The sequence below is a fragment of the Aulonocara sp. 'chitande type north' Nkhata Bay genome, linkage group LG22, assembly GCF_057382095.1.
Source record: "Aulonocara sp. 'chitande type north' Nkhata Bay isolate Kocher_YH1m ecotype deep benthic linkage group LG22, A_spYH_male_GT1.1, whole genome shotgun sequence".
In the NCBI taxonomy this organism is placed as follows: Eukaryota; Metazoa; Chordata; class Actinopteri; order Cichliformes; family Cichlidae; genus Aulonocara; species Aulonocara sp. 'chitande type north' Nkhata Bay.
Window position 1 is genome coordinate 37,043,171 of NC_141364.1, and position 143,721 is coordinate 37,186,891.

Below are 143,721 nucleotides of genomic sequence, written 5' to 3' on the forward strand. Positions count from 1 at the left end.
TTTCTGTCTTCATAGTAAGAAGCGTCCACATCGTCAGTCAGCCTGCGACTTCTCCTCGCCACAGGTTTCCGCACCGGCTGCTGGCACTTGCAGGTGCGTCCAGTTTTATCTCTGCCGCAAACATGCGCTCCACCAGACCCAAAGTGCACACAGGTGTAATTAGGTGGAAGTATGGTGTAAACAAAAAAATCCTTACAGGATACCCACTGTCACCAAGCAATAATGTATTATGATTTCCTCTCTCAAACTGAGCAGTCAGTGATGAGTTTAAAAAAATCCGGGACCATGTATAGATCTTGGAAATCACTGGAAAAGCAGTTCTTGCTATTTCCTGTTCCTCAGCATCTGGGGTGGAGGGACGTTTTATGGGAATATGGGTTCCGTTGTTGCAGCCTATGTAATCATTATTTTGGGACTTGATTTGGGATTTATTTTACTTTGTTGTTCTGTTGACCATTTGCAGTTCCCAACTTTAAGCTCAGTTGTCTTGATGGTTTACATTTTAGTGTTTGCTTTTTTTGTTTGTTTGTGTGTTTGTTTTTGTATGTGATTGTGTTTCTATTGGAGACGCAAAGCCACATAGATGCAAACAACAGAAAAGTAACTCTATTTGATTGGCTGAAGGTTTTCAGTGATATAAATAGGCAGAAAAGCTTGTTATATTATTTCACTGTGGTCTTAGTGAACCAATAAAGTTTTCAAATATTTATCCACCACTGCTTTTAATGATGTAATTTAATTTTTTAGGTGACAGAAAATCAGAATGGCTCCATCTGTAAAGCGTCACAGGTAAGAAGCAGTTTTCTGATATTTAGGCTGTACACACCTGATTTGTCAGATTAAACTTCAGCTCTGTTTATGTTTCCAGCTGTGAGGTTTTTGTGTTTTGTCATGAGTATAGTGTTATTCGTCATGTAATTTTTCTGACCTGTGGATTTATTTATGTAGTGAGGATTAGAGATGTGTACTTATGGTACTTGATCTGCAGCACAAGTAAACTGGAGTTTATGATGTTTAAACAAAACAAAAGAAAGTAACAAATAATTATTGTTGATTGTAAAATTTTTTTTTTTTCCTGTCCCATTTGGTTCTTTTGCCATCAGAATTACTGTCTGACAAAAAATACATATATCAATCACCTCGATCACCTGTTGAGAAAGAAAAAAGAGAAAACAAGCAAAAAAAAAAAGAGCAATATAATAAACAACATCATCGCGATGACCTATGTGAATATAACAGTAAATACTAAATATTAAACATTATTGTGCAGCACGTAAGATCGACAGCGCACAGTGTGCTTTGAGGTAGGAGCCAAAAAGGGTGTAGTTTGTGGGTGTGATCACCCGTGTGTACACCTGTGAGCATGGACGCGCTTGTTTTTAAAAGGTTCCTTCATGCAATGATCTGCTAGAGGGTGTGGGGGGGGCCACAGCCCCGTCCTCCAGGGCATGAAGCAGGTATGGAGGAGATCAAAACTCCAGACATCCAGAGGCCCCCAGAACACAAGAGACCAAGGAAGACCAACAGAGGGGCAGCCGCGCCACTATCCCGGAAAGAGCTGAGGAGAGTCCCAGATGAGGGGTCGCTCAGCAGCCGCGGAGCAGAAGCCAGGGGGGATTGCAATATCTCCCCCTCCTGCAGAGTGAGTTCCTGGAGAGGAGACCTCCTGCAAGATGTAACAGCCTCCCCCACCAGTTGATTGTTGATTGTAAATTGGCATGAGTGTGATATGAAATCCAAGCATCATGGACATAACCTGTAATGAGCTGGATTAACTGAAAAGTGAAATTTCCGATTGAATCAAGGAATATGGAGCACATCTGTACACTGACTTAACCTCTTATTGAAGACTGCCTTTCACACAGAGGGAGAAGAGATGCACAGGAGTGAAATGAAACAAATACTTCTAGGAAATATACTTAAATAATTCAGAAACATTGACAGACAGTAACAACCACTGTTGTGACTGAAGATGAGGACCCGACTCTGACTGTAGACTGAACCCTTGAACCAAACACTCACAGGATGTATGGACTCAGGATTGTAGATGGTTCAGTGCAGAAATGGCAACTTATATCCCAAGCACAAAGCTTCTGAACATACAAAACAAATTACTGTGATGCTATGACTTCAGGAGGATAGACATAACAGTAATTATTTGGCATTAAGCTCCATACAGTGAGGCTGACTGATTGGGCTACAGGAGCACGAGAGACAGGATGACAATGGATTGTAAAAGGAAAAATGTTCTTATAAACTTTATAACAATCATAATATCTTCTGTATTTCAGGTTGAAACATAACCTTCCTGTTGTGTCTCATGTCCCACCTGTCAAAAGAGAAAAAAGTACAGTACAATCATCTCTGTCTCATGTAAAAGGAAGGCTGAAATAATTATTTTCCATCCATAAAGAAACTGCATGTGTTGCCATATGTTGCAGGTGAGGATGACTCCCCAGCAGGTGTTTCACAGATTGTATCTGCAAATAAAGGTGAGCGTTTCCCCTTAAAGAAGCCGGCTGGTGCCACATTGAGGAAAGCAAGGCTTGAGGACACCATTTACAAAGATAATTTTCTTGTGGTGAACGGTTGGGGGAAATTCTACCTTCCGAAGGTTGTAACCATGCAGGTTATTGGTGTGGTCGAAGGCATCTCGTTCCCATGTGAGCAGCTCGTTCTGATGACCTGTGAGGACCAACAGGTATATGCCTATGATGAAGAGGAGCTGCATCTGGTGGCTTCAAGCATGAAGCAGTTACGTGACGAGGGAATGGAGTATCCAGGCTCCACGGTTTATCACAGGGGAGAGGCCTTTAAAGACATGGTGAGAAGTTAAATTTGTTTACTGGACTTGTTCGTTAATAAAGATGATCATCTGTAAACACTGTCACTAAATTATGTTATTGTCTGTTGTGTGTAGCCCAGGGAGAATCGGGCAGACACGAGCATGAGCGATTTGGGCAAGAGGTTGGACGAAGAGTATAAGAAGCTGGTGGCAGAAAGGAAATCCAGCATCCTGGAATATCTGAAACACAGCAGAAAGCAGAAGTTTGAAAGTTTTTAAAAGTTGTGGTCAGAGTTATATTGTTGGATTGTCATTTATGCTTAGAAACATATACTCATTAATGATTAGAGTTATATAATTGATTGCATATTGATAGGATGTCTGATCCTAGTCTGCAAAGACTGTGTGCATTCCAGAGCACTCAAATTGTAAGGTGATTAATTGCAAATAATGTTACAAATTTTTTAGGTTGTTTTCAAAGATAATGTGCCGCATTACTGTAAAATAGTGTATTTTCAGCACATTAGCAGTGTAAAAATAAAGGCAATTTATCATTTGTCAATTTGCAGTAATTTAGCATACCCATTACAAATATTTACTCTTTTTGATGGTCATTTACAGTTGAAATTTCAGTTATTTACAGTAATTATTACATACATTTTTAAGTGTAAGTCCTTTTCCATTTGTTTTACTTAATGTGTACCACTAGGTTCTGTTTTGGTGACTTCTGCTCTTTGTGCTAAGATGACCTAGGTGAATGGAGGACTCCATAGTATAATTCCGTTTTTGCATAAAAAATTAATACCCAACTGTAAAAGTTATATTTGTTGTTTTAACCTTTGTGAGGGTTTAATTTGCATTTTCTAAGGCAAATAACAGAAATCAGACAACAAGCTGCAGCAACTGGAAAGGTTCTGTATAAATAAAAAATTAAATCGGGTGGATGCACTTAATGGTGGTTTAGCTAAACTGAAAATTTGTTCATTTCAAGCGTGGTTCTTTAATCATATTCAACCATTTACCTGAAAGATAAATCTTTGATTTGAAAACATATCTATTTCTTTGTCAGTGTCCCTGACTGTCATGTGATTTTGAGTATTGACACTGATTTTAGTGTAGGAAACAAAATATATATATATTTTTTTTCAGTCAGTTTGTGTCATACTAAAATTGGGAGCCTATTTATCATAGCGTGAAGTATTAAAGCTGACAACCACAATTTAAAATAGCTTCTGTTTGCCTCTCTCTCTCACACACATACTAATGGACACCAGACAACAGCTGATTAACAGCAGGGACTGTTCATGTGTCAGATTTTCAAATTTAAGGCCCTCATTATTATAATGGACGACCAATATACATCACATGTTGTAAATTGTACAATATCAGCTATCAATGTGTTATAGGAGTTTATCAGCATACTGTAGTGGGTCAGGGTTGTTTGGGGTGGGACAGCTATGTTCTGTTGTTCCAGGCCGCAGGTTATGTTGCCATGGTTACAGGTGACGCTGTCTCTCTGCGACTGTGTGTTTCTGGGTGGAGAGAGCGCCTTTTTGTTGTTGTTGTTGTGTTTCTGTTGAATGCTAATAAACGGCTGTGCTCCCGGGCTAACTCGCGGGAAGCAAGACCAAACGACACCTCTGTCTCCTCCTTGTCTGAGCCACAATACATTATTTCTAAGATGAAAGACTTTAATTACATTTTTTGAACTTTTTGCAGTTATCACTGCCGTTAGTGCTGTAACATCCCTTCAGCTTTTATAACCATTCTGTTTACCTCCAAACACCGATCAACAGACAATCCCACCACAATTTTTTCAGCAATTGCATCATCTAGTTTTTCATTGTTTCAGACTGCCATAGTGGGCAAATGCTGAAGTCAACTTATTTAAAAACTTTGTCACTGCATTACAATTTTTAATTGAAATGCAAATCTTCTGTTGTGCAAGATCAGAGCCCTTAAATGGTAATTCATTCAAGCTCTATTCACAAAACAAAAGTAATTCCTCTGCTTAGCAACTGGCACATTTGTGTGTGCATTCATTTGTTTATCCTGCCACATGTTGCACATGAATGCACCCAGAGCAACTATGTAATGTGACGTGTCACGTCAAAGTATGTAGGCAGGAATAGTTTGACTGAAGTGGGAGAGCTACATTTCCAGTTTCATTTACTGTGCACTTGCAATGGTGAGTTTCTGCTTTTATGCAGTTTTCAATTTTATTTTATTTTTTAAAACAAATATCTTCAATATCTTTTTGGGTTATCACTGAAATGTTTAATTTGGTAATGTGTTGTTTTCTTCCGTATTGCTTTAGACTTCTATGGAAGACAGCAGGTATCTATTAACTGGTCTTAAAAGTTTATCAGAGCATTATACTTTTTTATTTAACTCTAAAAAAATTAACTGTTGTTCATCATTTTAAAAGAGAATGTGAAGACACTGAAGCATATAATTCTAAGAAAAACAGTTTGATAATGATTGAGGAAATGCTGAAACTGAAGACCACGATTCAACAAGACACTACAACATTGATTGATGAGGTACTTTATCTGATGGGGACATAATGAATGGTACTGTCAGCGTGTTTTGAACACACCATTTTTATACAGCATGGAAAATGATATATTTTTGTGCAAACAGATGCTTCACAGCATCTTCTTTCTGGGAAATATCATGCAAACATCAGTTTCTCCTGAAGATATCATCCCTGATACGGAGATCTTTCAAAACTTAAGGCAAGACTATCGAAGGCCTTTTGAACTCTATTCCACTCATCTGCCCAGGCGGAGTCCGTTCTCCTGTGTGCTTGACATGGTAAGAAAATATGACTGCTACTTTCATTCAGTAATGATTCATTTTCACTCAAACTTCATGTATAAATTAATATCAAATCCAAAGAAAAACTAAAGCACCTTCTGTACATTATGGTTCAGTGCCAAACAGAAGGTGATATGGGCAGAAATCTGTGCCATTAGAAACTGAATTTGAATAAGTTAAATTTGAATTTGAATTGCTCAGATTGAATCTGAATTGTAACTTGAATAAATGCTTTTAAAAACTGAATATGAATTATCCTAATTTGAAATTCAATTTATTGGTTTGAAAATGATCATCACTAAATTGAAATTGAATTTTATATTTTGAAAATGAATTGATTTGCTTTGAAACTGCATTTTATCCTTTGAAAATTTAGCTCTCGAATAATTTCAGATTCACTTCTCACCATTCAGTTTCAGTTCTACAATTCAATTTCAGTTCCAAAATTCTGTTTTTTGGAACTTACATCCGGTTCCGGTTCAAGCGCAGATTAATAGAACTACGTTTTACTAGCGGACCGAAAGTGTTACTGACGGGAATCTACAGCGTCTTGAGCTGAATTAAGACTTCAGAAGTCATTCGTCATGTCGAATGACCAGCGGATAAACTCTCAGGTTGGTAATAAATGTACTACATGTATAAGAACAAGCGTCATGTTAACAAATGATAGCCGTACAGTAACTGTTATGCTTATTGTAGCTGTTAGCTAAAAACGGTAATTTAGCGTAGTTTGCCCTGAATTCAGCTTTGACAACAAATATGATCGACTGTTTCTAGTAGAATTCCAAAGTTGTCATCTTGTACCCTCTCAGAGTACCCCCTCTGTATGCTTGCAGAGACCCCTACAGTAGAGAAACATGCAAAACGGTGTCCAAACCTTTGTATTTTAGCTTTATTTATGTCTTACACAGCATCCCAACTCTTTAGCTAACTTAATAACTTTAGCTAAAGTGAATAGTTAGTCTAATTCATTAGTGCAGCATTACTGGATCACCTCTGTTTGAAGTGTTATGTGACTGTCACTGTGTTTAACTACCATAATAATTCTTAGGGTACTGAGTGCATGCTTAATTAGGTTTTTTTTTAACACACTACTCCATTACTATGTTTGACAGGCTGAAGTTGTCGGGTCACCTCCTAAATCGACCATCTTTTACAGGTGTTTTGTGCCAGAAATGGAGTGTCCACTGAAGACTGAAGATACTGAATCTCTACGCCTTGCCATCCATCCCTCTTGTGCCTTCATCTAGACAAGAGACATTAACTTAACCACTCTCATATGCTCTGTACCTACATCACCTTCCCTGACAGTCGTAGCTTGGCTCATCTGAGGGTGAAATTATAAGAATGTGTTATTTTGCAAAGTGCTCTCCAGGGTTCCTAAATAAAATATGGCATTGAGGTCATTTCTTTTGAATTAATCCCTTCTTCTGAAATATAAGAACATCTCCTGGTTTTAATGGCACTTTGGATTTCTTTACTTTCTGTTCCACTTCCAACCCCAAATAGATGCTGAGAAGCTGCCACAGTAACATGGAAGAGGGAACGAAGTTGGAAAGGACTACTATAAATAAACCTAATGCCTAACAATGTAAAATGTAAAATAAGAAAAATAATAATAATAAAGATAAAAGATGAAGTAACAAGTTTTTAGTTTATTCCAAATGATCATCCAGATGTCTGTGACATGTGATGACAAACACCATAATGGAAGGCCTTTGTCATCACATGCTTAAATTCATATATTTTTGCACATGCTGAACAGGCAGTCAGACATGCTGTAACTGTTGGGTAGAAAACTGCATGAACACCATACAGCAGGGGTCTCAAACTCCAGTCCTCGAGGGCCGCTGTCCTGCAACTTTTCCATGTGTCCCTGTTGCAATACACCTAGTAGGTCATTAGCAAGACTAAATAACTTGACTGCATGCTGAGGTGGCAATTCAGCCATTTCATTCATGTTACAGCAGCTCATGAGTGAATGAACATGGTGCAATAAAACTATTTTAGAAGTATATGTTCCCAAATACATACATTTACTTAAATTTACTTGAGTGGGGTTAGGGGTTGCCACCTCAGCATGCAGTCAAATTCTATACTCTTGCTAATGACCTACTAATTGTATTCAGGTGTGTTGCACCAGGGACACATGGAAAAGTTTCATGACACCGGCTCTTGAGGACTGGAGTTTGAGACCCCTGTCATACGGAATATGACAGGTGTGGTTGAACTGCATGAAGACTCTGAAGTTTCTCTTCTCTTCTGGCAGGACAGGAATGTGGCCTTGTCTTTGTGGGGGTTAGACAAGGCCACATTATTTTTTCCTTTCTACCAATAGAAAGGAAAAAATTATGTGCATATTTCCACGAGAGAAATCCCATGCCTCGACCGTCGTTGACCGCCGCCATGATTTTAGCCTACATCACAGCGTCATGTGCGCTTTTTACATCCAACACAAAAACTGCAGTCGTGGTGCTTTGATTGTACTCAGAACTCGGAAATTCTGCCTTCCGAATAGGAATAGGAAGGATGAGCTGCACACAGGGCTGGACTGGGACAAAAAAATAAGCCCGGGCGTTTTGACTAGAGACTGGCCCACCATTATAGGAAAAATCATAAAGCCTTTGAATGAAAACAAACGCTGTTGTGACAGCGATGCACACTGTTTTCATGTTATATATGTATCAATCTATCAATCGTTTGTTGTAAGATTCAGATAATTATTTTTTAAAAGCTTTTAAATGAGAATAAGAAAGAAAAGTATTTCCTTGTGCCCCCCTTTCCCTGTTAATTCCCTACCTGGCCCCCCTGGCAAAACTTTGCTAGACCCGCCCCTGCACAGTTACCAGCTGTCAGCTACTTAGAAAAGGATCCTGGTGTTATTTGTCTCTCAGAAACAGTTCATAACTTCCCTTCAACTCATTCATGTCACCTAAAAGGTAAACCTGTTTCTCCATCACCTGTTCAGCTCTGATGATCCAGTAAGGACATCTCCTGGTTTCATCTTCATGTTTCCCTCTCACCACATAACCAAACCGACATCATGACCAGCAGCTTTACAGCTGTGGCTCCAGCAAACATCAGCTGATACTAGGAATGAATATCAAATAAATTCTAACAACAGCTGACCAAGCTTAAACATGCTGCTGTTGTTTAGCGCGACATCCGCTGGTTTCCTCTTTCTGGCACAAAGTGGGCGAGAGAAAAGCTGATCAGCTGATCATTGATCAGTTTCATGATTGAAGTAGAAACAGGAGAGAGAGGGGAGAGAATGAGAGAAGAAGAGGCAGCTGTGCAGCAAAGACACAGAATAACTCCAGCTTTGTGTCTTTTTTCATTGTAGCTGAAGTCCGGGACAAACTGTTCCTTTTCACCTCAATACGAAACACATAATATTTTCTCTGAATACGAGACGATTCCATTTTTTATGGGACGGTTGGAAACTCTAATAATTAACCTTATGAATAAAATAAAGTTCAACATCAGTAACATCATAGCACCCACCCAGCTGTATAGAAACTCTGTCATGCTAGCTAATACCCATTACGAAAAAGTCAGCATAACGAAAATAAACTCCACCTAAACTTGGTTTATATCTGACCCAGATAGACTGCAGGTCATAACTTCTTACCTGAAGTTCAGTTCACCTGGCACTCGGACCGGGGGCCGCCTCGGGTCTCTGCTCCTCCTGCGTCCCCTTTCCTCACCCACCTGCTGGCCTTCACCACTTGCTAATGTTACTGAATCTGTGGATAGCCGATAGCCACCACACAAAGTAATGAATAACGACCCTATCTTAATCCTAGTAACGATTAACGCGGTCCTGATTTTGGCATAATAACTAGTTACCGTGCTCGTTACCACAATAATAATGTAGTTACTGTAACACGTTAGTCCCAACACTGGTCTTGTGTGACAATCTGGTAATAAGAAACCTTTTAATAGGCAGGTGGGACTGAACCAGCTGACTTTAATTTGATCTAACTGAGACATCAGCTAGTGTCATGACTCTCCATGTGTACAATACTGTTCCCTGTGTAATTTCTGAATTTACATTGCCCACAAATCCATCCAGTGCATTTTCTCTCACGCACTCATACCACTGCTTTGTTTCTTTTTAAAATCAGCTTAGACACAGCAAAATATTTCAGCATAAAGTTTAAACTTGTGAGCATGTCATGATCCAACAGGGCTGTCACAGAGTTTCATTTCATGATAACTGGTAAAAAACATATTCTAAGTATTGATATGATAGTAATAGTTATGGAAATTTGGAAAAAGAATTGTAACATCAATATCTGTAACCATTTCCAGATCGTCCGGCAGAAAAATCCTGAGAATGAAGAACAAATAAAGAACAGTCTACAAGATCTTGTTAACAGCTTGGAATCAAATCTTCTGGTCTCATCCACCATCTGTATCTCTCAGAACAATAACAGTTCAGCCAGGTACTACGGAGTCTCCATGTCCACCAAAGGCTCTAACCCAGGGAAAATTGTGATTGGTGCCTCCTGTCTTAGCAAATGGCATGAATATGTATCTGGTGCAGTGATGACCTATTATCCAGTAATGGTCAGGAAAACTTACTTTGATGGAACTTGTGCTGATCAGCTGAGTGGGATTTTTCACTATATCTTCTCACTTTCTTTAGAGCTACAGACGGTACCTAAGATTTGGAAACATGCGATCATTGTTCCTGTTGCTAAGGGCAGTTCTCCTAAGGCACTGAATGATTTTAGGCCTGTGGCTCTGACTTCTTTAGTGATGAAGACATTTGAGAAGATAATTAAGAAGGAGATTTTAATGCAGGTTGAACACCATCTTGACCCCTTCCAGTTTGCCTATAGAGCAGGGAGAGGTGTGGAGGATGCTGCTGTCACACTCCTGCATCTCTTGTATAAGCATCTTGAGGCCCCCCACACCCATGCAAGATTATTATTTGCTGACTTTTCATCTGCATTTAATACAATTCAACCCCTCTTACTTGCTGACAGGCTTTACAATCATTTCAAGCTTGACACTAGTCTGGTCGGCTGGGTGACAGACTTTCTGACTAATAGGTCACAATGTGTGAGGGTAAATCATGTCTTTTCTGATGTGCTCTCCTCCTCTACTGGATCACCCCAGGGTTGTTGCCTCTCTCCCCTTCTGTTCATTCTGTACACAAATGAGTGTCGCAGCAATTTCACAAACAGACACATCCTGAAGTTTGCTGACGACACAGTAATCGTCAGTCTTCTAGTGGGGGACGAGTCAGGCCATGGACAGGTTGTAGATGATTTTGTGAATTGGTGTGATGAGTCCTTCCTCTCACTTAACGTGTCAAAAACTAAAGACATGATTATTGATTTTAGGAAGTCCTCTTATAGCTCATCACCCACTATCATTAAAACTGCCGATATTGGGATCGTTGAGAGTTATAAATATCTAGGTGTGGTACTTGACCATAAACTGTGTTTTGAATCTCATGCTGATGCCACTACTAAAAAAGTTCAACAAAGACTGTTCTTTTTAAGGAAAATGAGATCTTTTAATGTCTCATCTGAGATGTTGTCCTTGTTTTATAGAAGTTTTATCGAATCTGTGATCTCTTTTTGTATCGCTGCCTGGTTTGGTAACCTGACGGTGAAGAATAAGAATCGGCTGGGACTTCTGATAAAAACTGCTAGCAAAATTTCAGGGCGCTGGCAAGATGGACTTTTGGCCATTTACAATAGAAATGTGCTTAGAAAGGCTCATTCTATTATTAATTGTGTGAACCATCCACTTCACAGTGAGTTTGAGTTGTTGCCTTCCGGCCGCCGTTTTAGAGTACCTCCGAGGAGGACTAAAAGACTCCAGGTCTCTTTTATCCCTACTGCGTCTTGTCTCCTTAATGGCAAATAATTGTCCTTGAATTTTCTATCATTATTATTGTTATTATTGTTTTATAGTATTGTTCTGTTTGTTCTTATCCTCCTGCTGCTAAACTAATTTCCCCTTGTGGGACAATAAAAAAATTGAATTGAATTGAATTGAAAGTGGGTATAATTGGCCGTTTTTGACTACTTATGATTTTACCTCTACATTTCACCTTTAAAAATTATTCATCTTGCCTTGTTTGGAGCAGACGCTCGCGAAACACAAGTGGATGCTGTGTAATTATTCAAAGCTATACGAAGACAACACACTAGTAATGACTTCATGAACTTCTTCACAAATAAAATTTTTATCATTAGAGAAAAAATTACCAGTAATCATCCCACAGATGTAATATTATCTACAGCTACTCTTAGTACCATTGATGTGAAGTTAGACTCTTTTTCTCTAATTGATCTTTCTGAGTTAACTTCAATAATTACTTCTTCCAAACCATCAACGTGTCTTTTAGACCCCATTCCTACAAAACTGCTCAAAGAAGTCCTGCCATTAATTAATTCTTCGATCTTAAATATGATCAACCTATCTCTAATAATCGGCTATGTACCACAGGCCTTCAAGCTGGCTGTAGTTAAACCTTTACTCAAAAAGCATCTCTAGACCCAGCAGTCTTAGCTAATTATAGGCCAATCTCCAACCTTCCTTTCATATCAAAAATCCTTGAAAGAGTAGTTGTCAAACAGCTAACAGATCATCTGCAGAGGAATGGTTTATTTGAAGAGTTTCAGTCAGGTTTCAGAGCTCATCACAGCACAGAAACAGCTTTAGTGAAGGTTACAAATGATCTTCTTATGGCCTCTGACAGTGGACTCATCTCTGTGCTTGTCCTGCTAGACCTCAGTGCAGCGTTCGATACTGTCAACCATAATATCCTATTAGAGCGATTAGAACATGCTGTAGGTATTACAGGTACTGCACTGCAGTGGTTTGTATCATATCTATCTAATAGACTCCAGTTTGTGCATGTAAATGGAGAGTCCTCTTCACACACTGAGGTTAATTATGGAGTTCCACAGGGTTCAGTGCTAGGACCAATTCTGTTTACATTATACATGCTTCCCTTAGGCAGCATCATTAGAAGACATAGCATACATTTTCACTGCTATGCAGATGACACCCAGCTCTATCTGTCCATGAAGCCAGATAACACACACCAATGAGTTAAACTGCAGGAATGTCTTAAAGACATAAAGACCTGGATGGCCGCTAACTTTCTGCTTCTTAATTCAGATCAAAATGAGGTTATTGTACTCGGCCCTGAAAAGCTTAGAAATATGGTATCTAAGCAGATTCTTACTCTGGATGGCATTACCTTGGCCTCCAGTAATGCTGTGAGGAACCTTGGAGTCATTTTTGACCAGGATATGTCCTTCAACGCACATATTAAACAAATATGTAAGACTGTGTTCTTCCATTTGCGCAACATCTCTAAAATTACAAATAGCCTGTCTCAGAGTGACGCTGAAAAAGTAGTTCATGTATTTATTACTTCCAGGCTGGACGACTGTAATTCATTATTATCAGGATGTCCAAAAAACTCACTGAAAAGCCTTCAGCTAATCCAAAATGCTGCAGCAAGAGTCCTGACAGGGACTAGAAAGAGAGAGCGGATTTCTCCTGTTCTGGCTTCCCTTCATTGGCTTCCTGTTAAATCTAGAATTGAATTCAAAATCCTGCTCCTCACATACAAGGTCTTAAATAATCAGGCCCCATCAACATGCATCAACACTACAATGAGCGGGTGGAGGGAGGTTTGGAGTCTTCTCTCACCCCCATTCTCTGCGACCTGCTGGAGCAGGGGGGCTAGGAGGAGGAGTTGGCCGTCCGACTGCGGTCTGGAGTGTGGAGCCTTCCTGCTGCTGCGGAGTCGGGGTGGTCTGCCTCTCCCCACCGCAGGGAAAAGGGTAACACCACCTGGGTCTGGGTGCAATTCCCCCCTCCAGGGGCAAGGGTACCTAGACCCGGTTTGTAGAGTACGCTTGGGGAGTGTGATTGTGTGTACAGCGTCTCTTTATGTCTGTCTCCACGTTGGTTGAGTGTGGAGTAAGTGCATATGAGAGCATGAGGGTGGGAATGGATGTTTGTATCTGTGTGTGCCTGTATGTCTGTGTCTATATGTCAGGTTGGGTATCAGACGCCACCTCTCTGGGGACACCTCAGGCCCTCCAAGGTTTGGAGGCCTATCTCCACCCACCACCACTTCCCCTGCCGGTGGCGGACTCCCTCAGGTGTCGGTGTGTTGGTGGTTCTTTGTGTCTGGGGGTGGGCGTCCGGGTACACACCGGCTCACTCCTTGGCGGCCGCTTGTCGGGGCCTGGGGCCTGGGGCTTGCTCGGGCCCCTTTGGCCTAGGGCTCGGTCACTCAGGCGCAGCTGGGGGCCGGCGGAGCTCACGGGCGCGTCACTGCAACTCCCCCTGACTTCTGCTCCGCGGCTGCTGGGCGAGCCCTCATCTGGGACTCTCCTCAGCTCTTACTGGGACAGTGGCGCGGCTGCCCCTCTGTTGGTCTTCCATGGTCTCTTGTGTTCTGGGGGCCTCTGGATGTCTGGAGTTTTGATCTCCTCCATACCCGCTTCACACCCTGGAGGACGGGGCTATGGCCCCCCCACACTCCCTAGCAGATCATTACATGGAGAAACCTTTGGAATGCAAGCATGCTGATCCACACAGGTATGCACACATGGGTATTCACAGACGCGGACTAAAGCTTTCTTGGCTGCTGCCTCAAAGCACACTGTGCGCTGTCTATCTTGCGTGCTGCACAATATCGTTTATTACTTAGTAAATACTGATATCTATGACTAGCTAGTTTATTGTGATGGTGCTTTGTTTTCTCTATTATTATGTTGCTCTTTGTTGTTTGCTGTCTCCTCTGTTTGTTTTTGTTTGTTTTTGTTTGTTTTTTTTTCTCCATACAGGTGACCCAGGAGTTTTTTGTTTTTTTTTTTTCTCTCTCTTCCCCCCCCCCTTCTCACCGTCTCTTCTCCCCTTTGGTTTTCTTTCTTTCTCTCCCCCTCTCTCTCTCATTCATTCCCCCTGTCCTATTTATTTAAAAAAAAAAAAAAAAAAAAAAAAAAAAATGACAAAGGATGAACTGAAGCTCTGCCATCACGTAATGTCGCATACTGCTGTTTCTGATGTCATTTAGAAAAAAAAAAAAAAAAAAAAAAAAAAAAGTAGAATGGGAGGGAGAGCTTTCAGTTTTCAGGCCCCTCTTCTGTGGAACCAGCTTCCAGTTTGGATTCGGTTTTTCTGAAAGTTTTTCCTTTCCAGTCACCTTTCTCACTCACTATGTGTTAATAGTTGGGTTGCGGTCACGTGGTTCTGATGACGTGCGGAGGCAGCGCGATTTTTGAGTGGAGGGCGGAAGTAAACATGGAGGACACTGTGGAGAGTCAGGAGAGCAGCTATTGTGCAACTTTAGACCCCGTTTCTCGGGAGAGATATAAACAGATAGTTAAAAAATATATCGGACGTGATCCGTATTCTTTGAAAATGTCCGAATACACCACAGAAGTAAAGGATTTGCCTACTATCGAGGCTGTGGATATCACCAACTACTTGGTCCTCCAGACTTCTTACTACACTAGGCAGCAAATGAAAGCTTTCAAGAGTCTGGAGGCGTACAATTTTTTTGTCAGCGGGTGGGTCCACAACCTTGGAACAAAACGTCTCCGTGATGGATACAGTTTGGTGTTTGCAAGGGTGAGTGTTTGTTCTTATATTGCTTTATCTTAAACACGCTAACAGTTAGCGGTAGCGGCTTTAACGTCAACAAACATGCCACATCCTTAGGACTTCGTTAGAGTGACAGTTGTTTGTTTCAAGGTAAACCATTCTCAGCGGTCTAACGAGACACCTCTGAAGACTTGGGTAATTGCAAAGGAGGATGGAGAAGTGATTGCAGCTCATTGCAATTGTATGGCAGGGTTAGTAGCCTAATTAAGTAGGATGTTATTGCAATGAGAACACACACACACACACACACACACACACACACACACACACACACACACACACATATACGCATAGGGCACTGCTAGCATTTTGCAGATGTACTTCAGTAGTAGTGGGGAGAGAGTGTTTTCTTTTAGCTAAGAATTCATCAGCTAAGAATTTGTGTGATTGCCTTAGATCCCTCATGACACTCAGATGCATTTTTCAGATAGAGGGTAGAACTATTCAGTCATGTCATCACCTAGATAATGATTTCTCTATAGGCTGTTGAGAAAGAGTTAATGAATAAACATGTTACTTCAAATAAAGTGCCATTGCACATTAGTATTAGTAAGCTATGCATCATCAAAATGTACTGTAAATATTGCATTTCATGTTAAAAAGATTATGTGCTCTATTTCCAGACTATCAGAATCATGCTCGCACGTTGGAGCTGTTCTTTTTGCAGTTGAAGCTGGGGTGAAAATGAGAGCGACATGCACATCAGAGCAGTGCAAGTGGCTGATGCCATCTCATGTTAAAAAGGTAAGCCAAAAAGCAAAATGTAGGATAAAGAATGTTATATTGGGACTTCATGTGACAGTAGGATAAAATATCTTCCCCTATACTGCTACCTTGTCGTGGTGGGGAAGCTTGAGTGCCTCAATGACCCTGTAGGCTATACCGGCGGGGGCTTCAAGCTCCTGGTAGATCTAATCAAGCCGGGCAGGTTGCAGGTGAGGGGTCAGACAAAAGGCAGTACTTTAATAAATGAAGAGTTCTATTCCAAAACGCTATAACAGCATTTAAAAGCCATTTCCTTTTTCATGACTAACATAACTATGACTGCAGAACCGTATACTGTATATCACACCCTTCTCATGCATGCCTCAACACCCTAGCACTTGTTTTCTGCGCACACACACACCTGACTGCAGCACTTTATATATTCACATTTCTCATGCATTCCTCAATACTCACAACTCCTCACACCACATTTTCATCAACATGGAACTGCTTACTTTCCACTCCTTTTATACCCAGCACATGGCACCTCCATCCCCACCCAACATACACACACACACTTCACTGCCAACCAACCATTATCCCCAGCCTAAAACACACATACTCACTCCACTGCCATCACTGTTCAATTTCGAATATTTTTGGAAACGAATATATAGCGTTTTGGAAAAGAGCTTTTTAAATTTTAATGATCTTCTTTGGCTTAATTTTTCCAGATTCCTGCTTGCCCAGTAACTCTGATTGACTTCTCTTCAGCAAAGTCAAAAAAACGAAAGCTTGAGTGTTCCATTGATGGCTGCACAAGTACACAAAAGGTTGGGAAATCACTTCCATGCCCAAGAGTGCAGAGAGATTCAGAGACATACTGTAGGTTTTTTGAGAGTTTAAGCAAAAACTGTCCAAGGAGTGCAGCACTGATGTCTAGGGAACCTTACCACAAAGAATTTGTCCCCCAGTCTAGCATGCTTCCTAAAACTGTGCCTGAGTACAGAACACCAGAGACACTGCAGCTCCCCCCCAAAGACCTTGAAGAGCTATGCCTGGACTTCCAGCTTGAAGAGCTCACCCTGTCCCAAGTCCAGGCTGTAGAGAGGGCGACTCGAAGTCAGAGTGCAAGCAGTATTTGGTTTAGGCAAAGAGCTGGACGCGTAACTGCCTCTAAGCTGAAACAAGTTCTTAAGACCAACCCCCAGCAACCATCAAAGAGCTTGATCAAGGCCATATGCTATCCAGAGGCATATAGGTTCACCACAGCTGCTACAAGGTATTTAGGGTTTGATGTAGGGTAAGGCAGAGTTAAGATTTGGGGTATGAAACTGTCCATAACTGTAACTAAAAAAGTGTTATGAAGATGGAGGTTAGTTATAGGCTTATACGGCTAGGGTTATACAGGGTAAGAACTAAGTATAGTTTAGGGTAATGGCATATTGTATAATACATCACTTTACTGTTTTACACATCCAATACTAAGTAATAATTTCCTTTTCATGTTTGGCATGTGTACTGTTTATAGTTATGGATGCAAACATGAAGCACAAGCCAGAGGAGCATATGAGAAGCTTATGAGCCAGGAGCATGCAGGCTTCTCATGTATGGACAGCGGTCTCTGGCTGAACCCCAAGTGGCCATACATGGGGTCCTCCCCTGATGGGATAGTCACTTGTGACTGTCATGGAACTGGCATCTGCGAGATTAAGGTATTGACTCTGTTGTAGTCAAGGCCATAGGTGTGACATCTTTCCATAAGAATCAGTGAACTGAGTAAAAATGCAGGAAATACCTTTTCTAATTTCTAATCTATTGTTCAATTAAGATAAGATGAGGCTTTATTGTCTGTGTCAAATAGACATTTGTTTTGGGCAATGAGAGATTATGATAACACAGACCACACCCATCATCTTTGCTTCTTCACTGTTTCATCAGATAAATCTTGATTGTTGTTCTCATCACTGTGATTTTAGTGCCCACACTCTCAGAAAGATGCGGTCAACCTGCGCATGCGTGCTGGGGAGAAGGGCTTCTGCCTCATCAGTGACGGGGATAATGTCACACTGGACCCAACTCATGACTACTATTACCAAATTCAGGCACAGCTTCACATTGCAAATGCAGAGTACTGTGACTTTGTTGTGTGGAGCCGCAATGACATATTTGTTGAAAGGATTTTGCCTGACCTTGAGTTTTGGGATGATGCGATTCCTAAAGTTGAGTGTTTTTTTAGAAACAGTATACTCCCAGAAATACTGGGACAGCAAGTTACAAACATACATGTGTAATGTGATAAAAGGACGACAACATAATGACATTTTGAATATTGTTATGACCTGATGGTAGTCATTATGAGTTCTGGCTATTGTATTTGCTCTGACGTAGCATTAGAGCACAAATTGTCATTTAATTTTATTGTACATTTAATTGTGTCATTTAAGTGTTGTGTAACACTACACAATGATTAAATGCTATTGAGGCAGCATAATAATACATTGGTGGTTTATTTACAAGATTAGACTTTTAAACAAATAAACAAAATAGATTGCAATCCATCTCACAGTATAATACTGTACAAACTGCCAGCACAATATGACAGTTGGAGAAAAATATTTCATTTGAAAACATTTACAGACTAATCAGGAGTCAGGACTTAGGTACTACTATTACTCTACCCTGTTCTACTTATCACCAGAGCCAAGCAGCAGATACTGGACACTACTCTTCCTCTCCACCCCCTTTTGTGAGCCGTGACAGTGACAAGACATTTAATTTTTTTTAACTGATTGATTACCACCCACCCCCCTTACTCCAGTGGGACAACAGACTCGGAGAGATTTGATAAGGCACAACAAATTACCCCAATCTTGTCGATCAATGCACGTGTCTCACCTGGCTTTGTGGACATGTTCTCTATTGGCATAGCCCTGCTCTGCAGAATTTGATATTTCCTCCTGACTAAACCTATGACTCGCTCAACATGGATACGCAAATTGGCTATTTTCCTTGTCTCTGCCACTTCATAGGCTGACAGCTGTTTTCTCCCTTTAGTGAATGCCGGTGTCTGTAGTGAAGCACAGTAAAACCTCACATTATCGCCAATATTGAACCCACGATCTGCAAGGACAATATCTCCAGGTAACAAGTTCTTTAGGAGGCCACTCTCTATTGTGATCTGCTTATCGCTAACTCTCCCTCCCCAGGCAGAAGATATGTAAGTGACGTAGCCTTGGGGGGCAACACCAATCAAAAATTTTACAGTGTGATGGTGCTTGTAGTTGGACCAAGTTTGAGCTTGTGCAAGAAGATTAGATGGTCTCTCAATAAAGACTTCAAAGCAATCAACAATCACAGCCACTTTACATCCAAATGCCTGTCTGAAACTCAGTGGCATCATAGCTTGAAGAACATGTCGCTCTGGCCACTCAATTAGGAACTCTAACCTTTTATGAAGTATGTCAATTACTTTATGCCAAACTCTAGAAGCAGTGGACAGAGAAATATTGAACCTGAAAGCTAAATCTTTCAGGGGCAGATTTAGTCTCAGCCTCAGCAAAACTAGTATGAATTGTTCAAATTTGGACAACAAAGACATAGGTCCCGAGGTGATATAGGGCTCGCACAGTTCAAAAATCTGAATTAAAACTAAGAAGTTGGGGAGCCCTGTGTAGAACTTTGTCTTGTCTTAATTTTTTTCAAAAGCCTCCTGGCTGAACTGTGTGTCCAGAGCCTTGCTCCGAAGATCAACCAGCTCTGCTGTGTTCTGTCTCAAAACATCCTCCATCTTCTCGATGTCATCCATCGTCAGCTCTGTCTGGCATCCAGCATCCGCACAGCCTGCAATATAACAGTGGGGGAGCATAATCAGCATAATAGAGGCAACCTCAATTTTTACTCATTTTCACTGTAGGAGTTTTTTAGTGGGCTATTAGAATCTGGTGTAATGTGTTTAATTCACTATGTTAATTTAATGTAATTATTTTTTTTAATCAACAAAAAAACATGTTGCGTCTAAACAAAAAATATATTTATATGTTTCTCACCACAGAAACCTTACATTACGGATATCTTTACTTATCTGTGAAAGGAGACTGTCTGGAATCTGGCAATATAAGAACCATAGCAGTGTACAAAAACCTGTGGTGTGTGCCTGACGGTAATAAGTGCCACTTTTTCTTTTTTTCTGAATAAAATGGTATGGATTTACTCTGTGATTAAAAAATCACAAACATGTAATATGTAACTTGGACCATAATCATTACAGATAATGGCATCTTTTTCTCTTTGACATGATTCTTGTTTGTTTTACATCTCAGCACAATATCTTACCTGGATAAGTGAATGTCTCATTCACACTGAAGTCTTCTGGTTGTGGATTCTCAGCTGGAAGCTGCAGTTCGGGGTTCTCCACTGTCACTAGGCTCAAATCCGGGCTCTCAGCCGTCTGTTGCATATCCAAAATCGCCTCTGCACATTGATGCTGTTCTGCCTTAAGCTTCATTCTTTTCTCTCGTTTGAGAACTGATTCCGATCTGGGTTTTCGTTCGTAGCCGAGATTGACCGTCGGAGCCCAGTCCTCCGACTCTTCGTCATCCAAAGCACTTGGGCAGCCTATAGTCCCAATCAAGTCAATATTAGACTACTAACTTAAAAGCACTAAGTAAACGAGAATTTAACGACAACCTAATGCTAATAAGTTCGTTTGCAAACATAACATTACCTCTGACGAAGTGGTCGCTGCAGACACGGGCATTGGCAGACTCTGCTCCTCCCGACTGTAAACGTAAATTTAAAATCCATTTTTTCCTACGTTTTTCGGTTAGAATTTTCCATTTTTCTCCTCTTCGTTGGGCTATTTTTGGTACCCTAAAATACCGTTTATCAGTTTCTCTGGTCGACCTACTGGAGCATCCGTAAACACAACAGGACATAGGCATTTTGCGTACTGTCTGTCTGTGATTTTGCGCTTATCTTTTTCACTTCCGACCGCCAGTCAAATTTCGCGCTTTACGTCGACGTCACGTCTACGTCAAATGAAACCTAGCTATAGACCTCTCTGCATTGAATCATATCTGTTATTAACCTCTGTCTCTCTTCCACAGCATGTCTTTTATCCTGTCTTCCTTCTCTCACCCCAACCGGTCGCAGCAGATGGCCGCCCCTCCCTGAGCCTGGTTCTGCCGGAGGTTTCTTCCTGTTAACCCTTGTGCTCCCCTTCGGGGCAGCTCCGGACCCCGGGGGTCCCAGAGTACCCCTGGGTCGCATTTCACAGGCCACGCATCAGGGTTGGCTCCTGCGCCCCGTACACCCACGTTTCCCTCCCTGAATGCCACTCCCGTTTCAATTTTTCTCCTAGTTTCAGGCAGGCTCTATCACGTTCGTCCATGGGAGGCCGCTGTTAAATGCCTCTCACTTCATACTCCATTATTCAAAGTTGTTAAGAATACATCACACGAGGTTAGGTTTGCAGGGGACATCTGTTTTCCGGCAATGGAGTAAGGTGTGTCGGCCAGTAGCACCTGCCTAACTTTTTTTTAAATTTTACTCTCTGAGCCCCATTTTGCTGTTCGATACGAATTTCTTGGGTCATTTAAGTGTCACACTGGAAGGATGTTCAAGGGAAGGAGACAAACCGAGAAAAACCTTACTGGCGAGAGCTGTGCTAACGCTGGCGCAGCAGACGATGCTAGTGCAGCCCTGAACCCGGCGCTTGTCGCCCTGCTCGAACAGCACAGAACAGCCATAGCCGCAGATTTTAAGACTACATCGGATGTGATTAACGGTAAGTTGGACAAGATTCAAGCGGAAGTTGCAAATCAAGAACTACGCATTGGTGAGCTTGAATCAAACGCAGTTGATGTTGTTCAGCGTTTAGCAGCGCTCGAAGCTAAGTATGATTCACTACAGGAGGAAAACAAACTTTTCAAAACTAAACTTTCTGACCTGGAGAGTAGAAGCAGAAGGCAGAACATTCGTCTGGTGGGTTTGCCGGAATCGGTGGAGCCGGGTCCTTGGCCAACTGAGTTCTTTTCCCGGCTGCTGGTGGAGGTCTTCGGCGCACAAACTTTGCCATCCCCCCGGAGCTTGACAGAGCCCACCGTAGCCTTATGCCCAAACCGGGCCCTGATGGAAGTCATTATCCGCTTCCACCGCTTCCAGATTAAGGAGCTGCTGATGAGGGAAGCACGGAGACGCCGAGGGACGTTGGAGTACTGCGGACATAAACTCCAGTTTTATGAGGATTACAACGCCGACGTCCAGAAGCAGTGAGCCCAGTATAAGGATGTTATGGCCGAGTTATACTGGAGAGGCCTTTGTCCTTCCCTTCTCTTCCCCGCCAGGCTCCGCGTTACTCTTTCAGATGGGAAAATCCGGCGATTGGAGTCAGTTGAGGAGGCCTCTCGCTTCATTCAAACCATGGAAGAAAACCGAAGCTCTCCATCCTGAGTTGGACATTGTAGCCGGTTAGAGCACTCACCCTAATTTGCAACTATAACGGGTCGGACTAGCCTAAGTGGCGTCCTCGTTGTGACTGACATTATACAGCCGTGCTGTTGGCATAGCAATATATTCTTTGCTGTCCATTTTAAGGTAAAACTGGTTTGTTGTTTGGTTGATTTGTTTTTTGTTCTTTCTTCTTTCTCTTCTTCCTGGCCTGAAAACTGAGTCTCTGGCTCGAGTTTAGGGGCTACTGTTCAAGGGTGCAGGTATGATGCTAGTGGTACGGGGAGTTCTTGACTAATATGGGAAGAAAGCAGGGGCTTACGCGGTTGCTTTTTAATGCAACCTGCTGGGGGATATTGGTGGGTGGTATTGTTTTAGGGGTTTTTTTTACACAGTGATATGTTATTGTATTGCATTTTCTTTCTGGGGTGGGGTTGGTTGTCATGGTTTTTTTTTGTTTGTTTTGTTTTGGTCCCCTCCCTTCCCTCCTTGGGCAACTCTGTACATAAAAATGTGGGACTTCCTTGATGAGTGGTAATCTTACCTTTTTTAGCTGGAATGTGAGGGGGTTGAACCACCCAATAAAGCGAAAGAGAGTCTTATCACGTCTGAAGCAATTTAAGCCCGGGGTAGTTTTTTTGCAAGAGACTCACTTGCAGGATTCAGATCACTCACGCTTGGCAAAATGTTGGTCAGGACAGATGTTTCACTCTAATTTTAAAGCAAAGGCTAGGGGTACAGCTATTCTTATCGATCGGAACATCCCATTTGTTCCATCTAATCTTGTGTCAGACAAAAACGGACGGTTTATAATAGTGTCTGGCAAACTCTGCGACAGGTCTGTGACTTTGGCTAATCTTTATGCACCCAATTTTGATGATATGCAATTTTTTCAACGCCTGTTTTAAGGCTCTGAAGGCATTTCTGAGAGGAGAAATCATCTCAGTGGCAGCATTTAAAAGACAGTGTGCACAGCGGGAACAGAAGCTTATTTCAGACCAGATTTTAAACATCGACAGGCAGTACACTCAGTCACCATCACCGGCGCTATACAAAGAACGCTTAAGTTTACAAACCAAACACAATCTACTTTCCACTCGACAAGTGGAAGGATGTCTGATTAGGAGCAAGAGCGATTTTTACGAACACGGTGGAAAGACCGGTAAGCTTTTGGCCACCCAACTGCGTGGTATTAGGGCTAAACAAATTATAACTGGCTTGAAGGCAGACGATGGAGTGGTGACTAGGGATCAGAAGGCTTATATACATCAGAATCTACTGTTAATGTAAAAGATTTACATGGTTTCTTTGACTCCATTGATATGCCCTCGCTTTCCCCAGAGCTCAGACAGACTCTGGAAGCCCCTATCTCAAAGCCGGAAATTCAGGCGGCAATAGCATCTATGAAATCTGGGAAATCTCCAGGCCCTGATGGATTTTCTGCAGACTTTTATAAAAAAAATTCTCGGACGATTTGGCCCCTTTCCTTTGCGAAGTTTTTACAGAGTCGCTAGACTCTGGGGCACTTCCTTCATCATGCTACCAGGCCTGTATCACAGTGTTACTTAAGAAGGGCAAGGACCCGACTGACTGTCTTCCTATAGACCTATATCTCTGTTAAACATGGATGTTAAAATTCTGTCTAAGCTGCTGGCGCACAGGCTGGAAAAAATTCTTCCTGCTATAATATCTCCCGACCAAACTGGCTTTATAAAAAATCGGCACGCCTTCTTTAACATATGGCGACTTTTTAATATTATCTATGCCCCCAGCCATGTTGTGCCTGAATGCCTTATTGCTATGGACTCGGAAAAAGCATTTGATAGGGTGGAGTGGGAATATTTGTTTTTTACTTTAGAAAGGTTTGGAATGGGCCCCTTATTTTGCTCATGGATCAAACTTCTTTACGCAAGCCCCACAGCTTCAGTGGTAACTAACTGTCGCTACTCTGACCATTTTAGGCTCCACCATGGAGCGACACAGGGCTGCCCTTTAAGCCCTTTGCTTTTTGCCCTTGCAATTGAGCCATTAGCGATTGCAGTCCATGGTAGCGGGCACATAAAGGGCATATGGAGGGGGGGATTGAGCATAGAGTTTCACTGTATGCCGATGACCTTCTTCTATTTCTTTCCAACCCGCTTACCTCCTTACCCGCTGTACTTAATATACTGAATGCTTTTAGTCACCTCTCTGGACACAAAATTAATATAAATAAGAGTGAACTGTTTTTGATTAACGAGAGTGCTTGAAATCTGGATTTGGTAAATGTTCCCTTTAAAATAGTCACAGATCACTTTGATTACCTTGGGATATATGTCACAAAGCAATTTCATTGTTTGTTTAAAAGAATCTCCTCCCCATGCTGGAACAGTGCAAGCACATGCTGTCCAGATGGTCCCCATTATCCTTATCTTTAATAGGTAGGATTAACTCGGTGAAAATGATGCTACTTCCAAAATTCTTATATGTTTTTCAATGCCTCCCTATCCTGATTCCAAAATCATTTTTTTAAATCTCTAGACTCACTAATCACTTCATTTATTTGGAATGGTAAATCTCCCAAATTGAAGAAATCTATTCTTCAAAGGCCCAAGCCGGTTGGAGGTTTAGGCCTCCCTAATTTCCAGTACTATTATTGGGCCACCAATATCAGGTGTTTGTTGTATTGGAGACACTACCATCTCGAACCGTCACCACCAGTTTGGGTTGCCATGGAGTCATATTCAAGTGGGAAAATTTCTCTACTTGCGACTTTAGGTTCATCACTCCCTTTTGGCATTGCCTCTACCCAGTAACAATAGAGTTGTCCAGCAATCTCTTAGAATCTGGTCTCAGTTTAGGAAGAGTCTGGGTCTCCGGGCTTTCTCACTTCAAAGCCCAGTTGCAGCAAACCACCTATTTGTTCCCTCAATGGCAGATAATGCTTTTCATATCTGGCATAAAAAGGGCCTAAAATCCTTTGCAGACTTATATGAAGATGGACAATTTGTAAGTTTCTCTCAAATATCCACCAAATTTGGCATAGCTGCAACTCAGTTTTTTCGGTTCTTACAGGCCAGACACTATATGCAGAGTGTGACAGCAGAATTCCCCCAAATGCCTCCACACAATCCAGTAGATGATTTTTTAATGGTAAACCCAACCTCAAGGGGCATAATATCAGCCTTGTACAGCTCAATTTCCAATTTACAAGGCTCTTCAGTAGCTGCTATTAAATCTAAATGGGAAAAGGACCTTACCTTTCATATTACGGATGAACTGTGGGACTCTATCCTTGGCCAGGTTCACAATATATCAATGTGTGCTCGACATACACTTATCCAATTTAAGATTCATCGGGGGCATTGGTCCAGGGATAGACTGGCACACATATACCCAGGGGTGGACCCAGCCTGTATAAGGTGTGGGGGTGCTCCTGGTACATTGTTTCATATGTACTGGTCCTGCCCTTCTTTGTCCACCTTTTGGAAATCTGTTTTCCATACCATGTCTGAAGTCCTGCTGCATCAAATTGAACCAGAGCCACTCTGTGCTATGTTTGGTCCGGTCCAGAATCTGAATCTGTCCAACTCCAGACTCAGAACATGAAACTTTTCATTATTGTTGGCCAGGCGAGCTATGCTGCTTAAGTGGAAAGACTCTTCTCCCCGCTCACACACACAATGGCTAAAAGATATAATGTCTTGTATGGATTTAGAAAAAATTTGATATACAGTTCGTGGGTCAAAAATAAATTTTATAAACTGTGGTCTTCCTTTCTGGACTTCTTTGAAAGGCCCACAACTACTGTTACTGAGTAGTCCAAGGAACCCCCCCCTCCCCCGTCTTGTTTTTTTTTTCTTTTATGAGTCTGTTTGTTGTTTTTTGCTTTTGTTTGTTTTTTTCTGTTTGTTTTTTGGTTTGTTTTTTGGTTTAGTTGGGCAGCAGGCTGCCAATTATTTGTTGTTTTAAGGGTTAGGGTGGGAACAAGATTGAAATTTTGGAATATTCTGAAGCATTTTGTGTTATTGTATACATTGTATTGGAACCTTTGTCTAATAAAAAGACCTTTGAAAGAAGAATACATTACACTAAGTGTGCATTTATGTCTCATAGTGATGCATTGTACATACTAGGAATACACTGCTGCTGCTTAGTGTAGTCTAGACCGCGGTCAGCTCCTCGACTAGATGGATGAGGTCCCAATGATACCGATATTTTTCATTTTGATCATTTAGAGACAAAAAACCTCCACGAGGGTTGCATATTTTCTGGTTCATGCCCCAAGTCACGCACATATAAAATTATAATAAATAAGATGTAATGTTAATGGAACACCTTGAAAACCCATCAAATGTCAATGAGAAAGAAATCATGCTGGAACAAAAAGATGTCACAGCGTTAGACAGAAATGAAAACGATCATCCTACATCCCAAAAATCAAAGTAAAAAAATTACTATTAAATTTTACTTGATAACTAAATCAAAACTAATGCACGAGGACAAAAACGATGGTTGACTGCATTGACACTTTTATTAGCAAATAAAAAATCAAAAACAATCATTTTCACTTAGTTATTGGATGTGTATATGATCTGTTTTAATAAGTTATTTATTTTCATACTGTAAAATAGCCTAAAAAACATACTAAGCATTCTAACTTTGTGTTATTCAGTCAGTCCCATACATGAACATGGACACACACTTGATCTTGTTTTATCTCATGGTTTTTCTGTTTGTTTCTGTTTTTAACGTAGAGATTTGTGATGCTGTGTTTTCTGACCACAGTCCTGTGATGCTTCAAGTTCCTCTTGTCTGTACCTCAGTTAAACCGCGCTGCTGCTCGCCGCTGTCGTATTTTTGACCCACTGCTGAGCAGTTTTTAACAGTTTTTAACCAGAACTGTAAAGTCCCAGAGTTTTTGTGCAGCCAGACTGAGGAACTGAGCTCATGGTTTTATTTCAACTACCAGATTGCTTTGGACACTGTGGCTCCGTTAAGAACCAGGCAGCCTAAAACGAAATCTGACCCCTGGCTGAAGGCTGTCAGACGCAAGTGCTGTCGAGCTGAGTGTGAATGGAAACAAGCTACAAGTGTCATTCCAGATGCTAAAGCCCTGTTGTATGGAACGCCAGGACTGCCATAATGAATTAATTAAATACACCATTAAATAATTAATTAAATGTGGCAATAATTAATTAAAATTGGCAATAATTAATTAAATAAATAGTTATGACACATTTAATTAATTATTTATGTATTTCACATTTTAATTAATTATTGACACATTTAATTAATTAATTATTGACACATTTAATTAATTATTTAATGATATATTTATTTATTTCATTTTGGCAGTCCTGGCGCCTGGCTCTCATCATGAAATAATTTTATCTGTCAGCCTCACCCATCACAGCAAGGAGGCGGGGTTAACGCTCTCCCTGTAGCTTGTCTGACATCTGATTGGTTAAACTGTAAAGCAAGTCCACACAGATCGATCCCTGATAATAGATTGATGTCCATCCATCCATCCATTCGCTTCCGCTTATCCTTTTCAGGGTCGCGGGGGGCGCTGGAGCCTATCCCAGCTGTCATAGGGTGAGAGGCGGGGTACGCTCTGGACAGGTCGCCAGTCTGTCACAGAGCCAACACACAGGGACAGACAACCATTCGCACTCACATTCATTCACACCTAGTGGCAATTTGGATTATCCAATTAACCTATCCCCACAAGCTGATGATTGATGTACTCCCATTAAATCTCACTCCGATCCTTTAGGTGGTGATATTCATTTTTTAACTTTGCTTGGATGCGCTATGCAGTTGGAAGCAAGAAGTTGCCGCCATAAAAATCAAGACACTTGACAATAGTTGTGTACCTCAATTGATACATTGCACGACGTGTACGAGAAATGTCAAAAAGCTGTCCGGAGCTGCTGAGAGAAGCAGCGAATTTAATTGAAGAAGCTCTGAGGACAAATTCCCCAACTCCGTCAGCTCAGACACAGCAGATACCTGCGGCACCATTACATACACCTGTCCAAAGTAAGTAACGTCAGCCACGTGTTATACTAATTGATGACTTAGCACACAGTTAAATCTTAGCAATTCATATGAGCATCTAAATTTCAGTGGGCGGGGGTTGTGCACCTAGGTTTATGTGTGGTAGTTAGCTAATTATGCTTTGTGTGTGACTCACTTTCGTTGTGTGTGGATGGGGCATGAAACTAGATAGTCAGTAAAACGCCCTTATTTTGCAGCACCATGCCTGGTGCTGATGTGTAGCGTTAGTGACGTTTAAAATGATGCTAAGCTGAAAGTTCAGACTGTTGTAGCTGACTGGTGGTCTGTTCCGCTGGGATATTTTCTTTGTGTTGCAGCCGAGCTAGCAAGGCTCTTTGCTCCGTATAATGGTGGGAGTAGAAGAAATATGATAAGACGGTCAGCACAGAGCCTAGTACCTAGAAGAAGCTACACACATACGTTCTGTTGCTTGGCTGATCACAAGGCTAACAAAGTTCCAAGCATTCAGCTTAAAGCAGACCTCCATGCTGCAGGACTTGGAGAGCAAAAAGTGACATTTTCAGGTAAGTCTGATAGTAGAAATTTACCAGAGCCCAGTTTTGATTGTGGTTCACTGTAGGGTTTTTTTTGTTTGTTTTTTGTTTTTATAATTTTTACCGTGAATGTGATAAATATTTGGTCATTTTAATTTAAATTGGACTTAAATTTCAACTGTGTGATTGTTATTTTGTGGCTATTAGATAGTACTGGCTTGTTTTCAAATATGTGGGTGTTTGATTGAATGGAGATTATCTGTTTATTCTTTTAAATACAGGGAATGACAATGATCCCGAGACTGTAAGAACTAAACTGATGGAAGTGTTTCCAAAGCTCCAAGAAGGGGGAGGATTTGAGTTTCTAAAAATTACAGGATCTACTCGTAGTCGAAATCTTGCATTGCTTCAATGTCCCAGCACTGGATATACCATTGCGTATCTGAAAGACCCATCTGCAGTGATTGGGCAGGCTACAATCTACATCCGTCCACTTCAACAGGACTTACACTTTGATTGTGTACATAAATCTATATTGTCATCATTTCACACATAATAATATAAATAAATAGCATTGTGGAATTTACATTTATAAATGGATGTTTTTTATCTTTTAGGAGAGCTCAGGTCATGCCTCTGGTCCACTCATCTCCTGTATTACTTGTCAGAAGGAATTTTCCTTTTCTGAAATGCACAGAGACAGCTGTGCTGGGTAAGTACTAACAAAGACATATGTGTACTACATATTCATTTTACATTAGGAAAATGAGAGAGTATGACAATGTCAATTTTGTTAACTTCAAGGACATCCACGCAGGAATCACATAGAGAACGAGAGGGAGGCCATGTTGAAGAAAATGATAGAGAGCCAGCCACAGTCAGTGAAAGTGTGCCAGTTAGGCCTGAAACATCAGAAACCTCAGCTCAAAGTGCAGTAGTACCAGTAGTAACTGGTACTGAGGAGTTTGTTCACAAAGAACCTGATAATGGTCTGTGTAAACACATAGAGCTGCTATAAGTTTGCAAACAACTTACATTCATTCAGTAATAAAATATTACCTTTAATAAAATTACTTTAAAATAAATAGTACTGAATGTAATCAACAATATAATTCATGACTATTAATGTTAAAATACTTTCTTGGGTTCTTAATGTTGTTTGGAAACCCTGAAAGTGATGCTAGGGTAACTGAAACCAGGAATCAAACCTCATTCTGTGCAGAAATGGAATATTTAGAATATTTCTGGTAATATGTATTAGAAGATTGATTGGGTGAATGCGACTGTAGTATAAAGGCCTTTTAGTGTTCGTGGTAAAACACTATATAGGTACTAGGCCATTTGCCTTTTGGTGCTGCACTGAATGACATTTTTCAGGTGTTCTTCATCTTTGACTGTAAAGGAATGCATATCTGCATGTAACATGTTAAGACGGTTTTTTCTATGTGTAATTGTTTCATTTATTTTTGCGGTCTAGATTGGGTGGTGATTAAAGATCCAGCTCATGCTGCCAAAGTTTTCAGAGAAAATCTACTTCGGGAACATGCATCTGGGACACCACTTCAGCTGAGGATGGATGTGAGGGACTCTGAGGAGGACAGAGACCAGGCACTTCTCTCATTCTATAAACAGCAACAAGAATGGGCATGTCCACTTCATTGTACCCTTGATGGTTAGTAATATATATATTTATTTTTTATTTTTTTTGGCCTGTCCCGTTTGGCTCTTTTGCCCTCAGAATTGTTGTCTAAAGGCAAAGAAGGATGCCCAACGGATTTACTTTACCAAACTGACCGTCCCAGCCTTGCCGTAATGGTCCATTTGATTCACCTTTTATTGTTTATTTTATTTTCACTTACTGAATACGGGACAGACTTGACTGGGGGAAAGAAGAGGAGAAAGAAAGAGGGAAAGAGAAACAGCTGAGAAGAGGGACGGGGGAGAAGGGCAAAAGACAAAAACCAACAGAACGGGCAGAGAAAAAAAAATGCATATATCAATCACCTGGATCACCTGCTGAGAAAGAAAAAAGAAAGCAAGCAGAAGAGAACAAGAGTAATAGAATAAACAACATCACAATGATATATGGGAATATGACAGTAAATACTAAATGTTAAACATTATTGTGCAGCACATAAGATCAACAGAACACAGTGTGCTTTGAGGTAGGAGCCAAAAAGGGTGTAGTTTGTGGGTGTGATCACCTGTGAGCATGGACGCGCTTGTTTTTTGTTTTTTAAAAGGTTCCTTCATGTAATAATCTGCTAGAGGGTGTGGGGGGGCCACAGCCCCGTCCTCCAGGGCATGAAGCAGGTGTGGAGGAGATCAAAACTCCAGACATCCAGAGGCCCCCAGAACACAAGAGACCAAGGAAGACCAACAGAGGGGCAGCTGCGCCACTGTCCCGGAAAGAGCTGAGGAGAGTCCCAGATGAGGGCTCACTCAGCAGCCGCGGAGCAGAAGCCAGGGGGAGTTGCAGTGACGCGCCCGTGAGCTCCGCCGGCAGCCAGCTGCGCCTGAGTGACCGAGCCCCAGGCCGAGAGGCCGGGGGCACCCCACCTCCGAAGTGGCCCGAGCGAGCCCCAGGCTCCAGGCCCCAATAAGCGGCCGCCAAGGAGTGAGCCGGTGTGTACCTGGACGCCCATCCCCGGACACAAAGAACCACCAACGCACCGATGTCTGAGGGGGTCCGCCACTGGCAGGGGAAGTGGTGGTAGGGGGAGATAGGCCTCCAAACCTTGGAGGGCCTGAGGTGTCCCCAGAGAGGTGGCGCCTGACACCCAACCTAACATATAGACACAGACATACAGGCACACACAGATACAAACATCCATTCCCACCCTCATGCTCTCATATGCACTTACTCCACACTCAACCAACGTGGAGACAGACATAAAGAGACGTTGTACACACGATCACACTCCCCAAGCGTACTCTACAAACCGGGTCTAGGTGCCCCCGCCCCTGGAGGGGGGAACTGCACCCAGACCCAGGTGGTGTTTCCCTTTTCCCTGCGGTGGGGGGAGGCAGACCGCCCCGACTCCGCAGCAGCAGGAAGGCTCCACACTCCAGACCGCAGTCGGACGGCCAACTCCTCCTCCTAGCCCCCCCGCTCCAGCAGGTCGCAGAGAATGGGGGTGAGAGAAGACTCCAAACCTCCCTCCACCCGCTCATTGTAGTGTTGATGCATGTGTGTTCTAAGGTGCATTTAAAACCCAGGAGGGCTTGGAGCTACCTGCCAGAGAGCAGCAGGTAAGCGCATGGTCCCTCCTGCTAGCCCTCAATGTCTACGTGTATTTAAAATTGAGAGGTGGGCAACGATGCCAGGGGTGGGGTGTACACCCTGATGGTACTTTGGACTCCGTGTATCGTGCCCACCCCCAAGATCCTATATGTATGTGTAATGAGAGTGTGAGTAATGTGAATGTCTAAGTTGTGGGATAAAATTGAGGCAGAGGCAGCCAGAAGGGGACAGAGGGGGGGGTAGCCTCCTCTGCACCCTGGTGACATACCCCTACTCCAAGGCCCTGCATGTGTGGGTGGTTGTGGTGGAGCGGGAAGAGGGAGGCAGCTGGAGATGGGGAGGGAAGGAAGGGAGGGGCAAGTGACCCCTCCCTGGGGTCAGCTCCCCCGCTGACCCCAGTAGGCACACTCCGCGACCCGCCAGGGAAAGGGGGCCCAGGCCCATCCAGACCGGGGCCCAGTGCAGCAGCGCCGCCCGGCCCCACAGAGCCCGGGACAGTCCACCCAACCCCACCACAGAGAAAACTGCACCCACCCCACCATCCACTCATCTTCCAGACTACATAAGACAATAAACACCCAGGCTGAGATCTTCCTCCACCTCTCCTGTATCTCCCCCTCCTGCAGAGGGAGCTCCTGAGGAGAGGAAAGCTCCTGCAAGATGTGACAATCTCCCCCACCAGTTGAAGAGCCCCCCAGGTGGCTCGATGCACCGGCGGAACCCTGCTCCAGGGCTGGGCCCCCATGCACCCACCCGCCCACAACCCCGGCAACACACCAACCAGGACCCAAGCCCCCGAGGCCCGGTCCGGGTCCCAGCCCAGAGACGGAGCGCCCCCAGAACCTCACGCCCATCCCGGACCCACCCAGGGGCAGCCAGGCTACCAGGTCAGTAACCCACGTCCGTCAGCACAGACCCTCCCCTAGCCCCGCTGCACGCAGCCGCGAGGAAACAGTCACCTGAGAGCCAACAGAGCCCCTAACCGGACATGACCGCTACCCCGGGTTGAGCCCCCCAAGGAAGATGCCTCCGGGGAACCCCCCGACGCCATAAGCCTGTCCCTACCCCCACACCAATCACAACAGTGAAGGCGGGACCAAACTATGACCCCCCACCCCCACTAGGTGATGGAGCTGATCAAAGGAGCCCAGAGCAATTGATCTGATGTGGTGGCAGAGGCTGTATCAAGACTAATGTAATCTAATAGATAATTTCTATATTGGTTAGAATTAAGATTATTTTTATTTTTCCAGTTCATGAGGACTGTTTTCTTGGCTATGCATAGGGCAGTGAAAACCATATGGGCGATATTCTTTTCTGAAGTGACATTATCTAAGCTGCCCAGTAGACACACTAAGGGGGAAGTTGGAATGTTACATTTCAGACACTTCGATAAGTCTTCACATATCTCGCGCCAAAACTTCTGAACTGGTGGACAGAACCAAAGAGCGTGGATATAATTGTCCGGTGAATTTGTTTGGCAGTGTGAGCAGTTGTTGGTAGACGTAAAGCCCATCTTGAACATCCGATGACCTGTATAGTGCACTCTATGTAATATTTTGTATTGAATTAATTGAAGACTGGGATTTCTAATTAGATGAAAGGTTTTTAAGCAAATCTGAGACCAGAAGTTTAGGTCTAAGTTAACTGATAAATCCGCTTCCCATTTTGCAATAGGAAGTGATATTGATTCATCTGTTTTATAAAGCATTCTGTATATTTTGGATAGAAATTTGGGGGTTTTAAGAGTAAGAAATTGAACCACAATTGGTGGTGTTTGTAGTTCAACTTGACCCAGTTTAAATTTCTTTTTTACTATGGATTTAATTTGTTGATATTCTAAAAATCTTTTCTTGTTGATCCCATATTGTGTAACTAGTCCGTCAAATGAAATTAATTCTGTTCCTTCTAGTATATGTTCTAAATATTTGATTCCTTTATCACTCCAATCTGAAAGGTTTATCATATTATTGTTTTGTAATATGTCAGGGTTGTTCCAGATAGGTGTACGTTTGCATGGGATTAATGAAGACGCCGTCAATTTTAGAAACTCCTACCATGCTGTCAGAGAAGAGCTGATGTTGATGCTTTTAAAGCATTCATGTCGTTGGATGTTTGAGCTGATAAATGGTAGGTCTGAGATCTCTAGATTATTGCAGAGTGCTTGTTCTACATCTAGCCAAGGTTCATCTAAGAGGGTGTGTTTTAGCCATCCTGAGATAAACTGAAGCCTGTTGGCTAAGAAGTAGTGCTGAAAGTTAGGCAGTTCTAGTCCTCCTTTATCCTTGGTCTTTTGTAGTGTTTTTAAGCTTATACGTGGGGGTTTATTTTTCCAAAGGAATTTGGACATACATGAATCTAGAGATCTGAACCAATCTTGTGGCGGTTTAGTTGGGATCATTGAGAATAAATAATTTATTTTTGGTAAGACCATCATTTTTATAGCGGCAACCCTTCCCATGAGTGATATGGGTAGACATTTCCATCTAGCCAGATCATCTTCTACCCTCTTTAAAAGTGGGATATGGTTTAATTTAGTTAGATCTGCAAGCTTGGGAGAAACATTAATACCTAAATATTTTATATTTCCCGATTGCAGTGGTGTAGAAGAGGAATTATGGAGGGAGCAATTAATCGGTAGGACTGTAGATTTTGACCAGTTAATTGAGTAATCTGATATTCTTGCAAAAGAGTTTATCAATTCAATCACCCCAGAGATATTGGTTTGTGAATTTTGGAGAAAGAGTAACACATCATCCGCATAAAGGCTGATTTTATGTTCCACGTTCTTGCATTTTATGCTCTTAATTACTGAATTCTGTCTAATTGCTGCTGCTAGTGGTTCGATAAAAATTGCAAACAGTGAAGGGGAGAGTGGGCATCCCTGCCTGGTGCCCCTCAAGAGACAGAAGCTGGAGGATGTCTGGTCATTTGTTCTAACACAAGCTGTTGGGGAATTATATAATATTTTTAACCAGTTTATGAAAGAGGATCCAAAACCAAATTTGTGTAAAGTTGCAAATAGAAATTTCCAGTTAACTCTGTCAAATGCTTTTTCTGCATCTAAAGAGAATATTGTAGTTTCTAGGTTTTTACTGTATGAGTAGTCTATCAATTTAAGTAATCTACGTGTATTTGTTGATGAGTGCCTACCTTTTATGAAACCAGTTTGGTCAGGATGAATTAAGAGGGGGGTTATTTTCTCCAGTCTCTTTGAGAGAGCTTTGCAGATTATTTTAAGGTCTACATTTATAAGGGATATTGGACGGGAAAAAAAGTAATAGAAATATATTGTGTTAAATAAATTTAATTAGTTAAATGTCTTTTAATGGAGTTGTCTTAGTGGCTTACTGATTTCATGTGGCTGAAATGCATCATACGATGAGCTCCGTTGGCCAATCATGCTAACTACAATGACAGTTATAGTGTTTTTACTCTATCACACAGAAGTAGCCCTGTTACAGTGAAAAACTGAATTGAATATTAAATAAATTTAATTTGTTACAGGTTAATAAGTTTGTTGTGAATGGGCCCAGTGGTCCTAAATAATATACCTTACCACTATTAATATAAATGTGTATTGTACAATACTCCTCTTTTTTTGTTTTCTGGCAGGGTCAGGATTCTAGGATTCCAACCAAAATAATATTGCTTTCTCTTTAAAAAAAAAAAAAACAATAAATAAACAATGTTTTTAATTAAATAGGTTTGGCAATAATACTCAGCAATTTTTTTTGTACGGTGTAATCATCTGTATTTTATTCCAGGTGATGCTGCTGTTGGACAAGGGGTGATGCGGTACTTTGTGACAACAATAATATCCAAACTCCAGTTTGGATTCAGAGTAGATCTTGGTAAGTGTACCACTATTTTCATATGCTTTTGTTGTGGAATTTTTCCATTTAAATAAAGCCTGCAGACGAGCGGTAGCTAACATTCTTTAATCCAAACACACAAAGAACAGACAACCAAGCTTGGTGGAGCCTGCATGTCCGCGGGACAGACGGTCAGCAGAGTCTCTCTGAGCCCAGCATGGCTCTCAGTTAAATACCTTCTCCAGGAACAAAAGGCAGTACACACTGTTTCACACCTTAAGGTTCACACTCCCTTGCTACCTCCCAGAGTCCTCGAAGAGACAAAAGACTCTTCCTGTGGAGTCGTCTGCTCCCCTAACTTCCTTACCTAGACCCCCATCATTTGTCTTGCTGTATGAGTGTGAGACTTGTTAAAATCCAGTGGCACCAAGGCATTATACGATAAAATAATGTGATTAATACATAAGTAAAATAAATTCCTATACACGGTATTTCACCACTTTTAAATGTATTTTACTCTTATGTGGTGTTTGTGTCTGGATTTTTTTTTTTTGAAATTAACTAAAGGATAATATTGGTATATATTATCATAATTACCTTACTCTCCTTGTTTTAAAGCTTGTGATAATTTTGAAAATTCAGTTTTACATAAAGCACTGGCAAATTTAAAAAAGTAAAATAAAGAAAACCCTGCTTTCTTGGTACTTCTAGGAGGAATGGGTCGAACACTGCTATTTGAGGGTGAACCGGACCATCTGGTCCCAGCAACATCAGAGGTACTTATCGAGAGCAGCCTCTTCCGGGTTGCAGGAAGGATGTTGGCCCACACCTTTTTGCATGATGGTCCCCGTGTCACAGGATTAAGTCCTGCAATAATTCACGTGCTGTTCAATGGTGACCCGGAATTGGCAACAATTGTTATAGAAGACTGTCCTGATCTGCACATCCGGAGTATCATACAAATGGTATGTAAAATTAAAAAAATAATTGAATTACAATTAGTGTGTGGACTACCATAATAACTTGTTTAATCTTAATTTTAGCTTGAACTCGAAGAACTTACTCAGGAACAGCAAGACACAGTCTCTGATCTTTCCCTGTCTTGGGATCTCCCAGCAGTAAATAAAACAAATAGGAGATGGCTGCATAACAAACTTCTAGTGCATGCGGTAGGTTCTTGCTGGTTAAGTATCAAAGACATTGTTGTAGTTGTTGAAATTAATAAGCAGATGGATTTGTATAGAGTAGCTTTTTCTTCAACACTGGCAGGCAATGGTCATGTTTCCTTCCCCCCCCCTTTTTATTAGTGCCGAAATTAGTTTTGTAAATATTTGGTTTTTAAGCACTAAAATTTACCATTCTCCCAGTCAAGTTAAAATTCTTCTTCTTAAATCATGCACATAGTTTTTCATAACCAAAAGCTGACCTTTTCCTTCATACCTGGAAGTGTTGGCACTCACACCCTAATTCCACAAATGCGCGCACACAAGATGAAACTTCAAACACAGAAATCCCGTTACAAAATATCTTCAGGCTGTAGTATACTGACAGCAGTTAAAAAATTTACTGTATGTTTGTGTTTTTAAAATTCCCTTCTTAAAATAAACACATTCCAAATCACTACTTGATTTAGAAAGGGAATCTGCCCACTCACCCATCAGTTATGCCTTCAGCAGAACAGTTATCTCAAGTCTGCATTACCACGTTTTGCACTTAAATAGGAATTAAAGACACATTGTAGTTAATGAAAAAGGTTACCTTAGCAATTTTTTTTATTTATTTTTTTTTACTGCAGAATGTGGTTTGATGTTGGGAAAATAACAAAGCCCCCATAAAAGATGTGTGTGTGAATTGAAAAGTACACTCAACAAAAATATAAACGCAACACCTTTGTTACTGCTCCCATTCCCCATGGGATGGACGTAGAGACCTAAAATTCATTCTAGATACACAATATAACCATCCCTCCCAAACAGTGGTCACAAATCAGTCCAAATGTGTGGTAGTGGGCACATCTGCTATATTGAGATAATCCATCCCACCTCACAGGTGTGCCACATCAGGATGCTGATCTGACATCATGAGTAGTGCACAGGTGTACCTCAGACTGCCCACAACAAAAGGCCACCCTGGAATGTGCAGTTTTTTGCGCTATTGGGGGTCTGGGGACCCAGAACCGGTCAGTATCTGGTGTGACCACCATTTGCCTCATGCAGTGCAACACATCGTCGCATGGAGTCTATCAGATTGTCAATTGTGGCCTGTGGAATGTTGGTCCACTCCACTTCAATGGCTGTGCGAGGTTGTTGGATATTCGTGGGAACTGGTACACGCTGTCGTATACGCCGGTCAAGCACATCCCGAACATGCTCAATGGGTGACATGTCCGGTGAGTATGCTGGCCATGCAAGAACTGGGACATTCTCAGCTGCCATCTGCCCTGAACAATGTGAACCATGATTCATCCGTGAAGCGCACACCTCTCCAACGTGCCAGACGCCATCGAATGTGAGCATTTGCCCACACAAGTCTGTTACGGCGACGAGCTGGAGTCAGGTCAAGACCCCGATGAGGACGACGGGCATGCAGTTGAGCGTCCCTGAGACTGTTTCTGACAGTTTGTGCAGAAATTGTTTGGTTGTGCAAACCAATTGTTCCAGCAGCTGTCTGGGTGGCTGGTCTCAGACGATCTTGGAGGTGAACCTGCTGGATGTGGAGGTCCTGGGCTGGTGTGGTTACACGAGGTCTGCGGTTGTGAGGCCGGTTGGATGTGCTGCCATATTCTCTGAAACGCCTGTGGAGACGGCTTATGGTTGAGAAATGAACATTCAATGCACGGGCGACAGATCTGGTTGACATTCCTGCTGTCAGCATGCCAATTGCACGCTCCCTCATTGCTTGTGGCATCTGTGGCATTTTGCTGTGAGACAAAACTGCACATTCCAGGGTGGCCTTTTGTTGTGGGCAGTCTGAGGTACACCTGTGCACTACTCATGATGTCAGATCAGCATCCTGATGTGGCACACCTGTGAGGTGGGATGGATTATCTCAATATAGCAGATGTGCCCACTACCACACATTTGGACTGATGTATGACCACTGTTTGGGAGGGATGGTTATATTGTGTATCTGGAATGAATTTTAGGATGTCATGGTATGGCCAGATGTTGTCCCGCTTCTTCTCCCACGAATGGCAGAAATGCAGTTCACACCACAGGTAAACCAGTTCTTTCTCATCACTGATAAGAGCGGTCCCCAACCTTTTTTGCACCATGGAATGGTTTATGTCCGACAGTATTTTTAGAGACCAGCCTTAAATCTGTAGTGGATTAATACAACAAAATAAAACCAGTACCGCTAACAAAAAAAGATGTATTCATAGCACACGGGTAAAGAACCAAGGAAACAGAGTTAACGATAAAAACCCTGAAAACCATAAATTTCACACCTGAGCATCAACTCTCACAGCCCCTGTACCTGATGACTCACCGACCGTTCCGTGGCCGTGGTTGGGGACCACTGATTTATGAGACCTTATTTATAAATGTATTTGGCGAACTTTCCATGATATAATATACTGAAATTGTTGTTTCCTATTAATAAAAATGATAAAATATATATTCTTTTCACCAGTACTGTAGACTAAGTTGTCCTCTTCCATGTTCTATCAGATGGTAATAGACAAAATCACATGGGCAGCTCAGGATAGTGATGAAGATGAGGAATTTGATGTTGAGTCCATGTGCCGCATCACTGGATTTCTACGGATCTTCATTGAAACCGGTATAGGCACCTTTTTTTTTTTTTTAAATAAAGCTATTGCTCATATTGCAAATGCTTGATAATAAGCATTGAAAGTTATAATGTATGAAATTCACAATTTCACTGTATATTCTCTGCAGCATGATGAACAATTAACTAAATGTTTTCTTAACTCCATTTCTGACTTTCTGGCTGGCCCAACTGATGAAATTCTGGGTTGGCTGGGAGATGCTTCCTCCTGAGCTCACTAACAGATCACTTATTCATAAATTTCAATAACAGGCTTATTATACTCACCAGGGACACGCACACCTCTTGCATTCAGAAATCCATGCATTAGCTTGTAGCCGGTGTTTGGATGGCTTCTGTGGACTTCACTTACAATACGATCCAACTCCTCATCAGTAACAGATGAATAGAGGTCTGTCTTTCTACACAGATGAAAAACACTGAGTAATGTTGGAGTTTACGAAATATTATCTTAGACTGGTCGACAATCAGGTCTATAAGTGATGACGTGATGAATCCTGCTTCCACGCTCAAACTGATCTGTGTTTTTAAGGCTGTTGTGCTTTTAACACGTTTTAATGCTTTGCATCTTGGTCTATCTAATCTCAACAAGCCCCTAAAAACAGTCAGTGATCACTGTCGGCCTCTCTAGGGTTTCATTACCACTGTTGATTTTAAAACTCAGTTTTTAAAACCTGGGTGTAACTGCAGCCCAGCCCATGCAGCAGTATATTAATGACTAACCTATATTAATGACTGGGTGGATTATCTCGATTGTTCTCCTGACTGAAGTTTTGTCCATTTACAGCAGGGGTCTCGAAGTCCGGGCCTTGAGGGCCGATGTCCTGCAGGTTTTAAATGTGTCCTTGAGCCAACACAGCTGATTTAAATGGCTAAATTACCTCCTCAACATGTCTTGAAGTTCTTCAGAGGCCTGGTAATGACCTAATTATTTGATACAGGTGTGTTGACCCAGGGTGAGATCTAAAACCTGCAGGACACCGGCCTTCGAGGCATGGAGTTCGAGACCCCTGATTTACAATCCTGCAATGCGATTGCATTTTGGCCCTAAACATCGAGAAAAGTTAGCGTGCTCCAGCTTCACTGTGTCTATGCTGTGTAGCTAGCGATCACATAGCACATCATTATATACCAGCTAGCCCAACTTCATTAACCCCACAAAACGTTTACTTTCCTGTCTTCATTTATGTGAAGTGATAGCAGAGCTGTACATCTTAATTTGATTTAGAAAATCTCTTGGTGTGAACATGCAATATTATACTTAGATGGAAACTAGCGAGCTAACTTCCTGCTAACTTCTAACTCCGTTAAATTTCATAAATTCTGTTTTCATGGATGCCTGGATGTAGAGCTGGGCGATAGAACGATAACGATATGTATCGCGATATAACTTTTACTCGATAGAGAAATTAAACTATCGCGATAGACTTCACCGCTCTTGTCCTCTTAAAAAAAAAAGGTCAGCCAATCCAAATTAAGTAGCGCAGAGCCGAACCAATCACAGCCGCAGCGTCACGTCGCGTGACTTGTTATGTACAGCACAAGTGCCAAGCCGCACGTGTGTTTGTTTGGGAAGCAGCCAGCGGGTAATGGAGCCAGCGCGTAATGGAGGAAATGAGTGTGCCGACTAGAAAAATCAACCGAGCGTGACCGAAGAGAAAACAGATGATGGTTCCAACGCCGGAGAGATTGTCGAACGGAAGAGCCATAGAAGTTCCGTAGTGTGAAGGTATTTCGGCTATTTCAAGTCTGACAAAAAACAGAGTAGCGTGCACTGTAAATTGTGCCGAAAGCAAGTCTGGAAATACAATAAACTGGTGCATGCGTCACACTGTGCGCCACGTTATTGTTTCGGTGAAATGCATTTCTACAATACTGTTAATTCTACTCTCTGCAGTGTTTAAATGCTTACATATACACACAGTTAGTCCCTCCACACATACGACTCGGTTCTGCTTCTATGCCCCAGCTTTTACTTTTTCCCACCGAGGCTTCTAGACTTCTGATTGGCCAACATTTCTGCACGGTTAGGAATCTAGCGCCACCTGCTGCTTTGGCATGTTCATAGCAGCATTTTCCTTCATTTCTGCCTTTATGTGTGTGAAAACGGAAAATCTCAGTTTTCAAAAATACCCGTGTACGCGTGGACGTAGCCTCAGTCTCTGACTGGAAGCGCTAATTCGTCATTCGGCTTTTGTCAGACTAAAGTAACTGTTAAAAGTGTTTGAAAAGCTAAGCTATACAACAAGGAGAGATTGAGAATTTCCTTTTAGTTCTCAGTTTATTTGATATTGACAAAAGTTAGTCAGTTTTGTCTGTTCTTCTGTAAAACAAACTAAGATTTATTTTTAGAATTAATATTTTGTTTCTAAGTGGAATTGACAATTTAGTAGTCTGTTTCGTTTGTTCTATTTTGAAACTTAACCGCTTTAGCGGCTGCCTTTTGTGTAGTTTGTAATATTTGCCTTTATTTATCTGAAAAAGTCTCATGTTCCTTAAGTACATCTACCCTGTTGAACTTATTATGGGAAATAAATATTTAAATAAAAACAAGCTGCTGATTATTTCACATTTTACTTGTGAGCAACGGCACATTTAAATCTTACAAATATAGTTATTTGGCTTATATTGTGATATATATCGTTATCGCCTGAAATGAAAAAAACATATCATGATATGAAAAAATCTCGTATCGCCCAGCTCTACCTGGATGTTAAACTTAATTGTTGCACCTGGTAAAGGAGCAACGCTGATAATTTTATTACAGAATTTAGACAGTTTTTCAATTCTCAGTGAGTAAATACCTTAAGCCGTTTTGTTCCATACGCCTCCTGACTGTCCTTTCAGACACTCCGAACCTCGTCGCAATTTCACTCGCTGTCAATCCACAGAGAACATGATGCTCTAAAACGTCAATCGGTATATCAAAAGCGGGGCGTCCCGTTCCGTGAGTTTGCCGCTGTTCCGCGATGCTTTGCTGGAGTACTTCATGTAAGTTTGCAGTCACTCTACCATCAATGTCTTGGTTGGAGAGTGCGGAAATAAGTCCAAGAATTTCAATAAATTCCTCAGTTTTATTTGTCACATGCTCCGGCTGAGCAATTCCTGCTTCAACATTATCTGCTAGGTCTAAAATATCTCTTACCAACTCGAGAGCGATTTCACGAAAATCCCCCATGACGGTAGCCATGTTTTGCAAGGAGCCACTCCAGACCAAAGCAATAGTTTTTGACTCAATAGGTGTTAACCCCGCCTCCTTGCCGTGATGGGTGAGGCTGACAGATAAAATTATTTCATGATGAGAGCCAGGCGCCAGGACTGCCAAAATGAAATAAATAAATATATCATTAAATAATTAATTAAATGTGTCAATAATTAATTAAAATGTGAAATACATAAATAATTAATTAATTAAATGTGTCATAACTATTTATTTAATTAATTAATTCCAATTTTAATTAATTATTGCCACATTTAATTAATTATTTAATGGTGTATTTAATTAATTCATTATGGCAGTCCTGGCGTTCCATACTGTTGGCATCAATATCAAAAAACTGTAAAAGATGCCAAAAGACAACACTTATCTGACATTATTTCGTCAAACTGTCGCAACCTGCATGTTTTATTTAAAACCATTAACTCTGTTCTTAGTGCACCACATACTGACTGCAGCCTCGTCTGCAGCCTGTAAACGTTTTTTTAAACACTCTTTTATTGAGAAGGTCTCCTCCACCGGGGCTCAAATCTCTTGGTAGCCCTACTGAGACCCCCAATGTGTATTTAGATACCTTGGCACAGTACGTTAAACCAGCTGTGACAAACATGGAGGTCAAAGTGAACTCTGAACTGAAGCTTGGCAGTCAGATTATGGCAGTGGTAAAATCAAGCTTCTTTCAGCTCAGGCAGCTGATAAAATAAAGACATTTATTTCACAGCAGCACTTTGAGACAGTTATCCACGCCTTGGAGGGAGCTGAGAGGTAACTCAGGTTTTAAAAAGGCCAAATCATCATCCAGGGATGAACAATCATATTTAAAATCTGGATGCATGGGTCTCGGAGGCAGAGGAACATCACTAGGACACATGAAAAACGTCACTTCATCATCCAGGGATGAACGATCATTTTTCAAATCTGGATGAATGATCTTGTCAGTGTCCTTTGAATGAAAGCTGGCATCAGCAGGTGGAGGATTTGAAGAAACTGGAACATCCCAAGTCATCAGCCTCATGCGTTTAGGCATCAAATGTTCCTCTTCATCCTCCACAGAAATAACACTTGAATATCTGCGCTTTCTACCCAGACCTAACTCTGCAATGGGTGGAGGTGTCAGAGGCAGAGGACACATCAAAAAGGCCAAATCATCATCCAGGGATGAACAATCATATTTAAAATCTGGATGCATGATCTTGTCTGTGTCCTTTGACTGAAAGCTGGCATCAGCAGCTGGTGGACTTAGGAGCTCACATGCAGGTGCGCTGATAGGTCTGAACATGAAAGCGGGAACTTCATTGTCCAGAGCACAACGGTCTGCATTGGATGAGTGTGGGAGCTTCTCCTTTGCCTGTGGAGGAGGCAGACTTTGAGCCAAAGGGATCTCGTGTTGCAGAGAAACATTCAAGTCATCTGACGTTTTGCTCTGTTACATATTATTATTGTTGTTGTTGGATTTTTCTTTAAAAATTCACACGATTTAATGTTTAGAAACAGACACAGTGAAGGGTAACTTACCACAGCTCGAGCCATTTTAGGCGTCTGTCAAGGCAAAGACGCAGGATTTGGTTTCTCTGTGTAACATTACAGGACAGTTGTCAGTTTCATTTTCAAGTCAGTTGGATAAATTCATATCAAACTTCTCAAACTGTATCATTAAAGCGTTGTTTAGGTGGACAAATATGAAAGATATGAAGATAAAAACAGTAACAGCTGGCAATCAAGGGAAAACAACCTTATGAAAAAGGTCTTAATCATTATTGTTTAAAAGTAAATCTTTCAGTCCTTACTTCAGTGATTGTTTGAAGTCTCTGTGCTTGTTGTCAGTCGCAGATTTGTGTAAAATAGTTGCAGTTTGTGAATAAAGTTTGCAAGAGCTCCAAAGTTTGTCTGTTCAATACCAAAGTAATGAGGAGACTGAGTGCAGGTTTGGAATCCTCAGTGACAGAAGAATGCAGCAATGTTTGAATTTGAATTTGTTATATTAACAACAACTACCGGGATCATACCATAGCAGCACAGTGATGCCCAATCAAATGTCAGGTACAAGGGATAGCCCACATACACATCCAACAGCACAGTAAAGCAATGGGCACCAATGCCACCAGTCAGGCCTTAAAAATACCAGAGTTATATAACAGCACACTAACAGTGTCTCATCCAAAAATATAAAATGTATAAATACAGTTAATATCATTTTTATTTATATTTTATTTAATTCTCTTCATATAGTGCCAAACAGATGTCTCAAGTCGTCACTGTTACAACATAGATAAACATAAACACGAAATCCATTATTTAATTCTCTTCCATTCACTCCAGTTCAATTCAATAGCTATATAGATGGATAGACAGATATTTTATTAGATACTGTATTATATACTATATTGATTCCAAATGGAGAATTAATGTGTTATATCACCAGGATAATGAATTCAAGCAGTACAATCTCCAATAAACAGACAACACAGTTCAAGTTCAAAGTGCAATGTGTGCAGGATCCAGGCTTTATATTGTAAGATGCAAAATGTTTATATATACATAATATTGTCACTGTGGCTGATGTGATTGCAGTATGAACCCAAAAGCAGACAAGGGAGAGATGGAACTGAATCTTAACAAAAAGCAAACCATTTATTAGGTTGAAAAAACATGAACACAAAACAAGGCCCAGCAAACAGGGGTGAAAACTAAAACCTACACTGGGAATAACTCGGTACAACTATGACAGGAAAAACATGAACATGAACCTAAACAGAATCAAGAGATAACCTGAAACCCGGAATAACGTGAACGGAGGAAAACAGACGCACCAACATTGACCAGAGGAAGACAGCGGACTTAAATACACAGAAGAGAAAGGAGGGAAGTGGAAACACAGCTGACACAAATGAACCTGACACCACAGGGGAAGCAAAATGAAACACACTGAACATGGAAACACAACCCTTTCAAAATAAAAGACAAAACAAGGAGAGACGTAGACGTGTGATGGGCTGAGTTGAAAAAGCAGGAATTATTACAAAAACATGGTTTTCATTTATTTAACCCAAAAAAGCTGTGATGGATGGCCTTCGCCTCACGGTAATGCACCAAAGCTTTATCCGCCACCCTCCAGCCCAGAGGAACGAGACGCTCTTGTAAAATTGACATTCTCCTCCCTGGCAGCGTCCCCAGCAAACCATGTGGAAGTCAACCTGACCGCGGAGCTACTCATGCAGCAAGGTGGTTCCCCTCTCTTCCTAATCTGTCTTGGGTGTGTGAGGGCTCAGAGAAGCACTTCCAGTTCATTAAAGGAAATGTGCCATCTTTCTGCACCTTTGGTAATCACATCCCATTTGCTTTGCCATTCACACAAATTTTGACTAAGGGTCCCCAGCCTCTGCATGCCATTTTATATACTGTTGCAGAGTCAGTCACAAACCAAACATGAGAAGACAAAACAAAATCTTAACTTAAATAACGTCTTAACATTATCAAGGTAAACTTATTTTAGAAGAGGTCTTTAAAAAAGAATTTTACAAGCAGATCTTCAATTCAGAGTAACAATCGTGTTGTACACAGTTTTTAACATCTTTCCATGAGCGATTAGCTAGGTCTTTTTCCACTTCTAAGCATTTCATGCAGTGTTCTTTTTTTGGAACTTTGCGCTCTGCTACAAATTTTCCCAGCCGTCTTTGCACTGCCGTCTTCTCTGCTTCACTCCATGGCCTCCTGACCTTCGCACAGGGGATCTCTACAAATAACACAAAAGACAACATGGACTGTTAACTTTACAACATGTATGTAACCGTAGGTTTTGTTTGTTTGTTTGTTTTTAAAATGGGGTTCTGCTTGTGTATATATACAGAAAATGCCTAACCAAACGGTAGGTTCAACAATTTACTCAACATTTTGTACCCAAGATATGTAGTAAGCAGTTTAAAATTAAGTATTTTGAGTTTACAGAAACATGAGATCAGTTGTTGAGTAATATACTTAGAGTGAAACAGCAGCCAGTTTACTTCTATACATTTTGTTTTCACAGGTACTTGTTGCATCTAGCCTTTTAAAATAAGATACTAACTAGTTATTTCTGCTAAAATCATTCGCCATAACAATATTGTTGTAAACAAAACAAAACAAAAAAACCCTGTCACACTTTAATAATTTGTTTTTGTTTTAAATAAGGCAAATATTTCTGATGTACTAGTAATAAAAAAAAAAACTGTGGTGTTGGTAATAATCATAATCAGCCCTAAATATATGCTTTAGCAAAAAGGAAAGTTTGAAGCCTAATCTTAAAAGTAGATAGTGTCTGTCTCCCGAATCCCAACTGGAAGCTGGTTCCACAGAAGAAGGGCCTGAAAACTGAAGGCTCTCCCTCCCATTCTACTTTTTCAAGGCCAAGTACAATAACCCAAGTTTTATCTCAATTTAGAAGCAGAAAATTAGAGGTTGTCCAGGTCTTTATGTCTTTAAGACATCCCTGTATTTTATCTATCCATGAAGCCATAAAACAGGAAGTGATACGATACCAACAACACCAAGTGAAAGAACCAGTGAGCAGTCAGTCAGCAACCATGTAGTCTACTTGATGAGCTTTGTTGCTTGTACTTGCCGTTTCTTGCTGTCTTTTCACAAACCTCTCACTGAAAATGATGGTCCAGACTGTCAATCTAGTTCACTTTAAAGGTTTTGATTTTAAAACACAACATCTAAAATATTCATTGTAAGAAAATAACATTGATGTAAAGTAGTTGTCTTTAAGTGGTAAATCATAGGACTAGTGATGGGATTTCCGGCTCACTAAAAAGAGCCGAACCGGCTCTTCAGGTTGTTTTGTTGCTTTAATTAATTTATTATTAACAATAATATAAAATTATGCACAAAAGGAATTACTAATGTAAAAAAAAAAAAAAGTGGTTTTATTTATATATGTTTATATATAAATATATGCGGTGGCCCCTAGAGACAAAGCAAGTACAAACTCCAAAAGACATTTCTATTGTTAACTGAACTTCAAAAACAGAGCTACCTAGATCACTTAAATTAAACAATTGAAAGCATATGTGTATGGTTTGTGTATTTATACACAAGCACTCATATATATTAAAATAATTTAAAAAAATGTTAATTTACCTGTTTGTAGCAAGTACATAAGCTAAAGAGTAAATTGAGTTGGTTATGAGTAGTTGGGCTAATTCAGAAGATATCAGATTCGGCTCTAGGAGGTGAGTGAAGTACAATAAACATACAACCACAGATATTGTGATTACAGTTATTATTTATAGTGAAAATAAAGTGCAATTACCAAATACCAATATTTACAAAATCTGCAGACAGGAAAAAGATAAACCATAATTCAAACTTGTAAAATATCCGCTGCACAACGGTGCAGCAACCTCGTCCAACCTCTGGCAAACAATGTCCATAAAGTTTATTTCATAATTGATATAAGTCCAACGCGTATGACAGTCTGTAACAGGTTGAAATTGGAAGTGTGATGATCAGCACTAAGATTCCAAGACTAAAACCTCGGAAGTGAGATTTAGGGGACTGAAAACCAGGGGGGGAGAGTGTAGGCCGCAGCAGCCTCCTACCAGACCGCAGGAAGTTGTAGCTGGGGTTCTGGCTCGTTGGGCCTAGCTCGCCATCCAAGGTAGTGGTGTCGCTGTGGTCTCTCCAGGGCACCACTAGCCTGCACATTCACTACGTGCGATGTCAAGGTCAAGGTCAGATTTATTTATATAGCACATTTCCAACAGCCGATGCTGCACAAAGTGCTTAACAATAACAATAAAATTAAAAACTACAGTGTAATACACATATGAGCCTTCACGCATCTACCCACGGCGGTATCAAAGTACTGTTGCTTCCATCCGCTAACGCCTCTCCCCCACGTCTTTCCGAGACGACAACCCGGAAGGCATATATCGGTGCCTCGCGAATGTGATTGCTCACAACAGGCACGTGCAGACTCGCGGCGTGGCGTGCGTCATGACGCGTCGCGATGCCTTCACGGACACGCTCCAATTGGAATTTAAGATTTCGGTTTAGTTATAGATGCAGTTCTTTTTATTTTTATGTGGGTTACATGTTACTACCACACACCAAAGCCGGTCATAGCCACTAGGTAACAAAAGCTCAAAACTGCACCTAGCATTCTGGAGCACTTCTGTTGTCTTTTGTACGTGCTTCTGAGTTTGTACGTGCTTCGGAGTTTTTACGTGCTTCGGAGTTTTTACGTGCTTCGGGGTTTGTACGTGCTTCAGGGTTTGTACGTGCTTCGGAGTTTGTACGTATTTTGGAGTTTTTACGTGTTTTGGAATTTGTACGTGTTTTGGAGTTTGTACATGCTTCGGAGTTTGTGCGTGCTTCGGAGTTTTTATGTGGTTTAGAGTTTGTAAGTGCTTCGGAGTTTGTACGTGCTTCGGAGTTTTTATGTGGTTTGGAGTTTGTACGTGCTTCGGAGTTTGTACGTGCTTCGGAGTTTGTACGTGCTTCGGAGTTTGTACGTGCTTCGGAGTTTTTATGTGGTTTGGAGTTTGTACGTGCTTCGGAGTTTGTACGTGCTTCGGAGTTTTTATGTGGTTTGGAGTTTGTACGTGCTTCGGAGTTTGTACGTGCTTCGGCGTTTTTACGTGTTTTGGAGTTTGTACATGCTTCAGGGTTTGTACGTGCTTCGGAGTTTTTACGTGCTTTGTCTCTAGGGGCCACCATAAATATACTTTTATTTATTCACTCCACATAAAATTTAATAAATAAATCATATAATACCAAAAACAACTATTCACATTTCAACTTTTAACTATTTCAATTTTTAGCTTTTTCCTTTTAAACAAATTTAAAGTGCGAGAGACAGATTTGGTGTTACAAGCTTCATGTTATGGATTAGTCAAGTGTAAAACTATTTGACCACACAATATAATTTCCAATTCAATATAGCAGGACAGGGGGAAAAAAGACAATAAATACTCTATCATACATACCAGCAACAGAAACCTCCAGGGTGCTGAGGTTCTTGCCCCTTAAGGTGCCAGTGCCTTCCTCCATTGCAAACAGAAGCTTGCTTATCTTAGCAATTTGAAAGGTTTTATCTGTCTGTCTGTAAAAGTCCTGGTGAACTCTGATGTCATGTCCCATGAACCTTGCAACTTGCTCGAGCTCTTGATCATTAAGATCCAGGAGTTGACAAAGTGTGGCAACCTGTTTTCTTAATTTAGTTGGCCTCAGAAGCTCAGGGGTTTCTGCTTTGCTTTGGTTTGCATATTTTTGTGGGCAGTCACATCCACGTATGTGTGTCATCCCACCAGGTCTAGCAAAGAGATAGGGATTTTCAGCAGGTACACCAGCTGCTTCTCTCTTTTTCACCAACAAATCCATTGACTCCTTCATTCTGTCGCTCAAAAAACACTGCCACTTTCCTGCCTCTCTTTCCCCTGATTCCCCCTGCGGGTTAATAGCTTGCTTAGCTCCTTTTCTAATGGTGACAAGGTTTCGTAAATGTCTTCATTAATGGGACTTGTGTTTACGTTCTTGTAGGTCTGAAGAGTCAAGCATGATGCTTCCCCTTCACGTCACTTGTTAAAGACAATAACCTGTGCCAAAACAGTCTCGTTCAATGCCTTGTATGCTGCCAAATCCATGTGCTGCATCAGTCTCTCTCTTGCTTCACCTTCCACGGTACGGAGATGGTCCCTCAGAGCAATCACATATTTGGTGAGGGGAATGTCATCCTGTTTATTCCACCTCTTTTCTTGTATTGTTTGGTGAGCACTGACAGATACACTGTTCCTCCAGTTTTTGTCCAGAAGTTCAAAGAATTTTTTGGCCGCCTTCTCTGCATGGTCATCAGCATTCATAAGAGTCTGTCCAATCAGGACCTCGACTGCTCCTTTAAGACAAAATCCAATTTTGACTGCTGTTGACGGTTTGCCATATTCATTTTTGCCTGGACTAAAGTTTGTAAGATGCTTGGCAACACTGACAACTATTATACCCGATTCTTTGATCCCCATGATAGAACAGAGAAAACCTGACTCAGGAGTGGTCAAAACATTTGTAATTCTTTATTCAATCATCTTCCGGAAGAGAGAGCCCTGCACAGCCCAAAGCCCAAAGCAGAATCTCTAACATTACAATCTAAAAATGCGTCTCATATAGTGTTATTTTGGTACTTCACACGTCACACAGTTTCAGTACAAACAACTCCTTATATGTCAGTAGCTTCCTCTTTTTCTGTCTAGCTTCCTCTATTTATTAATATGCTTGTACAGCTGCACACAGACTTCCTGTTTTTCAGTCTGGCTGAGCACTTAGTTTGTGAGTCAAAAGTGGCCTTGGTTTACAAGCCTTCATTACTAAAATACATAAAACAATATAATCAGCAAATAAGCATTAAGAATATATATTTATTTCTTAACACAACAAACTCAAATTTTGATGGTTTGCACAAATCTTCAAGAACATTCACTGTCTTGTCCATATCTTTTGCAGCTAACATGAACCGGCCAAGCTCCCTCATGTAATGTATTGGTGCTTAGACTTCACACGGCCATGTCTTGCATATAGCGATTCTCCATATTTGCAAATCAGAGAATCACTCCTGATGTGAAAGGACACTTGATCTTGTCGCATGTTGTTAATAATAGTCTGACATCCTTTAGATTAATGTTTTATTGGAAGCAGGCGTGCAGCATAACTCTGGACTCTAGGATGTCTTTTTTTTGACACACACAGTTTTTTTTGAATGACAACTCACGTTTCCATAATGTCTTTTTGCTATACATTCCAAAGCAATACAGGCAAGGTAAATATGTTCCTACTATGGCTTAATTAGATGGCTGCTTCCATGTTACAACTTGTCCTCTGCCTTTTTGTATGACTTTGCTGTTGTGCTTAAAGTCTCCTTTATTGCGAAGTTGTTCTAGAAGATCCTTCCTTTCTTTGGAACCTAGAGGGTAGCTAAAGGCATATGCCACATCACTCATCTCCATGTGCTTCCTCTGCAGGTGTCTTGATGTTTTGGCTTGGGACTTCCCACAGTAAAGACAATAATGTTTTTTGTCCCATACTCGTTTGTTGTCCTACCTTTTTGTACATGTTTTTACAGTCACCTCTGATTTCCGTTTAGCCTGTTTAGCCTTTTTTTTTCTCCCTTGTGATCATTTCTTTCTTTTCCCATATGTTCTGGGTGTCTTTTTAAGAGTCATGTTCTTTATTATCACTGTCGCTATTGCTAGAAACGTCAGTGATCTTTAGTGTCTTACTTTGTTGACTGTGGGTGTCCTCATCACTTAAGTCTGAAATTTGACTTGGCACGTATTCAGAGTCGGAACAAATGGAGAAATCCAGCTCAGAGCAATCACTCTCCTCCTGAATAGGTAAAGAGAATAATCATCGTGAGAAGAAGTCAATTATAGGGATAGAGTTATGTAATAAAGCTGTAAAACTATCTTCCAAAAGTTGAGACGCTGTGTAAAATGCAAGTTAAAATAGAACGCAATGTTTTTCAAAGCCCACATCTCAGTGTATGGGGGTGCATTAGTGCCTATGGAGCTAGCAGCATGCACATGTGGAAACGCATTGTCAGTGCTGAAAGAAAATACAGGTTATAGAGCAACATATGCTCCCATCTAAACAACATCTTTTTCGGGGAAGGCCTTGGATATTTCAGCAAAGCAATTATAAATCGCATAGTGCATGTATTATAATGGCATTGTTTCATAGTCCAATACTCTGAGTGCTGAAATGACCAGCCTGCAGTCAAAACCGTTCACCTTCTCATAACATTTGGAGCATCATGAAACGAAAAATACGACAAAGGCGGCCCAGGACTGTTGAGCAGGTAAAATCTTACATCAGACAAGAAAGGGACAACATTGCTCTCCTTAAAGTCCAGCAACTGGTCTCCTCAGATCCCCGATGTTTACAATGTTGTAAAAAGAAAAGAGAAAATTCACAGTGGGAAACAAGGATAAAGCATCCATAAATTCCGTGAGAGGACTCAGTGCTTTATTCAAAGATTCAAGAACATCCATGTCCTGCCATGTCAGGACTAGATGTCTTGTTTTTTTGTCTGCACGGAGAACCTGTGAGAGCGCTTTCTCTTGCTCTATAACTCTGTTAATCATATGTTGTAGGGAGCCCCACCTGGTAGGGGTGTCTGTGATAAGCTGGTGAGCAGGTAAGCCTAATTCTGCTTGAACCTTGGCCAATTCATGTCGTCTTTTCCATGAATTGGAGAAGGCACTCACCAATCGCTTGCAGACACCAACTGCTCGTTCCACCTGAGGTAGTTTCAAATTCCTCTCTGTGTAAAAAAAATGTAAGATACATATATTTATCGGTTACACTTTAAGGCAGAAGTAACATTTTTTTAGGCTACATTCTAGTAAAATGTTAATTTGCACATCGTAGTGTGGCAAATCTCCGTTAATGAGTTACAGCATTTCGCCCCGTGCGTGGGGCTGGACGGCGCTAACGGAGACTCGTTAACGGAGATTTGCCGTGTTAATGCAGTTGTGGCGTAAATGTAATTTTAACAAGATTAACACTGACAGCAAACGCTGCAGGGAAAATTATGCCTTAAGCAAATTGTTTTGGTAGCAATTAATCTTCCAAGCTTTTAACATGCTCGTTTAAATTGTACCTTTAGAACTGTAATATCCTACGTGGCCTGCTATTGTTTATTATTATTGAAATATAATTTTGCATTTAGACACTCACCAATGGCTAGGTGGAGACGGTGACCAAAACACTGTAAGCGTGTCCACTCATTCAGCTGAAGTGCAAGGATGTTGTTTGCAGCATTATCCGTAGTGACACACACTAGACGATCCTCATGCAGTCCCCACGACACAAGAGCTTCCCTGAGGCCTCTGGCTATCATTTCTCCTGTATGATCATCAGGAAAATAACTTGTCTGCAAACATCGACTGTAGAGTGTCCAGTCTCAGATGAAATGACTGACTTAATCATAGGGCCTTAAATTCTCTATACATGACAGTGAATATTTTAAAGACATTAGCTTGAAACTTATCTTTCTCATACAGTTTATTTAATGTTTCAAAAGCCTCTTCAAAAATGCACTGTATTTTCATTTTCTATCTGTTACACACGAAGACTGAGACCAGCCAGATTCAGAAGACTGTGAGCTGCCTAAAGCCGCAACCAAACAGCTTTCCAAACAATGATCTGGACCTGAAACATCCAGAGCCTGAAAGGGTAAATATAATCCAGTGTACCACTTAATGAACTAATAATTTAATCTATCATCATTCTTTATGGATGCTGTGTGTGTGTGTTTGGCAGTCACCTGGGTGTGATGTGATTTACATGGACCGTGGCTTGTAGGTCCTTTTCATTGTTTCAAAGTGCAAGTCTGGATAACATCTGAGTGTGTTTGTGTGTTAACCACCCAAATGTGACTTAGGAGGACCACACTGTTATTGGGGGACTCCGTCAAAGTTTGCTTCATGGTGACATCACTCTGGTTTTAGGAGGGGTCTTCTCGTATTTTTTTGACAGTTTGACCTACAGCATGCAGAACTGACTGCATGTGCTTTGTTTCTAAGTTGAAATGGTTTGAAACTCAGGCTTGAACATTAAGATAGATAGTACTATACAACTTCTTAACTTGTTTTAGGCACTTTTTACTGCTGTAGTGCATGGGTTCTCTCTGGCTGTGTACTCTGGCTTCTTCCCACAGTCCAAAGATGTAGCTTATGGGGTTAGGTTAACTGGTGATTCAAAACTGCCCTTTGGTGTGAATGCAAACGCTTGTCCTTCCATGTTAGACTGGTGATCTGTCCAGGTTGCACTGCCCTATGGTAGCTGGTATAGGCCCCAAACCTGCTACCCCACAATCCTGATAAGGATAAGTGGAAGAGGATGGATGACTGCAAAGGAATCAGCTGTTAATTGGAGTGACAGGCTGTCGCAGGGTATCACATTGACAGACTCTACCACACTCACACCTATGGGCAATTTAGAATTACCAGTCCAGCAAGCCCCACTAACTGGATGTCTTTGGGCGGAAGCTGTAGTTGCCAGATACAACTCGGGTGAGAGGCATTGTACACCCATCATATTTGGAATAGGTTCCAGCTGCAAGGATAAGCAAATAAGGAAGGATTGTTTTTTATTTTGTTTTTGTTTTTTGTTTTTACTCTGACCCACCTCACGCAGATAAGAATGCATGTGCCATTTTTAAGAAGCTGCAGTGTTTTAACTCAATTTGCTATTCTAGATAACAACAAAGTGAAAGAATCAATTCCCCTAATCCCAGTAAAATGGTTCCAGTAGAAAAAAGTGAAGAGGTCAATTGCGTTCAAATTTTATACTGGGATGAAGTGTATTAGTTGATATCTGCAACTGAATTGAAAACACCTCACCTTTCCAACTGTCCAAAACAAATAAATGTTGCAATATTTTGCTAACAGTGTCACAATCATCGTCTGGTGTGCACAACAATATCATCTTTGGACAAGTGCATTCAGTGTGTGGGACCGGTTTCCTCCCTCAAGTGGCTTGGCTATAAGTGCAAAGGTGAGACATTTGGTAAATGGCCTGTATTTATATAGCGCTTTACTAGTCCCTAAGGACCCCAAAGCGCTTTACATATCCAGTCATCCACCCATTCACACACACATTCACACACTGGTGATGGCAAGCTACATTGTAGCCACAGCCACCCTGGGGCGCACTGACAGAGGCGAGGCTGCCGGACACTGGCGCCACCAGACCCTCTGACCACCACCAGTAGGCAACGGGTGAAGTGTCTTGCCCAAGGACACAACGACTGCGACTGTCCAAGCCGGGGCTCGAACCAGCAACCTTCCGATTACAAGGCGAACTCCCAACTCTTGAGCCACGATCGCCCCACTAAATGTGTACCTATTCACATTTAGTGAATAGGTACAGTATATAGTAAAATTAAGATAGCTGAAATGAACACTGCTCCCTTTTTAATCAGTGGGTGGTCACGTCTAATTAAAGAAATGTAGTATTACCTCATTGGTCACTTTTGAATGCTGGCGGTGATTTCATTTTAGTGGTAGCATGAGACAGTCTACAACCCACACAAGTGGCTCAGGTAGTGCAGCTCATCTAGCGTAGCACATCAATGTGAGCTGTGGCAAGAAGGTTTGCTGTGCCTGTTAGTGTAGTGTCCAGAGCATGGAGGTGCTACCTGGATGTGGAGTAGGCCATAGGAGGGCAACAACCCAGCAGCAGGACCGCTACCTCCACCTTTGTACAAGGAGGAACAAGAGGAGCCCTGCAAAATGACCTCAAACAGGCCACAAATGTGCATCTGTCTGCTCAAATGGTCAGAAACTGACTTCATGAGGGTGGCTTGAGGGTCCAGCATCCACAGGTGGGGATTGAGCTTGCAGCCCAACACCATGCAGGATGTTTGGCATTTGCCAGAAAACACAAAGTTTGGAAACTTCGGCACTGGCACCCTATGCTCCTCACTAGAGCAGGGCGATATGGCCAAAAATATTTATCACGATATATATTTGAAAATTTGCGATAACGATATAACTGACGATATATTTGATGCGAGACAAAATACAACTCCACAACATTAATAGCGCAAAAAGACAACCTTCCATTTATTTTCACTTAAACAAGAAGCTGGTTTTTATGTACATTAAAGCTTTATAAAAATGTAACAGTGCAAATGCAAATTCCTTGCTGAAAGTTTAACCAAAAGGCATTTCCAGTAGAAATGGGCTGACATATCCTGAGCATAACCATGTATAATATCCACTGAAGTTAAAAAGAGGTGCTTTGCAACATTAAACTGCAGTGTGCAGTACGTATTTTTTGGACCATAAGGTGCACGGGATTATAAGGCACATTAAGCGAAACAAAGCAGTCAGATAAATCAAACTTTATTAAACTCATTCTTCTTGCTTCCTCCACTTCTGTACCATTGATTCATTAATGTTGAATTCTCTGGCAGCTGCTCTATTCCCATGTTGCTGCAGTATATTAATGACTAACCTCGTATTGTGGATGGATTATCTCAGTTGTTCTCCTGACTGAAGTTTGGTCCGTTTACAGCATCCTGCCATGCGATTGCATTTGTCTCTAACCATGAAGAACCTTCACGTTAACTTTTATAAGTGGAAAAGTGTTAGTGTTCGTCCTCCAGCTTCACTGTTTATGTTATGCTAACATACAGTGGGGCAAAAAAGTATTTAGTCAGCCACCGATTGTGCAAGTTCCCCCACTTAAAATGATGACAGAGGTCAGTAATTTGCACCAGAGGTACACTTCAACTGTGAGAGACAGAATGTGAAAAAAAATCCATGAATTCACATGGTAGGATTTGTAAAGAATTTATTCGTAAATCAGGGTGGAAAATAAGTATTTGGCCACCTCAAACAAGGAAAATCTCTGGCTCTCACAGACCTGTAACGTCTTCTGTAAGAAGCTTTTCTGTCCCCCACTCGTTACCTGTATGAATGGCACCTGTTTGAACTCATCATCTGTATAAAAGACACCTGTCCACAGCCTCAAACAGTCAGACTCCAAACTCCGCCATGGCCAAGGCCAAAGAGCTTTCGAAGGACACCAGGAAAAGTATTGTAGACCTGCACCAGACTGGGAAGAGTGAATCTACAATAGGCAAGCAGCTTGGTGTGAAAAAATCAACTGTGGGAGCAATCATCAGAAAATGGAAGACATACAAGACCACTGATAATCTCCCTCGATCTGGGGCTCCACGCAAGATCTCATCCCGTGGGGTCAAAATGATCATGAGAACGGTGAGCAAAGATCCCAGAACCACACGGGGGGACCTGGTGAATGACCTGCAGAGAGCTGGGACCAAAGTAACAAAGGTCACCATCAGTAACACACTACAACGGCAGGGAATCAAATCCCGCAGTGCCAGACGTGTTCCGCTGCTGAAGCCAGTGCATGTCCAGGCCCGTCTGAAGTTTGCCAGAGAGCACATGGATGATACAGCAGAGGATTGGGAGAATGTCATGTGGTCAGATGAAACCAAAGTAGAACTTTTTGGTATAAACTCAACTCGTCGTGTTTGGAGGAAGAAGAATACTGAGTTGCATCCCAAGAACACCATACCTACTGTGAAGCATGGGGGTGGAAACATCATGCTATGGGGCTGTTTTTCTGCCAAGGGGACAGGACGACTGATCCCATGTATCGTGAGATTTTGAGCCAAAACCTCCTTCCATCAGTGAGAACTTTGAAGATGAAACGAGGCTGGGTCTTCCAACATGACAATGATCCAAAACACACCGCCCGCCCGCCAAAGAAGCATTTGAAAGTCCTGGAGTGGCCTAGCCAGTCTCCAGACCTCAACCCCATAGAAAATCTGTGGCGGGAGTTGAAAGTCCGTGTTGCTCGGCGACAGCCTCAAAACATCACTGCTCTCGAGAAGATCTGCATGGAGGAATGGGCCAAAATACCAGCTACTGTGTGTGCAAACCTGGTAAAGACCTATAGTAAACGTTTGACCTCTGTTATTGCCAACAAAGGTTATGTTACAAAGTATTGAGTTGTATTTTTGTTATTGACCAAATACTTATTTTCCACCCTGATTTACCAATAAATTCTTTACAAATCCTACCATGTGGATTCATGGATTTTTTTTTTCACATTCTGTCTCTCACAGTTGAAATGTACCTCTGGTGCAAATTACTGACCTCTGTCATCATTTTAGGTGGGGGAACTTGCACAATCGGTGGCTGACTAAATACTTTTTTGCCCCACTGTAGCTGTGTCGCTAGCGATCACGTAGCACATCATTATATACCAGCTAGCCCAACTTCAGTAACCCTACAAACGTCACTGCTGTTTAGTTTCCTGTCTTCGTTCATGTTGGAAGTGATAGCAGAGCTGTACGTTTGAATTTTTTCAGAAATCTCTCAGTCAGAACATGCAATATCATGCTTAGGTAACTAGCGAAACTAGCGAGCTAACTTCCGCTAGCTTCCTGCTAACTTCTAACTCCGTTAAATGTAATACATTTTGTTTTCATGGATGCCTGGAAGTTAAACTTTATAGTTACACCTGGTAAAGTAGCAATGCTGATCGTTTTATTAAAGATGAAAGAATTGAGAAAGTTTTTAACTCTCAGTGATGCTGCAGTGTTGTTTGACCTGAAGAATACGGAGTTTAGGACCCAGATTACTCCCAGATTTAAGAGCATCTTAGTCCGACAAATACGACAATAACAACGGCCGCTTGCATGTTCTGCAAAAAAATGTGCTTTGTCGTGTATCTGACGGACAAACATCAAACCAGTTCCACATCACTGAAGTTGCACCATTTTTACAAACCAATTCTGGTTCATCTGTTTCACTCAACAAGCGGCCATGTGCATATGAAAACAAAGGCACTGCGTATGCGCGTTTTACTCCCATTCTATCGCGATATTTCATTTTCCTATCGTTGCCTAACATTATACCGGTATTACCGTGAACGGTATAATATGGCCCAGCCCTACTCCTCACAGCTGAAAGGAGGTTCAAACTGAGCACGTGACAGTCTGGAGATGCCGTGGGGAACGTTCTGCTGCCTGCAACATCCTCCAGCATGATCATATTGTGTGTGTAATGGTGTGGGGTGGCATTTCTGTGCCTGCCAGAGAGCCTGACTGTCATTGGGTAACAAGATGAGATCCTCGGACCCTTTGTGAGACCACATGCTGGTGCGTTTGGCCCTGGGGTCCACCTAATGCGAGACGACACTGGACCTCATGTGGCTGGAGTATGTCAGCAGTTCCTCCATGACAAAGGCATTGATGCTATGGACTGGCCCGCCTGTTCCCCAGACCTGAATCCAATTGAGCACATCTGGGACATCATGTCTCACTCCATCCACCACAAACTGTCCAGGGGTTGGCAGATGCTTTAGTCCAGGTCTTGGAGGAGATCCTTCAGGAGACCGTCCGCCACCTCATCCCGAGCATGCCCAGGCATTGTAGGGAAGTCATACAGGCATCTGGAGGCCACACACATTCAACTACACACTTTCATGCCATTCAACTACCTAAAGAACAAAGTATTTAATAAGAATAATTCATTCATTCACATCTGGGATGTCCTTTTTTGGGGGGGGGGAGATTAGCAGTGTATGTGTAGTCATTAAAATATCCTTAAGTGTGAACAGTTTGGGGGTTTTTTTTTCAGCATTTGACATTACTGTAATGCTTTGACAAAAAACTACTTCACTTAAATAGAACTGCAAAGCTAAATTAAGTCTATTAAAATGTGTTTCAGTTTGTTTAGGGGTCTGGCACAAATCCTGCCTTGCAAAATTGGCAAATGAGAATTGCCACCAGTCAACACAGGTGTGTATCCCATTCATATTTGGCTTGACTTTTTTCAGTTTATTTTTTACCTGTCTAAAGTATTGATCAATTAAAATAACTTTTATTCTTACATTCCAGAAAGAAGAAATTTCTGAATATTCAGGGGAGGATGTCAAATATCAAGCGATGATGATGGCAACCACAGCATATCAGAAGAAGAATATGTGCCAGATTCAGAGTCATATGATGAAGATTCAGATGAAGACATCTCATTATTGCCAAGCACATCAAAAGGTCTGCTATGCCAAGATGACATCTCCAAAGCGCATGAACAATCAGATTCAACGAATTTAATCCACAACTTGACAAAGGACAAGCCACAAGATAAAGTGAGCTTTGCGAAACTGAATCAGAAAAAATGACTTTAAGTAAAAGAAATTACTGCTATTTTTGTGGCAAACCACAAGCTAAAATTTCCCGCCACCTGAAAACGCACAAAACAGCTCCTGATGTTGTGCATGCATTTTCCCTGCCTAGAGACTCAAACGAGCGTAAAAGTCTGTTAGAGAAATTGAGAAATAAGGGAAATTTTAAGCATAATGCTGCAGTTTTGCATGGTGGAGTGGGACCACTGAAAGTGAAGAGAAGACCCAAGATTAAAGCAGTAGAGGGAAAGTTTGCTCATTGCTTTTATTGTCAAGGGATGTATGTTCGCAAGGATCTTTGGAGACATGTCCGCAGATGTCCTAACAAACCAAAAGATGACACGGATAAAGAACCTGGAAGAACCAAAGTACTCGGCCTGGCTTTAACTCTGGAGTCTCAGTGTTATCCGCAGGTGTCAAGTGGAGTGTGGAAGGTTCTTGCTGTTATGAAACAAGATGAGATTGCCTCAGCTGTGCGAAATGACTTTACTGTTATTCAGTTTGCCCAGTCCCTCTACAATAAACATGGACAAGACCCTACAAAGTATGATTATATACGACAGAAGCTTCGTGAAGCGGGACGTTTGTTGTTGTGTCTGCGCACAGAATCCTCAGTGCATAACATGGAAGAAGCTATTAAGCCTGCTAATTTCCAGAGAGTTGTGCAAGCAGTAAAGAAAGTTTCAAGTTTTGATGAAGAGACACTGTCATACAAAACTCCAAGCCTTGTGCTGAAACTGGGACATACACTGCATAAAATGTCTGACATTATCCATTGTCGTGCCCTCATGACAGAGGATGAAGCCCTAATCAAGTCCACTGATGCGTTCAAGAAGTTGTATGTCTCCAAATGGTCTGAGATGGTGTCTCACCGTGCCTTGAACACATTGAGTGAGGCAAAGTTTAACAAGCCATCAACATTGCCCTTTACAGAAGGTGTTCGGATTCTCCATCACTACCTTCAAAAATCTGCAGAAAGTGCCTTTTGCAGCTTGGAGAACGAAGCCACAGCTCAGAATTATGCCCAACTTGCACAAGTTACACTCTCACAAATCATTGTGTTCAACCGAAGACGTTCTGGAGAGGTTTCAAAGATGCGCCTCAAAAGTTTTCTTGAAAGAGACAAAACGGCACTCCACACAGATGTTGCCATGGGGCTCTCAGAAATGGAACAGAGACTCTGTAACTATTTCTGTAGAATAGAAATAATGGGAAAAAGGGACAGAAATGTTCCAGTTCTGCTAACACCAAGCATGCTGGATGCTCTGTCACTACTGGTTAGTAGGAGGCCTGACTGTGGTATTTGTGCCACTAATATCTACCTCTTTGCAAGACCCCGATCAATGAGTCATTACAGAGGAATGGACTCCTTGCATGTTCATGCACACCAGTGTGGAGCAAAGCAGCCTGAGTATCTAAGATCGACACAGCTCAGAAAACATGTTGCCCCACTCTCACAAGTCCTTAATTTGAAAAACAACGAACTTGATCAGGTTGCAGATTTCCTGGGTCATGATATCCGCGTTCACCGCGAATTCTACAGATTACAAGTTCCCACAACACAGCTGGCCAAGATTTCCAAACTGCTTTTAACACTGGAAAAAGGACATCTTTCCCAGATCCAGGGGAAATCACTGGATGAGATCAAAATAGAAGGTTTGTATTGAAAGGAGCAAATATTAGGGCAGTAGTTGAATATTATGCTTTATCAACAGAATTAAAACCTAAAAGCACAGACCATTCTGTTAAATGTCCATGATTTAAGGTTCTTAAAGTCTATTGTTTCATCACTTTGCAACATTTGGCAAACTGCAGAGTGGTGGCCTTAAATAGTAAAACTATGTACTATAATTTCCAGTATTTGTTCTGTATTTTGTCATATCTCGTTGTTAATGTGAGGTTTTTGGGGGGGGTTGTGTTTGTTTTTTCCCCCCCACAATTTCTCAGATGAAATTGCATTAAGTGATGCTGAAACAAAGGACAGTGAGAGTGAATCAGATGATGATGACACAGCACTCACAATGTCGGCGTGTGGCACCAGTGAGCCTGTACATGCAGTAGCTGATTCCACAAACACAGCGCAGCTCCAAGACACTGTAGATTGTGGTAAGTTAGCTTCGTTTCTGTGGATAAAATGTTTGTTACAAATATTAAAAGTTAATCAAATTGTGTAATCAGCAGATGAAGGACCACTCACAATGCCTGCAGCAAGTGAGACTGCTGCTCCCTCTGAAGGTAAGGGGTGCAGTTGGTTCTCGAAGCTTATTATTGTTTCATCACTTTGCAACATATGGCAAACTGCAGAGTGGTGGTAAAAAGTCACTTGGATGAGTGACAAAATGTTTCTCCCACTGAAAACGCTACGTCCAGATTAACAGAATCAACGTTTTGGGATTTACTTACCTGGATGATTGAGCATGCATCAAGAGACTTTTATTCATTTTTTTATTCAGTCTTTTATTCACAGTGGAACGCTAAATGTTGTCTCATTTTAGTAATTTGATAAATTTTCAAAGAGAATTTTAGCTCGTCTTGATATTGATGGTAGCAACACATTTCAGAAGTTAGTACAGGGTAGCATCCATTCTTTTAACCACCAAATGTTTTTTGTTTTTTTTGTTTGGTTTTTTGTTTGTTTTAACTACTACTACTTTATATATCTTCCAGAGAAAAATGCTGCTCAATCCCACAATTCCCGAAGAGCTCCCAAAAACATGTGGTCCAAGGCTGAGGTTGCTGCAGTGATGAGGCATTTTAAAGACCACATAAACGAAGGGAAACTAGCCACCAAAAATGAATGCAGTCATTGCAAATTGGTAGAAGATCTGGTGTTGGCAGGAAGAACAGTTCAAAACATAAGAGATTTTGTAAGAAACAGAGGATTAACTGCAAAAAGGCAGACAAAAATGAACTAAAATAACTGTTTAGCCAGATGTGGTTTTACATCTTGGTCAGATTGCCAATTGTTGTTAACACTGATGTTCTGTGTAAAGAAAAAAAAAAAAGTTCTTGTCAATTACAGAAGTAGTTTGTATTTCATAATTTTTACATTTAATTTATTTAGGGTTTTTTTTGACAGGTTATATTTAAAATAAAAAATTATAAATGCATATTTTCTCCCCTTAATATTTACCTTTAGACTATTAAAATTCATTTTAAATGTTATTAATTTTTCTGTTTTCTATATTTTTATATTTCTGTGGGAAGCGTGGGCATTTTTGTCCATAGATTTCTTTTTTATTTATGGTTAAAATTAATGTTCAGATCCAAGAACACTAATAAAATGATGTTCCAGTAATCCTGTGTCCTGTCAGATGTGTATTCATGGTAATGATGAGCTATTTAAATATTACATCATTGTCCCTTTAAAGACCCAATATTATTTTTTTTGGACCTCATAAAACACATTGTTGTCAAGTGGACAATGTCTCCAGAAAACACAATAGAGTCTGGTTGATGTGTATCAGTGTATCTAGACTTCTATAGGGAGTGTATGAGGTCTGAAGTGACCCAAATTTTTTTCAGATTTTTTCGAACACTTTAACCTCGCTCCCTTGGCTCCAAGTCCTTTGAAAAGGGTAGTCCACTTAAACCACCACCGGGCGGATTGACGTAGGATAGTCCCTCCATACCACATAGACCCGTGTGTGTGTGTGTGTGTGTGTGTGTGTGTGTGTGTGTGTGTGTGTGTGTGTGTGTGTGTGTGTGTGTGTGTGTGTGTGTGTGTCTCAACCTCAAAATGCACTCTGCCTCACCCCGCCCGTTGATGCTTCTGACCTTTTACCAGACAGAAGCTCTCTGTGATAGGTGTAATAACCTTAACTAAGAACATGTGTAATCTATTGAATGAATGCTTTGATGAAATTATAATTAATGTAATGGTAATGATGGTTATGAATAGTAGCAGTAAAATATTTCCCTGATCTCCACACTCCCTCTCTTGAACTCTTGACCACAAGAGGTCACCATACGTTGCGCTGTGTCACTCCTCGGCCCACTCAGCTGCCTCCATGTCCATCAATGGCATGATGGGCCCGGGTCACCATTCCCAGGTCCACTGCCCTCGCTCTGACCCTCTCTAGCCGTCCTCTGGCCCAGGGAATGAGACAACACCCTCTGAGACATGAGACAAAACAAACACCTTTCCCTACTACGCCTCCCTCACGTATCTCCTCAATTGGTCTCTTAATTATTCAAACTTGGTTCAAGCTATCATGTTTGGGACTCTCTAATCAAAAACGAGCCTAACTTATGGCCTTGGCTCCCTATTTCGTCTGCCTTCAACAACGGTGGGAGTGAAGCTTCCGTGGAATGTGCTCTCCGTCTCCTCTATTATCAGAAAACAAGGTCCTGACTCTCTGAAAACAGTATTTCTTATAACTCAGCAGTATAATGCATCATAAAACAATATCATTCATTCACAATAAATCAGCAGTCCAATGTAATACAAATCAGTTTCACAAATGTAATAGTTATCACCTTCTTCTAATTCAGGAGAATGCAAACTAAAACTACATAATAGTTTCACAATCTTTAATTAGGGGTATAACGTGGCATAAGATAATAGAATAATCTCACAGTAGCTTTCATTGCGACAGGAAACGGTTATATGTGGTTACGCTGTCATTACATAATTATTATTAGTACACTGAACTTTTCTTCGAGGCCTACGTGGACAAAAATTTTCGGTTTACCCACCAACAATAAAATGGAAAGGTGAGTAATTAACACTAAAATTGGACTATTAACAAGAAACGAGAACATTCCAGCCTTTTAATGCCAGTTATTTTCCTCAGTCTAATTAGAGAAAATTGTTTTAGATTGTTTGCGCTTTGTATATAGTCTTTGTCCAGAAATGTGTCTAAAATCATAATTTTTAGAATTTGAAAACTTCAATAATATTGATATGTGCTCTCCATTGGTTAGTATATATAGAAATATAACATATACCTAAGATTAGATTTTGTACTCTTAGGCGTACATTTAAAAGTAACACCCTCCATTTAAGCGTAGTGAAAACTGTTCAGTCGTTTGACTTTTGATGTTGTATCTTTTCTTAAATATATATATTCATTAAGAAAAAGAAGTGATAACACATTGAGATAATTGAAAAATACGTAACATTTTCTAGTACGAACAAATACGTTAAAACAAAATCAATGTTTGGTTGCATTACTTGTAAAACAACCATAATAAGTAACACTGTTCACCATGATAAATAACTCATCTTACAAAAGTGTTTTTGTCACATAAGGTCATAAATTCTCTTTTAAGCAACGATTTGCATTGGCTTGACACAATGACTCTTTCAAGTCATGGTGATTGTGATAATGATTGTAAAGTCCGTTCGGAGCAACGGTCTTTAACAGCTTGTTTTTGTGGTTTAGGAGCCACTCAAAATGTATATGTAACATAGTATAACATTATTAATATTAATAAATCAATTAGGGAATGTGTATTACACAGTGAATTAGTGCTTGTGTTTTTTAACTATAGTGTTAATTACAGTAATTTGCACTGTGAATTTTACAATTTAGAACTTAGAGATAGTTTCTTAGCAAATAAACGTTAACAAGGGCTGTGTTAGTTAGCGCGTGTATGTCCAAAAATCTAAATGCTACCTGTTATGTTGTTGGCATAGAAAAAGGATTTTCATAGAGACACTGTAGTGACAAACATTGAAAGTGTTTATATATATATATATATATATATATATATATATATATATATATTTTTTTTTTTTTTTTTAATGTATATCTGAATGTTGCAGAGGAATGAATCAGATGAATCAGCTAAGGTCAACACAGACAGTAGCAGTTCAGAAGAAATATTTTTCACATCTGGTTTGCCACAGCAGAAAAGTTTCTTCTTCATAAATGAGAATAAATGGAAGGAGTTACGGCAACATCAGTCAGGAAGACTATTTAAAGGACTGCAAGTGGACAAATATAATTGCCAGTGGAGTCAGAACCCTTAATCCGTACTGCAGTTTTGGATTTTGGAGACAGTGTGAAAAAACTCTCTTCAAGATCAAAGGCACCGGTTTTCAGGTTTATGGGGTACTGCAGATTTCAGGACTGCCCTGTCACTGTGGCTGTGGTGGTTTATGACAAAGAGACACTGAAAGCAGAAGTCGTTTTCAAAGGAGGTGAGGTCTGCCATAATAACAAAGAGCTGAAAAGGCGGCCTGTGCGTGCACAATCACGTCAAAGTGCTGGAGAACTCCTCAAAAACAAATTACCAAGGAGCTTGTACTTGGAGTCTTTACAGAAAGTGCCACAAAAGGTGATCCAATCTGGCAACAGGGATGATGCTCCAACAAAAGAAATCTTGAAAAACATTACATGGTCTGAAAGAAAAGCCAGTAGAGCAGATCCCAACGAGTTGATTAGCTTACAAAAGATAATTCAACAGTATCAGGACACTGAAAAGGACGTACTGCAGAAGATTCTGATGCATCCAAAGGGCGTAATGCTGTGGTCTAAGAAAACCTGGTCAGTTTTCCATCAAAGATGCAAAGAAGACATTGTGTACTTTGATGCCACTGGAAGTATAATAAGAAAAGAAAGTGCTGGAACGCCACCATACTATGTGTATGAGTTGGTTGTCAGAAACCCATCCAAAGGTGCTTCTCCTCTTCCAGTTGCTACATATGTCACATGTGACCACACTACAGCCTCTGTGACATACTTCTTGCAGGCCTTTCAGACTGATCTGGTAAGAGCATTTGGTAATCGGGCCTACAACAGGCCTGTCATGTTCATGTGTGATGGATCCCTGGTACTCCTCCGATCCATTTCCATGACATTCTGCAGAACAAGTCTAGAGGATCTGCTGCAGAAGTACTATGTCTTACTCAGTGGCCAGCATTCAGCACAGCAATTCAACATTCCCATTCTTCATCGATGTTTGAGCCATGTCATGAAAAATGCCAAGGACCTTCGTAAAAAACATTTACATCAATAATTAAAAAAAGAATACAAGATTTGTAATGTAAAGGTCCTACTAACAGTGATTTCATTCGTTTATTTTCCCAGCATTCCAGAGAACTACAGGCTTGGAATGCATGTGTTTGGGCTCCTTGCATGCTGGGATAACTTAAAAGACATGGATGATGTTGTCCATAGTGCAGCAATAGTGTTTTGCAGTCCTTGTAGTGGAAGGAACGTAACAAAACACTACAACAACTTGAAAATCCTTATGCAAAAACGGGGAACCCTGGATTTGGATGAAAAGACTGTGATTGCTGAAGATTACAAGGTTAGCTAAGATTTATTTTTTAAGTAACCATATTAATAACTTTTTTACTTGTGTCTGTCCCAAATGAATTAACGAATTCACATTATTTTAAAAATATGTATTTTAAACCACAATGACATTTTATATAATTAATTTTTCTTTGGTTTGATAACTTGCTGAATACAGATATATATCTGTTTTACAGACTGATGTTCAGAATGCTCCCTTGAAGACACATTTCCAGGCAATTGTTGACAATGCAACACTGGACTGTGAGGGCGAAAGAAACATTTTTCATGCACCCAAATTTATTGCCGGTCTGGTAAATCACCTTCTACCACATGCAACTTTGTGGTCATCAATGATGCTCGGTACGTTTTTTATTGTTGTATTACTATCTTAAATTGTCAGTTATTCATTAATGTAAATGTGCTAAATGTTGAATTATCCATTTTAATTATGTTTTTGAATTACTTGTATTCTCCTTAGGGGATCTTGGACATCATGGTACTGGTCCTGCTTACCAGCAGCTCAGTAAACTCTATGGTGACATTCAGCAATCCAAGAACCAGGTATCATAGCGAGAAGAATAAGTGAAAAAGAAACATAAATTGTATATAAATTTACAATACATAGATACTGACTTAAACAATGTACTATTGCATTTAAGAATTTTACACAAGACAACAGAACCCAAGGAATCATGGAGGAAAGCCAGTGGGATTTGAAAAAAAATCCGTATCCAGAGAAGGAGACTGACAAGGCTTGATGACTTTGTGGAAATTTGTCAAAAAATGCACGATGCCCTCCTGCTTGAATATGCAGACATGAAAAAATCAAGACAAAAAGGTATGAATAACTTTCTAATAATGAAAATTGTGTTTTATACAACTAGAACAAGAAACTAAGAAAAAGTGAAAACATTTGGCTATGACTATAGAATTAAGAGATAATAAAATAAGCATTAAAAGTATGTATGTGTAATCAACAGTCTTTTCGCGTGGAAATGGAAAGACAAACGCCTTAAACAAAAAGATGTGTATGTGTCACTGTTAGTGACAGAACTGCCACTGAAGAAAAAGAAAACTGAGGTAAGTCATCATGTTCCCATTATTTTCAATAATTAAACCTTGTGATGTCCTCCCGATTGCCATACTCCTTTGGTCCTCTGGGGTAAAGCGTCTGCTTTGACTATTTATAAAGCATCAATTATAAATTTGCCGCAAAGCAAGAAGGTCCTGAGTTCAATTCCACCATCAGGCCGGGGTCTTTCTGTGTGGAGTTTGCATGTTCTCCCCGTGTTTGCGTGGGTTCCCTCCGGGTACTCCGGCTTCCTCCCACCGTCCAAAGACAAGCAGTTTGTGGGGATAGGTTAATTGGATAATCCAAATTGCCACTAGGTGTGAATGTGCGAATGAATGTGAGTGTGAATGGTTGTCTGTCTTTGTGTGTTGGCCCTGCGACAGACTGGCGACCTGTCCAGGGTGTACCCTGCCTCTCGCCCTATGACAGCTGGGATTGGCTCCAGCACCCCCCACAACCCTGAAAAGGATAAGCGGAAGCGAATGGATGGATGGAATTATAAATTATCATCCGTCTCCATGTTTCAATGTTTTATCAAACTGTATTCCAACTGATTACCTGAAATCTTTGTGTTTTGACATTTTTTTACACCTAGGCATGGGCCTTAGTGAACCCCCACTTTAATGCCAAAAAATGCATGTCCATAGGTGACATAAGTGCAGGAGGAAGCTCAGGTTTTTTGCTTTTTGCTCGTCACACCATGTACAGCTTTGTTTTCAGCAGTTGTAGGCCAAGGGCATATGAATTAAACAAGCTTTCAAGGGTGATCATTGTCTTTTGGAGACCTACTGTATTTAGCAATCTACACTAGCATGTTCTCTGTACAGCTGGACCGGGCATCACATACTGACAATGTTTTTATCGCATAGTTCCTCTGTTTACTTGGGATGTAATGTTGGACAGAGTCCTTTAAGGGGACTAGGCACTCATACACAGTCATATCAGTTCCTGTATGGTACACCAACAGCAGGACAGAAGCTCACTCGTTACATACATCTCAAATCAGAACACATTTGTCTCATTCATGTCCATATTCTTTTGTATAATATATTCTATTATATAAAGTCATTCAAAAATGTTCTGTTAAGAGGTAAAAGGGAAGAACACTGTTCAAACCTTTAAACAGGAACAGCACAAACAATATGATGCTTGTCAAAACCAGGTATTTTTGGAAATGTTTTTAATGTCTACATTTATGTTTTGTGTGTTATTGTCATAAATGACTCTGAAAATTGACATGTGTCTATCTTTGTAGGATGAGAGCCAGGAACAAATAGACGTTTGCCAAAAAATAGCAACATACATGGCTAATAAAGCATCGGTCACAGTACGGAAAGGAGATTTATGCGCCTTCAAAGTGGATGCAATTGTTAATGCAGCTAATGAAAGTCTCTCTCACATGGGTGGACTTGCAAAGGCACTGTCTGCTACTGGAGGACATACTATCCAAGCAGAGAGTGATCTCTTCATTGCCAAAAATGGCAAATTAAAAGGCTGGACAAGTTGCAGTTACCACAGCAGGCAAACTACCTTGCATGAAGCTGATTCATTTGGTAGGCCCGTGTCTGCAGAATGACCCAACAGTGCACATGATAACCCATGCAAAGAAACTTTTGACTAAAGGTATTTTGAACGTCATGACATGTGCAGAAGAGCACAAATTTTCCTTTGTTGCCATTCCAGCAGTGAGCTCTGGAATATTCAACTTTCCAGTCTCAATTTGTGCTGATGTTGTAGTCACCACAATCAAAAAGTACTTTGAACATAAGAACCGCACAAGTCCTCCATTTGAAATACACCTGGTAAAAAACGATGATCCAACCGTGAAGGAAGTGGAAAGGGCCTTCAAAGACATCCTTTTGGAGCCACTCTCTGATGTCAGGAGGACAGCGAGTATACCCATTTTTAAAGTATAATTGTCATCTTTAGTGTTAGAAAAACAATTATAACAATAAGCATGAATAAGTAATTATTATGAAATAATAAGTGAAACTTAAGAATTAGAGCATCTTTGATGCATAGAATAACCCTTTTCAAATTGTGCAATAAAAATTAGCAGTCATTAAATACATTCAGGCTATGTTGTTCTTCTTCATTTGTTATGATTTTGTAATCACTGCACTTAGTGAGTATTATGTGAAATATATCAACATTAAAAACGTGTAATTCATGCAATTTTTTCCTTAATAAAAAAATTAAAATGATCACAGCAGTAACAAATATTTTCGTTTAAATTCAAACCACAAATCAAGGGGCCAGAGGATTCTCCATCTACACTGGAAAGGACAGAGCACCTTGTGAGAAAAACAACCGGTCTGACAAAGGACACTGCATCACAGGTGATGTTTCACAAACAAACTCATTCACAATCAATTCAATAACTATGTCATCTGTTTGAAAAACCAAGTTTGTTTGTACATATTTTTGTAATTATATATTAGATTTTATTATATGTATGTGTTGATGAATGAAAAGTACAGACCACAGAAAAATGACAAATGTCAGTCCAACAATAAATGTAACTTTTACATGTTACTGGCCTTAATATTACAAAAACAACAGTAACTGACTCAATTTTTAATTTCTTAATGTAGTTTAACATCTCAAATAAATTATATTAAAATCTATGTCAAATTTGGAGATGTTTTCGTGTTGTTGCGTCAGGTACAAAAATACTTTTAAAAATTAGATTTAAAACCGTTGTAATCGATTACAATGAATGTTCTCATAAGAAGAATTATTTGAATTTAGTTACTATTGTCTTGTTGAAACACAGGTCGCATATTTGTGGAAACAACAGGAAACGGAAGTTGTTGTTTCTGTGGTCCCATCTCAGATTAGAGGTAACAACTTTGTCATACGTCACAGTGAGTTCCTGACCCTTAGACCATACAGCTGGCTTGTTGGAGAGGTATGTAATCCAGTTAATTTAAAAAAAAAAAAAAAAAAAAAAAAGTAGTGCAGTACTGCATAAGGTTAACGTTAAAGCTGGGGCAGAACATTAGTTGTTCCCTACACATTCAGTAAGTACTGCTTTAGATCGACATTCCAGGCATATCCTCATGACCGAATACTGAATATACGCAAGTAAAAAAAATCTTTATTAACCTTTGTATTCCAAAACTTTATCATGTTTACAAAGTAATAAAAGCTTATTTATTATACTCCTCAGGTCATTGAAAGTCTCCTGCGCCATTCGGCTAAATCTGGGGAATAATATCTACATTATGAACCACTACACGAGCGGTGTGATCCTCTATAGAGAGAGAACTAATCAGGAGACAAAGCTTGTCCAAGGTAAAAAAATTAATTAATATATTCTAGAATTAATTTTTTAAAATTTTATTAATGTCTCGAGATAAATGGAAAAAGTATTGTTGCAAATTTGTAATTAATTTCTAATATGTCACAGGTGAACTTTGACAACTACAGAGCCATTTTATCCTTTGTGAACATTGGAAATGTACACTGGAAGTTTCTGGTTAGTACAAGCAGCATTTCTGTGAAAAAAGTTTGTTTCAATAACACATTCTTCATAATTTATGTACTTTTAAAATTTATATATCTATCGCAGTACATAAATGCAGATGACAGCTGTCTGTATTTGGTCGATCCGTCAAGAAACTCTTTGGAGCAGGAAGAGTCTGACCGTGCAGCCAAAAGATTCCGGTAATTATGCGTTATTACATCTATATAATAACATAAAATATTAGAAAAGTGACAGGAGGACTTAGGTCTTTTTCTAAAAGTGAACATATGGTTGTAGATGAAAGTTTAATAAAATCCGTGGTTATCAGTTCTTTGACCTCTCTGCATTGAATCTAGAGCTGGGCGATAGAACGATAACGATATGTATCGCGATATAACTTTTACTCGATAGAGAAATTAAGCTATCGCGATAGACCTCGCCGCTCTTGTCCTCTTTTTTTTTTTTTTTTTTTAAAAGTCAGCCGATCCAAACTAAGTAGCGCAGAGCCGAACCAATCACAGCCGCAGCGTCACGTCGCGTGACTTGTTACGTACAGCACAAGTGCCAAGCCGCACGTGTGTTTGTTTGGGAAGCAGCCAGCGGGTAATGGAGCCAGTGCATAATGGAGGAAATGAGTGTGCCGACTAGAAAAATAAACCGAGCGTGACCGAAGAGAAAACAGATGATGGTTCCAACGCCGGAGAGATTGTCGAACGGAAGAGCCAAAGAAGTTCCGTAGTTTGAAGGTATTTCGGCTATTTCAAGTCTGACAAAAAACAGAGTAGCGTGCACTGTAAATTGTGCCGAAAGCAAGTCTGGAAATACAATAAACTGGTGCATGCATCACACTGTGCGCCACGTTATTGTTTCGGTGAAATGAATTTCTACAATACTGTTAATTATACTCTCTGCAGTGTTTAAATGCTTACATATACACACAGTTAATGTCAGTCCACACATACGACTCGGTTCTGCTTCTGTGCCGCAGCTTTGTTTACTTTTCCCACCGAGGCTTCTAGACTTCTGATTGGCCAACATTTCTGCACGGTTAGGAATCTAGCGCCACCTGCTGCTTTGGCATGTTCATAGCAGCGTTTTCCTTCATTTCTGCCTTTATGTGTGGACGGGATTATTTTTTAAAACGAAAACCGAAAATCTCCGTTTTCAAAAATACCCGTGTACGTGTGGACGTAGCCTCAGTCTCTGACTGGAAGCGCTAATTCGTCATTCGGCTTTTGTCAGACTAAAGTAACTGTTAGAACTGTTTGAAAAGCTAAGCTATACAACAAGGAGAGATTGAGAATTTCCTTTTAGTTCTCATTTTATTTGATATTGACAAAAGTTAGTCAATTGTGTCTGTTCTTCTGTAAAACAAACTAAGATTTATTTTTAGAATTAATATTTTGTTTCTAAGTGGAATTGACAATTTAGTCTGTTTCGTTTGTTCTATTTTGAAACTTAACCGCTTTAGCGGCTGCCTTTTGTGTAGTTTGTAATATTTGCCTTTATTTATCTGAAAAAGTCACATGTTCCTTAAGTACATCTACCCTGTTGAACTTATTATGGGAAATAATATTTAAATAAAAACAAGCTGCTGATTATTTCACATTTTACTTGTGAGCAACGGCACATTTAAATCTTACAAATATAGTTATTTAGCTTATATCGTGATAGATATCGTTATCGCCTGAAATGAAAAAAACATATCGTGATATGAAAAAATCTCATATCGCCCAGCTCTAATTGAATCATATCTGTTATTAACCTCTGTCTCTCTTCCACAGCATGTCTTTTATCCTGTCTTCCTTCTCTCACCCCAACCGGTCGCAGCAGATGGCCGCCCCTCCCTGAGCCTGGTTCTGCCGGAGGTTTCTTCCTGTTAAAAGGGAGTTTTTCCTTCCCACTGTCGCCAAAATGCTTGCTCATAGGGGGTCATATGATTGTTGGGTTTTTCTCTGTATCTATGAAGCGCCTTGAGGCGACTTTTGTTGTGATTTGGCGCTATATAAATAAAATTGAATTGAATTGAATTTAAAGAATTAAAAAAAAATACTTCAAAATTACACACATATGTAATTTTAAATATTAAAAAAAAAACCCTGACAGTGTTTAAGCAGTGAGACATTTGAGACAGTTAACATTTGTAGATTTAAAAAAAAACATGTTATTAATTTTGATACTTCATGTAACATAATCTAGAGCACAGGGCTTTCTGACACACCATTAAAAACATAGTGATATGTATTATATGTGTCTGTGATTTATGAATGTTCTTTTTATGTGTGACTTTTATCTTTCATTTGTATATAAATGTGATACGTTATGTTCACAAAGTGAATACTTTCACATACTTTGTATGTCTTTGTATGTCTCTACCAGCTTTGCACATCTAGAGACTGGTAGAGACATACCCTAAAAGACTGGCAGCTGAGTATTGAGTCAGGGGGCTGAATAATTACGCACACCCCACTTTTCAGTTATTTATTTGTAAAAACTGTTTGGAATCATGTTTGATTTTCATTCCACTTCTCACGTGTACATCACTTTGTATTGGTCTTTCACGTGGAATTACAATAAAATTGATCCATGTTTGTGGCTGTACTGTGACAAAATGTGGAAAAGTTCAAGGGGGCCGAATACTATTGCAAGCCACTGTAGTAATTATTTTCTCATCAAATTCGTAATGTTGGTTAACACACTTACACCCCCCCCTTCTCCCTCCTTCAGGTGCAGTGTGAGTTTTGTCTCAGATGGGCACATTTTGGATGTGCTCAATATGAGAGCAGCCTGGTCAAGTACTTGTGTAAAAAATGTGCATAGTTTGTTATGAATACTGTTTCTTTTTCAGCTCTTTCTCCCTGTGTTCTGTTGGATCTGTAAATGTCAAATATATTTATCTGTAAATATATTCAGTAAATATATACTGTAACTCTAATGGAGTGAGTTCATTGTCAAAGTTTATATAGTCAGGTCATTTCATTGGTGACAGGTGTATAACTTAAGCACCTTGGCATGCAGACTGCTTCTACAAACAAGTGCCAAACCATGCTACCTTTGTTATTATGAGCTAGAAGCATACTCTGACAGGAAGAATTACGTGCCAAACCATGCTACCTTTGTGAATGTGAGCTAGAAGCACACTTTAACGGGTAAAAAGAAGTGGCAAACCGTCCTGGCTTTATGACTATGAGCTACAAGCTCATAGTCATAAATTTAAATTTATGCTGGAATTATTGTGTGGCAGCAGAAATGTGCATAAATTACGTACAGTAGGACATTTTGCCAAAGTAGGGCAGTTTGTCAGGGGACACCGTAAAATTATCCTACTGGTAGGACGGTTTACCAAAGTAGGACTGTTTGTCAGGGGACACCGTAAAATTATCCTGCGGGTAGGACGGTTTGCCAAAGTAGGGCAGTTTGTCAGGGGACACCGTAAAATTATCCTGCGGGTAGGACGGTTTACCAAAGTAGGGCAGTTTGTCAGGGGACACAGTAAAATTATCCTGCGGGTAGGACGGTTTACCAAAGTAGGGCAGTTTGTCAGGGGACACCGTAAAATTATCCTACGGGTAGGACGGTTTGCCAAAGTAGGACTGTTTGTCAGAACACCGGTTGTTTGTTGAGCTGACTTTTGTGTATTTAATCACGGCTTGTTTTTGTTGTGTTTTGTGGTTGCAAAAATGGGTTACATGAGATTTTAGCTGAGATTCTGAGGTTTCTGAGGGTACCACACATGTCGGGACTTTTATATTTATATATTATATTTCTGACCCAGTGTTATAACCGATTAAACTTGATCTAATTCCCTTTTCCCCCTGGTACCGGGGGTGTGGGGCTTAATAGGTAAGGCTAGACAGCTTTATAGTAGAGGATAAGAAGTCACTGAGCTCCAATTAAAATAACCTGGCTCAAATTATCTATCTTGAATGTAGATGCCATTTGAGTACAGTGAACTCATTGTTGTGTTTAAGAATGCAATTTGAGATTATTTGAGCTTTGTCACATGGTGTATTATCCTCCTGGAAGCAGCCATTATGAGATGGGCACTTCTGATGGCTAGGACATATTTACTTTTTAAAAAGTATTAAATAACACACAATTGAATATTATATTACATTAGAGATTATATATTAATGATATATTTCCACCAATAGAAGCTTACTGTAGAGGAACCAGCTTTTAATATAAAAGAGAACATGGCAATATATGTATCCTTTATATGAAAGCATGGGCTTTTCTGCAGAGTACTCCAACAAAATTTACCAGTGTGATTAATAATAGTTCTTTAAAAAAATACTTGAAACAAAACTATAGTTGCTTACAAATTGTCTATACAGTCTTACAGAGACACACTTTGTAGCTCCCTACTAAAGCCAGATGGTCTTTCAGATTCAGTCTCCTATTTGTGAAGATATTTTTGGAAAATACGCTGGTAACACTACATGGAAAGCAGACCCTCAAGACCTTAAATGGTGTTTTGAACTGAACGGTCTACAAAAGTTACCATGCCATTTCTATAGAAGAGAGCTTGTTTAAAAAAAAAAAAAAGCCTCATTCACACCCACTTGCATAAGTGGGTGTGAATGAGGCATGTTGTATACAGCGCTTTGAGTACTCCGGGAGAGTAGAATATATAAGAATCAGTCCATTTACCATCATGTTTTAAAATAGTCAGCTGAATTCTGTACTGATTGAACGTTCTGATTTGGGGGGAGGGGAGATTTCTAAACACGTATGTCCTTTCAAAAATTGGATCATGCAAGTTAATCCTCACTGATATTTACAATACAGATCCACAAAGGGAACTTGGAAGTGAGGTAAAGTGGCTTCTTTTATGGTTTACATGCTAAAATTTTCCCAGGAAAATTGGTTGTAGCTTACTGAACGTAATAGTATTGTAAATATGTTTTTTTAAACTTCAGGTTATTAATGCTTATCTGACGCTCTTGGTGAGCAAATTCAACAAAGAAAGTGCTGACAGAGCATTTATGGTCAACACATTTGAAATGACACTCCTATGGAAGCAGAATAAACCAAAAATGTACGTATTAAACAATGTTCTGTCATTAAGTTGTCTTTAAAAGCTTCATCATTGAGGTGGGTCTAGTTAACGTGTTTTTTCACTGTCTTACAGATTGACCCAGGGTTGTACAAGTACATTTTGGGAGTTGCCAATGAAGGTCATCACTGGATGCTGGTGGTAACAATTTTTTCGTACTTCATGGTCATTGCCATATATACGTAATAGGTGACAAATTAAATTCTCTAAATTATAGACTTGGAGAATTAGTTGCAATGAAGAAAAGAGAATGTTGAAAAAACATCTAACTAAGACATTGTAGGTATTGTTTTAAATAGTTTGTTACCCATGTCGATCTCATGGTCAAGCATAAATAAAGTAGTGCATTCAGTCTGTAACTCTAAACTCTAGTACTTCAACATTTAGGTGATCATATCTGGCGAGAGAAGCAGCATTTTTCTAGACCCACTGGGTGAAAGCAAAAAGCACATCAAACACTGCCAGGACATTACAAGGTAAAGTAGTCTCTGCATACTTGAAAACACAATGTAAATATAGTATCACAAAAAACATTGACAATTTAGACATTGACATTTAAAGTTAACATAAAACTGTAGTAGTTGCAGTGATCTTTAGAATAACCCATTTTATGAATCCCCGTCTGGCATTTCGGAGTTGATGTATGTTGGCAAAAATATAAATACACAAACCAATCAGACAATTTTAATTCTAACAAAACTCCACTGATGGTTAATCAGGTATTGTATGCATGCATGTTCTTTGTGTCTGGGGATGGGCATCCAGGTACACACCGGCTCACTCCTTGGCGGCCGCTTATCGGGGCCTGGAGCCTGGGGCTCGCTCGGGCCACTTCGGAGGCGGGGTGCCCCCGGCCTCTCGGCCTGGGGCTCGGTCACTCAGGCACAGCTGGCTGCCGGCGGAGCTCACGGGCGCGTCACTGCAACTCCCCCTGGCTTCTGCTCGGTGGCTGCTGAGTGAGCCCTCATCTGGGACTCTCCTCAGCTCTTACTGGGACAGTGGCGCGGCTGTTGGTCTTCCTTGGTCTCTTGTGTTCTGGGGGCCTCTGGATGTCTGGAGTTTTGATCTCCTCCATACCTGCTTCATACCCTGGAGGACGGGGCTGTGGCCCCCCCACACTCCCTAGCAGATCGTTACATGGAGAAACCTTTGGAATGCAAGCATGCTGATCCACACAGGTATGCACACAGGTGTGCACACAGGTATTCACGGACACGGACTACAGCTTTCTTGGCTGCTGCCTCAAAGCACATTGTGCGCTGTCTATCTTGCGTGCTGCACAATATCGTTTATTATTTAGTATCTACTGATATCTACTGCTAGCTAGTTTATTGTGATGAAGCTGTTTTGTTTTTTTATTATGTTGCTCTTTGTTGTTTGCTTTCTCTTCTGTTTTTTCTCCATACAGGTGACCCAGGTGTTTTTTTTTTTGTTTTTTTCTTTCTTCCCCCCCTTCTCACCGTCTCTTCTCCCCTTTGGTTTTCTTTCTCTCCCTCTCTTTCTTTCACCCTGTCCTATCCCCCAGTCATGTCTGTCCCGTTTGTAGCAACTGAAAATAAAATAAATTCATAATTATAATAAAGGTCAATCAAATGGACCAATATGGCAAGGCCATGATGATCCACTTGGTAAAATAAATCCGCTTGGCATCTTTCTTGGCCTTAAGACAACAATTCTGATGGCTAAAGATCCAAACGGGACACAAAAAAAAAAAAAAAAAAAGGTATTGTATGCATGCTACAGTCAGTGTGCCTAAAAGCAATTAATGCTTCTTGTGTGTAAACAGCATCTTCTTTTGGGAATAATGCAAAATCTGCTTTGTACCCCAGAAATAATTTTGGATAAGAGGGCAGATTAGATCCGTTAAAAATACCCTCAACCTTTTAAACATTAAAAGAAAAAACCCATTCCATGCGTGCTAAACGAGGTAAGACTTTCGCTTGTTAAAGATTATTTTTCCTCCTAGGATTGTATAGACTTGTTATGTTCCCTAAACACACTTAAAATGTCATTAAGTATTTGGATTTGTGGATTACAACAGCACAATTTATGTCACATCATGAAATGGACATCCAAGGTGGACTGAGACAGCTCAAGATATGTAGCAAAAAACAAACAAACAAGACACCTTTATTGTCCTCCACATCTGTATCTCTGACTGGTGAAAATTCACTCATGCACTCCATCTCCATGTCCAGTTCTGATAATACATCTAAAGGAATCATGGCTGGCACGAATATGTAGCTGGCGCAGTGATGACTTATCTTCCAGACTACAAAAATAAATAAATAATAATAATTATTAAAAAAAACTGATGGAACCATTAAACTAGTCGAGGGTGTCGGTTGTGAAACATGACTGTTCAGGAATATCGTCATCACTACAGCAAATGTGCCAAAGTTGAAAATCTGAGCAAAGTGCTTGCGAATGAGATGCAAGAGTGAGTATAATACTATGTGACTTGAGGAGAAGGAGGACACAAAAGATTTGTCTGCTGTTGTTAAGGGATACCAGGATGGTGGTTTAATGTAGTATTTGATTATATTATAAAATACAAATTTCTATTCTTCTGCTTTGATATATAGAAGAATATTACCTAAATGTCACCTATCGTGCCCATCTGTAAATAAGAAAAAAAAAAAAACTTAAACTACTTGTTTGAGTTTTGTTGAAGTTCTTTTGTTTCAGCTACATTTCATGATTTACGGCAACCTTTATTTAATATCGCAATTTTTTCTTTGTATGCTCTGTCTGAATTAAGTTATGTGCTTATTTGCCACATATGCACACAGTCTCTTTCATGTATCATACAATGTGAAGTGCAGTTGGGACCGAAATGCAAGGATGCAGAGAGGCCAAAAAGAAGGCAAAAAGCATAAACTTAGCAGGGGACAAGTAAGAACAGACTCTTAGCCATTAAACTGATATAAAGTAAAGCAACACGACCAGACAGCGTACACAGTGTGACAAGACAAAGAAGCATTACAAACGGAGGCTTTAAATACATGCAGGAGATAATCAGGGAGAGTGGAAACATAAGGTAACAAGTCACAGCTGAAACTAATTATGACAAAGGAGGCAGGACCAACAGCAAGGCACAAGAGACAGTGGATTATAATCCTAAACATGGAGACAGCAATTTTACAAGAACATACAAAGTTGTAAAGAGGAGGCCAGAATAAACTAAAACAAAATTAATTAAATATTAATATACTCCAAGAAAGACAAAGTCCCAATAAACAAACAGTAAAACTTGTTAAAAGTTACCTTTCAATATATTCAGTTTCTAAAAGGCACAATGACCAGATAAATATCAACACTGCCACATGCTTTAACACAGACCACCAAGAAATGTTTTTGATGAATCAACTGTGGAATTTAACGTATCTAAAATTCATATTGCGGTATAATTTGAAGCATGTGTGGTAACAATATATGTATCGTGATATATTCTTTTCTTGTGTGTCATATACATGTATATGATCTTAAAATGACTCAACATACACATGTCAGATATATTGCAGATGAATAAACACTTCAAAAAAGTACAGAATGCCATTTTAAGAACATTTATTGTGCAAAACTTAAAACAAATTTAAATGACAAAACTTTTCAACTTTTTCCAAACAATGTAACACAAAATTCTTAAATAACAAATACAAATGAAGATAAATGCACGAACATTTCTGAATAAAATGCAAGTAAAATATCAGTAAAACTCAAAATTCTAAATTGTTTAAAATAAAGTGCAAAATGTAAATAAATACACATTACAATTCTCCCTGCTGTCCTGATTACTTATTTATATTGCACATAAAGCTGCACATATTTGAATTGAAAACCCTTCACGTTTAACAGGTGTTACGGCCGAGACCGTTTTGGACGAGTGACAGGACTCAAACGCAGGACGCCGAACAGCTCGTAAGTAGATTTTAAGAATAAAGTTTAATGTTTCCACAAATATTCATAAACAAAAAGGTGAGAGTAGACAAGTACGACGTTCCACCACTGAAACTAAGTAATGATCTGGTCCGGGTCAGAGAGGACAGCTATTCCAGGGATTGGACTGGAAAGCAAGTCACATTTGATCCAGGAAAAGGTCGGGGTCACTGTAACAGAGTGCAGATGTTCAGATACGGATAAGGAGACATATGAATATGTTGCTGGTTCAGAATCCTCCTTCGTACTGCGTACTTGCCAAAGGAGGTCGGAGATGACGTAGAGGGGTGAGTAGTCCGGGTGTGAAATCCAAAAAACTCCTGGCGTGGAGGCAGAGAGGCAGGTAGGTAATTTGGGTAATAGCCTGTGGGACTGCCAGATGGTCCAGCATCCAAGTAGGTGCTCTTCGACAGGGGTTGACAGTTGGGTGTAGCTAAGAGAGAGGCGCACAAAAGACAAACATACAGTGAGGCAAAGTGATTCACAAAATACATAGGGAATGATGGTGGTGGCCTGCACTGACTGACGTTAGCAGAGAATCTGGCGAAGAGAGATTGAGTACGCTGGCCTTATGAGTCCCCGGCTAAATTACCCACAGGTGTAAGCGATCAGCAAAAACACTGAGGCCCCTCCCCGGGGTGGAGACGCCGGCTCGGAGGGAGACACACTGGCACACACCCGGACCATGACAACAGGTTCCTTTTCTGTTAAATATAGCACAACAAATTTCAAACTTGCGATATGTAGTGCAAATACAAACACAACAATCACACAGAATCTGTCATGTCAGTGCCCTGCCAAGTTGGTACCAGGTGCCTGGTTTTTCTGTCTGCTTTCAGGACCTGTGATTAGTCCTTCTCCTGTTCAAGCACCCGTTGAATCATCTGTTGTCAAGACTTTTTCCCATTGTAAGAAAAGGCACTTACTATTTTCTTGCACTTGCCAATTGCACGTTCAACACAGGTGTCTTTCATACTTCTCTCTCTCCAGTAGCTGGAGTTTGTAAGGGTGCCATTTGTGAGTAGCTAATATCCGCCGAAGGGATGTTCGACTAATGCCACTCTCCAGTGACATGCAGCGAGTGCTACGCTGTGGGCTCTTGCTGAATGAAGCTAGGACAGCCACTGATGTTTCTTCATTAGTGACAGTTTTCTTGCATCCACATTTTGGCAAATCCAACACTGAACCAGTTTCACGAAACTTAGCAAGCAGTTTGCTAACTGTAGCATGGGAGATGGGTGGTCTCGTAAGGTGTCTTGCATTGAAATCTGCTGCAATGACCCGGTTACTGCGTTCACCAGATATTAACACAATTTTGATCCGCTCCTCACGTGTTAACCTCTTTGTTCACAGCCATTGACATGTCAAAGAGAAAGTATTCAGAATACGTTGCTCTCATTGAGTGACATAACAGAATATGTTACAAAATACATTTTGGGCCATGTAATCTCTAATCTGTAGTGGAATACATTTTAAAAGTAGTCTTCCCAACACTGACAGAGATGATTGTGAGAGACCTACAACCTCTTTCCATAGTGGAGGATGATGGCTTCGGGAATTTTGTTTAGACACTTGACCCCAGGTACAAAATTCCAGGTAGAAAATCTTTAACGGAGGGGAAACTACCAGCTTTTTATGAAGACTGTTGTGCTAAGATTAGAAAGGCACTGAATGGTGTGGGCAATGTTGTGCTCACCACTGTGATGTGGACATCAAGAGCCACAGAAGCATATTTAACAGTCTCATGCCACATGATTGATGAAAACTGGCAAATGGTGGCATACGTGCTATAAACATGCTGTGTTCCTGGATAACACACTGCAGACAATATTTTTGCACAATTAACTAGAATTACAGAAGAATGGGCCATAAAGGAGAAGATTCTGGCTGTTTTAACAGATAGTGCTGCTAACATGGTTGCTGCTGTGCGCAAAGCAGGATGGAAACACTACTCATGTTTTGCAGACACTTTAAATTTGGTGGTGAAAGACTCCATTAAAGCCCTGCCTGACTTGCTTGAGCTTCAGCAGAAAAGCAGTGCTATTGTTGCTTTCTTTCACCACATCACTAAAGTTGCAGACAAGACAAGAAGCAGCAGAAGTTCCCTGAACAAAAACTTATTCAAGCAGTTGAGACAAGGTGGAACTCCACATTCTACATGTGGGAGAGATTGCTTGAGCAAAAAGAGGCAGTTACCACAGGTCCTCTGTGTCCTTGGGAAGAGCTCACTTTGTTTAAATGAGGAAGAATGGTCTGTCATTCATCTCTCCATCAATGCACTGAGACCATTTGAGGAAGGAACCAGAGAGAGGGATCAGGATCCACTACTTTGGTGGAAAAACAATGTACAAACATTCCCCTCTCTGAGCAACCTTACCAAAAAATACCTGACAGTGGTTGCAACATCAGTGCCAGCTGAGAGGATTTTTTCAAAAGCAGGGCAGTTAGTGATTAACAGAAGAAATGCATTAAAGGGAAAAAAGGTTAATATGATACTGTTTTTGAACGAAAACCTGTAACCAAAACCTTTGTTCTGCACAGACAAACTGAAGGCTTTGGGGGTTGTTAAGTTGTTTACTTAGTATTTATATTTTCACCAGTTGTTGTTTTTGTTGTTCAGAATTTTAATTGTTATTTTTTGTATTATAGTTTCTCAACTGTACTTGTTTGTTTAAATTTGTTTACTGGTTTGGGTGCACTTTTTTGTAAAGGTTTTTCTAAAAAATATTCATAATAAAGCATTTTCTATGTAATTATAAATTTTCTCCTGATTATGTCCTGGGTTTTAAAAAAAACCACTTAAGGTCATGAAAATGAATTGAGATTTATCAATTCAATGACGCATCCACCTTATTTTGGGGCGATCGTGGCTCAAGAGTTGGGAGTTCGCCTTGTAATCGGAAGGTTGCCGGTTCAAGCCCTGGCTCCGACAGTCTCGGTCGTTGTGTCTTTGGGCAAGACACTTCACCCGTTGCCTAGTGGTGGTGGTCAGAGGGCCCGGTGGCGCCAGTGTCCGGCAGCCTCGCCTCTGTCAGTGCCCCCCAGGGTGGCTGTGGCTACAATGTAGCTGCCATCACCTGTGTGTGAATGGGTGGATGACTGAATGTGTAAAGCGCTTTAGGGCCCTTAGGGACTAGTAAAGCGCTATATAAATACAGGCTTCTTTTTTTTTTTACCATTTATTTATTGAAAAGTATCGGTATCAGCGATAGTGGCACGTGTTTACTTGGTATCGGATTGATACCAAAATATGCAGTATCGCACACTACTACTAATAAGCTTGTGTGCTGCAGGGTAGCTTTAAATTTAAGTTCTGGGACCTGCAGGTAAAAGAACCTTGGGAGGTGCTGGGTATGGATTTAATTGGACCACTCCCAGAAACACGTCTAGACACACGTCCAGGACTGCAGCGGAGGTCTCTGCAATCATGAACTCTAAGTTACACATGTTTGGGATGGTCAGGAAAATCATCACTGACCAAGGAAAGGAGTTTGTGAACTTGTGAAAGTGTTATTCGTACCTTGACATATGATATGATGTATTTAGGCTAAGTCTGCTCATGCAGCTCAACAACAGCATTTTCAGCATGCTGAATGTTAAACATGCTGTCTCCAGTGCTTACCACCCCCAGACCAACATTTGGATATCTAACCTCGAGTAACTCATATGAAATTAGTCATGCTTATTTATCTATTCTACAATACAACTCAAAGGATGAGAGGACCAACCAGAACATTAAGCGTGCTCTCAGAAAGTACGTCAACCAGAACCACGATGACTGGGACGTTCACCTTGCTGCTGTGGTGTATGCTATCAACACTGCATTCCTGTTTTGACATTTTGTATTACTTTTAAGATACTTTACAGTGTAGCATCATTTTAAGAATGTGTTTTTAAACTTAATTTTAAAAAAAGTTATTGACAAGTGCAAAAGAAAATTAAATAATGGAGAGATTTTATGTGATCAGCACTCCACCCGTCACTGTCCCTATTTCCTGCTCTTCCACCGACATCCACGTCTTCCTGCTGTGATGAACACCTGTCCCATGGGTGAGGACTTTGAGGTTGCAAACCCAGAAGAGGACATCAACACAAGAGTTGAGGAGATGACGGTTCTGATTAAAACGGTCTGTACAATTAAAGAAGGGTGAGTGACAGGGAAAGGAGATCTGTTGAGGCAAAAAGGGAAAATGTAATACAGTGTGTTGGTCAAGCAGGTGATGATGCTCTTTTGTCAGGTGATCCAAAAAGGAGACAAACTGGAGATAAATTATTCAGCCAGCACCAAGGACCGTACACTGTGGCCAGCGTCACACCAAGTGGGGTGGCCAGTATTGTGAAGGGAGCAACTTGCCAGAAGGTAAACATGTCCAGGCTGAGGAAATACCACAGATCAAAAAGTAAGAGTATGAGTAGGGTTGCCAACCGTCCCTTAAAATACGGAATCGTCCCGTATTTCGAAACAAAAGTACACGTCCCGTATTGAGCTAATAAGGGACGCACTTTGTCCCGTAATACAGTGAGAATCAAAAGTAGTCTATAACTTTTAATGGAATTAACGGTTGGTTTGAAAACATAATTCCCAGCCCCTCTCCTGCTTTGTGACCAATGAGCTGACAGCACACTTACGAGTATGACAATTCAGATTACCGCTCATCTCATTGGTCGAGGAAAGGTCGCTTACGGAGAAAATACCGGAAGACAACAGATGACCACAACAAGAAGCATGGCAAACAGGGAAACAAACGCCGACACTGCGGTGCAAGTAGTGATGGTGAGATGAAGCCTCATGATGAACTGAAGCTTCCCACCCAACTGGTCGACTCATGGTTCGAAGCATTGTGATGATTCATTTGCTGTACTGCGCCATCAAGTGGACAATTCAAGTGAAACGGGCTCAATGATTATAATGATGTGATGTGTAAACCGCTAAACTGAATAAATAAATTGTTTTTCATGGTTATTTATCCCGAATATTGTCTCAGTATGTCTGATACAAAAGAGAAAGTGGAAACTATCAGTACACAGTTTTTGGGATGATTGTGTAACTGCGTAATCATGCTTATGTACATCTCAATAATGACACAAACTAGTGTGTGGCACTTCAAGTTGAATGAATAAAGGAATTACTATTGTTCATGACACCAATAACTGAACTCTAAATATTAGTTATATTTAATATTATAATAATTTTATATTATATTAATTTAATTAATGTTTGTGTATAATAAATTGGCAGCTTAACACAGGAATGTACATGGAAACAAAAAGGGAGGGAGTTGTGATGTGAATGTGCTTGTGACTTTTCCCTAGTGTCATGAGCACTGTTATAAAGTTTTCATTTGTTTTTATTCAAAAATAGCAGCTTTTCCACAGTGCTGGGCTTAAGACGGTTCCTCTTTTTTGAGAGGATTTTTCCTGCTTTTGAAAATATCCTCTCACAGGGCACAGATGAAGCAGGGGTTGCAAGAAAAACCACAGCAAGTTTATACAAGTTTGGATAAAGAAATTTGTGTCCAGTACTCCAGTAGCTATGTAACACGTACGTAATCCAATTCCACTACACGATGTGATGGGGGAATCAGCTGTGTTTTGCTGCCCATTTTATTTCGAATCTGGCGCGAACCGGTGAACCAGTTCCCGAATCAGTCACGTGGTACGGACTGCCCGCGAGGCCTCGAACGTCACTGCATACGTAATCAACGCAAGCCTCGATACGCGCTTCAGAAAAACGCCCCCGCGATTACCCGACGCGCGATTCGAAGCTTCGACACACAGGACACATCACTAGGTGCAAGTCTCGGACGACAGTAAACCTAAAGCTGGGCAAACACTGTGCGATTTTTTCAGTCACGTTATTCAGCTCCTGCTCAAACTGCACGATTGACTCGCAGGGGTTAGAAGTTGGTAGGTCACGATGCAGGTCTCACACTATACGGCCCGATGCTCTGATGCGACCCGAGTGCTCACACTGTGCCTCCATAACATGAAGGTTATAACAGAAAATCTGTCGCGCTCTCTCTCTCCGTCTTACACTCACACAGACACACCACCACCACCATCAACTTTGCTAAATTGCTAATGAAAAACATTGATCGGGCAGCTGTGACTGAGCAGCAATGTAAATCCAACTATTTTCACGGTTGTGTGCCTCCATCGCTTGTGTCCAGATCACACGCAGCACTGCCGTGCTGCTCCATCTTTTACACCAACGTTTACGTGTTTGCGCGCGAGCAGTGTGAGCGGCTGTGGTGAGACCCTCACGAGCGATTGATGATCGGGAGCTGGTCGTGAGGTGTTAATCACTTCTCGTTACCCCACGTATACTACACGATGCACGATGAAGGCCAAAATCGGTCCGATCACTCAAAAATCGGCTCAAAATGGGCCAAAAATCGCACAGTGTAAGCCCAGCGTTAGAGCAGCAATGTTTGTTCCCCTCAGAGAAAGGGAAGAATGGGAAAAGGAAAACACCTGGCTGGAAAAAGTTAATATGGGCATGTGCAGTGAATATCAGTGCTATGTGGCCAGAAGTGTGATAATATAACTTATTTTGTGTAATAAACAACTGCAAGGATAGATGATTACAACAAATAGATGACTAATACATAAAAGTAATACATAGATGAATAATGATGATGAGTTATGATGCGTAGTCATGGGAACAAGCGGGTTTACAAACAGGAGCAGCTGATTAGCTTTAGAAAAGCTGAAATAATACCTCAACTGAAGCCAATTGTACTAAATGCACTAAATGTGCACTGTTACAAGAATATTTTTCTTTCTATTGTTTTCTATTATTTTAAGTTAAGCAGGACAGAGTTAAAGAAAGATTTACCTGCCTGTACCGCCGGTCAGAGGAGGACACGAGAGATTCAGCAGGTTGTTTACGCTGAATAAATGGCTTACAGTGGGGCAAAAAAGTATTTAGTCAGCCACCGATTGTGCAAGTTCCCCCACTTAAAATGATGACAGAGGTCAGTAATTTGCACCAGAGGTACACTTCAACTGTGAGAGACAGAATGTGAAAAAAAAATCCATGAATCCACATGGTAGGATTTGTAAAGAATTTATTCGTAAATCAGGGTGGAAAATAAGTATTTGGCCACCTCAAACAAGGAAAATCTCTGGCTCTCACAGACCTGTAACGTCGTCTGTAAGAAGCTTTTCTGTCCCCCACTCGTTACCTGTATGAATGGCACCTGTTTGAACTCATCTGTATAAAAGACACCTGTCCACAGCCTCAAACAGTCAGACTCCAAACTCCGCCATGGCCAAGACCAAAGAGCTTTCGAAGGACACCAGGAAAAGTATTGTAGACCTGCACCAGACTGGGAAGAGTGAATCTACAATAGGCAAACAGCTTGGTGTGAAAAAATCAACTGTGGGAGCAATCATCAGAAAATGGAAGACATACAAGACCACTGATAATCTCCCTCGATCTGGGGCTCCACGCAAGATCTCATCCCGTGGGGTCAAAATGATCATGAGAACGGTGAGCAAAGATCCCAGAACCACACGGGGGGACCTGGTGAATGACCTGCAGAGAGCTGGGACCAAAGTAACAAAGGTCACCATCAGTAACACACTACAACGGCAGGGAATCAAATCCCGCAGTGCCAGACGTGTTCCGCTGCTGAAGCCAGTGCATGTCCAGGCCCGTCTGAAGTTTGCCAGAGAGCACATGGATGATACAGCAGAGGATTGGGAGAATGTCATGTGGTCAGATGAAACCAAAGTAAAACTTTTTGGTATAAACTCAACTCGTCGTGTTTGGAGGAAGAAGAATACTGAGTTGCATCCCAAGAACACCATACCTACTGTGAAGCATGGGGGTGGAAACATCATGCTATGGGGCTGTTTTTCTGCCAAGGGGACAGGACGACTGATCCGTGTTAAGGACAGAATGAATGGGGCCATGTATCGTGAGATTTTGAGCCAAAACCTCCTTCCATCAGTGAGAACTTTGAAGTCCTTAGGGACTAGTAAAGCGCTATATAAATACAGGCCATTTACCATTTAAATAAATGCAGATGCTTAATAACACAAGCTGTTGCTACGAAATTGATCTAACCTTGTTCATTCTTTTATAGAACCTCACAAGACATTACAGAAAGGTCACACAAGAATTATTTGGTAGAGGACTATTTTTGTGTGTGTGCATGTGTTTGTGTCCATTTTTTGGTTTTGTTTTTGTGTCTCCCACAGCCTGTCATTGCTGGATTTTAGTTCAGCAGATTTAGCCTGATAAACTGGCAGATAAACACAGAGGCCACACAGTAAAATGTACTGCCAAATTTTGCACCATTCGCTAATATGCACTTCTGAAGGAACTTTGGCGGAGACATTCAACTGATGTCTTTTGTTTTCATGTGTGAGGATCGTTAGGGGAGGCGGGGGGGGGGGGGGACCTTGAGTTGACACTGTTGAAAGAATAGGGTCTAAGGTGAGACTGAGACAAAAGATAAAACTTTGTCTTTTGAGAAAGCCAAGGGTGTGGACAACAGTTATGGAAAGTAGTCCCCTGCTGAATAAAGGTCTATCTACTAAAGGGAGAAAGAAAGTGTTGAGTACTGTTCACTGTGTTTCCATTAAAATTAAATTTGACATGACAAATGGCATATATCAATAAACAGTGAAGGTTCAGTTCAGTGTCCCATTTTAAGATATGGGACATAGAAAAAATACTCTATGAACTACTATGGAAATTCTGGCTACATGCAAACAAACACAAAGTGTTTATTTGGAAGAGTTTGTGATGAACCATTTGGAGAAAAGTGTGAACCTATGATTATTATCATGTGTTGTTGTCTCCATTTGTTTATTTGTTTTTTTTAATAAGGTTTAGATGTATGCAAATATCATTTTTATCCATGCAATTTTTTGATTGCTCTATACATAACAAATGTGAAAAATATTGTTTTTCTTTGTTTTGTTCAGATGTGACTCAGGCCACCACTCAGACAGGGGAAGAGTTGTGACAGATGTGTGAATATTTTATAATAAATGTTCTTGTTTTAAATTTTGGTTTTCGTTGACTGTTTATTCATCCTTATGGTATATGTGTCATTAGTTTAAATTCTCAAAAAGAGATGTAGGAAGACTAAGAGGAGGATGAAACTTTTTCACATGAAATGTATAATAATAACAAGTATTGTGAATAAGAAATGCGTTTCTAACAGATGTTTATGAATCAAGATTTATAAAACACTAGTTATGTAACTGGTATCATTTTGGCTTTAAAATAAAAACAATCGAACTTGTGTTTTATGAACAATTTGATGTTTTGATAATTAATAACTGCATTCAATGTCACTGATAGTTTTAAAGACATTAATATTAAAATGTATAAATTACACTTGAAAGCTGTACACTACTTCATTTTCAGTGTTTGTGAGCTTTTCCTTGCTCAAAAGCAAGGTAAGCTTTAGGTGACACTGTTGAAAAGAGTAAGGTGTAAGGCGAGGGAGATGTTCAAACTGAGATGATAGATAAAACTGTGTCTATTGAGAAGGTCAAGATGTGGACTACAGATGTGGAAATTAGTACCCTGCTGATTAAAGCTTTTAACTAGTAAAGGGGGAAAAAGGTCTTGACTACTCTATGTTGTGTTTCCAGACTGTTTTTTAATTAAAACATGAAAACAACTTTGCTGTCCATTTTGACAGCTTCTTTGTTTGACAAACAAGTATCCTCTGTAGTTAAATGTAGTTTCTACTAAATGCATCAAATCCCCAAGGCCAAGTACTGCATACCACACGAGGACCTTAAGAAAGTTATTCATGCTTTTGTGACCTCTTGATTAGACTATTATAATTCCCTTTACTTTGGTCTCCACTCCACCCTTCTTTATAGATTGGAGCTTTTGCAGAATGCTGCAGCACGTTTTTTCCCAGGAATTGGAAGGTTTGCCTCTATTACCCTGGTCCTTCCTGACCTGCATTGGCTTCATATCAAATATAAGTTAATATGAGCATTGAGTTTAAAATTCTGTTGCTTACCTTTAAAATCATAAACAGTACTGCGGCATGTAACCTTAGGAGAGCCGTAAGACCATCAGGACAATGACTTTTAGTGCAGCCTAGATCTCAGCTAAAGCAAAGAGGTAACCATGCTTTTGCCCTGGCATGCCCGAGACTCTGGAACAATCTTCCTTCTGCTATTTGCGTCTTTTATTCCATCCATTCATTTAAATCAGGGTTAAAAACTTAACTGTTTGACTAAGCATTTTCAGTGAGTTGTTGTTCATTCCCTTTATTTTATTCCCATGTTATTTATCTTCTATTGATGTACCAATGTATAAATATGGCCACCTTATATTTACAAATAGTCATTGATTGTGTTTTTTTAAATTATGCTGACATAATTTATTTCTCATTTTATCTGTATTGTTTGTTTAATTATCATTTCTATTTTGTTAGTTTGTACTCTGTTATGCTGTTATGTCTGTTATGTTTGAACCTTGTTGTGAAGCACTTTGGTGTACCGTATTGTAAATTTGACATGACAAATGGCATATATCACGGGAAATTCATGTAAATAGAGCTCCTCCAGATATTGGCTTAATTTTTATATAATAGGAAGTAATTGAGTAATGCTGCTTAATTTTTGTAATAATTATTGGTTATTTTGTTTAAAACCAACAACAAACAACCAGTGTTGTAGAAAAGTAGAACCCCTAACCTTTCCCCCTCCTGACCCCTCCTCTTTAGTTTTACACTCCCTTCCTTACAGTGGCAGTGATTGGTTAAATCCTGTTGAGTGATGTTCTCTTCAGGTTGGGTATTTAGAGACTATGGCTTAGATATTTTGTCTTAAACTTTATTGCACGGTCCTAGGTATCGGCTGAATCATCCTGTTTCCCCTTTTCGGCTCTTCTCCTTCTCCACGGCATCCTCCTCCTCTTTTTGGGCTTCTTCTGTACATCCTTTCATGTGTTGTTAATTATTAGTCCTTCCCCCAATGTCTTTATTCCCCACAATCCATAAAAAGGTATAGTTGACACACTCTGCAATGTCACCTTTTTTGATAGTAAAAGACCCATAGCCACAAATCTCCCATAACTCTCTGGAGGGGATTCAGGCTCCAAGAGAAAAGAACTTTATCATTTTGGTTTTCTTATTCATATCAAACAATAATATGTAACCCATGCAATTAGTATTTACAATAAACCATCACACTGTTAGTGTTTCACTCTCTGTTCAAACCAGTTATCATGCAATTCTGTTACGGGGACTTATGGCTATCAGGAGTACATATACCACTTTAATCTTGACTTTTTAGTCTTGGATTTTTTTTTTTTGTGACAATTTGCCCTGTAACACAATTATGATCTGTTCCTCCACATATACATTTCTATGCTTTAACAGCAAACAACAGATTTCCAGACCATTTTCTTGGTTGAAACTTTCTTTATTTCACACTATACCTCTAAAACCTTACCTCTATAAGTATATTCTAAGGTTTTATTCAATTTAGCCTCATAACAGTCGGAGAATACGATGAGGTATCCGGGCTTGGCTCCTGAAAATTACAACAGGAAATCCAGATCTTTCTGCCCTCCCTCCCTCAGACATTGAAGTCTCCACGGATTATTTTAGACCATATTATATATACTTCATATTAACAACATCATAGGAATACAAGATTATTAAGATCCAAACCCATAACAAATATATACAAATAAAGAACCAGAGAAACGTATTTCCCACAAACGTTTCTCAGGCAGGCACATTCAGACCCGTTGGCATATAAGTTTTCAGTCTGTCTATCCAGATCTTCTCCATCCTCCTCCGCTGACCGACCGACCAACCCGGATTAGCCTGCAGGCCCATGATGCTCAGGGCCTCCTCTGTGTGTTCCCTGAAGTGGATGGCCACTGTGGAACACGGCTCACCTGCCCGAACGGCATACAGGTGTTGCTGTAAGCGCCCTCTCAGGCAGGCCCCAGTTTCCCCCACATACATTATCCCACAACACCTACACTGTATTGCATAAACCACATTTTTTACCTCCAAGGAAAATCTTCCAGAGACCGCCCAAGAGGCCCCACTATGCGGATTATTAATCATGTGGCTATATGTCAAAAAGCGCTTGAGTGCATCAGGTGGTTCTCTTTCCCTCCCCCCCCAGTTTGGCCCTAACCAAAAGGTCACCCAAACTAGGATTTTTCCTAAAGGCCTTAATCAAACGTACCTCAAATACACGACCCCGAGTTTTCATGTCACCAAGGTTCTGTTGGACACCGGCAAGAAAAGGTTTGTAACTCTCATGGAACGTACTAACAAAAGGTAAAAGACTATCCCTTTCAACTTCATCCCCGATGGCATTTGGATCGAGAGGAGTGCCCTTATCATCCTCCTCACGGGCGCTCGGAGTGCAGAGGTTCGAGAGTGTATCTCTGTATACTCTCCTCAAAAAGGAACGTGAATAGCCCCTCCTTCTCAAACTTTTAAACAATATGCGCGTTGCATTATTGAAGTCCTCCCTTTTACTGCATATCCTGTGAAACCTTAATATCTGTGATTTTACAATCCCTCAGAACGTGTGAGGTGGATGGTAACTGGATTTGTATGAACGCATGCGTATCGGTGGGCTTAAAGTATACTCTCGTGTGCAGCCTCTTCTCCTCCTCCCCCTCCTCAAAAAAAAAAACCCGTAGTATCTAAGAAATTAATCTCAATATGGCTATACTCATACTTCAACTTTATTGATGGGTGGTGAGTATTTAATATATGTACAAACTGATGGAAGGTGTCCTCCCCGTGTGCCCACGCGCCCACAATATCATCCAAGAAACGTAAATAAAATACTGGCTGTAAAGGGCACTTGGCCAGCGCCTCTCTCTCCCATTCGCTCATATAAATGTTCGCGTATGAAGGAGCATATCTTTGGCCCATCGCCGTGCCCTCCATCTGTAAATAGACTTTATTTTCAAATTGAAAGTCATTATTAACCAGGCAGATTTCTAGCAGCTTCAGAATCTCCACGTCCGGACGCGCAGCATCCGGATAACGGCGGAAGATATTGCTGACTGCCCTCAGACCCATTTCAGTATTGATGTTCGTATACAAACTATCAATATCTATTGTGAATAAAAATGCATTGATGGGCACTGACATAGAGCGAATGATATTTAAAAAATGATATGTATCCTTGAGATAGCTCGGGTGCCTATTAGATAACGGCCCGAGAAACGAATCAATATATTGCGAAACATTATATGTGGCGCTACTACAGTCCGAGACAATCGGCCTCCCGGGTGGAATTTCAAATTTGACAGTCCAAGTATCGGGGCTCTTATGGATTTTAGGCAAGAGGTAAAACAAACGCAGGCGAGGATCATCCGGGCCCAAGAAATAGTCACGTTGCTTAGCGGAAATATGTTTATTATAGTACAATGAATAAATGATCTTCCTGATACTCCGCTGCACTTCAGATTGGATCGAATGTGAAATACATTTATAATACTTTGTATTGCCCAGCTGTCTTTGGGCCTCCAATCTAAACTGTTGTTTATCCATGATGACTATTTTGGACCCTTTATCCGCCAGTTTTATCACAATGTTTTCATTCTCCTTCAGTTCCCTCAGAGCCTGCCGTTCCTCCCTCGAGAGACCGCCCTCCCCACCCACCTGCGGCCGAAATGAATGAAATAACCGGATATCCCTCTTTATTAGATCTCTGAGCGATTCACTCAAGGTTCCCCACTCCGGCTCCCAAACGGATGGCTGAATAAAGGGCTCTCTACAAAAATCATCATTATCAAAGTAGTCCCTCAACTTTAATCGTCTATGATAATAATGCAAATCACGACGGAGTAGCTCTCGGGAGAAACTACGCGGCTTTGGGCTGAAAGTAAGGCCCTTCTCTAATAGACTTAGTTGTGCTGACGATGGAACAAAAAGCCTGGAAAGGTTTAACACGTTGGAGGAAGAGGACCAACTTAAATCTAGCAGAGGAACAGGATTCATCTCCTCAATCCGCTGCTCCACTCGCGGTTCTATCATCCCTCTAAACCCTCACTAAGTCGCAGGCTTTCGCACCAGCTCCCAAAGATTTTTCCAGCAGTCTCCTTCGTCCAGTGAATACCATCTGCTGTAGTGTGAAAATGTTGCTGTGATATACATGGCAAATAATTGTAATGCGTGCTAATGAAATTATTAATCATGGTGAGATTATACTGCTGAGTTTTGGACAATGACTTGGAGAAATGGACGTGAGCTACAAAAATATCCGCATTCGGAAACGCGATTTTCGCACCATTCACCACCCTACGCAATTGCTTGATCGAAGTCTTTTGAGGGTCCTGATCCTTATTATTTAGGCCTATAGATAGCACCACCAGTCCCGTATTGTCACATACCAGTGCTGTCTCCAACAAGTTGAAGAAATGATAGAAATTCGCACCCGGATAGCTCTCCACTTGAATCTGATCGTTATTGAAGGGGGGTATCCTACTTAGATTAGAATCTCCCAAGAAAACTATAGGTTTATTAACCTTAATTCTCCAATCCTGCAGTTTACGACTAACCCGCGCCCGATGGTAAATTGGCGTATGCCACACCCTCTCCACGCTCTTCGTCTCGGCCCTCGCCCCAATCGACTCTCACCCCTGTGGGCTCGCGTCTGCTGCGATCCTCAGTTTGCTTTTTTGACCCCACGGTTTTAAATTCTTCCACAGAGTCATTGCTCTCATTATCTTCCTCGCTCAGGTGAAAATTGCTTTTAATATTAAAATAGTAGGGATCAGCGCGGTCCAGTGAGTCACTGCTCAAGGCGCCCGCTGGCTCCTGCTGTTGCAGGGCCTCAATCGTCATCTCACCCACTTCCCTAACCCTAACCCTCTGAAGAAGCGACAGCAGTCGCGAAACGTTAGGGATGCCCCTCAGACCAGCGTGAACCAGGGTTGTAACTCCCCCAGAACAAGGTAATTTGGAGTAAAAACAGTTTTTTAGCCTCACTTTTTTACTGGGAGTAAAACACAATTGGTTCTCCCAATGTGGGCTTAAATTGAATGATTGAACAAGGCAGTGGGTAATTTAAGTCTCCCACTTTTTGGTTTTAAACCTTTTTATTTAAACTAAGCAGGAATAAGCAAAACTAGCCCTCCCAATTCATATTTTACTTTTTTAACTAAGTGGGAGTAAGTTAACATAGCCCTTCTGCTTCAAGAATTATCTTCTGGGGAAAAGGAAAATTAGTTATTGAGCCCTAAACCAGGAAAGTAAGATTTCTTTTAACCCCCTTCTGGATTTTAAGAGGGGAGCTCAAGTGTGTTTTTAAGCCTATATCTTCCTGTGGGAACTACATAAGACTGCAGCCATCCTAAATGAACTCCAACAAAATAGACTATATAAAGGAGTAATATTATGGGGGAAAGGACACGGTTAAAAGAAACCCAAAAAGGTACAGCACACTGTACAGGAACCACGGAGCGGCAGGCGAAGATGAAATGCATTATGGTGAACCGCCCAAGCTGTTACTGGTTATCACGCATACCAGAAGACTGCTTCGGTGTGATCCAGTGGACTCAGGCTACACGTGGAAAGGCAGGTGAGCTCTCCGGTAAGACTCCTTTTGAAATCCAGATGGATGGGGGTTGGAAGAGGGTCGTAAGAGCTGGTCTGAGGGGACAAGCAAGGTGGGGCAGGGGGGAGAGGTTGATGGACATTCCATTTTTGAAAGCTAAGATAGGCACTTAACATGTAACACAGAGTATGAGTATGTTCAGGTATCTTTTTATGGGTTGGGGAGGAAGGAGGGAAGGATAGTGAGGGAGGGATTAGGTGTAGCACACATTTTTTTAGGAAGATAGCTAAGATGAGGTTTTATTGGATGTATTATTTATGAAAGATTTTATTGGTCTTTTAACTTTTTTTCCCCTTGTTTTTGTATCTGGCCTGGTTAAACATAGACGCCTCCACCACACGGGAAGATATATGACACAATCAAGGTAAATCACAGTCTAAACAGACAAACTATAGGGGAGATGATGAGAAATGTCCAAATATGAGTAATATCCCATGGTACCACACAGATCCCCTTTATTCTAATAGATTAATAAAGTGATACCTTAATTGAGGCAGCATAGTTGAAACTAACATTGCTGCCATTGAAAGAATTAGTCATGGAAACGTGTGGTTGTATTATTAAAGGAGGATGCTGCCACATTGAGGAGAGGGCTAGATTGACTAAAGGGATGTAATTCGGCTAGTTGGCCTTTAGGACCATTCAGGACGAATCTGCAAGAACTTTCAGGCAAAGTGTCCAGTCTGGAGATGCAGCTGGAACAGGAGAGTCAGGAGAAAGAGACGGCCCTGTCAAATCTAGATGTGGAATAAATCAGGACGAATAAATCTAACCGAAAATCGTCCGTTAATGAATATAGCATCCAGATTGACAGCTTCATCAGAGCGGGTCTTTTAGATCTACACAGGACGGCCTGGCAGACATTGGAGGAGTGATTCTTTTATGGGGAAATATGTTTTAAGTCTTTTATGCAATTCGGTGTAAAGAGGGATGATATAGTTCTGTTTTTATTATTTATTAATAATTTTATCCAATTTTATTGGTTTTTATGTTTTTTATAGAATAAATGTAGCCAGCATTGGAGGCTAAATTTTGACACTGACGGGTGGGCTGATCTTCCCTCACTGAGGAAAGTACTAACATTGAGGTGTGAATAAAGAGTTCAACTAAAACTAATATAGTGTGAGTGCTGTGGTTACTAACAGCTGCATGGACTCTGATATTTACTAACACACAAATAAAACAAAAAATGTCATAAAAACCTGAATTCTGTGAGGGTGAGATTCCCCTCATGGAGGTGAGGGAGGATCGGCTCACCTGTTGGAGATAAGTCCATTTTAATTCTTTTATGTTTTGTGCTTATATATTAAGCATTGTAGATTTTTTTTCCCTATTGGTTGCATTCACAGAAAATGGGGACTAAAAGCGCTGTATTCCCCTTATATTGTATACATATTAAGATGGCTAAGGCTGACACAGTAGGACGCAGGAGGCAAACAAAGGAGGAACATAAACCACACTGGGACATTGAATGGAGAGTAAGGGTCCAGTCGGCCGCTAGGACCGTGCACCTAAGCTTAAAAAAAGCCAACTAAGCCACAATTCCCTAATACCTAACCCCCTAACCCTAATACCAACAATCCTTTTCTTTAAGCAAATTGGAGCAGCAGACATAAGAGTTGGCGAGCATTATCTTAATGTCATACATTGACTCATTTACACATTCATTCTGGATGTGTAAAGTGCTTTGGGGTCCTTAGGGACTAGTAAAGCCATTTACCATTTATATATACGTTTTGTCTTTTTTGAATGAATGTAATCGCATTACTGATCACTATTGTGAACTAACTACATGTTTGTGTGTAAGTAAAGTCTCTTTGAAGCTCTCATGTTTGCATATTGTTTGAATGTTGTGTAAAATGTAACTAATTAACCTCATACTTTATCATAAATAGAGAATTGTCATGGTCCTGGGTCGGTGACCCAGCGCTTTGAGTTCATGATTATTATTTTCTAGTTTATTCTGATTTTGTATTAGTTCTTGGGATTTGGTTGTCGTGTTTATTTTCCCTACCTGTGTCTCCCTCTGTGCTCTGTACAGGTCCCCGACTTTTGTGTTGTAAAGCAGTCTGTGTGTTTCCTGTTTTACTTTGTAGGTCTGTGTCTCGCTATGCCCATTAGTTCCAGCTGTGTCCCCTCCTGTGTGCCATTTCCTGATTACCTGGTGTGTGTATTTGTGTCTGCCTGTGCTTCTCGTCGTGTCGTCTGTGTTTCTCTGTGTATCTGCCGTGTGTTTAATGTTATTCTGTGTTTCTCTGAGTCTCTCTGCTCCTCGCTCCTCGTCCTCCTTTTGTATTAGCTTTTCCAGTTTAGGTTTATGTTCAGTTCTGCCCACACCGTGGTTATTGTGCACTGTAAATAAAACCCACTTGCACCTCCGCCACTGTCTGCTTTTGGATCCTCCTTCCTCAGCTCCACACAACTGCCGCCCCAGCCGTGACAAGAATGGCATATGCTTCCCCAACAAAGTTTGCTGGGATTAATGATCCCGAAGTTGAAGCGTTACGTCAAGAATTTCAACTATCAACTGTAATTAACAAATATTTAAATTGTATTTAGTGTAGAAAAATCTGTTTTTACGCTACATTACCTGTTACAGAGCTGGGCAGGATGCTGTGTTTAGGGTTTCGCTTGCTTGCTTGCTTGCAGTCACTGTTAAGCTGTAGACTTTTATGCAGCTGTTGTTGTGATCTGGCACTATAAACATTAAATTATAGCGGCAGCATCAATTGAAGCGAATAACTGTTTTCTTTGTTATAATCCAAAATATTTTGTAATTTCAGTATGCCTGATTGGACCCAGGGGTGAGCAGAGATGATCTGTATACAAGGTGCCTTCAAGTTCATGCAAAGGCAATGGACCTCTTGGTTCGGCAGGTGCGGCTCAGGCGTGCAGCTGAAAGAAAGGTTTATGTTTTAAAAGAACAGCTGGATGTCAAAAAAGAAGTGCTGAATAACACTGCCCAGGAGCTGGATGCATTGCAAGCTTCTATTATATTTGCACGTGATGGTAAGTCTTAGTGTATTGTTTGGATGGTATAAACAGTGAATGTTGGCTTACAGTCGGCGCACACCAAGAATCGCCTCTGGTAAGTCCAATGCTAACCCAAATGTTTGCATTTGTGCAGAGAAGTTGCAAGCATCCATTGTTGCTGGGACTGCTGTTCAAGGTGCACCATTCACTTCAGATGTGAATGCCTCAATTGCCCGCAGTGTTGTGGCTGCAATCAAGCATATGATAGCTCCAGTGTGTACATGGAAATGGGAGGATGTTGATGATATATGTGTAGAGGGGTGCCAGTTAGTTAGGTATATAGCTATGGCAAGACAGGACAGTGGCAGCAAGCATAGGGTTTACAGGCTGATAGGAGAGCACACTGTGTTTGGTCAAAAATGGAAAGTCGATATTGGCCTGCCAGTTTACAGATTTTGGGCTGTCGGAAGGGGAGGCTGTGTTGTATGGAAAGCAGGAACATCTGAGGGATGGCATGTGTCTGTTGGATCTTCACACTGCAGTTAGTGTCATCATTAATCACATGAATTATTTTGTTGTTGTTGATTGTGGCACACGTAATGCAGCTGGGCTGGCATCTGAGATTGGCACAGCTGTGGCTGTTTTTAAACACATGCCTTGACGACCTGATGCTTTACATTAGAAATCTACAGAAGTCTTTAGATGCACAATGGTATGCTGTTAGCAGCATTTCTGTGCAGGCAGGTCAAGCTGATGTTGACGTGGAGAGTAGTGCAGTATTTGTGGACAGGCATGTTGATACGAATATTACAGCTAAACTTGATAACACTTCTGTCAACCTTGAAACTGTTAATGCTGTCACAGGAGTTGGAGCAGAGGATAGAAGTTGCATTATAAAGAGTGTGAGAGGATCATTTCCCCAGGCTGATGATCAATTTAAATATGGAGGAGTTCAGTGTATGGCTATAAGTCTGGTTAGCCTGGCAAAACATAAAGTTGATAGCGTCCTTTCATGGGAGACAAAACATCTTGACAGAGTTGTAGTTTTAGGTGACCTTTTGTACATCAATTTGACAGACTGCAACATGATAAGCACTTCATCCAGTGTGTTGTGTGTCCCCGATTTGCCTAAAAGTTATTGTATTGATGGGCAAAACTTTGAGTTTAAGTATGGAGATTGTTGATGTGCTTGATGGGGAACTCATTGAGAATGGTGTCTACACTACCCTGCAGAGTGGACTGCAAAAGATTTGTGCCATGTATGATACATGTCTTCTGACATTGTGTGGGAGTACATGTGCAGTCATTTCTGAGAATGGACAATATGCAGTAGTTGATTCTCATGCACACAGTGCTGTGGGTTTGGTGAGTGAGCAGGGAAGAAGTGTTGTTTTGTGCTTCAGGTCTCTTGAAGATGTGTTCGGACACATCTGCCGGCTGGCAACTGGCCTGAGTCAGAAGCAAAAGCCTTTTGAAGTAGCTGGTGTTTGTGTTAGGTACCTTGTGGCGTCAGAAAGTGCCAGACCCAAAGACAGTTGTGAAGAAACTAGCAAAACCTTTACACCTGAATCAAGTTTTGATTCAACCCAAGATGAACCAGACATCAGTGGTGTTGGCATTGTGGAGTCTTTAATAGAGGCAGAGAGTTGCAAAGCTTCTGGTAAGACCATGACTAGTTCTGAGTATGATTTAGGTTTATTGCGTAATGATGCAACAAGAAAGCGCAAGATTTCAGTGGGTCACAGTGAAGCAAAAAAGTTAACAGTATGATGTGTCTCAGGTTAGTGAAGTGACAAACAACAAGCTGGTGTTTAGTCCCATTTCTGAGTTGGTTTGTCAGGCTTTGTGCACACAGTTTAAAGTGGAGTTTGAAAAAATTAGTGTAACAGCATCTACATGTGTTGGTTTGTTAGGTGTTCCATGCAAAAATGAAAGCATAGTGGCAGATGGGAACTGTTTCTTCAGAGCTATTTCTCAGGTTGTGACTGGCACACAAAAGCACCATCGCAAGATAAGATTTGCCATTGTGAAAGAGTTGGAGAGGAATGCTGCAATATATAGAAATATTTTAAGAACAGAGTATTCATCAGTTGCAAACTACATTCAGAAATCTAAAATGAGAAATGTTAACAGCTGGGCTACAGAAGTTGAAATCCAAGCAACTGCAAACAGTTTAGGAGTTGATGTATTTACATTCTATGATGACCGTTGGCTAAAATACAGCTGCAATGGCAAGCTTTTGTCAGTAAAGGGAATATATTTAGAAAATCGTCATGGGAATCATTATGAGACGGTGGTTTGTGTTTATAAGCCTGAACTGCAGACCTGTTATGGCTACTGCAAAACCAGTCCATCTGTTATCGGAGGATACAGCACTAGGTCTCAGAGTAAGGATAAAAGTACTTTTGAGAAAACACAGGATCACACATTTTGTGCAGATGCAGTAGTACTAGATACAGATGCTGATCTTGAGGTTTTGAATGATGAAGGTCAGGGAAAGATTAGCTTTAGTCCTCTTTCTAATGGAGTTGCACATACTTTATACTGGAAATTTAATGTTGAATTTGAGAAGCAGGATAAAAACGTTCATTCTGTGTATGGTCCTTTAGGTGTTGTTTGTAAAACATAAGGTTGTAGAGGATGGAAATAGTTTCTTCAGGGCTTTATCTCAAATAATCAATGGTTCTCAGAAGAGTCATAAGAAGATAAGGCTTGCTGTTGTAAAGTACATAGAGAATAATGGTGAAAAGTACATGAAGTTTGTGGGAAAAGGTTATGCTTCAATATCAGAGTATGTTTTAAAGTCAAAGATAAAGTATGTTGGACATTCTGCTACTGACACAGAATTTCAGGCTGCAGCAAATGCTTGTGGATTGGACATATTTATATTTAATGGTGACAAATGGAAAATGTACAGCTGCACGAGTACTGTTGTCATAAATGAAGGGATATATTTAATGTGTCAAAATGGTCATTTTGAGCCAGTAATTTGTGTGCAAGATGTTGATATAACAACATAAGATGCGTGTTATTGCTGGTGTCAAATTAAAAAGGCAGCAAATGAAAGAAAAGGCAGAGCAGTCTGATTTTGTGATGACAAAATTTTTTAAAGTAAAAGATGGACCAGATTTTGTTTGCTGTGTCTGCCATAGGTTGTTATTTAGACATCAGGTGTTACATTGTCAAAAAAGCTATTATAACAAAACTAAAACTGCAGCACTGATTGCAGAAAAATGTATAACTGAAGACTATTTACACAAATGTAATAAAGATTGTGTAAATCCATGTCACTGGTTGGACACAGCTAAAGCTAAACTGTGGATCTGTTATACATGCCATTATAAAATTAAAAATGAAGTGCCTCCAGAGTCTGTAAAAAATAATTTAGAAGTGCAGCCAATTCCACCTGAATTGGCATGTTTAAATAGCTTAGAACAACATTTAATAGCTTTACATATACCATTTATGAAAATGCTAGTCTTACCTAAGGGTGGACAAAATGGAGTACATGGACCAGTGACATGTGTTCCAGCAAACATTGTAGAAACCAATGTCTTACCCCGTTCTAGCATGGAAGGCTCTTTATTACCAGTAAAACTAAAGCACAAGTTGGCTTACAAAGGCCATTATCAATACCAGTTTGTTGACACTATCCACATAAGACAGGCTTTGCAATATTTAAAAGAGTCAAATGTGCATTATAAAGATGTAGAATTCAATGAAAGTTGGCAAAATCACTTTTGTATGCAACAAGATGAAGCTCTGGAAGAGGAGAGCAATAAAAATGCTGTAAGCAGTGTTGCATCTTCAAATGTTGATGATGAGCTTTTGCATCACAGACAGCAGCACTGTATGTTTCAGGACACATGTCTCATGCCTGTTGATATTGGACAGGAAGCACTAGATCAATATTTTACTAACATATTAAATCTAGCTCCAGCAGAAGGGAATAATCCTGTAAAATTACTTTCTGATCATGCAAATGAAGCCAAATGTTTCCCAGTGTTGTTTCCAAAGGGGGTGAATACGTATCATGAAAACGGAGAGAAGCGTTTGACATTGTCCCGTTGTTTTAATAACCGAATTTTACATGCTGATGGGCAGGTTTGCACAAAATGTCGAATATATCTTTTTTTGCTCAGTATATGTCTGAGATTTAACAGGTTATCTCAAATGTTTCAAAAGCATTGCGACAAGGAAAAGGTGATTGTACATATCAGAACGTTAGCCATGAGTTATTGAAAGATGAAGAGTCTTTGAAGAGGTTGTTGGAGTTTGATGATGGGTACCGTTTTCTTAAGCCTATTAGAGGTACTCCAGCTTTTTGGCAGGCAGCACAGCGTGACCTCTTAGCTTGTGTTTGTCAGCTTGGTATCCCCACTTGGTTTTGTTCATTTTCGTCAGCTGACATGCGATGGACAAATCTTCTTTATAGTATTTTGAATCAGCAAGGTAGAACAGAAACAGTTGAACAGTTAGAGTGGGCAGACAGGTATGATTTGCTGCGTCGAAATCTTGTGACTGCAGCAAGGATGTTTGACTTTTGGTGGCATTGTTTTCTGAAGGAGGTACTCATGTCTCCATTGCATCTGATTGGTAAGATTAAGGATTACTTTTACAGAGTAGAATTTCAACAGCAAGGTTCACCTCATGTGCACTGTCTGTTTTGGATTGAGAATGCTCCGCAGACTGATAAAAATACAGATGAAGAGGTGATTCAGTTTATTGATGAATATGTAACATGTGAATTGCCTTCACAAGATGAAACTTTATTGGACATTGTCTCATTTGTACAACAGCATTCAAAGCGGCATTCTAAAACTTGCAAAAAAAAAAAAAAGAACACAGTTTGCCGGTTTAATTTTCCCAGGCCACCATCCAGTCGAACATTTATATGTCGTAGGAAAATTGATGGCGGTGGCGCCACGGCCTCACTGTATCGCGAAAACTCAAAAGCTCCACAATTTAACATGGCCCAGGTGTGTAGTTGACACTGACCAAAGATGAAGCTTATACGACCAAATCCCAAGGAGGAGTTCGAAAAAGTTCGTGGCATGGAAATGGCAAAATTAGAGCCAAAATGTCACCTTCACTACTAAATTATGGACTTCCTGTTGGGTTTGCATCAATGGGCCCACTGACTTTTTTGTTCATCTTGCCATGATACACATGTGTGCCAGATTTTATACATGTAGCTCAAAATATGTGTTCGTAGGGCTGCTTTTAACAAGGCATAGGTGGTGCTACAGAGCCAGTTTCACATGCTCATATGTAAAACCATGAAAATACAAAATTTTTCATCAGACCTGGCATGTGTGCAAAATTTCACGAGTTTTTGAGCATGTTTAGGCCCCCAAAAAGGCCCTTGTTTTGCCTGATTAATAATAAGAAACGGAGCAGATACAATAGGGCCTTCGCACTGTCAGTGCTCGGGCCCTAATTAAGCAGTTTCCTATCAAAATTGCTTAATAAACATTTATTTTGTTTATTTTATTAATATATTCCTTAAATGTGTCAAATATATATTTTCTTATCAAAATGTCCACTGAGCTGTGAGCCAGCGGGCGGCAATGCGCCTTAACATTGGTTGCCAACCAAGAAGAAGCAGCTGTGAGCCAGGAGGGAGGGGGTGAGCGAGTGATTCGTTCGCTCTATGATTCAGCACAGGGAAGGGAGGGGTGAGTAGCTCAAATGTGCTGTTAGCATGTTAGCAGAGCGATGCTACTGTGAACCGAGGAGGTATTGTCTTGATGTGAGCTTCTACTCAGGGTTTTTTCTTCCAGTTCAGAGCTGAGTTTTTTTTTTTGTTAAGATACTGGATGTTGTGTTTTTCTCCACAATTTTAATTATAAGCTAGATATATTGCTGCTAACAGCAACAGGGATGAGTCAGTGAGTCAGTTGGGCTTGTGAATCATGATTCAAGTGATTCTCCAGTATTGAACGATTCATTCATGATTCGCGCATCACTAGTTGTTTGAGTTTTATTGAAGTTCTTTTGTTTCAGCTACATTTCATGATTTACGGCAACCTTTTTTTAATATCGCAATTTGTTCTTTGTATGCTCTGTCTGAATTAAGTTATGTGCTTATTTGCCACATATGCACACAGTCTCCTTCATGGATCATAAGATGTGAAGTTTAGTTGGGACCGGAATACAAGGATGCAGAGAGGCCAAAAAGAAGGCAAAAAGCATAAACTTAGCAGGGGACAAGTAAGAACAGACTCTTAGCCATTAAACTGATATAAAGTAAAGCAACACGACCAGACAGCGTACACAGTGTGACAAGACAAAGAAGCATTACAAACGGAGGCTTTAAATACATGCAGGAGATAATCAGGGAGAGTGGAAACATAAGGTAACAAGTCACAGCTGAAACTAATTATGACAAAGGAGGCAGGACCAACAGCAAGGCACAAGAGACAGTGGATTATAATCCTAAACATGGAGACAGCAATTTTACAAGAACATACAAAGTTGTAAAGAGGAGGCCAGAATAAACTAAAACAAAATGAATCAAATATTAATATACTCCAAGAAAGACAAAGTCCCAATAAACAAACAGTAAAACTTGTTAAAAGCTACCTTTCAATATCTTCAGTTTCTAAAAGGCACAATTACCAGATAAAGCATGTGGCAGTGTTGATATTTAACACAGACCACCAAAAATGTTTCTGATGAATCAACTGTGGAATTTAACGTATTGGTTCAGAAGGACAATCTAAACCACTTTATTTTCAACTACAAAGCCAACCTAGACTTTAACCTTTTAAAAGGCCACTAAACTGGTTTATGGCTTTGGACTTTCACAACCATTTTTAACAAAACAAATACTATTGTTACTATTTTTTACTTTATTATTATTATCATTTAAAGTGTTAAATGGGGAATAAAGTGTTAAACAGAAATGTTGGTTAAATGTAAATGCAGTTTATTTATGGATAGATTTGACATTAATAGATGCCACCGATGTTCAAAAGCTGCCACAAGGCATTAAAATAAATACAGGGGTTAGGAATATACAGTTCATATTAGAGCTGGGCGATATGGCCTAAAATCTATATCGCGGTATAATTTGAAGCATGTGGTAGGGATATATACAGGGTGGGCCATTTATATGGATACACCCTAATAAAATGGGAATGGTTGGTGATATTAAAGTCCTGTTTGTGGCACATTAGTATATGTGAGGGGGCAAACTCCTCAAGATGGGTGGTGACCATGGTGGCCATTTAGAAGTCGGCCATCTTGGATACAACTTTTGTTTTTTTCAATAGGAAGAGGGCCATGTGACACATCAAACTTATTGGTAATGTCACAAGAAAAACAATGGTGTGCTTGGTTTCAACGTAACTTTATTCTTTCATGAGTTATTTACAAGTTTCTCTTTATTCACAGCCATTGACATGTCGAAGAGATTAACACGTGAGGAGCGGATCACCAACCATTCCCATTTTATTACGGTGTATCCATATAAATGGCCCACCCTGTAGTTGCTTCATGAAAAGGTTCATTTCTCGAGGCTTCGCACGCACATAAGCCCCCTCTACTTTCAGGTCCTGAAAGCAGACAGAAAAACCAGGCACCTGGTACCAACTTGGCAGGACATTGATGTGTTGGAATCTGTGAACAAGACACTTCTCCCCCTGATGGAGTTCACAGATGCTCTGTCGGGAGATGAGTATGTGAATGTGTCGTATGTCAAACCTGTGCACCACCTTTTAAATAATGCAGTTCTTCCTCTAGCTGATGAAGACACAGACCTGACGAAGGACATGAAGAGAGCCATCCTCAAGTATTTAAATGAGAAGTACACAGACTCTGCAGCTGATGACCTCCTGGATATGGCCTCCTTTGTCGACCCGAGGTTCAGATCATCGTATATAGCTGATGACTGAAGAGAGTTCATCTTGACAAAAGCAACAGCAGATATTCAGTCACAACCTCTGATGTGCAAGAAAGTTTAATCACTGCACGCAAGGACCATAAACACTGATGTTGTGTTTGTATTTGCACTACATATCGCAAGTTTGAAATTTGTTGTGCTATATTTAACAGAAAGGAACCTGTTAAACTTGAAGGGTTTAATTCAAATATTATTTTTGTGCAATATAAATAAGTAATCAGGACAGCAGGGAGAATTGTAATGTTTATTTATTTGAACTTTATTTTAAACCATTTAGAATTTTGTGTTTTACTGATATTTTACTTGCATTTTATTCAGAACTGTTTGTGCATTTATCTTCATTTGTATTTGTTATTTAAGAATTGTGTTACATTGTTTGAAAAAAGTTAAAGTCTTGTAATGTAATTTTTTTTTTTTTCACAATAAATGTTCTTAAAATGGCATTCTGTACTTTTTTTGAAGTGTTTATTCATCTGCAATTTATCTGGTATGCGAGTATTTCAGTCATTTTGAAAAACATTTTTTATATATCGATAGATAGATATTGATAGAATGAAGCTAAATTTGCCCTGGGCCATATATAAAGTATAGCCCAGAGCCACCATATGAAAGTTTAGGCATTTCTTTTGGCCCGAGTTTGTTCAAATTTAAATTGTATTGGGGGGGGGGAAACCAAAACAAGTTCATGTGAATTAATTAATAGCTACTAATTAAACTTATTTTATTTTTCCACCAGAAATGGACAATATCATTAGAAGAACTGCCATGAATGATGACAAAATAGGGAACTGGAAAAGAAGAGATACGCAACTTTGTGTTCATGTGTCAAAACGCCAGGTGGACTCAATCATTAACCCTTCATTATAAATGTTTCAATGTGGGGTCAGGTGAAGACAAGAAAAGAGACTATTACAATTTAACCGCATCAGAGCTACAGAGCAGTGGGCTTTAAGGCCTGTGTTTTATTTAAAATAATTAAACTTTGGAAAGACCACACAGTCATTGTGCAGCATGTCATATGATAAGCATTATGGCCACAAAAAATGCACATTCTAACAGTATGTGTGTTAGCCCTGTTGAGTCCTACTGCAACTGTTCATAAGTGGAGTTCTTTGCAAGCATCTAGTGCTACTTGCAAAATTAGCAGAGCTGGACAATGACAACTATCCAAACATGGAAACAGACATTTCTACCTTGGCAAAAATTGCAATGAAAGAAAGGCATTACTCTGTACAGTGTGAGGACTCAAGTGATAAAAAATAAAAAATAAAATACCAAGTTTGTTTGGAAATCTGTTTTTTTTGGGGGGGGGGGGGGGTTGCATTGACTGAAACATTTCAGTGCACTTGTTGTACATTCTCTTACTATAGCACTAGAATATCTAATGAACAATCTAATGAAAATCATTCTGAAAACTCCTTTATCAACTTTGAATGTTGTGTAGTACAAAGCACAGAAGATGCTGTTGAAAAACTAAATAATGTTTTAGAAACTGTTAAAGCCAAGTCTATGCACAAGTACAAGTAGACTCTGCATCTTATGTACATGTAGACATTTCAAAGGGACTGCTTCAGTTGCCTAACTTTATTGAAAACTAAAGCTGAATAGCTAACTTAACTTTCTGCCAAGGAAAGAAATTGTTTGGTCTCTAACTGTCAAGCAGGTGTTGTTTGAAATGTGTTTTATTCATTACTTTACTTACTACTGGGGGCGATCGTGGCTCAAGAGTTGGGCGTTCGCCTTGTAATCGGAAGGTTACCGGTTCGAGCCCCGGCTTGGACAGTCTCGGTCGTTGTGTCCTTGGGCAAGACACTTCACCCCCGTTGCCTACTGGTGGTGGTCAGAGGGCCCGGTGGCACCAGTGTCCGGCAGCCTCGCCTCTGTCAGTGCGCCCCAGGGTGGCTGTGGCTACACATTCACATCACAAGTGTGTGAATGTGTGTGTGAATGGGTGGATGACTGGATATGTAAAGCGCTTTGGGGTCCTTAGGGACTAGTAAAAGCGCTACATAAATACAGGCCATTTACCATTACTTTAGGTTGGTTGATTGTATTTTGTACTGCTTCATCTGTGCCCGTCATTTTTCAGTAGGGTCTTATTTTTATATTACTGTGCATTATGAATAAAAGATTACTTATTACTAAAGGTCTGCTTTTGTAATTGTTGGTATTATTCATAAAATCTTCACTCTTAATTTTTTGCTCCATAAAACAGTACCTGGCAGTTTTTGGACATGGAGTGGCAGAGGTTGAGGTCCTGTGAGTCATCCAAAAGGGAAGTAAAAGGTTTCAGCATCCAGCCTTTTTATGATTGAATGCAGAGTACTATAATAGAGTTATCGTTAAGTGATTTTGCTAAAAGTTAATGTCTAATTGCAATTAAGAATATAACCAGGTATAAGTCTTAATCATAATGATGAATAAGAAGAATCTATAATAGGAGTCTCAATATCTGACCTCTCACTGAGATTCTCTTTAAAGTGGCATGTTAGTGCTAATGCTGACCTTGGGGCTCAGAGGTTCTCTGTGTGTATGTATTCAGGAATGTTAACTTGACCAATGTCCAATGGTTTGGCTGCTTTCCTGTTGGATTGTATAACACAGAACAGAACTAATGCCCCAGTGGCCAGGGCGTGCCCACCCTCCTCTCTCTCCTTCACCCCAACATCAGTATTAGAAACCAGCATTAGCTCAGAGTAGATTGGATTTCTGTATAGTGCAAGTGATTTGATTCTATCATTATTTGATTCAGCTTTTGCTTTGCTCTTGCTAAATTAAATATCTCTTCAAAAATGATAAATTATGGACATTATCTTTTTAACCCTCTGTGAAACACTAAAGGTAAAAACCTGTGTAAAAAGTTTACATCTATTTAAATAGCTCTCACAGATTACTCCGGTCTTTAAAATGACCAGATCTCTGGGGCCTGTTTTCCAGGCCACTAAATTAAACCCAGTCAATTACCAAGTGCACCGATCCTAATCCTAATAGGCACACAAGTCCAAACATCTAAATGTTTAATACAATAGACAGGCACAACTCAAGCATGGAGAGTCAGACACCAATCCAAATATGGAGCATAAACTCAAAGTGAGTAATTATCTGATGGTTAAATAATAAGACTGACTCAATAGAGTAACACTAATAAGGGAAGACAAAGAGGAAATAAAAATGACAACAGTGTAAACATACCAAGACTCATAAAATAAAACAGGAAATTAACTGAAACCCAAGAGTGTGACACATATACATTTATTGACACATGTGATTCGTTTCTTTCTTTGTGCGATATGTGACGTCACTTACGTAACATTGTGTGGATTAGGAACCAAAAATTTTGCTCAACAGTTAACTCAATACAAAGTCAAAACATGTGAACATTTTTAACCAATCCTGTTTTACAGATGACATTAATAGCAAAAAAAAAAAAAAAAAAAAATTCAACAAGTTTCATAATTTAAGAGAGGTGATCCATTTTGTCACAAAGGAAAGAAAAAACAGAATCCACTGCTGAAAGACCAAAGGTGTTAACTTTCAGGTTTTCTTGGATTTTGCAAAGACTCTGTTATTATAAAATAAGTGTATTAAGAATATTAAACCAATAATCCAGATAAGTGGAAATGTCTCATATCACCAAAAAAGGTATAATTTTCATTCCTTTGTTATATCTGCACTTGAAGGATTGATGCCTTTACAGACTTGTGTCCCTTGTGACATCACAGGCCAATCTTCCAGCAAAGCCAAGGCCTAACTCCCCAGCCTCTTCACTCAGGATACTGAACAGAGTCAGTTTAGTTTGGGCCTTCTTGGGGCTGTCAAAAACCATCGCAGGTAGTTTGCCTTTATGACCCTGAAGATGACATTTACCCGATATTCTGAAGGAATCACTATTTCTGTAAGGACAAAAGAACATTACATTTGGATGTGTTACACTTCTTTTTCATGAGTGAGTACAGCCATTCGTTTTCATTCCATTACTAACAAGCTATACTCTGTTGTGGGCAAAAGACCTGCAACTGACAAATAAAGGCTCTCTCATCTCTCTCTCTCTCTCTCATCTATCATATGATGGCCCAGGACAAATTTAGCAATTTTTTTAAAAATTGCCTTAGCTGAACCCACAGTGCGCTACACAACCTATACACACTTCCCCAGTTCTTCTAGTCACTAGTGATGGGATTTCCGGCTCTTTTTTTAGAGAACCAGCTCTTTCGGCTCGGCTCACTAAAAAGAGCCATCTCTTTCGGCTCCGAACCGGCTCTTCAGGTTGTTTTGTTGCTTTCATTAATTTATTATTAACAATAATATAAAATTATGCACAAAAGGAATTACTAATGTAAAAAAAAAAGTGGTTTTATTTATATATGTTTATATATAAATATATGCGGTGGCCCCTAGAGACAAAACACGTACAAACTCCAAAACACATTTCTAGCGTTAACTGAACTTCAAACTAAAGTGTCCACCCTAAAACCAGTCTATTGTATTGTAAATTGTGATTATTTATTCTGAATCATTCTTAGAGACTACAATTGATTGTCTAATTGCTTTTGAAGGTAACATTTTCGTTCACTCAGCTTTTACTCGGGGTTCTTGGCTAGTTTAGCGTTACCATGCTGTCTTGGCGGATGCTTGCTAAGAACCAAAGTTATGATACCAGCTTTATTTTTGGTTGTTTCTGACCGGGATGCAGTTTTCCACTTTACCATTTATGCCATCTTTTGTGCAATAAAAATAATTGCTCATATCCATGCTGTAGACTGCGTCGCTATTTTCCTCCTCTGACACATGAACTGTAATCAGCTGTTTGTCGTGCAAGTGCAAGACCCGATAAGCAGGATTAATAGACAGTCAGAAAAGGAGTTCAAAGGAAGTGGACTATTAGGAGCCCGTTTTCTACAGGAAGCAGTTCTCCATTTCCATTCCTACCTGAAATCACCCCTGTCCCTGGAAATAATTTAACTTCATGGGCACAGTATGCACTGCCACTCAGTTAAATTTCTTGCATGTAAATTCAGCTAAGCAGCCAAGCCAACAAAGCAGACGTCACACACACAAGAGTGTCTGCTAGTGATGGCCCATTTGAAGCTGAAGCTCTGGCACATGTGTCAAAAAAGAAAAAAAAAAAAAGGAAAAAATATGAACACATTGCTTCAGAAACACTGAGCTGAAGCTTGGTTCGTCTGAACAGAGTCATGTGATCAATGATGTCCCGAAGCTTCATTTGGCACGTCACTGCTTCAGTACCCAATTCAATGGTTTATAACAGGGGTGCCCAATCCCGGTCCTCGAGAGCTACCGTCCTGCAGCTTTTAGATGCATCCTTGTTCCCCAACACCCGAATCAAATGAATGGCTTGTTATCAGGCCTTTGCCAAACATGATGGCATGCTGAAGAGGTAATCAAACCATTTGATTCAGCTGTGTTGAATCATTGGCAGGATTTGTGTTGTGTTTTGGTGATTTTCTGTGTTATTTTTGAGGTAGTGAACCAGTGTGTGACATATTTAGAGACATGGAGCCAGACGCTCTGCCTACTCCTAAATAAAAACCAGTTCATCAGCAATTCTGCTTCCAGGGCCCTATTTCAGGAAGCCGGTTTAGTGCAAACTCTGAGTAAGTATACCCTGAGTTAACGAAAACTCTGGGTTTTCGGTTTCACAAAGTGAGTTTAGATTCATTCTGAGTGAGTTACTATGACGACACACTCCGTGAAGCTAACCTGCCCCCTAGCAGGTTTACTTCAACTAACCCTGACGTTCTCCGCCTCTTTGTCAGAAACCTGACTGTAGGAAGTGTCAGACATGGCGTGCTCCTTCCTTGAAGAGCCAGTAGATGTTGAAGCCCAAATTCTCCGCAGAGCTCTCCGCCGGGAGAGAGTGATTAGAGCGCGTTCGGACATTTTATCATTTCCTGATGATTTCCTGTGTGAACGTTACCGTTTCTCAGCACAATCTATAATTTATTTGAATAACATCCTCAGGCCTAATATTGCTCATGTGACACATCGTGGACATCCTCTCAGTTCTGTACATATTATTTGTATTGCACTTCGGTTTTTTGCAAACGGGAGCTTTCTGTATAATATTGGTGACGCTGAGCACGTTTCCAAGGCTACCGTCTGTCGGGCAGTCAGGAATGTTACAGTTGCACTGAAACGTCTCCTGTACGTTTTTCATATTTATATCCTGTTCATAGCCTGTACATAGCTTGTACTCACTACAGCCTTTACATACTTAGTTATAGAATATTCACAACATACTTCATACCGTGTACATTATAACATACCATAATAGACCCATTTCTGTAGTATACTTACATATCTATACTATTGCTAATATATATTGTAATATATCTATATCACTAAAGCACTTCTGGATGGATGCAAACTGCATTTCATTGCCCTGTACCTGTGCATGTGCAATGACAATAAAGTTGAATTCTATTCTATTCTATTCTACTCGTTTGTGGTGTTCCCCGGTCATAGACCCACAAGATTTATCAAAGAGGGATGCCACAAAATTGCAGGTATCAGGATGAACGAAACTTAATTCATGATGTGGTGATACTTGAACTACTACTTAAATTTTACATTTATTCTCACGGTTCCCAGGCGTGATTGGCTGTATAGATGGCACTCACATTCCAATCATTGCTCCTTCAGTAAATGAAGGAGACTATGTGAACAGGAAGTCTTTCCACAGCATTAATGTACAGGTACATAGTTCCCTGTAGCATTTCAAACTAACAAATTATTTCATTATAGTAATGGATGCTAATTCGTGTTCTCTGCACTGTGAAGATCATATGTGATGCTGCCAACATTATCACAAATGTGGAAGCCAACTGCTCAGCCTCTGTGAGTGGTGGTGGTGGAGGACCCCCACCTGTTTTTCGGGCCTCCGCTTTTTTTCTGTTGGCTATAACGGGTCACATTTGAGAATATAGAGTAAGCAAATATGTACTTGTAATGTGCTCAGATAATTTCAATAAGTGCTTACAGAGGGGAAATTAATGTAGCCTCTAACTGCAATTGATTTACATCGGACAAACAGACCAAGCACTATGGCTCATAATACAATTACACCTTACCTGTTTGGACTATATTTTTATATTTCATTTTTACTTGCTGCCAGGAACGTTTGGGGCCTGTTGGGTTGCACCTGCGCTCACATCACATCACAAAATAAAATGTATGAAATACAAAATAAAATGAAATAAAATAAAATAACGTGTTAAATGGGTGGAAATCCCTAGATCAATGTTTAAATTAACACTCACGCATTGACTCTGTCGGCTATGTTTTGCCATGCATGCTCTCTTTCTTTTGCAGCTGAGGCTGTGTTACTTTTTTTCCGCAAAATTTGCATGTTATCTGCATATACTGCCATCAGAATTTCGGCCTCAAGCGCTGTAAAATACATTGACCGCGCCTTCTTTCCCTCCGTCTCCATGGTGACTCGCTTAATCTGTGCTCCACTAATCAGGGCTTTATGTATCCTCGTGCGCGCGCTTAACTTGGGGTTAAAGCAACTCCGCGTTGACTGAACTAATTGTTATCAGCCTTTCTGAAACCGAATATTCCGAGTTGGACAGTTCGGGGTTACTCAACCCTGAGTATCGTTTTTCACTCTGAGTTTTCTAAACCGGCTTCCTGAAATAGGGCCCTGGATGAAGTAATGTGAGGGGCTACGCATCGATAGTAGAAACATTGATCGGCAACCCTTTGATTGGTCGGCGAAAATGTCGAAGGAGCGCGCTCAGTATTTTTCGGCAGCAGAGCAAGAACTCTTTATTGAGGGATTTCAGGAGTTCCAGAGTTTAATTAAAACGCAAGGGAACACTGCAAAGGCTGCAAAAGCAAGGAGAGAGGGCTGGCAGAAAGTTGCTGACAAATTAAACACGTAAGTAATTCATTATATTATATGACATTATACCATATTATATTATATCATATTATATTATATTACATTATATCCTCTTTCACATTAGAGCCACAACAGGACCCACTAGAACATGGGAACAAGTAAAAGTGAAATATAAGAATATTCTACAGAATGGTAATATTCATCACTTATATTGCTTTTAGTCTCTTGAAAAGAGACCCTGAAACAATCTGTTTGGTTGTGTATAACAGCAACCAAGAAAAGGGCAGAGCAAAAAAAGACAGGTGGTGGTCCTGCACCCCCTCGTCACACCCCGGCAGAGGAGCTGGCCCTAGGGTTGAATGCCACCAGACCCATTGTTGAGGGCATCCCTGGGGGCAGCTCTTCCTTAGACCAGCAGCCGGGGTGCAGTAGCAGCAGCACCTACATAACTGGTAAATGAGCTCATAATTCTATTTGTAGAATGTAAAATATTTGGTTGTTGCCTTAATTAACATGCTTTTTGTACTTTGACATTTATTGACATTGTGGGTTTTTTGTGTGTAGTTTTACATGACACTCCATCACTTTTACCTGTTCCCATGCAAGGGGTGACTGAAGCATGCACAGTAAGTTGGGAGATATATATATCTTTCTTTTTTCAATTATTTAGACCAATAGGCTGTACCACATCCCTTTGTAACACCATTTTGTTTCCATTGCACAGGACAGTGACGCAACCCTGTCAGATGACTGTGGTTTAGAGGAAGTCCCTGTAAGTTCATGCATAATTTGGCCTGAATTTCCATCTAATTGTGTACTGCTATGTGTTTCTGACTGCAGTATGATTTGCAGGCCAAGAGGCCGGCAGAGAGGCCTGATACAAAGGTGGGCAGTGTTGTAATTAATTTTACTTCCTATATGACATGTATTGACCGTTAAATGTTGTTTCTACAATTGAAACAGGGTGACATTCGTTTGCTCTATAAGAGCAGTCTCCAGCAAAAAATGGAGTATACTGAGCTGAAGAAACCAAAGCTCCTAGGTGAAATCGAACTTCAAGCTCTAATGAGGCAAAAACTTCAACTAGAAATCGAGTTGCTTCAAAAGGAACTTCAGAGCAGTGGCGGAGCGGGGGGGTGGCTTACTGGGCTTAAGCCCGGGTTGTTTTTTCAGAAGCCCGGGGTCTTTTGGAGTGTCATTTTTTCATAGTTAGATGCCTGGCTGACAACTGTATAAAACAAAAACTACACACAATATTCGAAGCACATAGTGCACACTGTGGGAATTTACGACTGTGTGTAAATCCCCCCTAATATTGGTATGATCCGAGCTCAGACACTAAGCGACTGAGCGAGGGGGCGGGGCAGCTGCTGCCTGCGCGTGCGCTGTTGGAGAAGCGCAGCCAGGCAGACAGAGGAGAGCTGAAGTTTGAGCAGGTACCAAAGCAAATCATTCGTACTGTACCAATAATGTAAATATGACGGTGTATCACGAAAGATTGATATCAAACTGATCATTTGACCCATGTTAAGTTACTTGCTCTTCAAGTGAATCAACAAATGGCAACATGAAAAGCCGAACAACAACACTGCTGTTTTTTTAGAGAGTCTTAGCTTACATGTGTGTTTATTTCATATTTTCAGTTGTTACCCTCCACGGCTAAATAAATCGGTTTCAGTAATGCACTGATATACAAGAATGGACATAAGGAGCTTCTTTCAAAGAAAAAACTCAGGTAGATGTTATTTTATATATTGTACTTTGTATGTTGTTCAGTATATTCCTATGCAAAACAAAAATTTCAACACACAGCAGTATATTGACAGTTGAAACCAGATATTTACACTTTATGGAAAACACAAGAACATTTTTTTACTGCACAACATCAGTTTAGAGTAAACTTGTTTTGTTTTGGATAAATAAATATTGAAATATCTTTTGAATTAGTTAAAGGTCAGAATAAAGAGAGACAGAGCTTTCTATTTTTTATCTCTTTCATCAAATTTAGGAGTACATATACACTAAGTTTATTGTTAATTAATAAGAAAACTCCAGACGATTCCATTCTGAGCTGAAGAAGCTTCTGATAGGTTAGTAGAGTCCATGTGAGTAAATTGGTGGCACAGCTGTGGATGCATATAAGGCAAAACACAGAGCCTGTTTCTTTGACATGGGAAAATCCAGAGATATCAACCAAAACACCTGGAAAAGAATTGTGGAGCTCCATAAGTGTGGCTCAGTTTGAATACAATTTGGTGCCATTTGCAATTAAGAAATACAGATAGTTTCTCTCTTTACTCTTAAAGTTAACAAATATGTTTTTATATTTATCAATCTAAAAAAATAAACATTTAGTCTGATTTGATGTTACAATTAAAAAAGTGTTTTTATCTGAAGAGTCTGTAAATATCTGGTTTCAACTGTATATTTGATGATGTTGGTGTTTGGCTTGATTGTCAGCACAAAGAGGGAGAGAGAGGAGAACGAGGACAGAACAGATGAACAAGAGCAGGGGCCCGTTCTTCGTACGTCGCTTACTACATCCAAGATCAAATGACACATCCAAGATCAAATCATCGCGCTAACCGTGAGCGCGCTAATCCGGTTCCCCGAACACACCTGCTGTTGACGATTAGTACAGCTGGACGCAGGAATGTGACATCACTGGGTGTCGTAAAAGGGGCTACGCATCGATAGTAGAAACATTGATCGGCAACCCGCTGATTGGTCGGCGAAAATGTCCAAGGGGCGTGCTCGGTATTTTCCGGCAGCAGAGCAAGAACTCATGAGTGAGGGATTTCAGGAGTTTCAGAGTTTAATTAAAACGCAAGAGAACACTGCAAAGGCTGCAAAAGCAAGGAGAGAGGGCTGGCAGAAAGTTGCTGACAAATCAAACTCGTAGGTAATTTAATAATAATAATAATAATGGATTGGGTTTATATAGCGCTTTCCAAGGCACCCAAAGCGCTTTACGATACCACTATTCATTCACTCCCACATTCACACACTGGTGGAGGCAGCTACGGTTGTAGCCAGGCTGCCATATCGCGCCATCGGCCCCTCTGGCCAACACCAGTAGGCGGTAGGGTAGATCTATCATATGACACTATATTGTCCAATATCATATGGCATTATATTATATTATAATATGTTATATTATATCCCCTTTCACATTAGAGCCACAACAGGACCCACAAGAACATGGGAACAAGTAAAAGTGGAATACAGGAGTATTCTACAGAATGGTAATATTTATCTCTTAGATTGCTTTGCGTCTCTTGGCAAGGCAAGGCAAGGCAAGGCAAGTTTATTTGTATAGCACAATTCAACAACAAGGTGATTCAAAGTGCTTTACAGAGACATTAGAAACAAGAACAAATAAAAAGCATGATTTAAAATTGAATAAAACAAGCAAATAAACTAACTAACTAATTAACAAACAAACAAACAACAGTATATAAAATCAAAACAGATAAAATCAGAACAGTAGATAAAATCAGTAGTTAAATGTAAGTTTTGAAATTTAAGCTTAAAGTGTGGATTTGGTGCTTTATTCAAATGCAGCTGAGAACAGGTGAGTCTTCAACCTGGATTTAAATAAACTGAGTGTTTCAGCTGATCTGAGGCTTTCTGGGAGTTTGTTCCAGATATAAGGAGCATAAAAGCTGAATGCAGCTTCTCCGTGTCTGGTTCTGACTCTGGGAACTGATAAAAGACCGGATCCAGATGACCTGAGGGATCTGGATGGTTCATACTGGGTCAGGAGGTCATTGATGTATTTTGGTCCTAAACCATTCAGAGCTTTATAGGCCAGCATCAGAACTTTAAAGTCTATCCTCTGACGGACAGGCAAGGTAATACTGGCCTGTAATACTCTGTTAGTTTGTTCATAACAGCAACCAAGAAAAGGGCAGAGGAAAAAAAGACAGGTGGTGGTCCTGCACCCCCTCGTCAACAAGTTGGTTAAGTAAATAATACCCTCACGGGAATATCGATATCTCTCTATGAGCACACTGTCGCGCTGAGCTAAAGGATCCTGTCTGTCCCGCAATATACGCTGAATTCTGAGGACTCTCCTTATCAATCTTGCACCTTCCGCAATGGGTTGGTCGCGTATACGGACAGGACATGGCTGCGACAGGCTTCCCAAATCCACCTTCGCTTTTATAGCCGTGGTCTCTCATCTTGATTACACGAAGTAATTTACAATTACTACTCTGAAATATGAATTACATCTGTAATAATCACATACATGTAATAGAATGTTAATAGTACATTTCCCTTTTTTAGGAAATGACCTGTATGTATCTGTGTGACATCAATAAAAGGATCAAGTGCTGCATTATCTTTAGTTACATTGATAATATTTATTTATGGTGAAACAGTGGAAAAATATCGCTGTTGCTTTCGTATAAATGAAGCGGACATACCTGCGTGGCCGCGATCTAATCCTGTTTACATAAAGTAAACCTGCTCCCGAGCAGGTTTACGCTTACGGCTCTGTTGCTATGACAGCAAGTCCCGGATGAGCTTCGGGGAACCGACTGATCCAGGATCACGCGAAATCGTCAACAATCTAATCCGGCTAACCTACTTAGCGAGGTACGAAGAACGGGCCCCAGGTGAGACACACATGTTAGTCAAATGGTTGTTTACCAAAAGTATCACCGTATCATAGGTACTCATGTATCTCGTACCTAATGTTTCTTTTTAGGTTTGTTATTTTTCAAATTCTACATTTATTAAGTTATGCAGGCTTGTTTTCACAGCAAGGCTAAATAATTATATGAACCTTTCTGAATCTAAATAGTGGACTTCGGTAGAATTAAAAAATAAGTGTAGTGCAGGTTTTAGTGCTACTATCATCTAGTTCTGATTCTGGTTCTGTCTTGGTTAAGTCCTAAGTAGTCCTGATTTTGAACTGTTGTAGTCCTGTTTTAATTCCGAATCAGTTCTGGGTCTGGTTGAATTGGGGTTTAGCCCCGACTTTGTTCTTGCTGCTTAATTTAAAACCTATATGAAGTCCTGCTTTTTTGAACAAAACTCAAAACAGAGCCTATAACCCCCCGCCCCCATCCCACATGCATACTACCCTTTAGGGCTAAGCCCTGGGTGTATCAAATGTCTGCCTCCGCCTCTGCTTCAGAGTAAGTAAAAATACACTTTCATACAGAGCACTATTGATGACCTTGCGTGATACAGTATATATGATTTTTTTTCCAGGCAAATGATGACTGGCTTGTTTTTGATGAGACAGACAAAGATGCTCAAATAAATTTCAATGACAAATATGTTTTGTCATGTTTTTAATATTCGAAATTGTGTTGCACAATTCTGTCCCGTGCAGCTCTGCCACTAGGTTGGTCCAAGTGTACTGGCTGGAGGTCATCATCAGGCTGCACCTCCACCACAGGAGTCCTCTCTTTTCTGATGGTGGCAATGTTGTGCAGTACGGCACATGCAACAATAATGTCACCTGCCCTGTCAGGTGCAACCCTCAGGCTTTTCAGACACTGAAATCTTCCCTTCATTTGCCCAAAGGTCATTTCAATGCGTGCCCTTGTCCTGGCTAGAGCTGCATTGTAGCGGGTTTGTGGCCCAGGGTTGGGGTCAGGGAACGGTGTCATGAAGTACTGCCTGCATGCATAACCCCTGTCTCCAAGGAGAATCCCATCGTAGGCCCCTGTGTAATGGAGGAATGCTGTTATGTTAGGCCCAAAATAAGTATGAAATATCAAAATAAGTCTGTTTTTCTTACCACGCTCAAATAATGTGCATAACCCTGACTCTCTGAAAATCCTCGAGTCATGCACTGATCCAGGCCACTTGGCTTCCACATTTGTGATAATGTTGGCAGCATCACATATGATCTTCACAGTGCAGAGAACACAAATTAGCATCCATTACTATAATGAAATAATTTGTTAGTTTGAAATGCTACAGGGAGCTATGTACCTGTACATTAATGCTGTGGAAAGACTTCCTGTTCACATAGTCTCCTTCATTTACTGAAGGAGCAATGATTGGAATGTGAGTGCCATCTATACAGCCAATCACGCCTGGGAACCGTGAGAATAAATGTAAAATTTAAGTAGTAGTTCAAGTATCACCACATCATGAATTAAGTTTTGTTCATCCTGATACCTGCAATTTTGTGGCATCCCTCTTTGATAAATCTTGTGGGTCTATGACCGGGGAACACCACAAACGAGTACAGGAGACGTTTCAGTGCAACTGTAACATTCCTGACTGCCCGACAGACGGTAGCCTTGGAAACGTGCTCAGCGTCACCAATATTATACAGAAAGCTCCGGTTTGCAAAAAACCGAAGTGCAATACAAATAATATGTACAGAACTGAGAGCATGTCCGCGATGTGTCACATGCGTAATATATGGCCTGAGGATGTTATTCAAATAAATTATAGATTGTGCTGAAAAACGGTAACGTTCGCACAGGAAATCATCAGGAAATGATAAAATGTCCGAACGCGCTCTAATCACTCTCTCCCGGCGGAGAGCTCTGCAGAGAATTTGGGCTTCAACATCTACTGGCTCTTCAAGGAAGGAGCACGCCATGTCTGACACTTCCTACAGTCAGGTTTCCGACAAAGAGGCGGAGAACGTCAGGGTTAGTTGAAGTAAACCTGCTAGGGGGCAGGTTAGCTTCACGGAGTGTGTCGTCATAGTAACTCACTCAGAATTAATCTAAACTCGCTTTGTGAAACCGAAAACCCAGAGTTTTCGTTAACTCAGGGTATACTTACTCAGAGTTTGCACTAAACCAGCTTCCTGAAATAGGGCCCAGGAGAGCAAATGATAAACAAAGTGTTACGGCCCTAGCAGGGCCTCTCTCTCCTGAGGGTGCCTGTGTGGGCGTGTCCCACTACCTCCTGCCTGAGATGCCACCTTTCCCGCCGGTACAGCTGATTCCCATCAGCGATTAAAGGTATTTAAGCCCAGAGCAGGGTGAGCTCTGGGCCAGAGTGCCATTTGTGTGGGTTAAGCTAGTGAGCTGTGTGTTTGTGGTGGTTTCCAGCTAGTGAGCTGAGTGTTTGTGGTGGTTTCCAGCTAGTGAGCTGCGCTTTCCTTTTGACTTTTTGCTTTATTTGACCAACGCCTGAGTTTTGTTTGTGTTTCTTTTATGGTGATAACGGCTTGTCCGTCTCTTTTAGTTGAATTACTTCAATAAAACTGTTTTATTTAACTGTTTCGCCTCCCTGACTCCTTTTTCTGACTCGGTCACTTTTGTTACTTCCCCCTCACCGCCTAGACCCCCCCCCCCCCCCCAGGGGAACGTAACAAAGTGATCAGCGGGTGCATATTAACCTCCACTAGCTATTACTAGGAGAGTTGCTCGCATGCTCTCCCGTGGAGCTGTTTTCTACAGTAGAGTAAGAGTCCAGTGCAGGGCTGGTCTTCTTTAAATCACATGAGGAACCATTTTAAGGCGGAGGCTGCTCGCTCTGTGCTTTCTGTTTCATTCTTAGACTGCAGCAATGGTGAGTAGCAGCTTTTCACTTCTTCACTGTCATCTTCTCTGCCACCAATGATAGTTATTTTATTCTGTCAATATTAAATTAAATGTTCTCTCATGTTCAAAATAGGCTGACCAAGAGCAAAACAGGTATGTCTGCAGATTCTGCTGAAGCCAAAGTTATCAGACCTCTTGTGTTTTTAAATCCCTAACAGCTCACTCATTATCATTTTAGAAAAGAAGAATTTCTGAAAACTCAACAAGGTTTCAGAGAAAATGCCTACAAGATTATCATGAAGATGGATGACTGGTCTAACATGGCCCCAGGAAGTAAACACTTAGTGGATGAGGTGGGTTAATTTTGGCACCTTTAACACTGTCCTGTTATGTCACTTGTAACATTAAGTAAATGTGTTTTCCCTCAGATTCTTCACAGCATCTTCTTTTTGGGCAAAATCAATAAAATCCCTTTTTCTCCAGAAGAAATAATCTCTGATGGTGATATTTTGAAAGCCTTAAAGGAAAAATTTCCCAGACCTTTTCAATTCTATCTGACTCAGCTTCCCAGACGGAGTCCGTTCTCCTGTGTGCTCGACATGGTAAGATGACTGTTCTCACATTTTCAGTCAATCTGTCAAACTTCCGTTTTAAAGAAAGTAAGAAACAAAGATGGATTTTTGCTTGTTGATTTGAAATTAGATATATTTTGAACTATTCCACTCCATCTCTTATCTAAATAAAAAGCATCCAATTGTCCTGCATAGCTAAATAACTCAATAGACTAAACATCTTGATCATATATATATATATATATATATATATATATATACACACACATATACACACACACACACATATATATATATATGAATAAATAAATAATTAGGGGTGCAACGATATTCGTATCGATATTGAACCGTTCGATACAGTGCTTTCGGTTCGGTACGCATATGTATCGAACAATACAACATTTGTAATTTATTTTATCAATTTTCCTTCTGACGATGCTGTCTGTGTTGAGCGCTCAGTGAATCTGTGTTCGACTACTCCGCCTAGGCTGCACTGTCGAGCGCAGATCCACTGAGCGCTCAACACAGACAGCATAGTCAGAAGGAAGAGCGCAGGGCAAGCTAGCGAAACAGAAGTTAAGCTCTACTTGCAACAGGCAAATTGAACCTCATTCAGATCTGGCGTTTGGAATTATTTTGGTTTTCATGTGACGTATGACCCTGAAGGTAAGCGCGTCATGGACTTAAGTAAAACAGTATGTTGGATGTGCCACGCAATGCTCAATTACATTGGTGTGAACTAGTGTGTTAGCGCAGTTAGCTCGTTAACGTGTTGGCCGTCTAGCCCCATGCACGGAGCGATCGGCGGTAGCTCGTTAACGGAGATTTGCCGTGTTGTGGCGTTAAGGTCATTTCAACGAGATTAACCTGAAAGCACTAGTGGGAACACAACGAATATGACTGCACATTTACACCGACATCATCCTAGTGCAAAGACAAGTGGAAGCAGACAAAAAAAAGCAAGCATGCTACTAACTTTAGCCGAGTCATTTAGACAGCCGTTAGCACATGATTCTCCTTATGCTGCTGAGAATATAGCCCAGAAGAAGCGGATAGTATAGCTTTTATTTTGGAAAGAGCCATTTCTCTGTAATAAACTCTCTTTTCCAAAGATGAGTGATTCCTCAATCAGATACAGGGCTCGCAATATCGCTAGCCCGACGTCCCGGGGCTAGCGATTTTTTTCAGTCGGGCTACCAAAATCTATCTCTGCCCTGCCCGTCGGGCTATTGTAGGAAAAATATATGTCAATGCTTTTGCATTCTTTCAGAAATGTAGCTGGGTAATTATGTCATTGGCATCGGTGAGCCACTGTCAATGTGACATATTGAAGTCGCGTTTGAATTTGCGCTTGTTTTTTTGCTTTCACTTTGCAATCGTGCGAACTGTGTATAGAGAGCGACAGCACTGATCTGTGAGTTATGATAATTTGTGCACCAATTCCTCTGACATCGTCTTATCAATCGTTAGCTTACTATGCAAACATGACAAGTGAAATCTCCCGCATCAAGCTTAAACATGTGAGAGGTTGATCGCGCAGAGAATCGCTGAGCTTATGTGAGTGAGTGTGTAAAAGCATTTCAGTTCTGCTGAGCCAAATAAGACAGGTCAGGGTGAAGAAGTGACAGCCAAAGAAAAGCTTACCACAAAACGGAGAAGTTATGGCAAATCAGACTATAAGGCAAAAAGAAAGTGCAGCTTTATGGTTTCATGGACAAAAGAATTTCTGTGGCTGCGATATGACGAGCTAAATAACCAGGGCTGCACATAAGTGGTCCGCAGGTGCACATTCGCTGTCAAAATAAAAAACACGCACAAGGGTTAGGGTTAAATTTAAAAACTGTACTTTTGAGTTAAAATATATATTTATAATTTTAATAAATGACAAATTAAAAATGCATGAACATTTTTTTGTATCGAAAAAATATCGAACCGTGACACCAAAGTACCGAACCGTGAATTTTGTGTATCGTTGCACCCTTATAGATCGATCTATCTATAAATTTTATTTTCCAGTTTTTCCCAAATTATAGAAAGGTGGCTGTGTGCCCTAAGCCTACCTTTGTGTCTAAGGTTAGGGAGTCTACCATTGGAGCTATCAGTTTTTCATCCACCGGCCATTTGCTGATGAGAGCCAGAGGCGGCTTAATTCACTTTGTCCTGTCTGCGCATTATGCATTTAGCTAAACAGGACTCAGGGGTTTAGGAAAAGCAACCAATTCTTTGTGTCCTGGGCTACCTCTCATAGAATGAAGCCTATGTCACATCTATGGCACAGGGGCTATTATAAAAGGATGTCTGTGGACCCCGTGTCCTCGAAATTGTTGGTTCGTCTTCGAGAGACGTTGTGGTAGTAGAGCTTCCATGATTGGTCACGCCAGAGGGCACTTCCCACAGTGAGATATCTCACTTGGTTTTTAGAGAAAAGGGGTTACGGATGTCATCAAGCATTTCCATGTGTTAGAGCCCCAATTTAAGCTCAGGATATGAGGCTTGAGGCGACATTTTATCCAGATGACATTCCCTTTCCTTCATGTTTTTGCTTCTTTGGTGAACATAGATCCTTGATATCTTCAGTCTGAAGCTGCAGAGAAATTAAAAAATGCCTCCATAGTATGTAAAAGAATATGAATTCTGCTCTGGTGAACTATGTATGCAGCTTGCCTCTCGCCACATACATAATGCGATTAGGCGGAACGGCGAAAAAATGTTTTAATATACAAGGAATTTCAAAATAAAGAAGCGGTATAATATGTTGTCAGTTTTTGTCTTAAAAAAGTTATTGTCACACATTATTTATTTAACTGATGTTTTTATGCATAGGGTAATTCATGTTTTGTTTTGCTTTTTTGTCCTTTCACAGCTGACACACCTCAGCAGTCACCCAAGAATTGGACTGAATCTGAAGTAAGCACCTGGCTAAGATCAATTGGAGTGAAGGAACAGTACATAGAAAAGCTCCATGAAGAGGAAGTAAATGGACAAATCCTACTTGCACTAAATGAGGACTTTCTAAAAACAAAAATCTACATGAAGTCAGGGCCTGCTCATTTGATTATTCAGAGAAGAGATGAGCTTATCAACTCCCAGCAAAAATGTCAAGAAAAGAAAAAAACTACTGGTTCCAAAAGAACTGAGTTTGAGGAAAAGAGGAGTCAGAAATTGGTTCAGTCTGTTTCAACAGTAAGTGATGGTCCTCCAGCACAAACTACAGAGACAGAACAAGATGTCTTTGAGGAGAACCACGCTTCTCAGGAACAATGTGTGTTAATCTCAAAGGAAGACTGTAAACCAAGGCCATTTGATCAAGAAGGGATTGATTTTTTTATATGTGAAACACAGAATCCTGCAGCCTGAATCAGGTGCTTTTAATCTGATATTGCCATGCCACGAATTCAAGTCTTTTGCTGTAGCTGCTACATTGGATCGCACAAGACTCCAAGCTAAGTTTGCCAAAGAGGTTCTTAAATTTGCAGCTGGTTGTATGAATATCAGATCAAATGGCACAATACACTTTGGTGTGATGGACAGCAAAGAGGATGGAGAATATGTGCACGGTGAGATAACTGGTATCCCTGTAACAGACAAGGATATTTATGTCGATGCTTTGGACTACATTGAAAGGAGTTTCAACTCTGACACAGAACACATACGCCAGTGTGTGCGACCGCCAAGGATCAACTATATATTAAAAGAAATCACAAAATCTCATGAATTAGAGTCAGATATTTATAAAAATATTACAGTTACAATATAAACAAATGGAAGCTGATCATTTCTAGGATGCTGGTGTAACATTTAGGCTGTATTTGTAACTATTTCCAGATTGTCCTGCTGAAGAATCCAGAGAACGAAGAGCAAATAAGAAAGAGTCTGCAAGAACTCATCAAAAACCTTGCTCCACTTTTTCTGGTCTCCTCCACCATCTGCATTTCCCAGAAATCCAAAACCGACCAAAATTCAGAGAGGTACTACGGAGTCTCCATGTCCACCAACGGTCCTAACCCGGGGAAAATTGTGATTGCTGCCTCCTGTCTTAGCAAATGGGATGAATATGTATCTGGTGCAGTGATGACCTATTATCCAAAAAAGGTCAAGAAAGATTACTTTGATGGAACCATTGAAGTACCTGGAGACATCAGGTGTGAGGCATTTAATCTCAGTAATGATGAAAAAATGAACCCTTGCAGATCATGTCACAATTTGTTTGGCTTGAACACAGACGACACCAAAGACTGGGCTTTGGTAACTGTGCTGAACCCGAGAGCCTGAGCAACTTGCTTACAAATGAGGAAGAAGTTAAAAATAAAACATGTGCACGAACACTCAGCTGAAAACAGGCAGAGAGCAGATGAAGAGGTTGGTAAGGATCTTATGAATGTGTTGCGAACAATTCAGTTTAAGACATGGACAGGAGAATTTTACACCCCAGAATCATAAGGTGCAGAGGTGACCTGATACATCTGCTTTGGTCTGATTCTGATGAATAAATGATGCTCTGACAGAATGAGTGTGGATTTGCTCAAACTGTTTACTCTCCAGCTCCGTATAATGTGCTTGTTAGAAATTATATGTAATAATAAAATCAGGCTTCTACGTTTTAAAATGCAATATGAAGGATGCGAGACAGCAATTATTGGGAAGAAACACCTTTATACTGGTCTATACCCAGGATGCACATGAAGTGAAAACAACAAAACCATTTTTTCCTTTTATGATCCCATCTATAACCTCTTTCATAAGCGCTACACATGTAGTTATAATAGTTGTAGCATGCTTCGAGAAGCTGGTCAGGGACTTCATCTGCTCTGCACTACCCGACTCACTGGACCCTCTACAGTTCGCATACCGCCACAACAGGTCCACTGATGATGCCATAGCCCTGACACTACATACTGCCCTGTCACACCTGGAGAAGAGAGACACGTATGTGAGAATGCTGTTTGTAGATTACAGCTCAGCATTCAATACCATCGTTCCCTCGAAGCTGGACAGGAAACTGCAGGATCTAGGACTGAGCAGCTCCCTCTGCAGCTGGATCCTTAGCTTCCTGTCTGACAGACGCCAAGTGGTCAGACAGGGCAGCATCACCTCATCCCCCATCACACTGAACACTGGTGCTCCACAGGGGTGTGTACTGAGCCCTCTCCTGTACTCACTCTACACCTACGACTGCACGGCCACTAACAACTCCAACATCATTGTGAAGTTTGCGGACGACACTACAGTGGTGGGTCTTATCACCAATGGTGATGAGACGGCTTACAGGGAGGAGGTCAGCGCCCTGACCCACTGGTGTCAAGACAACCATCTCACCCTCAACGTCGCAAAGACAAAGGAGTTGATAGTGGACTTCCGGAGGTGCAGAGAAGTACACACCCCCATCACCATCAACGGCGCTGCTGTGGAGAGAGTGAGCAGCTTCCGGTTCCTTGGAGTACATCTGGCTGAGGATCTTACGTGGTCAGTACACACAAACAAAACAGTGAAGAAGGCGCAGCAGCGCCTCTTCTTTCTCAGGAGACTGAAAAGATTCGGCATGAGCCCCCGCATCCTCAGGACCTTCTATCACTGTGCCATTGAGAGCATCCTCACTGGATGCATCACCACCTGGTATGGCAACAGCACCGCCTACAACTGCAAAGCTCTCCAGCGAGTAGTGCGGTGCTCTGAACGGATAATTGGAGGTGAGCTTCCCTCCCTCCAAGACATCTACAGGAAGCGGTGCCTGAGGAAAGCGGGGAGGATCATCAAGGACTCCAGTCACCCCAGCCATAAACTGTTCAGACTGCTTCCATCAGGAAGGAGGTTCTGCAGCATCCGGTCCCGTACCAGCAGACTGAGAGACAGCTTCTTCCATCAGGCCATCAGACTGCTGAACACTTCATAGACACCTCAGCTTCACTACTGGAACTTCAACATTATGCACTCCACACTGTATATAAATGCCACTTGTTTTGCACATATTCAACTCTGTATATTTTTATATATTTTATTTATTATTATTATTTTATTTTTTTTACTATTTAATTTGTAAAAATGTGTATACACACACACACACACACACACACACACACACACACACACACACACACACACACACACGTAGGATAATATTTAGTATACACATCCAGAAATGCATACACTATTATATATTGTACATATATTTATTAGTTTCAGATGTAGCCATTCTTGTATTTTGCTCGTTTGTGTTGTTGTGTTTGTCTGTTGCTTGTGGGGCTTGCACACAAGAATTTCACTCGCATGTGCTGTGCCAGTGTGCCTGCACATGTGATGTGACAATAAAAGTGATTTGATTTTGATTTGATTTGACACAAAGTCATATTGAGCCACAAACAACATTCGTGTAACAAGGTAGAAGCCGCAATCAGTTTTTGGCAGCGACTTTTATAGAACCTTTATTTATGCAGTTAAAAAAAATCTCATTAACATTAAAAATGTCTTTTGTAAGAGTAAGACATCAGAAGTGGCAGCAAATATTACAATAGTTCTGTAAAAATATTGTAAGTGGGGAAAAAGGACCGGATTGGTTATAATGTGAGTACAATAACACAGAGTTATAAAGATACTTGAAAAAACAGATAATCTTTTAATTCTATATATAACCCCTTTGTAAACGCTGTTCACCGAAGTCTATTTACCAACATACATAAAGGTATTACACATAAAAAATACACGGAAACATTGGAAATCAGTTTTTGGCAGGCAATCACTTTTTGGCACAACACCGGCAATAGAAATGTGAGTAAGGTACCGAATTCAGGTTTGCTCCCGCTTTATTTTTAAATACGCATACGGTACTTGTATGCGCCCTATGGTCCAGTGCGCCTTATGTGTGTGTTAAATACAGTAAGGGCACACATAACTGAGACTGCGCCTTTTAGCACAGTGCGCCTTATGGTCGTGAAAATACGGTAGATAGGAGCTAGCGAGCTAACTCCCTGCTAACTTCTAACTCCGTTAAATGTCATAAATTCCGTTTTCATGGATGCCTGGATGTTAAACTCAATTGTTACACCTGGTAGAGCAGAACGCTGATCATTTTATTAAAGATGAAAGACTTTAAACTGTTTTTCAACTCTCAGTTATGCCATAGTGATCGTTTGATATATGGACTTGCAGTGGAGTTTAGGCCCAGACACGGCTAGTGATGTCAGACTTAACGACCGGATTAGAAGTACTGGTGCTCCACAGGGGTGTGTACTGAGCCCTCTCCTGTACTCACTCTACACCTACGACTGCACAGCCACTAACAACTCCAACATCATTGTGAAGTTTGCGGACGACACTACAGTGGTGGGTCTTATCACCAAAGGTGATGAGACGGCTTACAGGGAGGAGGTCAGCACCCTGACCCACTGGTGTCAAGACAACCATCTCACCCTCAACGTCGCAAAGACAAAGGAGTTGATAGTGGACTTCCGGAGGTACAGAGAAGTACACACCCCCATCACCATCAACGGCGCTGCTGTGGAGAGAGTGAGCAGCTTCCGGTTCCTTGGAGTACATCTGGCTGAGGATCTTACGTGGTCAGTACACACAAACAAAACAGTGAAGAAGGCGCAGCAGCGCCTTAATTATTTAGTTACTTTTTAAAAACCCAATTTACAACCTGAATAGGTGATAAAAAGATAGATCTTTCAGCCCAATTCTACTTTTTCTGCATAATCCATCATACAAAATGTAATCAAGTGGAAAAATCTCTTTTTTAACTTTATGCATCAAGCAAAAATTTAATTATATGCAACATTCTCTGACTTGAATAAATTAGTTTAACATTGAAACCCATTTTCTGCACATTCCAGCACATAAAATAAAATATTTTTTGTGTTTACACTCAGTCTTTCAAATAGATGCAAGTAAAACACAGCAGAAAATAAATAACATCAAAGACTAGCGGTCCTGTTGCTCTATTTTCTTTTTCTTTTTTTTTTTTTTTTGGCCTGTCCCGTTTGGCTCTTTTGCATCAGAATTGTTGTCTAAAGGCAAAGAAAGATGCCCAACGGATTTACTTTACCAAATTGACCATCCCAGCCTTGCCGTAATGGTCCATTTGATTCACCTTTTATTGTTTATTTTATTTTCACTTACTGAATACGGGACAGACTTGACTGGGGGAAAGAAGAGGAGAAAGAAAGAGGGAAAGAGAAACAGCTGAGAAGAGGGACGGGGGAGAAGGGCAAAAGACAAAAACCAACAGAACGGGCAGAGAAAAAAAATGCATATATCAATCACCTGGATCACCTGCTGAGAAAGAAAAAAGAAAGCAAGCAGAAGAGAACAAGAGTAATAGAATAAACAACATCACAATGATATATGGGAATATGACAGTAAATACTAAATGTTAAACATTATTGTGCAGCACATAAGATCAACAGAACACAGTGTGCTTTGAGGTAGGAGCCAAAAAGGGTGTAGTTTGTGGGTGTGATCACCCGTGTGTACACCTGTGAGCATGGACGCGCTTGTTTTTTGTTTTTTTAAAAGGTTCCTTCATGTAATAATCTGCTAGAGGGTGTGGGGGGGCCACAGCCCCGTCCTCCAGGGCGTGAAGCAGGTGTGGAGGAGATCAAAACTCCAGACATCCAGAGGCCCCCAGAACACAAGAGACCAAGGAAGACCAACAGAGGGGCAGCCGCGCCACTGTCCCAGAAAGAGCTGAGGAGAGCCCCAGATGAGGGCTCACTCAGCAGCCGCGGAGCAGAAGCCAGGGGGAGTTGCAGTGACGCGCCCGTGAGCTCCGCCGGCAGCCAGCTGCGCCTGAGTGACCGAGCCCCAGGCCGAGAGGCCGGGGGCACCCCACCTCCGAAGTGGCCCGAGCAAGCCCCAGGCTCCAGGCCCCGATAAGCGGCCGCCAAGGAGTGAGCCGGTGTGTACCTGGACGCCCATCCCCGGACACAAAGAACCACCAACGCACCGATGTCTGAGGGGGTCCGCCACTGGCAGGGGAAGTGGTGGTAGGGGGAGATAGGCCTCCATACCTTGGAGGGCCTAAGATGTCCCCAGAGAGGTGGCGCCTGACACCCAACCTGACATATAGACACAGACATACAGGCACACACAGATACAAACATCCATTCCCACCCTCATGCTCTCATATGCACTTACTCCACACTCAACCAACGTGGAGACAGACATAAAGAGACGTTGTACACACGATCACACTCCCCAAGCGTACTCTATAAACCGGGTCTAGGTGCCCCCGCCCCTGGAGGGGGGAACTGCACCCAGACCCAGGTGGTGTTTCCCTTTTCCCTGCGGTGGGGGGAGGCAGACCGCCCCGACTCCGCAGCAGCAGGAAGGCTCCACACTCCAGACCGCAGTCGGACAGCCAACTCCTCCTCCTAGTCCTAGCCCCCCTGCTCCAGCAGGTCGCAGAGACCTGTTGCTCTATTTTCACCTGTAAAGCAGGACTAGGGTAGGCGGAGGTTTATCCTGGTGCAGGTGTGCCGCAGCGGTCAGTGGAAGAATCCACGAGTTTCTCTGTGAGTTTCCCATTACGTCGTTGCGCACTCGGTGCTTGCTTGGAAGTTTAGGGGGTTTTTTCGCTGTAAAAAGAAGTTTTCTTCCCACGCACAACGGACACTAATGTTTTTGTCACTTTTTATGGAATCAAACTCAAAGTAAGGTCAGTACTTCCACGCTTTAAATGCTGCACGCTCATACTCTCTCCCACAATCGAAATGTGATCCATTGTTGATCTGCACACAGCTGTTGTCACTAACGGTGCACTCGCTTACGTCACTGTCGTGACGCAAAAAATCACGGTTTTAGTAATGCAGGAACGCTGCGTTCCTGCGGGAAAGTAACGGTAATCTAATTACTGTTTTTGCAATAGTAATCCCTTACTTTACTCGTTATTTGAAAAAAGTAGTCAGATTACAGTAACGCGTTACTGCCCATCTCTGGTCTTCATGACATGCTGATTGAATTAGAATAGCAGACTGGATGCGTTAAAAGGAGGGTGATGCTTGAAATCATTGTTCTTCCTGTTAACCATGGTTGCCTGCAAGGAAACACGTGCAGCCATCATTGCATTGCATGAAAAGGGCTTCACAGGGAAGGATGTTGTAAGTAATCAACCCAAATCAACCATTTATCTCTTCATCAAGAGGTTCAATTGTTGTGAAGGCTTCAGGGCCCCCAAAAAAATCCAGCAAGCACCAGGACTGTCTCCTAAAGATGAGTCAGCTGCGGGTTCGGGGTGCCACCAGTACAGAGCCTGCTCAGGAATGGCAGCAGGCAGGTGAAAGTGCATCTGCACGTAAAATGAGGTGAAGACTTCTGTGGGATGGTCTGGTTTCAAGAAGGGCAGTAAAGAAGCCTCTTACCTCCAAAAAAACAGCAGGGACAGACTGATATTCTGCAAAAATTACAGCGAGTGGACTGCTGAGGACTTGGGTAAAGTCATTTTCTCTGATGAAGCCCCTTTCTGAATGTTTGGGGAATCTGGATGTGACCCCAAAGGACCCAACACGACGCACAAGCTTGTGTTATTGCTTTTTATTTTATTTACAGTATCACTGTGGACACTGTGTCCTTCAGCAATTTGCAGTGTTCACTGCTCCAGCAGCTCTCTCCTCCTCTCCGGCCTGGCCGCTACTGAAATAGGGAAGGCATGATTAGATGATGCTTGCCGGCTGTGAAAACCTGCCTTCCCTGACACCACACGCCTAACCTACTGCTCCGCCGTTGTATCTTTCTGCCGCAGCAACAAAAGTCTTATTGATGCTTTTTTAGCATAGTTATAATATTGTTATAGTTATAGTATCATTATAGATTTATTGTTGTAGTTATTTTTAGGGGCACTTTTGCTTGTGCAACCCCCCAAAAGGGTCTAAACTCGCTTATGCAAAATACAAATAGGGGCTGGTTCAAGACTTTTGCACAGTACTGTGAATCACAACGGTTGATGAGCACGTGAAGGCAGCACAGTCAGTAGTGGTACCGAGTCTGTTGTTACTGATACCACAGCTGCTCCCGACAGGACAGAAAACGTCAGTGTGCGTCCGTAAACCCGGTAACTACTCTCAGCTGAACCTTTCTGATACTCGTTATTAGTAATGAGTGGTTTTTTTCGCGTGACTTTCTCTCGGCTTGATAAAGGGCTGTGTAGAAAGCTCTGGTACGTAACGACTAGCTTCATTTTTAAAGCGCTGTCTCAGTGAAGTGAGGCTGCTGCTGCTTGTTTGTGCGAGTTTTTAATGAAGCAATGTTTTCAGTCCGTTTGTTACTCGCTTGTGTTTCGGCTTGTGTTTACATAAATAACTTTACATTATCACAGAACAAGAAAGCGCTTTGTTTGTCACGTTCACCTTAGTTTCGTTTTTAAACGTAATCATACAGTGTTGAGGCTAAGAATAAATATTCCGAGTGAGAAGCAAATAACAGAAAAAAGACATTTTATTTAATGCTATTTACTACAGACAATGTAAATTATATTTGAAAAGGATTTTTTTTTTTTTTACAATACTTTTTATGGAGCAGTTTTCTTTTAAGTCCCAAACATGTTTAAGTAGAATTAATGTGAAGTTGGATTTTCCATGACTGTTTTGACAATCACCTGTTTTTCTAGGTGACTGAGGGCTGAAATGGCTGTATGTGCAAGGTATCTACATATCAGAAGACAAATGTGCAGGGATGTCATGTTTAGTGCTTACAGACACCACACTGCATTTTGGGATTTCATAGATAGTGTTGTGATACTTTGTAGTTTCCAGTGATCACTGTCACGCTGATTCATTTTACTGTAACCTTTTTATTTCTTTCAGTGCACATCATTCTCTTGTTATGCCAGATCTGCAGCAGTGTGAGAGGGCAGAAGGTAACGGCATGCTTTTCCTCTACATACCATAGACGTCGGTCTGATGGCATAATAGTTACAAAAAACCAATCTGTATCTTTTTTCCTTTATCGCAATAATTTTTTAGCCTAAGGGTAAAAATCTGTTCCGGTAGGGTCTCAAACTGTGGTCTTCAGTGAGTTCAGCAAAATGATTCACGTCAGCCTTTGTTGTCTTTTTACTGAAGAAAGCCTTCCCTTTGTGCACGTGGACAGTAGTCCGAGCATATGAGATCAGTGAGCTCATCTTCTCTGCTTATTTCCAGGTATAAAATACCTGGAATGGGTGTCAGATTTTGTTTCCAAATACAAAAACAAGCATTTAAGCTTGAAGAATCCAGCTGGTGCCATGCTGAGGATAGCAGGGCTGGAGGACACCATGTACAGAGGGAAACATGATGAAGTGAACGGCTGGGGAAAATTCTACCTCCCCAAAATCGTAAACATGCAGGTCATCGGTGTGGTGGAGGGCACCTCGTGTCCATGTGACGAGCTCGTGCTGATGACCTGTGAGGACAAAAAGCTGTACGCCTACGATGGAGAGGAGCTGCATCTGGTGGCTTCCAGTTTCCAGCAACTACATGACAAAGACATAGAGTATCCAGCATCCAAGAGCTACTACAATGGAGAGGCCTTCAAAGATATGGTGAGAAGTTCGAGTGTTAAGAATAAGACCTGCTGGTAGAGATCGATCACCTGACAGGTTCTTTGTATTGTGTTATCTTCTGTTTAGACTGAAAAGGACTGGGAAGCAGTGAAGATGGGAGGCGTGGGGAGGAAACTGGAGGGAGAGCATCAAAAGCTGGTGAAGGAAACCAAGTCGGCGTTCTTAAAAAGCCTAAAATCATAGGTGGGTATCCATCCCAGCTTAGAATTAGATCCAGGATTGAAGCCTTTATGTTTGACTGCTCTTTCCTTGTTATTCATCACTTCAGTAAAACACAGCTGGTGTTTGCTGGGATGGAGAAACATGACATGTTGTGTCTCAGAGTGGTTGATGTGGATAATCATTGAGGTTGTTGTTCTCTTAATAATACTTTTTTTTCCTCTTACAGATTCTGGTATTTAGCCAAAAGAGCTTCAGGTTTTTGGCTTCAACAGCATGAAAGCAAACATCATCTTCAGTGGCATGAACCCTCTGACCACATACTAACGCTAAAGCAGAGCTGAATGTGTAAAAATGTTATATTCTCCATGGAATTCTGATCTGTTTTATTTCTCCACCCAGATTGTATTTATTAGATGATAGTATCTGCTAAAGGAGGAAGAAAAGTATTTTTTGATGCTGTAGTTTATTACTGCAAGTTTCACAACATCAACAGGAAGAAAAAAAAACTAATGAAGTATCAGTTACACGTGATAATGACAACAGGAAAACTCCACCCAATCACAGCATGTCTGATAACAGGGCCAGTTTATTCTTAAGTAAATGTTTCACTTCTTGATGTCAGCTGCTCTCTGTGTGACCTTCACTTCTTGCTCCACTGCTCATTTCACCCTCCTTCCTTACACTAACATTAATAAATATGAATAATGAATAATTAAAGTGATCAAAGTTAACACTGTTTGTGTTTTGTGTGGATTATTTTCTGACATTATCTACAGAACACCTGCAGTGTTGTGTGCTGTTTAACAGTACTGCACAATGCTGCAGTGCGTTTGTTCCTTCCTGTTGCAAATTCAGTGAGTGCATCTGAAACTGTGTTTTTATAAACTAAACAAGAGTGAGCATAATAGTACATATTATAAAGGTACTTGTATTCATCTCACTGTTTCATCCATAAATGTACCTGACAGTTACAGTACCATAGAGTAGTTTTAACAGTACTTTAAACATAATGCATTAGAACAATACAAACAACATTAAAGATCACGGGTGTGCAGGGTAAATGGAGCTGTTTTCTTTTTAAAATTATATCTTTATTTGGATTGGACAAGAAAAAACCATCTGCATAGCAGTATATGAATAACATGGGAACAAAGTCCTTCCAGGTTTTAGATTAACTCCAGGAGAGCAAATGATAAACAAAGTGATCAGCGGTTGCATATTAACCTCCACTAGCTATTACTAGGAGAGTTGCTCGCATGCTCTCCCGTGGAGCTGTTTTCTACAGTAGAGTAAGAGTCCAGTGCAGGGCTGGTCTTCTTTAAATCACATGAGGAACCATTTTAAGGCGGAGGCTGCTCGCTCTGTGCTTTCTGTTTCATTCTTAGACTGCAGCAATGGTGAGTAGCAGCTTTTCACTTCTTCACTGTCGTCTTCTCTGCCACCAATGATAGTTATTTTATTCTGTCAATATTAAATTAAATATGTTTTCTCTCATGTTCAAAATAGGCTGACCAAGAGCAAAACAGGTATGTCTGCAGATTCTGCTGAAGCCAAAGTTATCAGACCTCTTGTGTTTTTAAATCCCTAACAGCTCACTCATTATCATTTTAGAAAAGAAGAATTTCTGAAAACTCAACAAGGTTTCAGAGAAAATGCCTACAAGATTATCATGAAGATGGATGACTGGTCTAACATGGCTCCAGGAAGTAAACACTTAGTGGATGAGGTGGGTTAATTTTGGCACCTTTAACACTGTCCTGTTATGTCACTTGTAACATTAAGTAAATGTGTTTTCCCTCAGATTCTTCACAGCATCTTCTTTTTGGGCAAAATCAACAAAATCCCTTTTTCTCCAGAAGAAATAATCTCTGATGGTGATATTTTGAAAGCCTTAAAGAACAAATTTCCCAGACCTTTTCAATTCTATCTGACTCAGCTTCCCAGACGGAGTCCGTTCTCCTGTGTGCTCGACATGGTAAGATAACTGTTCTCACATTTTCAGTCAATCTGTTAAACTTCCGTTTTAAAGAAAGTATGATGCAAAGTGTTTTTTGTCTGGTAAGTCTAAAAAAATGGCTGAAAAGTGTGCCTCATACTTCACCCAACAGTGCTCAGAGACTGCTGGAGAACTAGAGACTTGCTTCAGAATTTGTTAGTTAAGGCTAAATCATATCTAAAAGACTCAGTATTGGACATACTTACAGTCTAGGGCTGGGCGATATGACCCAAAATTCATATCTCGATATTTTTTAGCTGGATGGCGATATAAGATATATATCTCGATATATTTTTTTTAAAGCCATAAAGTAAGAACAAAAAGAGAGTTCTTAGTCAAAGCTGTGTCCCAGATGTCACACAGGCACTTTTATTAACATAGAGCAGATGTACATAAAATTTACTCAAAAATAAATTATGAGCATTTATTAAATAATAATGCTCCATAAATAAAAGAAAACAATGTTGTTTTTGTGCATAACAAAAAGCTCACAATTGTGCAGTCAAAATGTAAACTAAAAGACGCTGAGCACAATAACAAAGACAGATTTCACAGCTGCTCTGTTCCCAACTTGTACTGCGTGACTGACAGCCTGGAGTTTGAAATCCGCTTCGCAACCACGTCTCTTAACAGGTGCCATTTATGGTCCTTATACACAGTAAGGTAATATTACATTGAAGCACAGTACGTATCACTCCGCGAGGCTCAGCCGTAATGCTCCGACAATCCATCAAGCGGTGCAGCTCCGTAGCTTACCAAAGTCGTACTAAAACATTTTTTGACAGATTGCTGAGCGCCGTGTTCCACATAAAATCGGTTCGCGGCCATCAAGCACAACCAGAATTAATACATAAGGCGCGCTGTCAACTTTTGAGAAAATGAAAGGATTTTAGTCCGTGCAGCGCCTCTGGGCTGCATGGCGTTAGCGTGGTTAGCCCGTTAGCGTGGTTAGCTAGCTAACACGTTGACGGTGTCCAGTCCCACGCACGGGTCGATGCGCAGTAACTCGTTAACGGAGATTTGCCGTGTTGATCTTGTCGCATCCGATGGGGGAGGAGGGGGAGTTGTGTTCAGTGAAGGAGAGGCGAGGCCGAGTAACGTTGTAAAGACGAAAGTGGACGAAAGAGAGGCAAACTTGCGGCTCCACAAGTATAATTATAACGTAACATAGACTATATCGATATAAAGGATATTGTCACATCTTATATCTCGTATAAAAATATATCGATATTTTTTAAAAACTCGATATATCGCCCAGCTCTATTACAGTCTTCAGTGCATATATGATGCTGTTGCTGTGTAGCTGCTGGATCTGTTAAGTCAACTCAAAGATTAAATTTAGTATTTCTCTTGACAGCCCAGGAAAAAAGGTTGTTTGCAAAATACGTTTTGAATCAGTAATAACAAAGATGGATTTTTGCTTGTTGATTTGAAATTCAGAGGTGGGTCGAGTATCCAAAAATTGTACTCGAGTAGCATTACTTTAAAATATTATTATTCAAGTAAAAGTGAAAAGTAGTCTTCAAAAAAAGTTACTCAAGTAAGAGTAAAAAAGTACTTGGTGAAAAGACTACTCAAGTAGCGAGTAACTTTAAAATGTCTGATTTATTTTATAAATAAATATCAGACAAACAAAAATAAATAAATATACAAATTTTAGTATTTTCAAAAGGAATATATGTAAAAACATCAACAAAATAAGGCACAACAACTCTAATTTACAGATTTCAGTTTTTCACAACAAAGCTTTTTTCACCAGTATAGTAAATAATATAAATATATAAACAGTGCAAACAATTTCCAGTGACAAGATATGCTGTAAACTTTATATTCATTTTTGCTCCAATTGGCACAGCAGCCTCAGAGAAAACATTAAAACGAGGCATCTTCAACATATGTACATACAAGGCAGCTCAGTTTACCATAAATTGTATGAATGTGCATTTATTTCTGCATAAATGCACATGCAATATAGAGTATGTTTGGGGAGTGCGACTGTCTGTGCAGTGTCTATTTGTGTCTGTCTACACGTTGGGTGAGTGCCGAGTATTTGGTTGTGTATATGGGGTGGGAATGCACGTCTGTGTCCGCGTGCGCCTGTTCGTCTGTATCTATATCAGGTTGGGTCTTAGACTCAACCTCTCTGGGTACATCTCAGGCCCTCCAAAGTACGGAGGCCTATCCCCCCTCACCACACTCCCTGCCGGTGGCTGATGCCCTCAGACGTTGGTGTGTTGGTGGTTCTTGTCGACTGGGGCTGGGCACTCATGTATGTACCGGCTCACTCCTGGTGGCCGATTGGCAGGGCCTGGCGCCTGTGGCCCGGCTGGGCCCCTTCCGGGGGGCTGAAGTTCGGTCCTCTCTGGCACAGCTGGCTGCCGGCAGAGCCCGCGGGCATGCCACTGCAACCCCCTCTGGCCTCTGCTCCGTAGCTGCTGGGTGATGTCTCGTTTGGGGCTCTACTCAGCTCTTCCCAGGAGGGTGGCACGGTTCCCCCCCTTTGGTGGTCCTCCTCGGGTCCTCGTACTCTGGAGCCTCTGGATGTCTGGGGCCTGGATCTCCTCCATACCTGCTTCATGCCCTGGGGGACGGGGCTATGGTTCCCCACACTCCCTAGCAGATCGTTACATGGAGAAACCTTTGGAATACAAGCATGCTGATCCACACAGGTGTGCATACAGGTGTACACACGGGTGTTCACAGACGCAGACTACACCTTTCTTGGCTGCTGCCTCAAAGCACATTGTGCGCTGTCTATCTTGCGTGCTGCACAATATCGTTTAATATTTAGTAACTATTGATATCTACTGCTAGCTAGTTTATTGTGATGGTGCTTTTTTTTTTCTTATTATGTTGCTCTTTGTTTGCTTTCTCTTCTGTTTTTTTTTTTCCATACAGGTGATCCAGGTGTTTTGTTTGTTTTTCTTTCTTTCTTCCCCCCTTTCTCACCGTCTCTTCTCCCCTTTGGTTTTCTTTCTCTCCCTCTCTTTCTTTCATTCTTTCTCCCTGTCCTATCCCCCAGTCATGTCTGTCCCGTTTGTAGCAACCGAAAATAAAATAAAATAAATTCATAATTATAATAAAGGTCAATCAAATGGACCAATATGGCAAGGCCATGATGATCCACTTGGTAAAATAAATCTGCTTGGCATCTTTCTTGGCCTTAAGACAAAAATTCTGACGGCTAAAGATCCAAATGGAACAAAAAAAAAAAAAAAAGTTTAATTTAATTTAATCTAACCCAATAACTTTAATCTCAGCCAAACCGATTTACCCACAAACAAATAAAACACTGAAAAAGCCAAACAATAACATTTTTAAGTTATCAAAGTGACTTATATATCATGTAGTGAAAGACCACGGGGGTTTGAAAACGATGTGTCGGTCGGCTCAGAAATTTGAAGTTTACACAGTTACATTCTCACCTGAAAACATGTTAAAAGTTTTTTTTTTTGCGACCCAGAAAGAGAAATAAGAGTAATATTAAAACTAAGCAGCTGCCGTCATTGTTGGAAACTGGAATTGGCTGGGCTGCACTATGAATTCTGCGATATGGTTTTTCAATTTTGTTGTCCGGGTGGAAAATCGAGAGAAATTCGGGAGAATGGTGGCTCCGGGAGATTATGACGCTATAATTTGAGATACAATAAATAAAATAAGTTTTTGTACAAAGTATCAGTATCAGATCAGTATCATCGATACCACCCTGAATATTACTTGGTATCGGATCGGAAAGGAAATCAGTGGTATTGCACATCACTAGTGTCCGCTACTTTGAAACGCTTGGGCCGCTCTGCCCGCCACAGTTTCAAACTGGTCATGTGACTGCATGGCCACATCTCATTGGTAAAAAAGTACCAACTTTTTAAAGAGTAACGAGTCGAATTTTGCAAATGTAGCGAAGTAACAGTACCGTTTCTTCTTCACAAATGTACTCAAGTAAAAGTAAAACGTATCGTGCAAAAAAGGTACTTTAAAAGTACATTTTTTTCAAAAACGTACTCAAGTAAATGTAACAGAGTAAATGTAACTCGTTACTACCCACCTCTGTTGAAATTAGATATATTTTGAACTATTCCACTCCATCTCTTATCTAAATAAAAAGCATCTAATTGTCCTGCATAGCTAAATAACTCAATAGACTAAACATCTTGATCAACTATATATTAAAAGAAATCACAAAATCTCATGAATTAGAGTCAGATATTTATAAAAATATTACAGTTACAATATAAACAAATGGAAGTTGATCATTTCTAGAATGCTGGTGTAACATTTAGGCTGTATTTGTAACTATTTCCAGATTGTCCTGCTGAAGAATCCAGAGAACGAAGAGCAAATAAGAAAGAGTCTGCAAGAACTCATCAAAAACCTTGCTCCACTTTTTCTGGTCTCCTCCACCATCTGCATTTCCCAGAAATCCAAAACCGACCAAAATTCAAAGAGGTACTACGGAGTCTCCATGTCCACCAACGGTCCTAACCCGGGGAAAATTGTGATTGCTGCCTCCTGTCTTAGCAAATGGGATGAATATGTATCTGGTGCAGTGATGACCTATTATCCAAAAAAGGTCAAGAAAGATTACTTTGATGGAACCATTGAAGTACCTGGAGACATCAGGTGTGAAGCATTTAATCTCAGTAATGATGAAAAAATGAACCCTTGCAGATCATGTCACAATTTGTTTGGCTTGAACACAACAGAAACAAAAGAGTGGGAGTATGGTAACTGTGCTGAACCCGAGAGCCTGAGCAACTTGCTTACAAATGAGGAAGAAGTTAAAAATAAAACACATGTGCACGAACACTCAGCTGAAAACAGGCAGAGAGCAGAGGAAGAGGTTCGTAAGGATCTTATGAGTGTGTTACGAACAATTCAGTTTAAGACATGGACAGGAGAATTTTACACCCCAGAATCATAAGGTGCAGAGGTGACCTGATACATCTGCTTTGGTCTGATTCTGATGAATAAATGATGCTCTGACAGAATGAGTGTGGATTTGCTCAAACTGTTTACTCTCCAGCTCCGTATAATGTGCTTGTTAGAAATTATATGTAATAATAAAATCAGGCTTCTACGTTTTAAAATGCAATATGAAGGATGCGAGACAGCAATTATTGGGAAGAAACACCTTTATACTGGT

General features: G+C 40.7%; 9 protein-coding genes, 1 long non-coding RNA gene and 2 pseudogenes across 11 annotated transcripts in view; 10 read left to right on the forward strand and 2 right to left on the reverse strand.

Moving 5' to 3' along the window:
- The first annotated feature begins 763 nt into the window (after window positions 1-763).
- On the forward strand, window positions 764-3,064 carry LOC147304632 (uncharacterized). The gene is made up of 4 exons (XM_086281376.1): window positions 764-789; window positions 2,292-2,347; window positions 2,442-2,824; window positions 2,921-3,064. Exons 1-4 carry the CDS (start codon window positions 764-766, stop codon window positions 3,062-3,064), a joined length of 609 nt encoding a protein of 202 aa, XP_086137502.1.
- A 12,674-nt stretch (window positions 3,065-15,738) lies between these two features.
- Window positions 15,739-18,408, forward strand: LOC147304633 (uncharacterized). Of its 2 annotated transcripts, XM_086280354.1 has the most exons (4): window positions 15,739-16,006; window positions 16,702-17,249; window positions 17,499-17,682; window positions 17,947-18,408. In XM_086280354.1, the coding sequence occupies exons 1-4, from the start codon at window positions 15,773-15,775 to the stop codon at window positions 18,259-18,261; spliced, it is 1,281 nt and encodes a 426-aa protein (XP_086136480.1). In that variant the 5' UTR covers window positions 15,739-15,772; the 3' UTR covers window positions 18,262-18,408. The 2 variants fall into 2 exon arrangements, 1 of the variants encoding a protein (XP_086136480.1); XR_015126872.1 differs by lacking the exons at window positions 15,739-16,006; window positions 17,947-18,408 and having other exon boundaries at window positions 16,684-16,800; window positions 17,499-17,585.
- Window positions 18,409-18,779: 371 nt separating this feature from the next.
- Window positions 18,780-21,051, reverse strand: LOC147304634 (uncharacterized). Its single transcript, XM_086280189.1, has 2 exons — window positions 20,303-21,051; window positions 18,780-19,810 (listed from the first exon to the last, which is right to left on the reverse strand). The coding sequence occupies exon 2, from the start codon at window positions 19,566-19,568 to the stop codon at window positions 18,780-18,782; it is 789 nt and encodes a 262-aa protein (XP_086136315.1). The 5' UTR covers window positions 19,569-19,810; window positions 20,303-21,051.
- A 7,257-nt stretch (window positions 21,052-28,308) lies between these two features.
- Window positions 28,309-40,121, forward strand: LOC147304635 (uncharacterized). The gene is made up of 12 exons (XM_086281033.1): window positions 28,309-28,441; window positions 28,777-28,983; window positions 29,235-29,473; window positions 29,571-29,665; window positions 29,758-29,942; window positions 30,431-30,625; window positions 35,965-36,051; window positions 36,724-36,977; window positions 37,056-37,220; window positions 39,158-39,229; window positions 39,684-39,808; window positions 39,966-40,121. The coding sequence occupies exons 1-12, from the start codon at window positions 28,309-28,311 to the stop codon at window positions 40,051-40,053; spliced, it is 1,845 nt and encodes a 614-aa protein (XP_086137159.1). The 3' UTR covers window positions 40,054-40,121.
- Window positions 40,122-61,459: 21,338 nt separating this feature from the next.
- On the forward strand, window positions 61,460-64,533 carry LOC147304636 (uncharacterized). The gene is made up of 4 exons (XM_086280335.1): window positions 61,460-62,377; window positions 62,669-62,827; window positions 62,900-62,956; window positions 63,389-64,533. Exons 1-4 carry the CDS (start codon window positions 61,480-61,482, stop codon window positions 63,634-63,636), a joined length of 1,362 nt encoding a protein of 453 aa, XP_086136461.1. The 5' UTR covers window positions 61,460-61,479; the 3' UTR covers window positions 63,637-64,533.
- Window positions 64,534-66,775: 2,242 nt separating this feature from the next.
- LOC147304637 (uncharacterized) lies at window positions 66,776-72,134 on the forward strand (annotated as a pseudogene).
- On the forward strand, window positions 70,347-70,959 carry LOC147304638 (protein mono-ADP-ribosyltransferase PARP9-like). Its single transcript, XM_086281186.1, has 2 exons — window positions 70,347-70,596; window positions 70,694-70,959. Exons 1-2 carry the CDS (start codon window positions 70,347-70,349, stop codon window positions 70,957-70,959), a joined length of 516 nt encoding a protein of 171 aa, XP_086137312.1.
- A 35-nt stretch (window positions 72,135-72,169) lies between the features above and the next one.
- Window positions 72,170-72,823, forward strand: LOC147304639 (uncharacterized). The gene is made up of 3 exons (XR_015126979.1): window positions 72,170-72,340; window positions 72,456-72,524; window positions 72,618-72,823. It is a non-coding gene; the product is annotated as an uncharacterized LOC147304639 (long non-coding RNA).
- A 22,692-nt stretch (window positions 72,824-95,515) lies between these two features.
- LOC147304640 (uncharacterized) lies at window positions 95,516-96,970 on the reverse strand (annotated as a pseudogene).
- An 18,699-nt stretch (window positions 96,971-115,669) lies between these two features.
- Window positions 115,670-121,420, forward strand: LOC147304641 (uncharacterized). The gene is made up of 8 exons (XM_086279527.1): window positions 115,670-115,883; window positions 115,972-116,039; window positions 116,117-116,299; window positions 116,412-116,473; window positions 116,572-116,619; window positions 116,700-116,732; window positions 116,811-117,007; window positions 121,195-121,420. The coding sequence occupies exons 1-8, from the start codon at window positions 115,723-115,725 to the stop codon at window positions 121,418-121,420; spliced, it is 978 nt and encodes a 325-aa protein (XP_086135653.1). The 5' UTR covers window positions 115,670-115,722.
- Window positions 121,421-123,220: 1,800 nt separating this feature from the next.
- LOC147304642 (uncharacterized) lies at window positions 123,221-128,312 on the forward strand. Its single transcript, XM_086280166.1, has 5 exons — window positions 123,221-123,347; window positions 123,453-123,472; window positions 123,558-123,672; window positions 123,748-123,921; window positions 127,717-128,312. Exons 1-5 carry the CDS (start codon window positions 123,345-123,347, stop codon window positions 128,161-128,163), a joined length of 759 nt encoding a protein of 252 aa, XP_086136292.1. The 5' UTR covers window positions 123,221-123,344; the 3' UTR covers window positions 128,164-128,312.
- Window positions 128,313-137,363: 9,051 nt separating this feature from the next.
- The window catches only part of LOC147304643 (uncharacterized), a 6,614-nt gene continuing 256 nt past the window's right edge, over window positions 137,364-143,721 (forward strand). The window contains exons 1-5 of the mRNA XM_086280633.1: window positions 137,364-137,979; window positions 138,089-138,108; window positions 138,194-138,308; window positions 138,384-138,557; window positions 142,882-143,721. The exon at window positions 142,882-143,721 is cut by the window's right edge and continues 256 nt beyond it. Of these exons, the coding sequence (XP_086136759.1) occupies window positions 137,977-137,979; window positions 138,089-138,108; window positions 138,194-138,308; window positions 138,384-138,557; window positions 142,882-143,499 (930 nt within the window). The 5' untranslated portion in view covers window positions 137,364-137,976 and the 3' untranslated portion in view covers window positions 143,500-143,721. The remainder of the gene's footprint in view (window positions 137,980-138,088; window positions 138,109-138,193; window positions 138,309-138,383; window positions 138,558-142,881) is intronic.

Bases quoted from the DNA above. Each gene is read 5' to 3' on its own strand.
- LOC147304642 (XM_086280166.1), top strand. The intron at 123,673-123,747 runs GTGGGTTAATTT...GTTTTCCCTCAG, and splicing joins GTAAACACTTAGTGGATGAG to ATTCTTCACAGCATCTTCTT. The intron at 123,922-127,716 runs GTAAGATGACTG...AACTATTTCCAG, and splicing joins TCTCCTGTGTGCTCGACATG to ATTGTCCTGCTGAAGAATCC.
- LOC147304636 (XM_086280335.1), top strand. From the start codon at position 61,480: ATGTCTGACATTATCCATTGTCGTGCCCTCATGACAGAGGATGAAGCC. The intron at 62,378-62,668 runs GTTTGTATTGAA...ACAATTTCTCAG, and splicing joins GGATGAGATCAAAATAGAAG to ATGAAATTGCATTAAGTGAT. The intron at 62,957-63,388 runs GTAAGGGGTGCA...TATATCTTCCAG, and splicing joins GACTGCTGCTCCCTCTGAAG to AGAAAAATGCTGCTCAATCC.
- LOC147304638 (XM_086281186.1), top strand. From the start codon at position 70,347: ATGGCTAATAAAGCATCGGTCACAGTACGGAAAGGAGATTTATGCGCC. The intron at 70,597-70,693 runs GTAGGCCCGTGT...TGACATGTGCAG, and splicing joins GCATGAAGCTGATTCATTTG to AAGAGCACAAATTTTCCTTT.
- LOC147304633 (XM_086280354.1), top strand. From the start codon at position 15,773: ATGTTACTTCAAATAAAGTGCCATTGCACATTAGTATTAGTAAGCTAT. The intron at 16,007-16,701 runs GTAAGCCAAAAA...TAATTTTTCCAG, and splicing joins TGCCATCTCATGTTAAAAAG to ATTCCTGCTTGCCCAGTAAC. The intron at 17,683-17,946 runs GTATTGACTCTG...CTGTGATTTTAG, and splicing joins CTGGCATCTGCGAGATTAAG to TGCCCACACTCTCAGAAAGA.
- LOC147304634 (XM_086280189.1), bottom strand. From the start codon at position 19,568: ATGTCTTTGTTGTCCAAATTTGAACAATTCATACTAGTTTTGCTGAGG.
- LOC147304632 (XM_086281376.1), top strand. From the start codon at position 764: ATGGCTCCATCTGTAAAGCGTCACAG. The intron at 2,348-2,441 runs GTACAGTACAAT...CATATGTTGCAG, and splicing joins ACCTGTCAAAAGAGAAAAAA to GTGAGGATGACTCCCCAGCA. The intron at 2,825-2,920 runs GTGAGAAGTTAA...TGTTGTGTGTAG, and splicing joins GAGAGGCCTTTAAAGACATG to CCCAGGGAGAATCGGGCAGA.
- LOC147304641 (XM_086279527.1), top strand. From the start codon at position 115,723: ATGTCGAAGGAGCGCGCTCAGTATTTTTCGGCAGCAGAGCAAGAACTC. The intron at 116,474-116,571 runs GTAAGTTGGGAG...TCCATTGCACAG, and splicing joins GGGTGACTGAAGCATGCACA to GACAGTGACGCAACCCTGTC. The intron at 116,620-116,699 runs GTAAGTTCATGC...TATGATTTGCAG, and splicing joins GTGGTTTAGAGGAAGTCCCT to GCCAAGAGGCCGGCAGAGAG.
- LOC147304635 (XM_086281033.1), top strand. From the start codon at position 28,309: ATGTCAAAAAGCTGTCCGGAGCTGCTGAGAGAAGCAGCGAATTTAATT. The intron at 29,474-29,570 runs GTACATAAATCT...TTTATCTTTTAG, and splicing joins AGGACTTACACTTTGATTGT to GAGAGCTCAGGTCATGCCTC. The intron at 36,052-36,723 runs GTAAGTGTACCA...TGGTACTTCTAG, and splicing joins TGGATTCAGAGTAGATCTTG to GAGGAATGGGTCGAACACTG.